Raw genomic sequence first — 144,179 nt, 5'->3', positions numbered from 1 at the left:
AGGGTGCTGGGCAAGGCCAGTTTAAGTCAAAGGAAAAATAAATAAAAGGCCAGATTAAAGAAAACAAGGTTTCTTCATATTACATCTGCGTAAGGGATGTTGAGGCCTAAACTAGGGCAGTGGCAGGGAATAGCAAGAAGAGGTATAGTAACCGTTATTGGTTTCCTTTCCACACTTAGTTTCTCTTGGCTTCACCCAACGAGGAGCCAAGGACTGACTTTGTCCCCTACGCTCAGGGGGAGCCCTGATTGACAAAAGCCAACCAATGTATCCCATCATTCTAGGCTGGTGATTGTCTTATGGATGGGCATTTACCCCTTCTGGCAAATTGGGTTTATAGGAAAGGTTTGCTGGGTGCTTCCGGGAAAACAGCTTCATCTCTCTTCAGCGGCACATGAACAGCTGAAGCCCTAATTGTGGTTGGCAGTCCTTTAGCAATCATGGTGACTGTTTAATTTATCATCCAAAACTAGGTCACATTTAAAAGAAACATAATACTATAAATTATTATATTAGGGCAATAGATGTAACTGGGATTGCCCTAGCAAACCAGGATATATGGTGCTCCTACTGTTAGAGAGATGGTCTTAGATAAAGCAAACACCATTGAAAGCCACAACGGTATTTTAAATAAATTATGAAGTAAAAATTCCCCTTTTTAAAATTTCTCTTTAATTGTGTATTTAAAACTCTAAGCATTTCAAAAACAGTATAATGAATCCGCACACACCAAATCCAGATTCAACAATTGTCAAGATTCTGCAACAACTTTTCTATTTTTTAATGAGTATTTTAAACTGATACGAACAGATACTACACTTGATCTTAGCCAAAAGGCCGAGAAGCGATATTTTAATGAGTATTTTAAAGCAAATGAAGATATCATGTCATTTCACTCTTAATAATTCAATGTGTTCCTACTAAATATGAACATTTTATAACATATTACACCACTGTAGACCCTATTAAAAATAAAATTCAACTGAGTAAATTTGAAGATCTTATTTGCTTTACTAAGTGAGTAATGAATTGGGCAGCATCACATCTAGCAACTAGAAGGGTGCTCTGAGGGTTTGTACAACATGGAAGGTTTTCATAAGCAGACAGAGGGTGGGACTACAAAGTTAAAAGAGTGTATTTTTACTGGCAACAATACCTTCCCTTAGGGGAAGGCAGGGGGTTTTATCAGGCAGATTACTTAATTCTCATGGATCAGGAAATTTCAGACTGAAATTGGTTTAAAATTCCACTCCCAAGTGAAGCAGAAACTGCAATTAGGTTGATATCATGGCCTTTGAGGACAAGTGAAGCCATTTGGGGCCTGTGGCTTTTCTTTTTAACATACCCTACAAAAAGTATTAATAATAACTTTTTGTGTTACTTAATAACCAAGTTCTTATCTAAATTTCTCTGATTGTTACAAAAAAAAACCTTAAATAATTGGTTTGTTCACATAAGGATCCAAAGTCCACAAAATGGCAGTTGATGTTTATGTCATTTTAGTCTCATTTAATCACAAAAATTCCTTTCCCCACATTTATTCATGCCCTTAACTTGTTGAAGAAACTGTCACCCAATATTTAAGCTAGGTTTGAGTTGTGTGTTCTGTATTTGCAAACAAAGCATTCTAGAGACAGAGAAGAGATGGAAGTCAGGAGAATGGGGTCATGGAAACCAAGGAAATTTCAAGAAGAATGGAATAGTGAAAAATGCCAGATACCTACAGATAAATCAAGTAAGATAAGGATAAAATATGCCCACTGAGTTTGACACTGTTAATCTGAGCAAAAGGAGTTTCATCCTTACTAGGGAGAAAGTGATAATCACTCATCCCACATTCTAGAATATTATAGAATATATTATTTTTAAAAAGATATAAGGAGAGCAGTATGTAATCCTATTTCTCCAGGTATAGATATCAGGGAAGAGAAGAAAAAACTAGCTAATTTGGATTTTATCATCAATCAGATGATTAGGTTTGGAAAATGACTATCTCATTTTTGGATATTCATTAAAATGTTCATGAACTTGAAGTAGAAAGACAGTGAAAATCTCTGCCTTCTTTCCCTTAATATTTCACTAAACTACCTACAATAAGGAAACACAGCTGATGAGTGGTTTCAGGCAGGACTTTATTTCTAATCTTACAGGAGATTTAAAAGACAAAGAAAGGAACTTAAAAGTCACTAGGGGATAAGCCAAAAAAAAAAAGTGTTCTCACCTTTAACTTCAACATGCATTTTCAGTTGCAGTTGCCTGACTGCCAATAGCTGGCAAGCTGGCTTTGGCCTATGTCAAAAGCAGAAAGTAAGTGCCATTCATGGGGTTGTCATGGAAAATGGGTATCTACATTCTGTAGATTTGCCTAATGGTCATCCAGAGTAGCATCTTCTGCTCAGGTGCCAGCCAGAGATAATCCCATGAAAGAAAAGCTGGCATCAGTACACACATGCGATTTTCTGGAGCCAATTTACATTTTGTGCTTTTGTCCATCTGAGCCAAAACAGCACAAACAATGCCAAACTCACTTTTCTGATTATTTCCAGGCTGATTGAATCTGGCACATGACATGGTTTTATCTAATTAACCCACATGTGGTACAAAACAAAAACAAATTTGAAATGGAAAGCTCTTTCTGCCTTTATTGAAAGACTGAGGTGAATATATAATTATTTTGTCCTTGTTTCTCAGCCAAATTTAGTTGAGAGAGCTCTTTTTCAATAGATAGTAAAACAAGTTTTGTATATTACCTGCCTATTTTAATTAACATGTATGTTTCATATTTTCCCAAATCCAGTCCTTCTCTTTCTCTCTCTGCTCCAAAAGGAAGAAAAATGTGTCAAAGACATGTTCCAGTAGGTAGTTAGCCATGATAGGCCAGGTGCAGAGAGTTACCAGGGGGGAAAGCCCTGGGTGCCTAGAAATAGGCAAAACTGTAAACCCTTGCATGACCACTCCCTCAAGCATAAGCCCCTGGAAGATGATGTCTAGGCTTCAGCTGTGTTTCAGTTCCAGGCCCATAGAAGCTGCAAAATCAGATGGAGTTATGCCATGGCCAACATTAAGACCAATCAGTGGAGACAACGAGGGGGGCACACCTGGAAAGCTGGTGAATTTTATATTGGGACTAGAGGCCCAGTGCACAAAAGTGGTGCACTGGGGGGTGGGGGTCCCCCTGTGCCCTCTCGCAGTCATAGGGAGTGGGCCTGCACCCTCTCACAATCACAGGGAGTAGGCCTAACCCAGCAATCGGACATCCCTCTCGCAGTCCAGGATCCCTTGCTCCTTACCGCCAGCCTGCTCGCTGCTCCTTAGCGCTGCTGCAGAGGCAGGAGAGGCTCTTGCCAGCTGTGAGCCCGACTTCTGGCTGAGCTGCACTCTTCCTGTGGGAGCACACTGACCACCAGGGGGCAGACGATCAATGCAGGAGCTGCCTGGTGGTCAGTGCATATCATAGCAACCGGTCGTTCTGGTTGTTCCGCCGTAATGGTAGCTTAGACCTTTAGTATATAGACTAGAGGCCCGGTGCACAAACATTTATGCACTGGAGGGGGCGGGGGGGTGGGGGGTGTCCCTCAGCCCCACTTGTGCCCTCTTACAGTCTGGGACCCCTCAGGAGATAACCACCTGCTGGATTAGGCCTGCTCCGTGGGTGGCAGATGGCAGGCCCGATCCCTAGGTGCCTGCCCTGCCTCCCCGGGTCGCACACACAGCAGGGCCGATCCGGAGGTTGGGGCGCCACCCTGGGTCAGGTCGCACACAGCACAACAGGGTGGGCCAGCGGATTGCTGTTGCCCCACCTGGCCACCCTGGGTCGGGTCGCACATGGACACTCGCTGCCCCGGGTCTCAGATTGCAGGCCTGGATAGCGGCAGGGCAGGCTAGATGGCACTGTCTCACCCTGCCTGCAGTATGCAAATTAGCCACCATCTTTGTTGGCAGTTAATTTGCATATCGCACTGATTAGCCAATGGGAGGTGTAGTGAAGGTACGGTCAATTACCATGTTTGTCTATTATTAGATAGGATTCTCCCCTGAGGCCTCCAGATAAAAACCCTTGGTTATAGGGACCCAGTGAGGCTCCCTCTATAGAGCATTCCGAGCCTTGCCCCAATCCCTTTCCCCAGGTGAGTTTTTCTTCATCTCTTTCTCCTAAGCTCCAAGGGCTCTTCTTTTACCTCTGTACTTTGTTTCCTGAGCCCATTTCTTCTACAGGTCACTTCTACCTCTGTGACTTTCTAAATAAACTCTCTTATATTTTGAGCCTTGGATCTGAATTCTTTTTTAACCAGAACTTAAGTACTGAAGTTGCTGAACCGAAGTATGGTCTGACTCCACTTTTCTAACACCTGGTGCCTTTTTCTGCAGCTATCAGTAGTATAATAAGAAATATATTTGGTCTTTGTCCCTGGTTCTTGGCACAAAGCTCATAAACCCCTTTGAATTTCCAGAGTAATATAGGAGTGTCTTTTGTTATTCTTAAGAAGCTCCTTTCAAGCACAGTCTGAGTATATGCTAATGAGTGCCTGAGGGTGAGGTTCCTAGCTAGTTTCAGGATGGGGCTGGTGGCCGGAAAGACTAAGTTATTAGAAGGTTGGAACAAGGTAGAGTTTGTGCTTTGCTCACACTACCTGTTGCCCATATTTAAACACCTCAGAGACTCAATTAGAAAAGGTCACTCAACAAACTAAATGGCTACAAGAAATAAGAAAAGACCCAACTATATGACTTATTTACCTGGCTACCTTCGAAGTTAGGAACTTTGTTTTGATCTCTGTTACAGATTATAATCATGATATTGGTAGGTTTTCTGATCCTTTTTGTAGCATTCAAACTCATAGTCTATTGTCTTTCCCACTGCTTGAACTCATCTGCTCAGAATAAAAGTATGGTGGCACAAAGAATAGAAATGATCTATCAAGCCCTATCTCCTTTTAATTCAGGTGATTTGAACACTTCCTGCTATATATAAATTGCTTGCATATACATTTGGATCAAGAAAATAGACTAACTAGACCTTTAATTCTGATTGCCTTTCACCAACTGATTTATTACTTAATGCCTGCACCTTAACTCAACAAGGTCTGTTATCCATCTTAATACAAATGGAATCTGAAATGTCTGTAAAACAATGGCCAACTATAATGGATGCAGAAGTCCGGGCCAAACTCCTGTGAGACTCTTATTGCCACACTCACCTTTGGAAACTTTTAGATGGAAAATGAAACTTATGACATTGTATTTTATTTTATTTATTTTTAAAATGATTGAGCCTTTTGTTTAGGAACTTTAAAAAATGTTTTCTTTTTCTTTTTTTTAGAGAGAGAAAGAGAAAGAGAAATATCTATGTGAGAGAGAAACATCTATCGGGTGCCTCCTGCACATCCCTTCTGGGGATCGAGCCCACAGTCAGAGCATGTGCCCTGACTGGGAATCAGACCTGCAACCTTTTGATGCATGGGATATTGCTCAACCAACTGAGCCACACCAACCAGTGTGACATTGAATTTTATTAGCTCAGGCACCCTTGCTAAATCTTAACTAAAACTCTCAATAGTTTAACTGGCTGGCATAGGAACTATTCTTAATAACATTCAGGTACTTCCACTGGGAAGTAAATGGATCATATTAAAAAATAACAGTACATAGGAAACTCATCTCATTGTCAGTCATGAAAATCAAAAAAGTAAATGGTTATGCCCTCACTTTATGAAATTCTAAATTCACCAAAACCCGATCTATTTTATCTACTCCAATAAATAATAATATATGATACATGGGAAAGGGATGTTTTTGTTGGGAAGGATTAAAGAATTTCTCTGTGATTGGTAAACAACTTCTATTGTAATTGATACTGCTATAATTGGCTAGTTATTAATAACCAGAGGCCTGGTGCACAGAATTCATACACCGGTAGGGGGGTCCCTAGGCCTGGCCAGCGATCAGGGCTGATCAGGGCCTTCCAGCTGCTGGCCGGGGCCTTCCTTCATTCCGGGGCACCCCCTGGTGGTCAGCACACATCATAGCAAGTGATCAAACTCCCAGTCTCCCAGTAGAACTCCAGAGGGGACACTTTGCATATTAGCCTTTTATATATACACTAGAGGCCTGTTGCACAAAGAGACTCGTGCAATAGGCCTTCCCTTCTCCTGGCTGCAGGCACCGGTTTTCCTCCGGCACCCGGGACCCAGGCCTTCACTCTGGCCAGAGCCGCCTTGTGTCCTCCGTCTTTGCGGCCCCGGCTGGAGCCGCCTTCTGTCCTCCGTCTTTGCGGCCCTGGCCGGAGCCTCCTTCCGTCTTCCATCTTCGCTGCTCCGGCTCACCTTCAGTCTTTGCTCCACCGCTTAAAAACATGCTGTGCAGATGTTTCTTCCCTGCAGCGACTGTGTCAAGCAGCAAGGATGGACCGGCTTCTGGCAAATTCCCCCTTTTTTATTTTTTAAATGATAGCGCATGTAAATCAGCGGCCACCTCTCGGATTGGGTTGTTTAAGACTCGGAAGAAGACTGGCAAGCAATGTCAGTGAGTATAGCTATAAACACAGTGGATGGAGTGCACACAGAGCCTTTTTCCTGTAGAAGGTTGCTGGCCTCTTCAGTCAAGGGGTTTCAGCTGTCCCCAAGTCAATGGTTTGGTTGTCCTTCCTAGCGGGCGGTGTCATTGGAGACGGGCTTCCCGAAGTGTCAGCGTGTTGAACGGCTCGATCAAAGGGTCCATCAGGGCCATGCTTGATGGTGGTGTTGGTGTCCGGGGAGGAGTCAGCTGTGCCCTCTAGGTCTGCCGATATGGATGATACCAGGGAGGAGGACAGAGGGCAGTGAGACATAAGGTCGGACTAGACGGTCTGGAATCCACACAGATGAATATGCGTCCCGTGGAAATATACAAGCATATCCTCGCCCCCAGGCTAAAAGTCCTGAAAGTAATCCCCTCCATTTGACGAGGGAGTTGTTAACTTCTTCAGCTGACCCCATGTTGGTACCTCAGTCCCTTGCATAGCCTTCCTTTTCTTCTTTTTTCCGCTTTTCTGTCATCAGGGCAACTCTAAGTCTTTGGAACGATGGGACAAGGAGCTTCTCTGGGTCCATTGTGGTGATGCATGTAATGCTCTGGTACCCAAATTGTCTGCACTGCTCCTTCTGGAAAGATACAAAACACAACCTCTTCCCTACATCCTTACTAAATCTGGTAAAACTCATGACTGGTTTGTGTATCCTTCTACCAGGCTGAGTCAGCAGAGGCTATTGTACAGGAGGCCCGATGCCTTTTGGCTGCTGTACAACCCTCTGCATTGTATTTTTTTTAAAATTCAACATATAACAATCATGTAAAAGCAAATGGGTAGGACAGATGTTACAGAGAAGGAAATTGAGGTTCAGAGGCGTTGAGTAGTTTGCTGAAGATCATGTAGCTAGTAAAAAGAGACAATATGGATAACTTTCCTGTTTAAAATTCATACAATACCAATGTTAGTCATCCCTTAGAACACAATTTAACATTCTGACCAGAATTAAACATCTGGTTTGAAGCAAAAATTGTCATGGTGCCTGAGAACTAATCCACCTATTACTATTTATAACAGCACATATTTGCTTAATTTATTTTCCTAGTGGTTTAAAATTTGACCTTGGCATTTCACAGCCCAGAAGCACATTTTTCTTGGATTAAATGCACCCTAAAAGGAAATAACATCATGATGATCCAAGGCCATTTGACTCAGGGGAAAAAAAACATTGCAGGAAAACACAACTACTAGGAAATATGGAGTAAAAAACATTGTGTTTTCATTTGGGTATCTGTTTTGTTTTGTGGTCAGATTTTTTGTGAATATGTGAGGCTTTGAGAGAAAATATGTTGAATTGCTTTACCTAAATTGAGCCCCCAAACCTCTGTCTAATACTGACATAGAACAAACTGTACTACTTCTTTAGCAATTTACTTATTCTTCCTACATTATAGTCAAGTTACTTTATGAAGAGCAAAATGGTGATGTGGGTTTGCCCTTCAAAATACTTTCATTTTTCACCACACTATGTCACAAAACCCATTTTGTGGATGTGACATTCTTGCACTCCAGCAACAAGATTTGTGTGTGACTTCTTCAGGGTCAACTGCATGGGGTACAAAAGGAACAATAGTCTGACAAAGCGACATACTAGAAATGTGTTTGGAAGGAGTTCTGAAAGCACTGTCTAAACAGCTAGAAATTTCTTACATCAATAAACCATTTTTATATCCTCACTTTTCCCACATCCTGAAAATTTTCAGGTATTAAATTCAGTACCATAGCCTAGGTTTGAATACATCCTGTGTGCATATTTCGTTATTCTTTGCTCACAAACTAGCTGATGATTTTTCTGCTATCCTCCACGATATCTACTGTATCACAAACTACAAAAAAGTCCAAATTGTCTTTCTGCTTGCATACAGCCCAATGTTCTGAGAAATGACATACTAGAAGCAATTTATAATGTATAGAGTACACAGATGTCAAATTATATTGTACACATGAAACTTGTTAACCAATATTACATCAATAAAGATTAATTAATTAAAAATATGTTTAAGACCTCTTTACACTTTGTCTACTATTCACCCTTCTAAGCTGTCATACTGTTACAGGTTAGTAACTTCTCTCTAAAGCAGCGGTTCTCAACCTGTGGGTCGCGACCCCTTTGGGGGTCGAATGACCCTTTCACAGGGGTTGCCTAAGACCATCGGAAAACACATATATAATTACGTATTGTTTTTGTGATTAATCACTATGCTTTAATTATGTTCAATTTGTAACAATGAAATTGGGCGTCACCACAACATGAGGAACTGTATTAAAGGGTCGCGGCATTAGGAAGGTTGAGAACCACTGCTCTAAAGTCTTCTTGAGCACAAAGCAAAGAGCTGCTCCTAAAAGGGCTAATAAGGGTAACTTTTTAATTGTAGTGTCTTTCATCTACAGTATAAAAATAATGTAGTGTTTTTCATTTACAAGGCTGATTCTCAACCTTGGCTGGGCACTGCAATTCCTGGTAAGCGTTTAAAACTCCCAGTGTCCTGGCTGCACCCCAGACCAACTGAAATAGAATTCTGGAGTAAGACCTAAGCCTCAGGGATTCTAAAGCTCCCCAAGTGATTACAAAATATAGACAACACTGAGAATCATTGAGCTAGAATATAGAGAGCTGGATTACCAGCTGCTAGTCAACAGCTTTTCTACCTTGTCTAGGACCATGCTCCTGATGGACTTGAGATTTAGAGGTTCAGATGAGTTTGTTTGTTCTTACACTCTCAGTGTTGACCCACACCCCTGGGACATTGGGTTAGTTCCATAATACCCATGCATTCTTACTAACTGACCAGCCCCAGCCTGGGACTGGAGTGATCAGGGAGATAATTCTAGTTACATTTCAATGTCTTTTTTTCTCTTCTACCACAGTAATAAAACTACTTCTATAATTTAAAGCTAGGAACAAGGACACCCACATTCTTTTCTACCTAAATTCACTTGCTAGTAATCTCATCTGATCACTTGGCTTTCAATACACTCTGTTGGCTGGTGAGTTAAAAAAATTTATATGTTCAGCCTGGATATCTTCCCAAAACCCACACTTGTGCTTCAAGAACGTAACCCTCAACTTGGATGTCTAGTAGACTTAAAACTTAGCAAATCCACAAGTGAACTCATGACAATACCTCCTCCTCAACACCCCTACCAAAAATCCCCCTTTCACAGTCTTCCTCAAGTTTGCTGATAGCAACTCCATCATTCCAGCTACTGATACCAAAAACCTTGACAACATCCTTGATTCCATAACTCATATCCAATCAGTTCTTGTTCATTCTACTTTCAAAATCCTGTCCATTATATTTTTAAAACCTATCAAGTATTGAGAAATTTCTCACTATTTCTACTTCTGTCATGCTGTTTCAAGACACCATTATTTCTCATCTGGATTATTGCAATAGGCTCTCAACTTTCTTCCCTTCTTCTACCTTTGGTCTCAGTCTATTCTTCTTTGTGGACTTTAAATAAATAATTTTTTATTTTTAAATTACAGTGGATGTACAATATTATATTAGTATCAGGTGTACAACACAGTGATTAGACATCATATAACTTACTAAGTGATCATCCCAATAACCTACCTTATACCATACATACTTACTTCAATACTAGAGGCCCAGTGCATGGATTCATGCACCAGTAGGTCCCTTGGCCTGGCCTGTGCCCTCTCACAATCCGGGACCCCACCTGTGCATGATTGGGGTTGGGGAGGGACCATGGGAGGGCTCCTGGGCATGTCCAGCTCATCTTGCCCAGTCCTGATTGGGCCAATTGGAGCCATCTCGCCCAGTCCTGATCCGTGCCGATCAGGGCTGGGAAGCGACTGCGGGAGGACTCCAGGATGTTTCCGGCCCGTCTCGCCCTGTCCTGATTGGTTGGACCCCAGCAGCAAGCTAACCTACCTGTCTGCCCCCTGGTGGTCAGTGCATATCATAGCTACCAGTTGAATGGTTGAATGGTTGAATGGTCACTTAGGCTTTTATATATATTGACTAGAGGCCCAGTGCATAAAAATTCATGCACTGGAAGGGGTTCCCTCAGCCCAGCCTGCCCCCTCTCACAGTCCAGGAGCCCTCGGGGCAGGAGGTGACCCAGCAATCAGGGGAAAGCGATGCCCCATCACACCTCTGCTGCTGCCACTGCTGGCAGCACAATCCTCGGCCGACCCTGGTTACCTTGGGTGGCCCTGGGTGGCTGGGCAGCTGCCATCAGAGGCTTCCCTGTGCTTCGGGCAGACCCTGGGCAGCTAGGGGGCTGAGGGGACTGGGCGCCACCATCTCTGAGGGTGGGGCAGTCAATTACCATATTCTCTCCTTATTGGCTGTGGGCGTCACCATCTTTGAGGGTGGGACAGTCAATTAGCATATTCCCTCTTTATTAGATAGGATTATTGACTATACTAGAGGCCCGGTGGGCAGATTCGTACAGCAGTAGGGTCCCTCAGCCTGGCCTGCAGGGATTGGGCCGAAGCTGGCTATCCCGAGTGGTCCCAGATTGCGAAAGGGTGCAGGCCAGGCTGAGTGACCCCAGCAGTGCACAATCGGGGCCAGGGAGGCAACACAGGAGGACTCCAGGGTATGTCCGGTTCGTCTCTCCCAGTCACGATTGGCCAGACCTCAGCAGCAAGCTAACCTACTGGTTGGAGCATCTGCCCCTGTGCCCTCTCGCAGTCTGGGACCCTTGGGAGATAATGACCTGCTGGCTTAGGCCTGCTCCTGGGTGGCAGAGGGCAGGCCCAATCCCTAGGTGCAGCCCCTGGTCGGGCTCAGAGCAGGGCTGATTGGAGAGTTGGGGTGCTGCCCGCTGTCATGCACAGAGCAGGGCGGATTGGGAGGTTGCGATGCCACCCTCAGTCACGCTCAGGGTAGGGCCGATTGGGGGGTCGGGGCACCGTCCCCTGTCACACTCAAGGCAGGGTCGATGGGGAGGTTGCGGTGCCACCCCCTGTCATGCACAGAGCAGGGCCAATGAGGAGGTTGGGGCGCTGCCCCCTGTCACTCAGAGAGCAGGGCCAATAGGGAAGTTGGGGCACCGCCCCCTGTCACACACAGAGCAGGGCGGATCAGGGGGTTGGGATGCCACACCCTGTCACACTCAGGGCAGGGCCAATGGGGAGGTTATGGCTCTACCCCATCACACACAGAGCAGGGCCCGTGGGGGGCGGTTGGGGCGCCACCCTCTATCACCCACAGAGCAGGGCAGATAAGGGGGTTGGGGCGCCGCCACTGTCACACTCTGGGCAGGGCTGATGGGGAGGTTATGGCTCTACCCTGTCACACACAGAGCAGGGCCCATGGGGGGGGGGGGCCTGGAGGGCCGCACCCTGCCACACACAGACCAGGGCTGATCGGGGGTTGGGGTGCTGCACCCTGTCACACACAGAGCAGGGCCAATCAGGGAGTTGGGGCACTGCAGCCTGACACACACAGAGCCGCAGGGCGATCAAGGGGTTGGGGAGCTCCCCCCATCAGGCACAGAGCAGGGCTGATCAGGGGGTTGGGGCGCCTTCCCCTGTCACGAACAGAGCAGGGCCGATAGGGAGGTTGTGGCCCCACCCCCTGTCACATACAGAGCTGCAGGGCGATCAGGGGGTTTTGGCGCTGCCCCCTGTCATGCTGATCCCGGTGCTGGGAGGCATATTACCCTTTTACTATATACGATAGAGCCCTGGTGCACGGGTGGGGGCCGGCTGGTTTGCCCTGAAGGGTGTCCTGGATCAGGGTGGGGGTCCCCACTGGGGTGCCTGGCCAGCCTGGATGAGAGGATGATGGCTGTTTGCAGCTGGTCACACACCCTTCAGGGTGGGGGTCCCCACTGGGGTGCCTGGCCAGTCTGGCTGAGTGGCTGAGGGCTGTTTTCAGGCTGGCAGGTGACTGAAGCTCCCAACCGCTCCTTTTTTTCTTTTTCTTTTTTTATTCTGGACCAGCTTTAGCTCTGAGGCTTGGCTCCAGCTCTTAGGCCTCGGCTGCTAAAAGCAAGTATCTGGTTTGTTTGGGTTCTATAATCGAAACACTGTTTCAACTCCAGCTCTGAGATCCCGGCTAGCTGAAAGCAGGTTTCTGGGGTTTTGTTTAGCTTCTATATTTGTAACAATGTTTCAAACTGCAAGCTCAGAGGCCGGCAGCGGCAGGCGGGAACGTTGGAGTCCTTGGTCACTGAAGCAAGCAAGCCTCATGTTTGCTTCAAGCTGCCTGGCTGCCAGACGCCATCTTGGCTGGAAGTTAATTTGCATATTGCCCTGATTAGCCAATGGGAAGGGTAGTGAATGTATGGCTAATTACCATGTTTCTCTTTTATTAGATAGGATTCCCAATGCTGTACTTTACATCCCTATGACTATTCTGCAGCTACCAATTTTTACTTCTTAATGCCTTCATCTTTTTCATCCATCTCTCAAATCTACTCCTATCTGGCAACCATCACAATTTTCTATCTATGAGTTTGTTTCTGTTGTGCTTGTTAGTTTATTTTGTTTTTTAGATTCCAAATATAGGTGTAATCATATTGCATTTGTCTTCCTCTGTCTGACTTATTTTACTCAGTACAAAACTCTCTAGGACCATCCACATTGCTGCAGATGACAGGATTTTATTCATTTTTCTGGCGCAGTCATATTGCATTGTATATGTGCACCACTTCTTCTTATCCACTCATCTATTGATGGACACTTAGATTGCTTGTATATTGTCTATTGTAAATAATGCTGCAATGAACATATTGATGCATATGTTTCTTCAATTTCATGCTTATGTTTTTTTGGATAAATACCAGAAGTGAAATTGCTGGATCCTTCTTTGTCTCTTATTATATAGCTTTTACCTATTTTATCTGATATAAGTATTGCTCCCCCAGCTTTTGTTTGTTTGTTTGTTTCCACTTTCATAAAATATCTTTTCCTACCCCTGTAGTTTCAGTCGGTGTGTCTTTCAATCTGAAGTAAATATCTTGTTGACTGCATATGTAAGGTTCTTTTTTGTGTTTTTTGTTTTTTTTTTAAATCTACTTAGCCTCCATATCTTTTGATTGGAACACTTAATCCATTTGCATTTAAAGTAATTGTTTATAGATATGTATTGATTGCCATTTGATTATTCATAGTTTTGATCTTTCTTTTCCTTCTTCTTCTTAAAGAAGATCCATTAACATTTCATATAATACTGGTTTGGTGCTGAACTTCTTTAGCTTTTTTTTTTCTGGGAAGTTCTTTATATGTTCTTTGATTCTAAATGATAGCTTTTCTGGGTAAAGTAATCTTGATTATTTAGACCCTTGTTTTTCATCATTTTGAATATCTTGTGCCAATCTCTTCTGGCCTTCAAAGTTTCTGTTGAGAAATCAGTGAAAGGAACTCCCTTGTAGTCAACTAACTGCTTTTTTCTTGCAGCTTTTAAGATTCTCTTTGATTTAATCTTTTGCATGTAAATTATGTGTCCTGAAGAGAGCCTCTTGAGTTTATCTTGTTTGGGACTCTTTGTGTGTGCTTCCTAGATTTGTATGTCTATTTCCTTCACCAGGTTAGGGATGTTTACTATCATTATTTTTTTAAATAGGTTTTCAATCCTTGCTCTCACTCTTCTCCTGATGTAAATGTTTGTACCTTTGAAATTGTCCCAGTGGTCCCTTATACTATCCTCATTTGTTTGGATTCTTTTTTCTTTTTGCTGTACTGATTAGATATTTTCTGCTTCCTTATCTTCCAAATCTCTGATTTGATCCTCTACTTCATCTACTCAACTATTGATTCCCTTAAATGTGTTCTTTATTTCAGTTAATGTATTCTTCATTTTTGACAAGTTCTTTTTTAAGTTTTCTCTCTTTGTTATATATATCTATACAATTTTATCCCAATTATACAAATGAAGTTAGTGTGTGGGAAATTGAAATGAAACAGTATGGTAAAAATAGCAGAGAACTGAAAAATCTAAAAAGGAAGTACACCTAAACCATGAGAATTTGACATTCATTAGTGTTTCATCTTCAGTTTTGATTGATTCTTGATGCTTTCAAATTTCAAAACTAACTTTGAAATCAGTATGACTATTCTGAGGAGATTGCAGCACCAACATTAAGATTTGTACATTCAGCTGGTTTGTCATTATGTTTCCTATCTTTTTGTTGAAGTTCTCACTAAGTTATCCACTCTTCCCCTACATTGATTGAGCATCCTTATAACCAATGTTTTGAACTCTGCATCTGGTAGACTGTCTTGTATCTTGTCTTCATTTTGTTTAGTTCTTTTTCTGGAGTTTTGTCCTGCCCCCTCCCCTTTTTCCCCCATTTAGGACCTGTTTCTTTGTCTCCTCATTTTGTCAACCTCCCTTGTTTGTTTCTATGTATTAGAACTGCTGTCTCCAGGGCTTAGAGTGGCCTTATGTAGTAGGTGTCCTGTAGGCCCAATGGCAAAGCATCTCTGATTACCAGAGCTGGTCACTCCAGATGAGTCCCCCAGAGGGAATATACCCTCCTATTGTAGTTGAGCCTTGATTGCTGTTAGTATCTCAGTGGGTTTGTTTACCCCCAGGCTGATTGGCTTCAAGGATTGGCTATGACCACCATGGAGGTTCAGATGTGTAGGGGCCAACACTATAGAACAGGACTTACATTATTGGGGCTCTGGTACCTGGCATGAGCTACAAAAAGAACTTCAGATGGCTGCTTCTTACGCTGGGCTTAGAGGTACCCAGGAGAGGCCAAGCTGTGAACCAAGGCCATCTGCCATGAGTGCTGGATCTGGGGCCACTTAGAGAGTACTATGGGGCATGCTGAGACCAGAGGCTGCTTGTTTTTATTTGTTTGTTTGTTTGTTTTGGTGGGTTGTGTGCATGTGTCTATGTGTGTGTGTGTGTTTTCAACCACAGTTTATATTCAATACCATTCTGTACCAGTTTCAGATATACATCAAATTGGTTGGACCATGAACTCTACAGAGTGTTCCCCAGCTGCCCAAAGCTCTCATCTAGCCCTGTTATCTTGACATTATTGACTATGTTATCCACACAGTAGATGGAATGTCTGTGGCTATTCTGCAACTACCAATTTGTACTGCTTAATCCTTTAATTTTTTTCACCCAGTCCTCAAACTTCCTTCCCGCTGACAGTTGTCAGTCTGTTCTCTGTATCTATGAATCTGCTTCTACTTTGTTTATTTTGATCATTAGATTACACATATAAGTAAAATCATATGGTATTTGTTTTTCTCTGACTTGACTGCCTGCTTGTTTGAGAGATTTTAGGACAGTCTGAAGCATGAGTCAAGACAGGCCATTTGTATGGAAAAGCCACTGGAAATGGCTTGGGTAGGCCCATAACATGGGTTGGGTGAGTCTCCGGGTGGGGCAAATAGTGTGAGATAGTTTGATGGAGACTCAGATATGGTGTTAACCTGCTGGCTGGGTTGGGGAGGGCTCAGCAAAGGGACAATGCCAGCACTTCTATCTGGGAGAAAGCTGGTCCCCCAGCTGTCACTCTGGTGCCAGATAATTCAACTCCTCCAAGAATGTCCCCAGTGCTTTTTGAGTTGCTGTCCTAGCACAGGAGCTCTGAGCAAGTGACTCCAAGTAAGTCTGTGTATGGGCCCTTTAAGAGAAATGCCTGATTCTCCAGCTACACATCATTTTACATAGCCACAATCCCTGCCAGTCTTTACAGCCAGAAGCTATGGGGACTTCTCTTTCTGACATTGGAACCTTGTGCTGGTCTGTTATTGGGCTGGGATCTCTGACTCCTTAGCAGGAACCTTCTCAATCAAGATACCACTTCTGATTGTTAACTACCACACACGGGTGTGGAACTTGCCTGTTGCATTTCTCTGCCCCACTTACCAGTTTTAATGCAGCTTCTTCTTTATATCCTTAGTTGTAGAATTTTTTTCAGCTAAATTTCAGGGGCTCTGAATGATGGTTGTTCTGTAGTTTACTTGTAATTTCTATGTGGTTCTGGGAGGATTTGAGTACTGCATGTACCTACACTGCTATTTTGACCAGAACCTTCCTCAGTCTATTCTAAAGAGTCATTGGAGGCCACCTTGGAAGCCAGTTAACACAATATTCCTCCTGGTTCTGAAAGACTCTTATGTCTCCCACATGCAAATATACTAACCTTCTCCCAAGGCTCCATGAGTCTCATCCTATTAGAGCATCATCAAGGCTCCTCACATGTATCCAACATAAAATGGTGAGATATGCATAGGACAACCAATATAGATAAGGGGGAAAATGGGAGGCAAATAGGTGCCACTGTATAGCAATTCTGAAATCCATCAAGGTACAGACTGGCACTTCCTTGATTAGTACTCAAGGCATGGGAATAATTCTTTGTGGCATTTGGTTACCAATCTGGGCTTTAAGTTCTGCCCTTTGAGTCATTTTTCTCCTTTCACGAAAGGTAGCCCCTTTTTGCAGTTGTATAGTTTTCTAGACTGATTTCTGTAAGTGCAGATTTCTGTTTATTTTGTAATGTAGCACACTTTTATTCCAAACTGGTGACGATTCTGCAAATACAATTCTCTTAAAAAGTCTGAGGGTACTTTTATGAATCTCATTTGAGTTTTTCTATTGAATAAAACACACCTAGACTTTTGTATACTTTGGGCTTCTGCTGACACTGTTGAAGGAAAGTTTCTGAAAATTTTATTCTTTGACTGATTGATTCCCTGAGATACTTATTTCCTTAGATCATTCTGTCTTAACAAATGAATGAGCAGCCACTTTTTTTAGCTTCCTCTTTAGATAAGGCTTTCTTGATGGTGCTCTGAATTTATCTCTTCCAGGAGCCATTTTTTTTTTTTAATTATTATTTTTAGCATAGTTGGCCACTTAGAGAAGTTGGGAACTTTTAAATGCAGTAAGTCTGGCTCTGTTTTAAAGAATAGTCTTTCATTTAGGTTATCCCTCTCCTTTCACATTTTATTATATGCAGCAAGCATAAATTAGGAAGGATCTTCAACATTCTGCCTGGAAATCTCTTTAGTTAGTTCACTCAGTTCATTAGGTACTTCTTCCTTTCTTCCTTCTTTCCTTCCTTCTTTCCTTCTTTCCTTCCTTCTTTCCTTCATTCCTTTTTCTTTTTCATTCTTCAAGTTATACTTTATTCTATTTTTTGTGTGATTTTAAAAAAAGTTTTATTTTTTGAAAATTTTTTATTTTCAATTACAGTTTACATTCAATATTATTTTGTATTAGTAGGTATTTTTCTATTTTCTATATTACCATAGGTAGTGTTGCTAACACAGATCCCTTACTCTTCAGTTCCTGATAAAATTTTCTCTAATCTTTCATGGGCAGCCCCCTCAAAGACTAATAGGTTTCTACTAACAATCTCTTTAATATTCTTAAACTTGTGTCAACATTCTCCTCAAAGTTCTTCCTGCTTCTGCCCTCTGATCAGTTCCAAAGCCAAGCCCATATTTCTTTTTTCAAAAAATATATATTTTTATTGATTTCAGAGAGGAAGGAAGAGTGAGAGAGAGATAGAAACATCAGTGATGAAAGAGAATCATTGATTGGCTGCCTCCTGCACAGCCCCTACTAGAGATCAAGCTTACAACCTGGGCATGTGCTCTGACCAGGAATCGAACCAGGATCTCTTGACTCATACATAGGTTGATGCTCAACCACTAAGCCACAACGGCGGATACCCATATTTCTTTTTTGTTAGTCTGCACCACACTTCCAGGTTATAAAATCTTTCTTAGTTGTCTACTGCTACCTTACAATTTACTCCAGATTTGGGGTAGGAAGCAAGAATCACTGGAGGTCATCTTGAAATCTGACTACCACAGAACTTGACAATATCTAACATACTACACATTGTACTTATTTACTTTGTTAATTACCCATCTAGAATGAAAGCTTCATTGTGTCAGAGCTTTTTGATGGGTTTATTCACTACTATAGCCCCAGGGCCTAGAACAGTGCCTGGTATATTCTAGGTATTCAATGAATATGTTTTAAATGACTGAATTAAGATTATATTTCTTGGCCTTTATGTAATTAGTTTGGCCATGTAAATTTTGACCAGTGAAATGTGATCAAAAGTGATGAGTGCAATCTCTAGGTTGTGCACTTAAAGAAAATGGACTTGTCTTCCAGCTTCCTTTTCTCCCTGCTCATTTGCTAGATTATTTATACATTAGGTGAAAATAAGGGAAACACCCTAGAGAAGTAACAATAACATATGGAAGCCTGGACCCTTGACACCATACAGTTACCATGCTAGCCATGGCCTGCATATGCCAGGACTGATAACAGAGAAAATTTCCAAGCTGCTTAAACCACAGTCACTATGAGTCTCTGCCATTGTAGATTAGTTACACATATAGTTTAACTAGTGTAAGTTACATAAGTGAGGGGGGGCCTAAATAGAAATACAATAATACCTGAAAATAGCTCGAGAAACTAAAATAGTGGCCAACTAGTACCTAGAGAATAACAAATATAGGTCTCCTCATATATAACTCACATTGTAGGGTATACTACAATTTATTCATCTATTGCTGATAGGCATGTGAGTAGTTTCTAGTTTTACACTCCTATGAATTAATGCTCATATAAACATTATTGCGCATGACTTGGTGAACACATTTACTGTGGATTGGCTGGATATGTAAAGGTTCAGCTTTAGAAGATTGTGCCCAACAGTTTTCCAAAAAGGTTGCACTGCTTTACAAGCCCTCTAGCAGACCACAGAATTTTACTTGTTTTCTTCTCTTTCACTTTATACATTCTGTTAAGTGTGTAAAGGTATCTCATTGTAATTTGCATTTGCCCCATGACAAATGAAGCGGAGCTCCTTTTTATATATTTATTAGCCACTTAAATATTTTTCTTTCTGTAAAGTTCTTGTCCAGCTATTTTGCCCAGTTCAATTTATTTTTTTGAGTTTAAATAATAATGATTACTATGTTCATTGAGTATACCATGTTGGTTATGTGCTACTAAGCAGTTTGTACTTAATGTATACAACAACAGTATTCAATAGGTCTTATTACTCTTATTCCCATCTTACAGTTGAAGACTGAGCCCCTGAAATGTTCAGTAATTCACCCAAATTCTCAGTTGTAAGTTGTAGAGCCAAAATCTAAACATAGGCCCATATGACAGCCTAAAGTTTGAATGGCAAACCCTTGGTAGAAAACATACAACTCACTCCCTTTCCATAGATTGCAAGTAACTTCATTATCTTAACAATTTTAAGGGATTCTCTTACTGGCACCGTAAGAAAAGTAGCCACATAGTTGGTGGGCTGCTGAGGACTACTCAGAAGAATCTAGAACTCTAGCCTATGGTGTCTGTGGGGGAATTCCCACCCTAATCACACTCCTGGAGGCATTCAAAGGCCATGGGAATTTCAATATGACTCCTTCCCCAAGTCAAATGAAATAGAGCCCCAGGTTTTAGTAGTAGAAATGAAACTCTTGTCAGCTTCCAGAAGATATTAGGGTTCAAACAGTGTTCCAAAATGTCTATGGAGTGCTCAGTGCCTTCTAGTTATGCCCAAAGAATCCCAGCTTCCCTCTGGACTGCACTCCTAGGTATTTATATGTTGGTAGGAGGAACTATAAATATTGCACTTTTTTCTATTCCGAAATGGATTTCAAGAAAAAACACACTAAGGATATAACTCTGTAATGTTTTAGCAATTGAAAGCCAAGAGCTGCTGAAATTGAAGTTAAGAACTCTTTTAGGACAAATTTAAGTATTATTAGAGAACATATATAAAGCTCTCCCATTTCTTGGCATCAAGGTGCAATTTATGATCCACTTTCACATGTTATCTCATTTGGTGCTCACAGACCCCTACAGGGAAATTGGACAGGTGGTGTTATTATGATTAATATTTCCATCTCACAAATGAAGCCACCAAAGCTCAGAGAGTTTCAGTGGTTGCCTGAGCTCACAAAACTCTTAAATGGCTCTTCCAGGGCTCAAGGTCAGGTCTACCTTTTTCTTCTGCACCACATATTCTCTTACATACCTGGTGACATTTAGAAAAGACTGAATGCTCACAAAAGAGTTGGCTTAGAGATAAAACATCACAACAATTAGGAGTTCCCTAAGAGGGGGAATTTTTGGAAAAGGCACAGTGGTTGGGTAAAACATGAGCAGCACTGTGGAGAGTTTCTGTTTGACTCATTTATCACCGCTAAAGAAACCATTCAGGGGAATCTGACAGTCTTCAGAAGTTTTTCCAAACTCAAGGGAAATTTCTTTTATCCCTGCAGCCAGCAGAGATCTGTGACAGCAACTCCGCAGTGCTGGAACCCAGAGATGGAAGCATCTGTCTATCCCTCAGATGTGAATTTACAAACAAAGAGATTGAGTCACCTTCCAGAGTACAGGAAGTATCATTGGAAGCACATTTCTACATTCCTCATGTCCCCAAGTGACAGTACACATTGTCATCAGAAAAATAGAGGGAACAAATAGACATCTTCAGTAGAATTCTTTACCCAATGCTATAGAGCTTACTATTTTAGCACTATTAAAGAAAAAAATTCTAACCAAATTAGTGTTCGCTATTTATGAAAATTAGACAAAATCATTTGATCATGTAATTATGGAGAAGAATATTGGAATGTTAATGTTGATTTGATAGGTTTAGAAACTTTGACATACTGTTTTGGAAAATAATACATGGCTGCTCATTGTGAAACTTGTAATAAATGAAAAGCATTCCAAATCCTGATTTTTTTTTAAAAAAAATATATTTGTCAAAATCATCTTTCAAATTGTGAATTTGGACTCAGACCTAAATTCAAGTTCTGGTTCTGCCACTAATTTGTTAGACAATGCTGGCAAGTCACTTGACTTTGATAAGTTTTTGATTTTCCATGTCTAAGATGAGTAGCTAGATGAACTTAGATTTAGAATAACCAGGTTCTGTTTCCTATTTTGGCTGTAGGGTCTGAAAGAGTGAGTGGCATGTGCTTATCATTCACTAAATATTTCTTGCATGACTTTAAGGAGACTTATAGTTATAGTATCCCAAGGTTTTATGTTATAAATTTGAAGAATTTCTAAAGAATATGAAATTTTCAAGATGCAAATATGAACACACACATACACAAACACTTAAAATTAGACGATGTCAAGTATTAGGGGAATTTTACATTACTCCTTTGTTAGAAGAGGAAAAAAAGCTTTAAAATAACTGCTATCCTTAATCTGCTGGATTAGTCTAACTTTTCACTGCAGAATCAAATTTAAGGAGGCATGACTTAGAATTCTCAGAAACTGTTTTCATTGAGATACTTCATTCATACTAATGAAGGAGTAATTTAAGGCAAATAATATACATTTACTTCCTTGGAAGATAAGACACACTTGGATATGTTAACCTTAGACCAAACTGATAAAAGTTTGTTTGTTTGTTTGTTTTTGTTTTGTTTGTTTGTTTATTTATTTATTTTTATTTTAGCTTAGCTCACTGGGCTAGCTGAAATTGGTCATTGTTGTCCTGAATACATTGTAGCCATTTTCCATCAATGTCTCATTTTATACTTTCCTTTGCACATCTTTTTAAATCATTTTCTTTAAAAAAATGTTTTTATTGATTTTTAGAGAGAGAGGAAAGGAAAGACATAGAGAGAAATATCGATGAGGGATGGAGCCTGCAACCTGGGCATGTGCCCTGATCAAGAATTGAACCAGTGAACTCTTGGTTCCTGGATTGACGCTCAACCACTGCACCGCATTGGCCAGGCTTTGAATCCTTTTCTTTTCACTCAGCTTCCCTCTTCCTTAACCAAATTGTTTTTGCTCAGATTACACTCCTTTACCTAAAGGAATGAATACATGGTTAATACCTAGAGGTAGTTATAACTTAAAAGAAAACCATTTCTTAAACTTATCTCCAATTGACCAAATTTCAGGCAATTTAACAATCTCACTGGATTACAGGTGTTTCTCATATCCCATACAACATTTAGGCAATAGTCTGCTACAGTGGCTCTTCAAACTTGTGAAGCCATGCAACTCCTGTTTTAAACAAAACCAGGCAGTAGTCCAGTTGATAGAGGAGATTCAGATTAAAGTACTTTGGTGGAAGCAGGGGTGGGAATCCAGAACCTTCCCCACTCATTCTACTTCTTTCTCCAGCCATTGCTGTATAGTGCTCCCCCTCCCCACCACCCCAACAACCCTGGTAAAAGGCCAGCCTGTGCTCTCACATCAATGCACACACCAAGTGAGAGAATGGGTGAGTGATATATAAGTAGGCAACTTTCCAGCAGCCTAAAGGCCACTTTAGATGCCTACTGCAATAATAAATCACATTCACATTTTTTATCACTTTGAGAATGTGGTGAAAGGAGAAGTGAACAGAATAAGCAACTTAGGTTTTGCCTATTATTCTCTATTTCTGTCTTATGTTTTCAAGTTTGGTGTATTACATGGTTGTGTTGTAAGATAAATATGGACAACTAAGTGTATTCCTGAAGTCAGTGATACTATTACTAGCTCCTTTAATATGAATGGTTTTTCCTTAATTTGGGTTTTCCCTTACTGGTATTTTGAATTTAATCCAACCACCAAAGCAATTGCAAAACTTCCAGTGGTGTTTTCCCAGCAGTAAAGATTTTGACGATGGCCTCCGGAAAGACCACCCAGATCCAGTTTTTTTACATTTCTCACCCTGCAGGCACCTCTAACCTAATAGTTTCCAAACCAAACTCTTTCACCTTCCCCTAAAACCTGTCCCTCCTCTTGGCTCTGCCAATGATCCATTCACAAAACTAAAATTTTAAAGGCACCATAAAAACAGCACCATTAAATTATAGGGGCTCTAATATAGGCATATTATCTGTCAATCAGAATTTTTCACTTCAGCACTATTGATATTTGGGGCAGGATGATTCTCTGTTGTGGGGGCTGCCCTGTGCATTGTGGGTGTTTCACAGCATTCCCAGCAGTCTCCTCTAGGCTGCTGGAAAGTTACCCACTTATATATCACTCACCCATTCTCTCATGTGGTGTGTGCATTGATGTGAGAGCACGGGCTAACCTTTTACCAGGGTTCTTGGGGGGCGAGTGGGGGGGGGCGATATACAGCAATGGCTGGGGAAAGAAGTAGGGTGAGTGGGGAAGTAGGGTGAGTGAAGCAGCCTGACCTCCAACCCCTTCTAGGCTTCAGGATAGAAAATGCTTCCAGGCATTGTCAAATGTCTGCTGGAGACAAAATAAACTCTATTTGAGAACCACTAATGTGGATTGTGTCTTTATTCTTCACAATACCCAACAAAGGAAGTATTGTAACTTCATTCCACATTATAGAGATGTGGAAACTGGGTCTCTAAGAAATTAAGAGACTTAACCTTGGTCATGTGTCTAGGATGTGGCAAAGCTGGGTCAAAGTACCGTACAAATGGTCTCCCCTTCCCTCTGGGCCTCTGTTGCTCAGTTCTCCTTTGCATCTATTTTTTTCTTCTTTTCTTTTTTTTAATTTAATTGTGTTAATTTTTCACTGGGAATGTCTTGATTTTGCCCCATTCTTTCTATTTCCCTTAGCTCAGACCTGTATTTTTATTACCTAGATTACAATAACTGGGCTCTTTATTTATCTCCCAGATTTCACTTTTAGTTTCAATCTCCCTTTTACATTGCTAGCAGATAGATATTATTACATAGCTGCCCCATTGAAAACCTTCCCTGTCTTCCACAGTGCCTATAGCAGTGGTCTTAAAGGCAGTCCTGGCACCAGCAGCATCCCCTGGAATCTTGTTAGAAATGCAAATCCTTGGGCCTCATCCCAAACCTATTGAATCAAAAACTCAAGGGTTAGGGCCCGAAGTCTGTTACAACACATCCTCCAGGTGGTTCTGATGCTTGTCAAAGTTTGAGAACCTCTGGCCTTCTTGATAGAGCTCTAATGCCTTAGGTGCCATGCAAACCTTTGACTTCCTCCCTCCCTTCCTACCACCCCCCCCCCTGCCCTGCCCCCTGTTCCTTGCCACTTACCTTCTCTCCTCCTGTCCTACCCATGCATTTACCCTGCCTGTGCTTCAATTTCATTCTGTCACCAGCTGTCAAACATGTATTTCTAGTCTAAGCACCGTAATATAACAAGGCAATCCAGCTCCTGAATGGCTTGCAGCTGGGCTGGGGTGCTCCAGCTACACTACCCCACGTGGAGTTAGGTATACATCCTGCCATTTTAAGCCAAAGCCTCTGCCACTGTGTCTCTTTTCTGGTGAACTCCTATGTCTTTCATGGCTCATTCTCAAATGTCCCTTTTTCTTGAATTACTCAGGCTAATCCCCAGTTTCCTTGAGCGCTCACTAGCTTCACCACATCCTCTTGTTATTTCACTTGTTCCCTAGTGGCATTAGCTTCTGTTTACCTGTCCCCTAGAATACAGGTTATGTGAGGGAAGAGCCTCCTCTCATCTGTGTATAGCCAGCTTTATGACCAGGGTGATCAATGCAGCACACATCAGAATTCTCTGAGAGCTTTGTAAAAATGCCTCAATGTCTACAGGTGCAGAATCTTGCAAATCCATATGTTAAAAAATCCCCACACCGTAGTTGAATCACTGCACAATGTCTTGCACAGAGCAGGTAGCGAATCAGCATTTATTGATGTCTAATCAATTACTTAGCAAGCTTGCCTGGAGAATCATCTCTGCCCTACCCCTCAGCTTGCTTCTCCCCTTGTGTGTTTTCTCTGCTTTTGATTTCAGTTTCCATTTCCTTTAACTTCCAAGTACTTGCACAACAACCAAAGAGCAGCCATCACTGATTTCTTAGATGATTGTAAATACTGACCTAATTTCCGGCATCTCAAGGTCTGCAGTCTCAAATACCCAGCAGTAACCTCAAATTAGGGTAACCTGTTGAACAGTCCCTCAAGTATCTCTCAGGATTCTAGCCACCTTGCGGCTACTCACTCACAGAAGAGTTACCTTTATTATCCTCTCAGGTTGGTTGTGAGACTTTAACCAGACTCCCCCGTAGAGGCCAAGTCAGCTCAACTCAGCACCCGGGGCGGGCGCGGCCAGAGCTGGTACCTGTGATAAGTAAGGTTGGAGGTGCCAGACTGGAGCACGAAAGGGGAAGGAAATCCCCGGGGCGGGCGCAGTTTGCAGCTGGTAGCAAGAAATCGAAACTCAGCTGTTAAAACCGCTGCCCCTGCTCTTCGGAATCGCAGCTCGAGACTCGCTTAGCGTCCCGGCACGCATCCCTCCTGCAGCGGGCCGGCCGCGGACGGAGCCATGTACACCCACAGCCGGGAGCTGGGCACCTCCCCCGCCTCCCGCCCGGCCCGGGACCCCTCTGTGCGGCGTCGGGAGCCGGACCCGCTGCCAGGCCCGCGGCAGGTTTTGGAGGCGACTCCGGAGACCCCTTCGCGGGACGGGCCGGGGCAGGCGGACCGGGGGCTGTAAGTATTTTACAACACCCCTTGGAGGGCGGAGGGGGCAGGAGCCTGACCCCAAACTTACCCACCGCAGACACCTACCTTCTTCATCAGTACAGTTTGAAACCACAGGGGCCCAATAACAGGGCTTTTGAGAGAAAGGAAGTTCATTTGCCTAAACAAAAGCACATGTAAATGGAATGTGTGAGTTCTTTACGTATTTATCTGAGCCCCTATTCCTTCCAAGACCAACAGTCTCCTGATTCTGGCGACTGGCTCCAGGATTGAAATACTGGGCGTGGAAAAACTGCCTTGGCTTCTTCCTAATTTCCAGGTATCTTCAGAACTCATACTCGTTAGAAAAAAATGTCTTACTGTATCAAACATCGGTGCCCTAAATGCTGTCTCCACATCCGCTGCAAGGTCAGGGAGGAGGGGGCATGCGCTAGGGGGTTGCTCCAAATGCTGCCTCCCAACGAATCGAAACTCGCAGATAAATTAGCCACGTAGGACCAGAGGAGTTGCGGGAGAGAGTGTGGAAGTGACTGCAGTTCCTGTCCCTGACATTGATAAGTGCTCTTCATATTTACTCTTGATCTTTGGTTCAGGGACTACAGTTGGTATCCTGGAAACATTTGTTATGCAAAGTGTCAGCGGTTCTCTCTTTCTGCCCAATAAAATGAGCTTCTGTAACTCAACAGTATGATTTGTAAAGACATTATTGCTTTTGAAGTGCTGCCTCTGTGAATTGGAACTGTCCAAATGGCTTCATTGCTAGTTCCCTCTTTTCATCAACTTCCAGTCACGTGAAAGACAAATGCTGGTTGCTAAGAAACAATATATAACCTTATGACCAATAAGCAGATTTACTTTCATCCCTTAACTTTAGGGAGAATTCATAAGTACCAGGCTTTTAATATTATTCAGTTTAGGGTTAACCTTAGTTGAGGTAGATGAGCTAGGTGGTTTCAATGCGAGATTGCTACATTTTTCTCCTCAAATAGAAGCTCATTAATTTCAAGTAACCTATATCTCCTTAAGCTGTAGCATTTAATGTATCAGAGGTCATGGGCATTTAGTTTCAGGTTGATGATAAATACCCTCTACATGCTTCATTTTCTATTAAAAATCATCTACTTAGGTACAAAGCAAATAAATACCCAGTAAAATATTGGGTGTTGATGGCCTTATGTTCATTGAACATGTTTATTGACCAAGTGCTATGCTCTTATCTTGAGGTGGAGTGTTTGTGCCTTGTAAAAGCATACTGACTTAAAACACCCACCTACTCACATATAAATATAAATAAATAGATTTTAAGGTAGTCTCTTAAAATGATTCCTGAGGACTGTTACTAGTAGACTCCAAGGCAAGGCTGAGTTTTTGACTGTATTTGGATTTAAATAGTTGCAAGTATATTTACTAATTCTTATTGGCTTTCCCACTTATTTTTAGTTGGTAATTTTATCTTGTCTTTAAATATCATAAGCTATCTACACAGAACTAAAGAGAAAAAAGTTCCCACAAACTTCTAATCCAAAATAATTTTTTACCCTTCCTTTCAGTAGTTTGCTTGTTTGTAAACATCTTACTCACTTATTCATAGCTACATAAGTATAAGACTAAGGCCTGGGTTTTTCTGGAAGGGATTTTTACCTTGCTTTACCCAATTCTCGGCAATAGGCTCTTGCCTGTGATCATAACATAGGCAGGTTCACTTCTTTCAGATACTTGAACTATACCTGGAAGTGGCCTTTTGATGCTGTTTGAAGGAAAGACATACTGAAAATGAACCCATACTTTGGAATTTTACTAAACAGTTAACTTTAACATATGTATGTACAAATTCAGTTTACCTTAACATATTTGTAGCCTGCTTTATACTACAGGAGTTTAAGAACTGTAGAGAGTTAGAGATGAGCAGTATTAATAGCAAACACATGTTGTGCTTAGTATGTGAAAGTGCATGACATATATTAACTCTTTCAGTCCTCACGGCAACCCTATAATAAGAGAGGATTTCTAACTCTGGATATTTAATTAAAAATATAGGGACAGATAACTACTCAGCAAAAGACAGGCACTAAGAAGCTTACAGTCTAACTGTTGGGGCAGACACTTATCAGATAATTACATGAATAATTCTTTACATGTGTTATAAAGGAAATCCAGGGCCTGAGCTAGACTTGGGAGCAGGAGGTGATGTTTCAGTGGCAAGTCCACAGTATAATTAGGAGTTGTGTGGGGTTTTTTTTCTTACTAATAGTCATTCCAACAACAAATAACTACAATTCAATTCAATCCTGACTCTAACTGCTCAGAGTTAGAACAGATGCCACAAATTAAGGGTTTACTACCCTAAGTCTGCCCCCACTTTAGGAGCAAGCCACAAGTGGGGTCCCCAGGCTACCAACATTTCTTCCCAGCTGACTACAAATTTGGGGTTCCCATCACTTTCCTCTACCTCTAGGTTCAATAATTCTCTAGAATGAATTACAGAAATCATGGAAACTACAATATTTATGATTACAGTTTTATTATAAAGCATATAACTCAGGAACAGTCAAATGGAAGAGATTCATGGGGCAAATATATGTACAGCTTCTATACCTTCTCGGGGTAGGTCACCCTCTTAGCACCTTGTGTGTTCAAGCTCCCCAAGCCTCATTTTTCATTCAAGAATTTTTATTCAGGCTCCGCTGCAGCATGACTGATTGATTATATCACTGAGTAGTGTGATTGAGCTCCATGCCCCAGAGGTGGAGGTGGGGTGGGGAGTGGACCTGGAACTTCTAACCGTTAAATCACATGTTTGGTTTTTCTGGCAAACAGCTCCCATCCTGAAGCTATTTAGAGGCCCCCACCAGGAGTCATCTATTTCATTAGCATATAATCCAGGCTTTTGTTAACGTGAAAAAAAACATTCAAACCCGTAAATAATTCTTGTGAGTTTATTTGAGTCAATCTGTTGACAATTGCCAGGAAGCAGAACGTTGAGATAATGCTCCAGAGAATGACAGGTTACATCTATATTTATACATTGCAATCAAAGGAAGGATGTAGGTGGGTTACATGAAATCCATTGTGATAGACTAGAGAGGTGGGAGAAAGGAAAGTGGGGGTGGGGGTGGGGGGTATGGGGGGAACCCCTGGGATTGGATAAAAAGTAAAATGATAGACACATACTTAGGTGGGTGCAGGAACAATTAACATGATAACAATGAAGGAATTTGTGGTATCTGTCCTGGAGTCCAGGCACATTAGGTTGTGCCCCAAGAGGTCCAGCAAAAGGGAAGTTACAAGTTACCCAGACATTTCAAGGGTATGTTATTTTAGATGCAAAAAGACAGATAGGCTCAGTTAAGGTAAAGGTTGACCTTGTCAGTGAAGATCCCGGCCTAGGATGTTACTACCCACCATAACGGCTTTGAGTTAAAGCTTAATTTCAGACCATCCTTTGTGGTTACTTTAGGGCTCTGAGTTTGCAAGACTGCCATGCAGGCCTCCCCTGAGCTGTCAGGTTAGCATGTGGCCCCTTTCGTCCACACTTTTATCATTTGTAACTCCAATGATTTTAGGAGCTCTGTGCCAGGAACCAGGAACAAAGACTAAATATTTATTTATTTTTATTAACAACAGGAGTTTAAGTAGCTTCTGTGACAGCCAGGGAAGCTTGCTATGCAGGTCCCCATCAAAAGGACTTACTGTGAAGGGCATAGCCAATTGACAGCCTCTGTGCCACCCTTTTGGAGCCATTACACCAGTGGTTCTTAACCTTCCTAATGCCGCGACCCTTTAATACAGTTCCTCATGTTGTGGTGACCCCCAACCATAAAATTATTTTTGTTGCTACTTCATAACTGTAATTTTGCTACTGTTATGAATCGTAATGTAAATATCTGATATGCAGGATGTATTTTCATTGTTACAAATTGAACATAATTAAAGCATAGTGATTAATGACAAAAACAATATGTAATTATATATGTGTTTTTCGATGGTCTTAGGTGACCCCTGTGAAAGGGTCGTTCAACCCCCAAAGGGGTCATGACCCACAGGTTGAGAACCCCTGCATTACACCCTTTGCTCTGAGAGCACACTTATTCTGCACTCTTCCCAGCCAGTGACTGAGCATTCCAGGGTATTAGTAACAGCCCATTCCTGCCCATGCGGAACTCCTATTGGTCAGCTTTTGCCAGAAGACTCACCATTGACCTACCCAAGATCCTCAGAACTGTATAGCAGCAGTGTGAGGCTCTTCTCAATCTCCCCTCTCTCCTTTCATAGATATTAGACCTGCTCATGTTCTCAAGGCTTTCCCTGCCTGCTCCTGCTTATTCCCCTTTTATCTTTCACAGGCATCCCCGCCCGTCCCACCCCCCCCCCCCCCCGGAAATCTCTCATGTCTAATCCCATCTTGATGTATCTTTGATGTCGGCTTCTGGGAGAACCCAAGCAGACAGAGTCTTTAAGATGCACCTACCCCTGACCACACAGCTTCCACACTGTGTCTGATGGACTGCTTTATATGTGTACTGGGGAAACCCACTCCTTTTTCTCATTTCCTGCCTTGGAACTCGGGGGACATTCCCTAGCATTCTTTAACGTCAGTACCTGTTTTTGGTTAATCCTCACCCGAGGATATTTTATCCCATAGATTTTTTGGAGAGAGTGGAAAGAAGGGGAAAAGAAAGAGAGAAACACTGATGTGAGAGAGAATCTACTGGTTGCCTCCTGCATGTGCCCTGATCAGGGCTGGGGATTGAGCCTGCAACTGAGGTATGTGCTCTTGACTGGAATCGAACCTGTGACCCTTCAGTCCATGGGCCGATGCTCTACCCCCTGAGTAACCTAACTAGGGTCAACACTTTACACAGCTCATTGTGCTACTAGAAAGGAAATAACCCTGGTAACTAATACTCTAACCAATGAGCCACACAAGCCAGTGCTCTCATGGATGTTTCTATCTCTCCGTCTCCCTTCTTCGCTCTCTAAAATCAATGAAAACATATTAAACTAGCCACATAAAATAGTCTTAAACAGAGTTCAAGCTTCTACAAATTTATGAGAGTCAATAAGAACCGTTTACTGTTTCTCCTTCACTGCAATGCTCCAGATTTCTCTAAAGTCTCTTCATATGACTGAGAAAATAAGCTTTGCCTATAGCTGCTAAATAGCATAAAAGCATCAGGCTATCCCTTTTCCCTGGGAATGGAGAGCTGAATAATACCAATGTTCCCTTTAATGCTCTGAAACAATAATACACAAGGAGAGAAACATCTGTGATTGATTCTGATGAGTACTCTTCTTTTTTTTTAAATCCTCACCTGAGGATATGTTTTCATGAACTTTCAGAGACAGGAAAGGAGAGAGAAAAAAAACATTAGTCAGTTGCCTCCCATACACACCCTGACCAGGGATTGAACCCACAACCTAGGTATGTGCCCTCAGTTGAATCAAACCTGCAACCTTTTGGTTTAGGGGACAACACTCCAACCAATGAAGCCACCCCGCCAGCTGAAGAGTACTCTTCTAGATGGCTCAATATAAATGGCTATTTATTAGGGGGCTATTTAACCCAGTCTCCACTTAGGACTCATAAGTATTCAGGAAGTTTGTAAGATAACAGGTAGTATTTAACAATACTATTTAATGATTTTCTAACTTTATGATAATGATATGGCTCAACGATTACCAGACTCTACTACCAAACTAATCAGTGGAGCTCTGCCTGTTTAACTTATTTTTGAAATGAGAAATGCGACAAAGCATTGCGATACTGTGGTAGCACAGAGTGAATTAGCAGTGACCTGAAATAGTTAAACTGAGTACCTTGAAATGAGTTGCAACCTGAAAGAGTTAAACTGAGAGACTAAAACCAAAATAACAATCAATAACGTAAACTTTTTTGTCTGGAACTCTTAATCATGTGCTAGACCTTGTGCTAATCATATTATATACTTTTTAAAATTTTTCTCTTCACAATAAAGACATTGTTATTTTTTAGATAAATAAACTGAGTTTTGAGAGATTAATTGATGTCCCAAGTCTCAGAACCAGCATTCAAACAGGAGTCTACCCACCACAGGCTGGATCCTGAACATGTTGTAGAGCTGGAGAAAGGACTGAAGTGCAACTAGTTAATTTCCTATCAATTGTCATATGTTCACATCAAGAAAATAGAACCCCTATAGGCCAGGGGTGCTATAGAAACAGTAATGTGACATTTGTTTACAGCTTTAAAATGATTTGGGTAGAGAAGTAGTTTATAAGAGCAAATTTTCTGTGGGATTCTTGCTGTATGTGATAAATTCTTGACATTTTTTTCTTTTTCTTCATTAAAAATAAATTTCCCTTTAGTGGGTGACTACCTACAGTTTGAAAAGCACAGTTCTATGCATGGCAGAAGAGATTATTGGAGTGAATGGAAATAAAAGCCATTTTTGTTTGATTAGATCAAATATACTTTCCTGTTTATGTGGGAGGGTAGAAATCATGGTCCTGCTTAGAATGAATTTCCAACTCTCTTGCACTAGATTCCACTCCTCAGTATATGGTATAAAATTGCAGCCTGCCAAGTCTTAGGGAATAATCATTTTTATTCAAATACAATATCACCAAAAATGAGTGGGCATTTCTCAAAAAGCCTTTGACAGCTGAAACAGTGAAACAATAAATCAACAGGATGATGAAAGCTTGAAAACATGTAACACCTATAATAATCAGTAGATGTGTAGCAGAAATGAGAAAAAGAGAAACAGTTCAATTACACAGTAGGTTACTTACTTCAAAGTCAGTACAGTGCTGTAAGGTTATACATATTGTTAAGGTTAATTGCATCTATTCAGAATGTATTTGAATCTGAAACAAAAGCTTTACAGGAAAAAAAAATCAAAGGCAGAAGACCGTATTTGAAGTGTTTGTTGTATATCAGAGAATCAACAGATGATGGTTCCTTTGTTCTGTAATGTTTGTAATCCCTCCACCCCCATATAAACACTTAAAAGGCAATCCATTACAGTCTTGAAAAACTGAAGACATCTGCCATCATTAAAACTCTAGGGCTAGTATTGCCCAGTGATTGTTTTACTATGGAACCAGTGAGAGCAGAAATTCTGTGCTACCTAATCTTGTAAGAAAATGTGAGCCCTAAATCTTTAAATATATTTTTCATTTCAAAATCTTTGGAATATTTTTTCTTGATTATAGAAGTGAAGTCATATCTGCATGTTACAATCACTCAAACATTGTAAAAATAATATAAAGTCCTCTGCAATTCTAATCCTTAGAAATCAACACTTCAAACATTTTCATACAAAGACTTTTTATTTTTAATGTGTAGGTTGTGCTTTTTGACTCTTTTATGCCAAGTAGGAAGTCTTAGGACCATTATACCCTTTGATTTCTACTGCCAATAGGAGGTGACAGGTATAAGAAGATATGCTCCGTTTCTAATCTTTATTTTAAAATGTGATTGCTCTATATCATATAGGCAGATACTGTTTTTTACATTGGTTTATTATTTATTTGCACAAGGAAACGACTCTAGTTCTAACAGTAGAATCTTGGATAATATCTCCTATGTGGTACTATTTCCAAAAACGTTTAACCTAAATATTTAATTGTGTGGGAAATCATTTCTCAAATTCAGATTGTGAGGCATTTTATAAATTCTGTAAGACAATTTACCTGGTGTATTGGTCAGGGTTTTTCAGCAAAATGGAACTAATAGTATATATATACACACACACATACATACTAGAGGCCCGGTACACAAAAATTTGTGCACTTGGGGGGGTCTCTCAGCCCAGCCTGTGCCCTCTCTCAGTCTGGGACCCCTCGGAGGATGTCCACCTGCTGGCTTAGGCCTCCTCCCCGGGGGATTGGGCCTAACCTGGCAGTCAGACATCCCTCTGGCAGCCCAGGAGCCCTCAGGGGATATCCACTTGCCAGCAGGGAGCAGGCCTAAGCTTCAGTAGGACATCCTTAGTGCTGCTGAGGAGGCAGGAGAGGCTCCTGCCATCACCGCTGTGCTGGTAGCCGTCAGCCTGGCTTGTGGCTGAGCAGAGCTCCCCCTGTGGGAGTGCACTGACCACCAGGAGGCAGCTCCTGCATTGAGCATCTGCTCCCTGGTGGTCAGTGTGTGTCATAGTGACCAGTCATTCCCAGTTGTTCTGCTGTTAGGGTCAATTTGCATATTACCCTTTTATTATATAGGATAGAGGGCTGGTGCATGGGTGGGGGCTGGCTGGTTTGCCTTGAAGGGTGTCCTGGATCAGGGTGGGGGTCCCGCTGGGGTGCCTGGCCAGCCTGGGTGAGGGGCTGATGGCTGTTTTCTGGCTGGCCACAGCCCCTTCAGGGTGTGTGTGGGGGGGTCCCGCTGGGGTGCCTGGCCAGCCTGGGTGAGGGGCTGTGGACTGTTTTTAGGCTGGCCATAGCCCCTTCAGGGTGGGGGACCCTACTGGGGTGCCTGGCCAGCGTGGGTGAGGGGCTGATGACCATTTTCAGGCTAGCCACAGCCGTGGGCTGGAAGCAGGTATCTGCGATTTATTTATCTTCTATAATTGAAACTTTGTAGCCTTGAGTGGAGTTCAGGGCCGGCAGGACAGGCGGGAAGCTTGGCTTCCTCCATTAATGGGGGCAACCCAAGCCTCCTGTTTGCTCCAGCTCTGTGACTGCCGCCATCTTAGTTGGGTTAATTTGCATATTTGCTCCTGATTGGCTGATGGGCGTGGCTGGAGGGCATGGCTTGTGGGTGTAGCAAAGGTATGGTCAATTTGCATGTTTCTCTTTTATTAGGAAAAAAAAATATATGATTTATTGTAAGGTGTTGGCTCAGTGATGGAGGCTAAGAAGTCCCACGACCTGCCATCTGCAGGCGGAAGACCCAGGAAGGTGCAAGGCGCAAGCTTGAAGGCATGAAAGCAAGAGAATGAAAGTGTCTCCCACTCCAAATCTCAAGGCTCAAGAGCCTAGAGCAGTGGTCGGCAAATACATTAGTCAACAGAGCCAAATACAATGATTGAAATTTCTTTTGAGAGCCAATTTTATATATATATATATATTTATTTATTTATTTATTATTAGTTAAGGTATTACAAATGTGTCCTCATCCCCCCCATTAACCCCTAACCTCCCCCTTCCGCCCCGCACACTCATGCTCCCATCCCCCTGTTGTCCATGTCTATTGGTTTGGCTTATATACATGTATACAAGTCCTTCGGTTGATCTCTTCCCCTTACCCCCACCCTCCCCTACTTTCCTTCTGGGGATTGATAGCCTGATCGCTGTTTCTCAGTCTTTGGATCTGTCCCTTTTCATCAGTCTATGTTGTTCTCTATAATCCACAAATGAGTAAGATCATGTGGTATTTATCTTTCTCTGACTGGCTTATTTCACTTAGCATAATGCTCTCCAGTTCCATCCATGCTGTTGCAAAAGGAAAGAGTTCCTTTTTTTTTTTTTTTTTTTTTTTTTTTTTTTTTTTTTTACTGCAGCATAGTATTCCATTGTGTAGATGTACCACAGTTTTCTAATCCACTCATCTGCTGATGGGCACTTAGGCTGTTTCCAAATCTTACCTATGGTGAATTGTGCTGCTATGAACATAGGGGGGCATATATCATTTCTGATTGGCGTTTCTGGTTTCTTGGGATATATTCCTAGTAGTGGGATCACTGGGTCAAATGGGAGTTCCATTTTTAGTTTTTTGAGGTGGCTCCATACTGTTCTCCACAGTGGCTGCACCAGTCTGCATTTCCACCAGCAGTGCAGAAGGGTTCCTTTTTCTCCACATCCTCTCTAACACTTGTTGTTTGTTGATTTGTTGATGATAGCCATTCTGACAGGTGTGAGATGATAACGCATTGTCATTTTGATTTGCATCTCTCGTATAATTAGTGACTTTGAGCATGTTTTCATATGTCTTTCGGCCTTCTGCATGTCCTCTTTCGAAAAGTGTCTGTTTAGGTCCATTGCCCATTTTTTTATTGGATTGTTTATCTTCCTTTTGTTGAGATTCATGAGATCCCTGTAAATGTTGGAAATTAAACCCTTATCAGTGGTATCGTTGGCAAATATGTTCTCCCATGTAGTGGGTCTTCTTGTTGTTTTGTTGATGGTTTCCTTTGCTGTGCAAAAGCTTTTTATTTTGATGTAGTCCCATTTGTTTATTTTCTCTTTAGTTTCCATTGCCCTAGGAGCATTATCAGAGAAGAAATTCCTTTGGCATATGTTTGCAATTTCGCTGCCTGTAGATTCCTCTAGTATTTTTATGGTTTCCCGTCTTACATTTAAGTCTTTTATCCATTTTGAGTTTATTTTTGTGTATGGTGTGAGTTGGTGGTCTAGTTTCATCTTTTTGCATGTATCTGTCCAATTTTCCCAAGACCATTTATTGAAGAGACTGTCTTGACTCCATTGTATGCTCTTGCCTCCTTTGTCGAATATTAATTGAGCATAGTGGTTTGGGTCGATTTCTGGGGTCTGTATTCTATTCCATTGATTTATATGTCTGTTCTTGTGCCAGTACCAAGCTGTTTTAAGAACAGTGGCTTTGTAATACAGTTTGATATCTGGTATTGATATCCCACCTACTTTGTTCTTTCTCAGGATTGCTGCAGCTATTCGGGGTCTTTTTTTATTCCAGATGAATTTTTGAAACGTTCGTTCTAGATTTGTGAAATATGCCGTTGGTAATTTAATGGGGATTGCATTGAATCTATAGATTGCTTTGAGTAGTATGGACATTTTCATGATGTTGATTCTACCAATCCATGAACACGGTATGTTCTTCCATCTGTTTATGTCTTCCTCTATCTCTTATTTCAGTGTCCTGTAGTTTTTGGCATATAAGTCTTTTACCTCCTTAATTAAGTTTATTCCTAGGTATTTTAATTTTTTTGGTGCAATGGTAAATGGGATTGCTTCTGTAGTTTCACTTTCTGTAAGTTCACTATTGGTGTAAAGAAATGCCATTAATTCTGTATCCTGCTACATTGCCGAATTCATTTATTAAGTCTAATAAAATTTTGATGGAGTCTTTAGGGTTCTGTATGTACAGTATCATGTCATCTGCAAATAAGGACAGTTTTACTTCTTCTTTTCCAATCTGGATGCCTTTTATTTCTTCTTCTTGTCTGATTGCAACGGCTAGTACTTCCAGTACTATGTTGAACAGGAATGGTGAGAGGGGGCATCCCTGCCTTGTTCCTGTTTTTAGGGGGAATGGTTTTAGTTTCTGCCCAGTGATTATGATGTCGGCTGTGGGTTTGTCATATATGGCTTTTATTATGTTGAGGTATGATCCTTCAATTCCTATCTTGCAGAGAGTTTTTATCAAGAAAGGATGTTGGATTTTGTCCAATGCTTTTTTCACATCAATTGATATGACTATGTGTTTTTTTCCTCTCAATTTATTTATGTGATGTATCACATTTATTGATTTGCGGATATTGTACCATCCTTGCATCCCTGGGATAAATCCTACTTGGTAATGGTGTATGATCTTTTTGATGTACTGCTGGATCCGATTTGCTAGGATTTTGTTGAGGATTTTGGCATCTATGTTCATGAGGGATATTGGCCTATAATTCTCTTTCATTGTATTGTCTTTATCTGGTTTTGGGATTAGGGTGATGTTGGCTTTATAGAATGAGCTGGGAAGGGTTCCTTCCTCTTAGATCTTTTGACATAGTCTGAGGAGGATAGGTTTTAGGTCTTCCTTGAATGTTTGGTAAAACTCCCCTGTGAAGCCATCTGGCCCCGGGCTTTTGTTTGCTGGAAGCTTTTTGATTACTGTTTCGATTTCCTCCATAGTTATTGGCCTATTGAGATTTTTAGATTCTTCCTGATTAAGTTTTGGAAGGTTGTATTTTTCTAGGAATATCTCCATTTCCTCCAGGTTGTCTAGTGTGTTGGAGTAGAGTTGTTCATAGTATTTTCTAACAATCCTTTGTATTTCTATGGTGTTTGTTGTTATTTCTCCTCTTTCATTTCTGATTTTGTTTATTTGGGTCCTCTCTCTTTGTTTCTTGGTGAGCCTGGCTAGAGGTGTATCAATCTTGTTTATCCTTTCAAAGAACCATCTCTTGGTTTTGTTGATTTTTCGTATTGTTTTTTTGGTCTCTCTGTCGTTTATCTCTGCTCTGATCTTTGTTATTTCCTTCCTTCTGCTTACAATGGACTTTTTTTGTTGCTCTCTTTCTAACTCTTCGAGTTGTAGAGTTAGGTCATTTATTCTCATTGTTTCTTGTTTCTTGCAGTAGGCTTGTAGAGCTATGAACTTCCCTCTCAAGACTGCTTTTGCTGTGTCCCATAGGGTTTGGATTGTTGTGCTTTCATTGTCGTTTGTTGCCATGATGTTTTTTATTTCTTGTTTGATCTCACTGGTAACCCAGTCGTTGTTTAATAGCATGCTATTTAGTCTCCATGTCTTTGATTTTTCTGGATTGTTTTTGTTGTAGTTGATTTCCAGTTTTATGCCTTTGTGGTCTGAGAAGATGCTTGATATGATTTCAGTTTTCTTGAATTTGAAGAGACTTTGCCTGTGACCCAATATATGGTTTATCTTTGAAGACGACAAATGTGCACTTGAGGAGAATGTATATTCTGTGGCTTTGGGGTGAAATATTCTGAAGATGTCAATTAATTCAATCTGATCTAGTGAGCCATTTAGGATTAATGTTTCTTTCCTGAGTTTCTGTTTAGAGGATTTGTACAGTGGTGATAATGGGGTGTTAAGGTCCCCTACTATGATTGTATTGCTGTCAATCTCTCCCTTGATCTCCTCCAGAAGATTTCTTACGTATTTGAGTGCTCCTATATTTGGTGCATATATATTTACCTGAATTATTTCTTCTTGTTGGACTGCTCCCTTTAGTATTATGAAGTGGCCTCCTTTATCTCTTTTTATGTCCTTCACTTTGAGGTCTAATTTGTCAGATGTAAGTATTGCTACCCTGGCTTTTTTTTCACTTCCATAGGCCTGAAAAACCTTTTTCCATCCTTCACCATCAGTCTGTGTGCGTCCTTTTTTCTGAGGTGGGTTTCCTGTAGACGGCAGATATATGGGTCATGTTTTCTTATCCACTCATTTACCGTATGCCTTTTGACTGGGGAATTTAATTCATTTACATTTAAAGTTATTATTGATAGAAACTTGTTAGTCACCATTTTTGTTCTTTACTGCTGCGTTCCTTCTTTGTTTCCTATTTTTTCTATTTACAGCAGACACTTTAGCATTTCTTGCATTGCTGGCTTGATTGTAATAAACTCCCGTAGACCGTTTTTGTCTGTAAAGCTCCTGATTTGACCCTCAATTTTGATTGATAGCCTTGCTGGGTACAGTATTCTTGGATTCAGACCCTTCCTTTGCATGACTTTGTATATTTCGTTCCATTCCCTTCTTGCCTGATGTGTTTCTGTTGAGAAATCGGTCGCTAGTCTGATGGGGGATCCTTTGTAGGTAACTTTCTGTCTCTCTCTGGCTGCTTTTAAGATTCTTGCTTTGTCGTTGGTGTTTGCCCATTTAATTATTATGTGCCTTGGGGTCAGTCTTTTCGGGTTCATTTTGTTTGGGACTCTGTGAGCTTCTTGGATTTGTGCGAGTTTTTTCTTCCCCATATCAGGGAAATTTTCTGTTACTATTTTTTCAAACAGGTTTTCTATTCCTTGCTCAGTTTCCTCTCCTTCTGGCACCCCTATTATTTGGATGTTGTTTCGTTTAGCGTTGTCCCAGAGGCTCTCCTCCTGCTCTTTAATTTTTTTTTTCTAGAAGCTGTTCTGTTTGGGTATTTTTTCCTACCTTGTCTTCTAGCTCGCTGATGTGGTCCTCTACTTCTTCTAGTCTACTGTTGATGCTTTCTATTGAGTTCTTAATAGCAGTGATGTCATTTTTCATTTCTTCTTGTTTTTTCTTCATTTCCTCTTGGTTCCTACACATATTGTTGAATTTGTCTTCCATTCTTTTCATCCACCTTATGGCCATTTCTCTGAATTCTTTCTCTGACAGGTTGCTTGCCTCCATTGCCTCCATTTCGTTTACTTCCTTTTCTGATGATGCCTGTTTTTCTTTCATATGTGGGTTAGTTCTTTGTTTCACCATAATCTCTCTTATCCAGGTGTTTGGTTATGTAGTTCTCTCTCTGCTGCGTTGATTTAAAGGCACAAAATACAACACAACAAGGCACAACGTACAAGGCACTGAACATAAATGTATTCACGATATTAATAACCCCAAATAAAGGTGACCACCCGAGCGAAGAGAATTAGGGGATAAAGAAGAAAAAAGAGAAAAAGACTAAAGAGAAAAAGAAAAAACAAAAAGGAGTGCCGAAATGAGATTGGGAAAAGGGAGAGAAGGAAAAAAAAAGTAAGAGAGAGAATGAAATAGAGGTGGGGAAGAGGCTATTTGTATGGGGAGAAAACTCTAATAGAACCACAACTAATGTCAACGAATTCCAGCAGCAGATCCCTGGAGATTAATGCAACTACAAACAACCACTAATATCAAGCGAGGCAAGGGAAAACAGAAGCACAAAAATAATCAGAGAAAGAAAAAATAAGCAAAACAGAAAAATGAAAATGAAATACGAAACAATCTCCCAAACAAGCATAAAAAAACCCAATATAATCTAAATCAAGCAAACAGTAGCAAAACGACAGAGAGAGAGAGAGAGAAAAATAATTGGATAGTGAAGAAAGATAAGAGAGAGGTGTATATGGATTTAGAGCAAGGAATTGGAAATTAGATATATAAGTAGGGTGAAATTTAGACAGTGGGTAAAAAGAAGGAATAGGGAAAATCTAAAGCAGGAATAGGGTAAGAGAAACAGGACAACAAAAGGGGAAAAGTGAGGAAGAGTGTTTTGGCTTAAGGGTAAAGGTGAGATAGAGAGAAATGATGCTAAAGGAACGATGAAAATAGAGTGTAGAACACTAATCCCAAAATAAAATAAAGAAAATAAAAAATAAAACGACACTTGAAAAAATGGTAAAATGATAGCAAAAATACTGGTTAAAAAAATGTAGTAATTAAAAAGGTAAAATCCTGTGATGAAAAAAAAATAATAAAATAGGTTCTTAATGAAATGGTGAAAAAGAATTAAAAAAATATATAAAAATATGCAGTAGTGAAGGTGCTTCAGATCTTCTACTCTTCTTTTTGGCATGCCTTAGTCCTGCCAGGCATTCAGGAGAGTGTTGAATTTCCCTGCGATACACTGTCCCTCCGTGCCATAAACCACAGTCCTGATTTTAAGGCAGGTTGTATTTGTTTACCAGACTGCCTTTATTTGTATTTACAGAAGAGATAGTTCGTGGCTCTGCCTCTGGGTGGCAGTGTGTCTGGATTGACCTCCGAGGCTATAAGTCCTCTCTATCAGTAGGGTTTATTTTCTCTATGGTACTTGAAACTGGTTTGGGAAAGTCCACTGCCCAGAGCTGGTTCTTTAATCGTTACTGCCTGCTCTGTTTCCCAGGCTCCCCAAAAAGAACTTTCCCCTACAGGCTCTGCAAATGACCCCAACTGGGGAATCCCATACACTGGGTTTAATAATCAAATGCACGGATCTTAGGGGAACTGTAACAAGAGCCTGATACGTTGTGCAAATTCGCAAGCCTCCACCTTCCAAGTCTGTGCGCAGTCTCCGCGCGCCCACTTGCCCCTGGCACCAAGCAGCCAGCATACTGGCAAAATCCGAGGCTGCTTTTTTACATCCAGTCCAGCTATGGGCTTATTTTTAGCATTCCCTTCTGCCAGCAGCCCTGTGGGGCCCCTTCCCCACTCGCGGGTCACGTTGGTCCCAACGGCTGTGGACTCTGTGGAGTGCAGATTTTGACCCACGCGCGCGTTCCTCTCTCCAACCTGAATTGAAAACCGCACCTTTAGGGGAAGTCTAACCTTTCCGTGAGAAGAAGCAGTGCTCATCTGAGTTCACGTAGTCATGCTGCTTGAGATCCCTTGTTTCCAGGTTAGTATCTGATCTCTGGATGCCAGTAACAGCCACTCAAGATGGCGTGGTCTCCGCTGCTGAGCTGGCGCACCGGGAGAGGTTTCAGCCGCGGTCTCCAACCGTCCTTTTTTTTCTGGGAGTTCTCGGTCTTTTTGAGAGCCAAATTTTTTAAACTTAAACTATATAGGTAGGTACATTGTTATTAACTTAATTAGGGTACTCCTAAGGCTTAGGACGAGCCACACTCAAGGGGCCAAAGAGCCACATTTGGCTTGTGAGCTGCTGTTTGTCAACCACGGGCCTAGAGCACTGAGGGTGGGTGAGGATCTTTGCGTCAGCTTGACAGGCAGGCAGAATGGTTTCCACCTTCCTCTGCCTTTTATTTTTTCTATTCATGAAGGCCCTCAGTGGATTGGATGACGTCCACCCAAATTAAAGAGGGGCGTTTACTTTACTGAGTTTATCAGTTCAAATGGCTATATCTTCCAGGTAAATCCTCACAGATATATGTGACCCAGTTAAGTTGACATATAAAATTAATTATTACACCTGGTCTCTTCAAAAATAAAAATGATTAGATTGTAGGAGTCTAAAAGGCATGCCAAACCATAGGAGTGTATATTTCATGATTGGATCTGGGATTCAGTAGGAGTAGGGAAGAATATAAAAAAAATTGGAGCAAGTTAGAAATTTAAATATAGACTGAATACTAAAATTCCTGGGGTATGATAGTTCTATCATGTTTAAGGAGAACTCTTTGTTCCCAGGAGATACATGCTGAAGTATTTAGTGGTGATGTGTCATGACTCTGCAGCTGACAATCATATGGTTCAGAAAAAAAACAAATGAAGAAGAGGAAAGAGAAAGAGCAATGTAACAATTGGTACAATTAACAATTGGTAAATATAGATAATAGATATGGGTTTTTATTTTCCACAATATTTTAATTTTGCTTATAGGCTTAAAACTTAAGATTAAAAGGTGGGGGAAAGTAACTTAGATAATATCCTAAAGTTCATGGTACCTCTCCCTCTTTTGCCATTATTCTTTTGGAATCTGGATAAGTTAAAAGAAGGCTTGTCATGGAGCTGTATATTTTAAAATTTGTACAGTTTACCCTGGGATCAGAACTGTGCTATTTTTAAAAAAATATATTTTTATTGATTTTTAGAGAGAGAGAGAGGAAGGGAGAGGGAGAGAGAAACATTAATTGCCTGCCTCTTGCCCACCCCTCACTGGAGATTGAGCTCACAACCCAGGCATGTGTCCTGACCAGGAATCAAACTGGCAACTTTTTGGTGCACATGGCAATGCCCAACCAACTAAGCCACACTTGCCAGGGCAGAATCATACTATTTTTTATGGTAGAAAACTGTTTAGTAATCTTTAATGAGATATTATTTATCAATACCATTTTGTTTCAGTGATTCTTATTACTCCTGGGACACAACAAAGAAAAGGAAAGAATCAGGAAACAGGATATAGATGTGAGAGTGAAGAGCCAGAACTAGGGATGTAAAAAAATAATCTTAAAAACTATATATATAAAACCCTAATATGCAAATAGACCGAACAGCTAAACAACCAAATGACCAGTCATGATGATGTGTGTTGACCACCAGAGAGCCAGTGCAGAACATGGCGGGCATCAGCTGTGGCGGGATGGTGGAGCAGGGGTGCCACACCAAGGCAGGGCACCGGTTGCTGTCATCAGGGCAAGCCTCTGGTGGTTACTGAAAATTCTTTGCTCACGTGCACCATGGTCCCACCTGGCACTTGCACCCACTGCCAGCACTGGAGCTGCCACTCGCACCTGCTGCCATCGACTTCCCCACTCACACCTGCCATCAGCATAGCCAACACCATCAGCGCATGGGAGTTTGCAGCAGCAGGAGTGGGGCTGCTGGCAGACAAGGGACTGGGGGCTGCAGTGGGAGGGGTTGGGCAGGGGCATGGAGGATGGGCCAAGACCCACCACTGTGCCCACTGCAGCCTTACAGCCCACAATTCCTTTCAAAGTGCACGAATTCGTGCACTGGGCCCCTAGTATTACAGATATTGTAGAAGAAGCAGCAAAGGATTCAGTCACAGCATGAAAAAGGAGATGTATTAAGTGATTCAGGACCAGAGTCTATACCAGGGGTGGGCAAACTTTTTGACTCGAGGGCCACAATGGGTTCTTAAACTGGACCAGAGGGCTGGAACAAAAGCATGGATGGAGTGTTTCTGTGAACTAATATAAATTCAAAGTAAACATCATTACATAAAAGAGTACGGTCTTTTTTTTTTTTTTTTTTTTAGTTTTATTCATTTCAAACGGGTCGGATCCGGCCCGCGGGCCGTAGTTTGCCCACGGCTGGTCTATACTGTATCAATAATAATAAAGGCGTAATATGCTAATTAGACTGGACAGCCAAACTACCTTCTGGACATCGTTCCAGATGTCCTTCTGGATGAAGCCATGGTGAGGGGGGAGGGGGCCGAGGCAGAGGCAGTTAGGGGCGATCAGGCAGGTAGGCAGCGAGCAGTTAGGGGTGATTGGGCAGTTAGGCAGAGTGGTTAAGGGTAATGAGGCAGGCATGCAGAGTGGTTAGGGGTGATGAGGCAGGCAGTCAGAGTGGTTAGGTGCGCTCAGGCAGGCAGGCGAGTGGTTAGGGGTGATGAGGAAGGCAGGCAGAGTGGTTAGGGGTGATGAGGCAGGTAGGTGAGTGGTTAGGGGTGACCAGGCAGGCAGGCGAGTGGTTGGGGGCGATCAGGCAGGCAAGAGGGTGGTTAGGGGTGATCAGGCAGGCAGGTGAGTGGTTAGGGGCAATCAGGCAGGCAAGCACTTAGGAGCCAGCGGTCCCGGATTGTGAGAGGGATGTTCGACTGCTGGTTTAGGCCTGATCCCTGCAGCAGTCAGACATCCCCTGAGGGGTCCCAGATTGCAAGAGGGTGCAGGCCGGGCTGAGGAACACCCCTCCCCTGTGCATGAATTTCATGCACCAGGCCTCTCGTGTATAAAATAAAAGTCTATTAAATTATTTATGTTATATATAACGATTATAATTACATACAATAGAACTTATATCCTCAAATAGGTGTCTTAATAGATAGCTGTATTTATTTGTTTCTCTCCTATAAAATAAGTCTGAAAATAGGTAGTCTAGGGCTGATATAGTACAATTGGTAGGCAACCATAATAAAACATTTCTTTCCAAGCACTGTTTTAGTTTAAGAATTGAGGAGTGTTAGGCATAAGTGCAGAAATTAATTAAGTGATCACATTGTCTCTGGATTTTGGAAATGTAAATGGGATATTTAAATGTAATCCATATTCCTGTAGAGGACTGATTTTAGAGGACTATTGGAGTTTTCTTCTAGATATTGTGCTGTGCAAAGCTATGTTTTACACTTTGTACATCCTGCAAGATTGTTTATAATAGTTAACAATTGACACAACTGAAATGGTAAAGTGAATAATTATGTTATGATACATCTATGTCGTGAAATATTATGAAGCCATTTAATATTAAGCTTGTTTCATGTATAATTGGGAAACCACTTATAAATGAAAGAATACAGAATTGAACTTAAGATATGATTACAACTGTACAATAACTTGTACAGAATATGGATTGGGCTGAAATGTACCCAAATAAAACTGTAATTGAGATCTCTAAGGGGTGGGATTATGAGTGACTTTTAAATGTTTTAAGAATATGCATTATTTTCTATGCGCTTATGTTTCTTTTTAAAAAAATGTTTTTATTAATTTCAGAGAGAGGAAGGGAGATGGAGAGAGAGATAGAAACATCAATGATGAGAGAGAATCATCAGAATTATTAATCAGCTGCCTCCTGCATGCCCCTTATTAGGGATTGAGCCTGAAATCCAGGCATGTGCCCTGACCCCTGACTGGGAATTGAACCATGACCTCCTGGCTCATGGATTGACACTCAACTACTGAGCCACACCACTGGGTCATATGTTTCTTTTAAAATCAGGATTAAATAATGAATATCATTTTAAAATGTTCTATGCAAAAATTAGATATAATTTTCTATGTCTTGAGTTCTGATTTTTTCCTTTAAGTTACAGATAAAATTGAGGAGCTTTGCTTTAAGTTATAGATAACCTTGAGGAGGTTATAATGTAATTTGCATACATAATTAGATCATAGCCTTTTAGTAATAATAAAAAAGAAAATGTATAGCCCAGGTTTTTATGGAAATGCCAATTTCCTTTTCATTCAGCTATCCTTAAAAAGAATGTTAATCCTGCCCTGACCGGTTTGGTTCAGTGGATAGAGCATCGGCCTGCGGACTGAAGGGTCCCAGGTTCGATTCCGGTCTAGGGCATGTACCTTGGTTGCGGGCACATCCCCAGTGGGGAGTGTGCAGGAGGCAGCTGATCGATGTTTCTAACTCTCTATCTCTTTCCCCTCCTCCCTGTAAAAAATCAATAAAATATATTTTAAAAAAAATGTTAATCCTAAATATTCTGTTGGAAAAGACAGCCTTTCTTGGACTTCTTTCACTTTGATATGTCTTGCTGGGTGTGTGCCAGGACTGCATCCCTGACCATTTTTTATTTATTATTATTATTATTATTATTATTATTATCATTATTATTATTATTTATTTATTTATTTTTTACAGAGAGGAAGGGAGAGGGATAGAGAGTTAGAAACATCGATGAGAGAGAAACATTGATCAGCTGCCTCCTGCACACTCCCCAGTGGGGGTGTGCCCGCAACCAAGGTACATGCCCTTGACCGGAATTGAACCCAGGACCCTTGAGTCCACAGGCCAATACTCTATCCACTGAGCCAAACCGGTTAGGGCTCCTGACCATTTTTTTAATCTGAACAATTTCTCGGAGTTGTTATGCAGCTGGGAACTTTGAAAGATGAACCATACTATTCCCCAGGACAAGGACCAGTCTTGCTTACTTAGTTGGTATATAAATGGTAGATCCTCCAACTCAGTTTTCCTCAGCTGTAACGCAATCACAATGTTGCCCCCGTAAGACTTGGGGCCAGAGAGAACAGATGTAAATATGCTGGTGTTCATGTTGCCTGCTATGCCATGAGTATTAAGTTCCTTTGTTTCTGACCTAGGAGTCTCATGACTTCTGCCAGCATCCAGGTTAGTTTTTTGGGTTAAGATTATTTTGTCAGTAAGGTCAAATCAAATCCCCAGACCTATATTGATATATTCTGAAAATATGGATTTCTTGTAGTTATTTATACTGAGGGAGCAAGTTTATGCATTTTGCAAGTATAACTATCAGTTGGTCCCCATCTCTACTTCCATCCTTGATTGGCTTCTGATGTCTAAAAGATGATGAATCTCTATAATATTGTATTTTATATACATTCTTTTTATCCTTAGAGTGAATCTTTCTTTCTTTCTTTTTTTTTTCATAGCTTTTATCACTTATGTGTTTTAAGTGAAGAAATTTGACACTCTTCAGGTCCACCCTGTAAAATTGTGCAGGCTGCTAACTGCACACACTTGCTTGGCTAGGGTGGTAATTTGGAGCTGAAATACAGTTGACCCTTCAACAAGAAATCCACATACAACTTTTGACTCTAGTCAGCCCTGTGCATTAATGGATTCAACCAATCATGGACCAAAAAACTATTTTCGGCCTTTCTCTGTCACCGAGATGGCACTTGACCCGGTAGGATAAATCCTGAGAAGTGTGTTTGCTGGGTCACATGAGAAGCATCTCAGTCATGTCAAAAAATATATTTTGATATCTAAAATAATGAGAGAAAAGGCCCAAGAGAGATGTTCTGAAGAAGTTCAAGATTTGACCAAATGTTGCAAGGAGTGTGAAATCCTATGGTAGCAAAATGTTGGAAAGAAATTCTGCATTGAAAGGATGTCTAGTGGCTTACTGTAATGATCCTGCCTTTTATGAGGAATGCAAAATGGAATACCTTAAGGAAAGGGAAGAATTCAGAAAAACTGGAATTCCTACGAAGAAAAGGCTACAGAAACGTCTAACAAGCATGTAGGCAAATATTTAAATGATAGATACCCAGTATCTCTGTTCATAGAAACTATAATTACCTAAAATAATGGACTCAAGGAAGTGTGTTTGCTTTATTCTAAATTATGAACATATTATTTTAATCTGAAATAAAGATTTTTCTAGTTAAAGCAAAACAAAACAAACAACAACAGTATTTTCAATTAGAGGTGGGATTCCATGCTTGGGAGTGCAAAAATACTGTTTTTTATCTGTGATTGGTTGAATCTGTGGATGCCAAGGGCTGACTGTTTTTATTGAAAAACAACAATAACAACAACCATATATAAGTTGACCCATGCAGTTCAAACCATTGTTGCTCAAGGTTCAACTGTATATACCAAACCCTGTGTGTGACATATTTTTCTCATTTGTCTAAGTTTGCTGTGTCTCATGAAGCCATGGACCTGCATAGGAGCCCTGGTATGGATATGTCTGTGTGTGTGAACTTCTTTCTAGTTTCCACAAAGGCACCCCATCTACAGAAGCTCTGATGACCTGATGATCCCTTGTTTGTTTATCTTTCCCCTTTGGGTATCTATACAGCTCTCGAACAGAAGCTGTGAGTTATAGAACTAACCAGCTTCACATCAGCCTCTTGGGTGTGCAGACAATGTTTTCGACTCTGTGCATTCTGAAACCAAAGAGCATTCATGAGTCCTTCCACACGGGTGATGTGGAGTGCTGGATCAGGGCTGGTGTAACAGACTTAGGGGTCAAGGATGATTTACTCGGCCTGATCTTGTTATTTTATGTTTCTTTTGGGAATATGATGTGTTTATAAAAGAACTTTTGGAAGCCTGAATGCTTCAAGTTTTGACTGATGCTGGCTAAAAACAGTAAGGTTCAGATTCCTGCATTGAAGATCATTTAGTAAAAAACCAATACGGAAAGCCTTATCTAGAAAATAAGTCTCTATCCAGTACCTTTGATTAACCAAATCCTTCTTTTTTACAATTTCATCCAAGGATAAGGTTTTCTTAAACTATGAAAACCTCAAACCAATTGTGTATAGGACAGCAGACTATGTCTATTTGTCTGCGTGAAATTACGTTTGTAACAGTCTTCTACCTCTTTCTGAATTTTTGCTCTTGGCTGTGTGTGTGTGTGTGTGTGTGTGTGTGTGTGTGTGTGTGTTTAAGTCACCCAGTATTGTTCTTAATTAGAAATTTAAATTACATCTGCAGTTTCTACACACCAGGATATATATTTATGTAATACTGTTAGACAGCCAGGATATTTTTCATAATTTCAACATGACATTTTTTCATAGAGTGCTTATTGATGAGGCTTCATGAAAATTGTGCAAGAATGTATGCAGGAGAAGCAGTTGTGTAGCTCAGGAGAGACCTCACAAAGAAAACATTTCTTCAATATATTTATTTATTTTTTTATGGTGCAGGAAAAAATTTTTTCTTTTGTGCTATTCTTTTAGATATTCTCCCTTAATATATGTCACTGATATGTGCTGTTGGAAAGTGAAAACAACCTTACAAATTGAGAAATTCCATTAAATTTCAATGAGCTAATTAAGGAAACTCATTTTCAAAGATATACATTTATTTCAGTAGCTTGAATGTTGCTTAATCAGGAAATGACCGGAATATTAAACACTGAAAGGTTGGTTGTGCTTGTGTAGATCAGTCGCTTCGAGAGTCAGATGGTTGAAAGGGATGACATGGAGGTTAAAACAGCAGAGGCCCTTGTTGTGGGTGGAAACTAATTGGCTGAAAGCATGAATAAGTTATATGTTATTCATGTCAAGGAAAAGCTAGGAGAAAAGGGATGAATATTTGTATCTACCAAGGCATTATGCTCTGCCATATGATATAAAAAATAAAAAGCAGATCCTTAGATTTATGCTCTTCTTCCTATAGGAAGTAAGAGGAACAGAAGCTCAATTCATCGGCAGTGCTTTCTTCTGAATAATACGTTTTAGACTTGGCATTTTCAGCCAATAAAATATTACTAAGACGGTTGCTAAGAAATTCACTAACATAAAACATTTATTACTAGGACCATTGTCCTTGATCCTGGGATTATGTTTAAGTGCTTTCAATTAAAAACCTCTAATTTGTGGCTAGACAATTCTTTTCCTCTTTTCACAGCCCTCTACCATGTCTGGGTATCTGTAGCCTACACATTGGCCACAGATTGACCATAGTCCTACTTCTAAGACTAAAGATTCTAATATGATGTTATTAGACTTGAACTTAATCAGATTAGATATTATAGAATGAAATCTTTAAAAATCATATTAATTTTACTTCCCAAATCTCTTGCAAAATTTTTATGAGAGAGACCCATGGAGCTTGGAAAATTCTCTACGAAGCTGCTCTTAGCAAACAAACTTTTTTTTTTTTTGCCATTTTTAGAGCCTATCTTTTAAGCCTCAATTTGATATTCTTCTCTGCAGTTTTCTACCCCTCTGGGATCTCTGACTCTCCTCCACCTTGGATCTCTCACTACTTCTTTCATCTCACTTTGATGGTTGTTTGGATATCCTTGTGGTGTGTTCTCGTGGTTTCATGAATTGTTCCTGACTAAAGCATAAGCTCTGTTAAAGTGGTTGGTGTCTGTGCTTTGGTATTGTCCCTAACACGACAAGTCTATAGGTGCTCAGTTAAATTAAGTACACTACTTTGTTTGGAAATCTATCAAGAGGCTGAAGTTATGCTTTCTACATTGAGCTGAAGAGTAAGCCGCATACATCTGACCGGTCTGAGTCAAAAGTCCTTGGTTTGCATCTCTGCACTATTGCTTAAATAACCCGTGATCTTTAACATATGGTCTTTATCAGTGGTTTCTTCATCCCTAAAATCCTTTTAGTGCAGATGTTCAAAGTTAGCTTGACTGATCTATAGCAGTGGTTCTCAAAGTGTGGTCCCTAGACCGAGAACACCAGCATGACCCAGAACTGTTAAAAATGCAAGTTATCAGACCCCACCCCAGACCTACTGAATCAGAAACTCTGCACTTTAACAAATCTTCCAGGTGATTCTGCTGTGCACTAAAGTTTAAGTATGACTGATTTGCAGTATAGTCAAATCCCTGGTATGATGAGAAGCTCCGTACTACAATCTTAATGAACATTGAGGATTGTGCCATCATTTCATGGTTGGTGTGTAAATCCATTATGTCATGTTTCATCTTTAAGACTCTGCAGAATGGCTCACTTTTGTGTCATATTCAAGTCTGCAAGGTACTATCAACAGAATTGTAGCTCTCAGGCTCCTATAAAGTGTTGGCAATTGAGGAGTGAAAAATCTTTCTTAGGGTGAACAAAGAATATGCTGTGGACAAGGGATTAATTTTCAGCAGCAGCAGCAGCCTCCTAATTTTGTATTCATAACGTTGCATGTATGCTAGGCTACACATGCAACATCTGCTGATATACATTAGGTAATTGGGCATCCAGCAGCCCCATTTGTATGCAAAGGTGGTTGCACACCTCCATTTACAAGTCTAAAATTAAAGCCCAGTTTGAAGCTGGCTGAAGGCTCGCTGCTAGGAACAGAAATAGATAAGGAAGAAATGGCTTCTGTTAATCAGTGCTTTTGGCCTCTCCTGTTCAATCTTTGCTAATTTGTCCTTTGAAATTGTACATTCTGTGTTGAAGAGAGAGACTTCTAAGATTACCTGTTTTTGTTGTTTTTCTTTAAAGAAAACCTACATTTATAAACTGGTTGTGTTTACACATAGCATTGTCCCTAACACTGTAACCACATGTATGCTACAGTCTGTTGCTGAGCTATATTTTTGCTATATGAAGTACTCATGCTCTTGTGGAACCACATGGATCATCTCAAAGAAGAGACACCCAGCACAGACTCACAGACTGGGTGTTGGCATAATTTCATTTTAATTCAGCCCACATCCGTCAAGTAGCTACATTGTATTAGCGTTTTGCCAGAGGCTGGGCATAAACATATCAATCAAGCAGTTTCTGCCCTCAAAAGCTCACAATATTTTAACATCTTCTTGATATCCCAGAGTTGAATATTTTTGCATAAATGAAGTCTTCTCTGATAATCTTATGAATTAAAGTGACTCCTTACTTCTCTGAGCTCCTGATTATGCTCAACAAGTGTCCCAAGAAGAATGAGGGATCCATGCCTGAAAGACTCCGAGCTCAAGCACAAGACTGTGGTCAGTGAGCACTGAGATGGGACATCAAGAAGAGATGGCTGCACTAATTCACACCCTTATGTTCATTACAATGTTATTTACAGTAGCCAAGATTCGGAAGCAGTCCAAGTGCACATTAGAGGATGAGTGGGTAAAAAAGCTGTTGTACATTTACAACAGTGGAATGCTACTCGGCAGTAAAAAAAAAGGAGGAAATCCTACCTTTTGCAACAGCATGGATGGACCTGGAGAGTATTATGCTAAGCAAAATAAGCCAGTCACAGAAAGACAAGTACCATATGATTTCACTTATATGTGAAATCTAATGAATAAAACATACTAACAACAAACTACTAACAGGCTTATAAATACATAGACAGACAGCTGTCAGAGGGGAGTTGAGTTGAAGGGCTCAGTAAAAAAGGTGAAGGGATTAAGCAAAAATTAAAAATGAAAAAACAAAGCCCTCATAGACACAGACAACAATATGGTGATTACCAGAGGGAAAGGGGGTGAAGAGTGATAGAAGATGATAAAGAGGGGGGATAAATCATGATAAAAGGAGACTTGACTTGGGGTGGTGAACACAATACAATATACAAATGGTGTATTATAGGATTGTACACTTGAAACCTATATAATTTTATTAATCAATGTCACTCCAATCCTATCTAATAAAAGAGTAACATGGTAATTAGCGTACGTCTGCTACCCTTCCCATTGGCTAATCAGCGAGATATGCAAATTAACTACCAGCCAAGATGGCGGCTGGCAGCCAGGCAGCTTGAAGCTAGCATGAGGCTTGCTTGCTTCAGTGATGGAGGAAACCAACACATTCCCCACCTGCCTTGCCGGCCGCTGAGCCTGCAGTTTGAAACATTGTTACAAATATAGAAGCTAAACAAAACCCCAGAAACCTGCTTTCAGCCAGCCGGGACCTCAGAGCTGGAGTTGATACAGTGTTTCGATTATAGAACCCAAACAAACCAGATACCTGCTTTCAGCAGCAGAGGCCTCAGAGCTGGAGCCAGAGCTAAAGCTGGCCCAGAATAAAAAAAAAAGAAAAAAAGGAGCAGTTGGGAACTTCAGTCACCCGCCAGCCTGAAAATAGCCCTCAGCCCCTCACCCAGACTGGCCAGGCACCCCAGTGGGGACCCCCACCCTGAAGGGTGTGTGACCAGCTGCAAACAGCCATCATCCCCTCACCCAGGCTGGCCAGGCACCCCAGTGGGGACCCCCACCCTGATCCAGGACACCCTCCAGGGCAAACCAGCTGACCCCCACCCGTGCACCAGGTCTCTATCCTATATAGTAAAAGGGTAATATGCCTCCCAGCACCAGGATCAGCGGAGCTTCGAGGCCTCCCAGCACCAGGATCAGCAGAGCTGAGAGGCCTCCCGGCACCGGGATCAGTGTGACAGGGGGCAGCGCCCAAACCCCCTGATCACCCTGCGGCTCTGTGTGTGACAGGGGGTGGGGCCACAACCTCCCTATCTGTCCTGCTCTGTTTGTGACATGGGAAGGTGCCCCAACCCCCTGATCAGCCCTGCTCTGTGCCTGATAGGGGGGAGCTCCCCAACCCCCTGATCACCCTGCAGCTCTGTGTGTGACAGGGTGCAGTGCCCCAACCCCCAGATCGGCCCTGCTCTGTGTGTGACAGGGTGCGGCGCCCCCCCCCCCCCCACGGGCCCTGTTCTGTGTGTGACGGGGTAGAGCCATAACCTCCCCATCAGCCCTGCCCTGAGTGTAACAGTGGTGGTGCCCCAACCCCCTGATCGGCCCTGCTCTGTGGGTGATAGAGGGTGGCGCTCCAACCCCCTGATCCGCCCTGCTTTGTGCATGACAGGGGGCAGCGCCCCAACCCCCTGATTGGCCCTGCTCTGTGCGTGACAGGGTATGGCACCGCAACCTCCCCATCAACCCTGCCTTGAGTATGACAGGGGGCGGAGACCCAACCCCCCAATCGGCCCTACCCTGAGCGTGACTGAGAGTGGCATCGCAACCTCCCGATCCGCCCTGCTCTGTGCATGACAGGGGGCAGTGCCCCAACTCCCCAATAGGCCCTGCTCTGAGCCCGACCAGGGACTGCACCTAGGGATTGGGCCTGCCCTCTGCCACCCAGGAGCAGGCCTAAGCCAGCAGGTCATTATTTCCCGAGGGGGTCCCAGACTGCGAGAGGGCACAGGCTGGGCTGAGGCACTCTCCCTCCCCCCGAGTGCACAAATTTTTGTGCACCGGGCCTCTAGTCTAATCTAATAAAAGAGAAACATGCAAATTGACCGCACCTCTGCTAAGCCCCAAGCCACTTCCACCAGCCAATCAGAGCGACTATATGCAAATTAACCCAACCAAGATAGGGGCCGGCAGCCACAGAGCTTGAGCGAACAGGAAGCTTGCTTGCCCTGGTGATGGAGGAAGCCAAGCCTTCCGCCTGCCCTGGTGGCTGCAGCCTCCACTCAAGGCAAAAAAGTTTCAATTATAGAAGATAAGTAAATCCCAGATACCTGCTTTTAGCCGGCCTCCACTAGGAGCTTGGGTAGCTGGGGCCGTGGCCAGCCTGCAAACAGCCATCAGCCCCTCATCCAGAATGGCCACACCCTCATAGGGTGAGGGTCCCTGCTGGGGGGCTTGGCTAGCCTGCAAACAGCCATCAGCCCCTCACCCAGGCTGGTCACACCCTCATGGTGTGAGGGTCCCCTCTGGGGGGCTTAGCCAGCCTGCAAATGGCCCTCAGCCCCTCACCCAGAATGGTCAGGCACCCCAGTGGGGGCCCCCACCCATGCACCAGGCCTCTATCCTATATTATAAAAGGGTAATATGCAAATTGACCCTAACAGCAGAGCGACTGGGAATCACTGGTCACTATGACACACACTGACCACCAGGGGGCAGATGCTCAATGCAGGAGCTGCCCCCTGGTGGTCAGTGTGCTCCCACAGAGGGAGCTCTGCTCAGCCACAAGCCAGGCTGATGACTGCCAGTACAGCGGTGGTGGTGGGAGCCTCTCCTGCCTCCTCAGCAGCGCTAAGGATGTCTGACTGCAGCTTAGGTCTGCTCCCCGCTGGCAAGTGGACATCCCCAAGGGCTCCCGGGCTGCCAGAGGGATGTCTGACTGCCAGCTTAGGTCCAATCCCCCGGGGAGCGGGCCTAAGCCAGCAGGTGGACATCCTCTGAGGGGGTCCCAGACTGGGAGAGGGCACCGGCCGCGCTGAGGAACCCCTCTGAGTTCACAAATTTTTGTGGACCGAGCCTCTAGTCATAATAATAAAAGGCTAGAGGCATCATGACCAAAATGACCAAACAACTGGTCACCATGAAGTGTGTGGAGCACCTCTCGGTCCCTCCCCCATGGCCCACAGGCTCCAATCACAGCAAGGCTGGCAGCTGGTGGGCAGGTGGGGCAGCAGGTGGGTGGGACAGTAAGGCAGGTGTGGCGAGACGAGAATGGGTAGGTGGGGCATGAGCATGGCAGGGTGGCGGGTGGGTGGGGCTGCATGATTTCGTGTGCTGGGCCTCTAGGAAATTCAATAAAATTAATGTTAAAAGAGATGGCTGCATTGCAAATGGCCCATATTCACAGTTTGTGGGAACAAAGAATGCATGAGTGTTTCTTTTACTCCCAATATGGTCCAGTTGTGTGGAAGAGGATGCCCATCTAAAGCCACCTCAAAGAGATTTGCTCATGAGCATCACCTAGAGGAGTGGTGGGTCCCTGCAAATAGAGTTTACCAGGAGCCAACAGTGAAGCAGTCACTTGTCACTCTGTATTTGTTTTCCTTTGACAACAAGATTGTAAAGCTTCTGGAGAATAGACCTGGGTCTTAATAGGAAGAGTACTTTCCAAAGCACATATTTGATGGTGATGATAGTAAATAGTGTATCAGCAGGAAGAATGTTTGGTGGTTTATAGGCATTAGTAGTTTCTCATGATAATAAACAATTTTTCCCTCTTCATTCTAGCATGGGTGCCTACACCTTGATAGCACCAAATGAAAACCGAAGAAAGCAGTTACAAAGGAGTATGTATATTTATTTAACATTCAGAAAGCTTCTCATGTTCTTATAGAGTATAATTGATTTGTTTTGGTCTAAAGTATTTTTATTTTCTGATTTGAATATACTCACTAGATCTCATCAATTTTTTTTCTTTAACTTTAGCAGTTTTAATTCTACCTTTTAAAATTATACACTGTTAATGTTTCTAAACTTGTTTCTCTAGGTTAAAAGCAGAACTCATTGCATGATTATAAATCTTAGATTTCTGTTGAGCTTAAACAGTTTGCCAATAGACCTCTTTCTTGTTCCTGTAAAGTTGGGTTGACTGCAGATATTTTTATAGGACTACTAGAGGCCCGATGCATGAAATTTGAGCAAGGGTAGGCCTTTGCAGCCCTGGCTGCCTCTTGGCCCCTGCCCCCTGCCTGCACCCACCTTGGCCTGGCACTGCTTGCGTCTGCCACCACACAAGTTCCCTAGTTCCATGGAGCCTCCTGATTGATCACCCCCACCAATCACCCCCCAGCTGGGGCCTGGGCCTCCCTCTGTGGGGCTATCGTGGGGCAATGGCGGGCCCCCCCGACCAATTGCATTGCACCCACCTTGGCTGGCCTGGCACCAGTGCGTGTTATAGCATGGTCGTCCGGCAGGTTGTCCAGACAATCTTTCTGCTGTTCGGTCGTTTGGTCGATTTGCATATTATGCTTTTATTATTACAGATGACTACTTTTGAGATAGACAAGTTATATACTTAAAATAATTATGTACTTAAAATATGTACTTGAAATAACTTGCCTCTTTCTTGATATGTTTTATCCCTTCATAATGGAATTATTTTTAAGCTTCTGTGCTCCCATACTTTTGTAACTATCACAGTCTACTCTGTTATTTTTATTTGTGTAAAGTAAGTATATTCAATTCACATTGTTCGTAGGTTCTGCAATTTCAAGTGAAACAATGTATAATAAAACCAATTTTACCATAGGCTACTTGATATAAACAAAAGCTAAGTTCCTATGGCATCTCATCAACATTATAATAAAACAACATATTGGAGGACCTGCTGTACTTTAATTTTTTTTTTTTTTTTTTAGATTACCACATCTTTGAGGAAGGGACCACACTGTACTCATTTTTGTGGATATTAAGATATTTCATTGAATTGTACAGCAAAATAAATGCTGTCATTTAAAATTATAGCATTATACATTTGAGTTGGAAGAAGAACTAAAATTTAGTTCACAAAGAAGTTACGAAGCTTGTTCAAGTCAATTGTGGGACTATCTCCTTTATTAGATCTTTGTAGGAAATTTAATTTTATGATTAATGATGGACATAAGAGCACAACAGGAAAGCAAACAGCTCTCCTCCTGGTGGTAAAACTGTAGGTTTCCTTTTAATAATCAGTGCAGAATATGACAAATGCTGCTATGTAGTGAGTGGGCACTGCCAACAGTTGACCAACAGAATTCCAAATGTTTTGGCATCGCACAAGCGTTTGATTTAAATACTTAAGTCTCAGTGTGCTCCGGATTTTTGAGGAGTTTCAGAAAGTTTTTTCTCTAATAGTTAAAAAATGTTATAAATGGACATTTGGAACCATCAGGTCTAAGTGGAGATTCGGGCCTGCATTGGAAGTACTGAACTAGTATCTCTGGCGCCCCCTGCTGTCACTGAGTGTATTTTAGGGAATGAGCACTGCTCTCCCAAGTGCCAGAAACCAGAGCAGGGTTGCCCACAGGCAGTGCAGAGCTCTCACATTGTATAGTTGCAGTAAGATTTGGGAACACTTAAAATAAAGAATGTGGGCATCAGAATTACTTGGGAATATATATTTACCTATGTGTGAAAAGCTCTTATTGACATGATTATTCTGGTTTTGCACACATTCTCTAGAATGGGAAGAAAAATCTTTTATTTTAGTAGGAGTTCAGGTTCTTTTCCATATTTGAACCTCCCATGCAGAGACATTGCCACAGGGGTGGGCCCAGGGTGACTTCAAGGGGTTAGGACTGAATGGTGTCTTCCTTTCCCGGATATCTCATCCACCCATGCCTGCGTATATTTAATTGCCCTCTAATGGTTGTTTTTAATGCCTTAAAGGGACCAGTTTCCTTTTAACATTCTAATGATTGATGACTTTATATTTCTCACTTGGCTTAGTTGCTGAGAAAGAGCTGGAGAACCTGGAGAAGTGGAAGGAGCAACATAGAGCGAAGCCAGTTAACCTGGTACCAAGGAGGCTAGGTAAGCAAGCAAAGTGGTCATCTGGATAGAGGAGGACAAGGCATGTATCAATCCTGTTAGCACCTTGCCTAGGTCTGTCTTTCACTGTATCTTACAGGTGGTTGGGTCACTGTGCTTCTTGGAATGGACTGCATTTAAAATTGAAACAAATATGCAGATATATTGTTGTTTCTTTCTAATTTTCTGCAAGTAGCAAACATATGATGCCACACAGTTATGTGGGAATAAAGTGATGACTTAACTGCCAAACAATTTAGAGCCTCTTAGATGATCAACTCTGAAGAAATCTTACCTGGGGCCCTGCGTATGCCCCATCACAGCACTAGTCAGGATGGGAGTAAAAGCTGTCACAAGCATATGAATCATGGCTCTTGATGCTAATGGGGAAAAATGAATGGAGAGTCAATTCCGAAACTAAGACAGGAGTGAGCTGGGGGCCCAGTGGTCGGTATAAAGGGAAGCATCCCTTCTGTTTGTATTCTACAGATAGAGACCTTTGGGTCTCTGACACATGCTGCCAGTGTGATGAATTGTCTTGGCTGCCTTTGCCAGTGTTTGAATCTTCCAATGGGGAGGCTACCTAATGGGAATCATTCAGTCCATTCTTCCCTTTTCTTTTCTAGCAGCAGCTAAGAACTTAGAGGGCTGGGTACAGTTTCCACATATTTTGTTAATACAAATGTGTCAAGCAACAAGGGCCACTTATTGTCACAATAGTTTCAGAGAAATTTTTTTTCCAGGATATAGGTAAAAATAAGCTAATTTGGAAATCATTAATGGATGAAAGTAATAGTAACCATACCCCCACTATGTTTCATGAAAAGGGTTAATCTTAAGTGTAACCTGTACACTGAATAAGCCAGATGTGAGAGGTACAACCGGGAAACAGCTTTGTCCCTCCTAAGTGATGCCCTCAAACCAGCTCTGTGGGACTAGTTTGTCCCTTTAATATTTGGATTAGATTAGCTCTTTTTGATCTTTCTCAACTAATAAAGTTGTTCATCTAATTCTAGGCATGAAACAGTGTCATTTCAGTAATTAATCTTCAGTCCTAGCTACTGGGCAAAATTGTTACTAATAAAGATTAGAACTTCCTCCACGTTCAGCCCAGGTATATTTGGGGTAGAAAGATAGCAAAGGAATTGGGGCATAATGGAATTTTTCTCTCCAGACTGCCCTGTTTCCATATTCTGACCCCTCCAGAGTCAAAGGGAGAAGGGGAGGGAAGGGTGAGGGGTCTATGGTGCACTGATCCTGGTTTCTTAGTCTTGGTATATACTTACTGTGCATCTCCCCCACTCCCCTCGGGGTCCTTGGAGTTCTTCAGATACCCTCCTTGCCTTCGTTCATCTTTGACCTAGATTTCCCTGGTAGAGATGATAAACGTTCCTTCTGTCACCGTGGCTTCACCATTGGCTCTTGGTAGGTAGACTCTCTCTGTAGGGCTGCATTTGTTTCTCCAGGTGGCTCACATGGGCAAGTCCCTTTAGGACAGCTTTAGGTGAACATTCTCCTTCATGACAACTCAGATTTGGAGTACAGGAAACACAAACTCTTGGAAAACAGGCCATTTGCCATGCAGCCACCTCTTGTTGATGACCCATTGAGTAGACAACTGACAACAGCCTTTGGGCTCTGACTTTTCTAGGCATGGGTCCACTAGGTCCCTCAGTCTCTTGGGGAAATGCATTCAGATCATCAAGTGATTTTTCATTCAACGTCTCTTGTTCATCTTTACGTGAAGAATCCGCCTACCCCAAAGACACAGAGAAGATGAATCCACAAAGACATCCTCTGATTTCTACCTCCCTTTGACCTATTCAACCCTTTTTATAGGCTGAAGGTAGTTGTTACTACAAGTTTTCTAAACTTGTTCAGTTACCTCCTTGAAGATCCTGCTTAGGGATCCAAGTACCTTGTTTTGGATTTTGGAGTGGTTGGCTACTATTATCTTCAGACCTCAGCTAAAAAAGGACAGAATCTCATTTTTGACATATCTAGAAATGGCCACAGATATCTGTGTGGAAAGAGGCTAGGGGGTAGAAAAAAAAAGTTCCAGAGTGTATTAAACTTTATGATGATTTTTGAACAAAACCTGTAAATGCTTTGTATACATCTGACTATCTTCATTTATTTTTATTCTCAGCTCTTCCCCTATTCCCCTACTCTTTAAAATATTGGAATAGTTTGAGGAGATTTTGAAAGTGGCTGAAACATTATATAAAAGCTTTAATAGCCCTCACTTTTTCTTTCCCTTTCCTCCATCCCCCACAACAAAGACGAAAGGGCCCAAACCAAACAGGCTTTACATATCTTTTGGGACTCAGATGAGAAGTCCCTATGGGGTCTTTATCAGTTCAATTATAAAAACTATGGTGATGCAATTTGTTTTAATGCATCTTCTGTGAGAGGGAATCAGAGAACTGACACATTTAGTGACCAAAACACCAGAGAATTATTTCGAAGGGATTTTTATAATACACATATCATGCTTGCATAAACACTAAGAAATCCCTAAATAGCAATTCTTACTAGTAGATGATTATCAAGCTGCATTCTGGCCCCTAATTATTTTAGGTTAAAGAGGGAGCAGGCAAATAATCTAACATTCATATATTTTTCATGAATACCTACAGAAAGAACAATAAATAGTATAGATTGACAATCAATTACGAATAATAATATTTCTACTGTACTTTTAAAAACTGGGTTATAAAGACCCCATATTTGTTTAGTGGCAAGAGCCCTGAGGGTTTCCTGAGCTTTGCCACTTGAATCAGGACAATCGGGTCAGAAGAAGAAAAGCAAGTGAAGCATCATTGATAATAATCCTTATCATGGTTAAGAAATGGTCATACTTAAGCAGGAGGAATGTTCTAGAATTTCCAAAACAAGCAGTATTTCTTATTATTTAGTATGGAACTTGCGGCATGATTTTCATCTAAAGGAAAACTTGAATATTGGCACAACTGGAAAACTCAAGTAGGATTGCCCTGTTCTTTTAGGAATATGGTCTATCTGTCTAGCTCTGTCTATCTTTTAAGTGATGGCCATTATTTAATGTCTTATTAAGAAAACTGGTTATGTCCTTATTTCTAGAGGTATAAAATGTTAAAGAAACTCATTGTGTAGTCATATCATGTATTAATTAGTTTTTGATGGCTGACATTTCAGGTTAACATTCAAGTTTCAACTTTGTGACTTTTTTTTCCTTAGGTGGAAGCCAATCAGAGGCTGAAGTGAGGCAGAAACAACAACTCCAACTGATGCAATCTAAATACCAGCAAAAGGTCAGAATCCATCTCTTTTAGTTTAATTTTGGCAAGGAATTTGAGCGCCAGCACTTTCTAGTAACTATGAAATAGCACAGTAACTTACCAGAAACATAAAACTTTTCAAGCAATTGCAAAAGGGAACTCTCAAAGGCAAAGAAATCAGGAGCCGAAGAGAGATACATCTAGAATTTCTATCCACGCTATACATTAGTCAAAGCACCCCTGGTTCAGGGATTTTTTTCCTAGTTTAACTCTATTGTGTTTTGAATATTTTGCTTTCAACAACATGGATTTGTTTACTGGATAGCAGTCATGAAATTATTAAAAAAAGAAAATATTTAAGGCGCTTAGTGATTTTTTACAAGGCACGTCATGAGTTTTATAATCAGGGAAAATTATCTGCCCACCCTTTTTCCTCCCCAACCCAGATTGGGGGAGGCGGGGTGGTGGGAGAAGACAGACGGAGACCAAGGAAGAAATACAAAGAGAAATTTCATAGGCAGGAGAAGTAGCCTGGCCAGTCTCTGTGCTCTAAGTACTTGAAATACCAACCTATAATCATGGTGAGGTAGAGCACAAACAATACTGTAATTTGCCTTTCATCATAATTTTGGGTTCCAGAGATTCAGACTGAAAAATAGTAACTGTTTTCTGTCCTCTGTAATCTCAATACATTTTAGCTAAAAAGAGAAGAATCTATAAGAATCAAGAAGGAAGCTGAAGAAGCTGAAATCCAAAAAATGAAGGCAATTCAGAGAGAGAAGGTAAGATAGCAGAGAAGATGATTAGTTAATGTTGACTGAGGGTATTTTATGTGCCAGGTTCTCTTCCAGACATGGTCATGTACAAACTCATTTAATCCTCACAATATGGTAACCCTACGAAGTACACATTATTCTTATTAGCCAAGTTCACAAATGAGGAAACTGACACAGAGAAGGTAGATAATTTGCCCAGGGCTCACAGCTGGTAAATAGAAGTAGGATTCAAATCCAGGCTGATGGGCCTCAGAGCTAGAGTTCTTAGTCACAACACTATCTTGACTCTCAGGCAAGTGATCAAAGTAGTCACTGTATATTTGTCTATAAGCAAAGCAGTTAGTAATAATGGCAATTAGCAGTGGACCACCATATTTATATCCAAACTAGAGGCCTGGTGCATGAATTTGTGCACAGGTGGGGTCTCTCAGCCAGGCCAGTGATCAGGGCCAATTGGGACCAGCCGGGAGCAGGGGGTGTGGGGAGGGGACACGGGAGGTTGGCTGGCTGTGGGAGGTTGGCTGTGGGAGCGCACTGACCATCATGGGGTAGCTCCTGCATTGAGCAGATGCCCCCTGGTGGTCAGTGCACATCATAGCTATGTCCAGTCATCCGGTCGTCCGGTTGTAATGGTCGCTTACACTTTTATATATATAGATACTGACTTTTCTAGGGTGAATGCAAAATAGGTAAACATACTCTCTTACTGATAGAAGAGAAAGTGTACATTTGCATTTCAGTATTAGGGATATGATCCAAACCTCAAAGTGTTTTTAGTGTTGATACTTATTCTGGGTTTGGGGAAATAAACCTGCTAAACTTGTTCATTTGCTAGAGAAGAAGGAAGAATGTAGTGTTATTCCCCCTTACGCCTGTCTCCTACTGTCATTCCTCACAAAGCCCTAAGGTGTAGTAGGTTTTAAGTGCTGAAGGTTTAGGGGAAAGGGGTTGACTCATGATACTGACTACCAAGTATGACACCTGCTGCAGGTGTAAGCCATGGAAGCACAAGTGCTATTCCTGCTGTCTGTGTCTCTCTCCCCCTCCTTCTTTTCTCTTTTTCTTTTAAAGATTGAGTGTTGGTCAAGATCTAAACCTGGTTACCAAACAATAACTATTTTTACCAGTTAGAGTTCATGAAGCCAAAAGCTGATGACTTAGAGAATGTGTGAGAGAATATGAGCCTTTTCTTCCCCTGAGGACCTTCTACCTGCTGGGGAGCAGACTGAGTTTTTTTTGGAAGTATCCTGTTGTGCTGTGTGACCTTGAGCATGCTGTACCCCTCCCTCAACTATTCCTGTAAAATGAGTCTATAAGCCCCACCTCCTCTTCTCCCAAGGCCGAGTAGCATCTGTAGATTTCGATGCTATAACTGTAGAGGTGTTGGCGCCGGGGAGGAGATAAGACTGGACTTATGCATGTGGAACTGTAGTGAAATGCTGGAGGTATAAGAAAAAAACATATAGGAACTTGGTTTACAAAATTTGATTCAGTAATCTATTTCCAGCTGATCAGCCATTATACCTTCACTGAAAACATCTTTATTACAATAACATTTTTTAACCCATCTTTCTCTCTTTCTACTTCTCTATTTCCTACTCTTTTTTTTTTTTTTAATCAAACTCCCCTCCCCAATTTCCTCCTTCAAAGGAAGGTTCACACATTGGTCTTGTGCTTGTAGAGGAGTGTCCCCTCACATAGAACAAGTCTATGTGCATTGCAGGCAGAACTAAAAAATCATTAAATCATTACCAGGAACTGAATGAAGAGGTGTGCAGATCCTGAAGAATTAGTGTTGCAACCTCTTAACCTAAAAGTCATTTATTAGTTGTCATTTAATATCCAGAACCGACTGGCTTGTGGGTCATTTATAGCTCATTTCTTCACGGCTCAAGTAATGTATACAATTTAGAAATGTTAGTGGCTGAAATGGTTTCCTTTAAAATTGAGTAAAAGCAGCATTTTCCTACTTCCAAGTTATACCACAACACTAGCTGTCCAGCAATCACTAACTATAGAAATTTTAATTGGGTTGGCTTTTATAGTATGACTAGAGGCCTGGTACATGAAATTTGTGCACTGGAGGTTGTCCCTCAGCCCAGCTTGCACCCTCTCCAATCTGGGACCCCTCGGGGGACATCCCTCTCACAATCCGGGACTACTGGCTCCTAACTACTCTCCTGTTTGCCAGCCTGATCACCCCCTAACCACTCCCCTGCCGGCCTGATTGACGCCTAACTGCTCCCCTGCTGGCCTGATCACCCCCAACTGCTCTCCCCTGCAGCCTGATCACTCCCAACTGCCCTCCCCTGCCGGCCATCTTGTGGTGGCCATCTTGTGATGACATCAGGGTGGCCATTCTGTGACAACATGGGGGCGGCCACCTTCTGATAATGTGGGGGTGGCCATCTTGTGATGACTTGGGGTGGCCATCTTGTGACGACATGGGTGCGGCCATATTTTGACAATGTGGGGGTGGTCATCTTGAGATGTGAGGGCATGAGGGTTAATTTGCATATTACCTCTTTATTATATAGGATAACTGTAATAATTATTAGTATAAATTTGCCTGAAAGTGTGAGAAGGGAAGACAAGAGTTGATATGTATGTCCTTTCCATTCAAAATGTGGTCCCAACTAGCAGCACTGGCGTCACTAGTGAGAAATGCAGAATCTTGAGCCCCACCCCAGACCCTCTGACTCAGGACCTGCACTTTCACAGGCTCTCTAGCTGATCCTCATGCACACAAACATTTGGGGAGCATTAATCTAAACTACCTTACAAGAGAATGAGCAGCTCACCTGGGTCCTTGCACAGACTTGATTTCCTGGCTAATTGGCCTAGTGTTTCCTGTTGTCTATAAATCTGTGGCTTTCATACTAAATGTGAGCCTATTCAGCAGCTTGCCTCAGATGAAAGAAAAATGGACATTAGCCATCTAGAAATGGCGTACTTCACATTGCTGTGTGAAAATGCCAAGGGAAGTGATAATGGCTGTACTTACAGAGCATTTGTTTTTAAAAATGCACAAAAAACACACTCCTGGACACCAGCCTGCAAAATACTGTCCTCCTCCCCTGGCAAATGGCTGCTGTCCAGGAATTCTGAGCCAAGTAGAGTCCAAGAAGCCCATGGCCACCTGAAAGCCTCTAGCTTGGCCTCAGGTCTTCGCCCCCTTCCATTCCTCCTGGGTTTCTTTCTGATTGGTCAGCATCTGTGAGCGAATGAGGGGAGAGTAAACTGCAGTCTCTGCCAACACATGTGGGTGTTCTTTGGTCCTTAATAAGCACAGAGGTGTGATTGGCAGCCAGATATTTAGCAAGTTGGCCCAGGTAGGTGGGGCCCAGGAGAAGTTAATTCTAAGGGTGAAGGGGGGACTTGCAGAGACGCTAGTATGCTTCAAACGCATGTTCCCTATACCAGAGTATGCTGGTGCTATGTAGTCTTCCCAGGTGTGCTGGAGCCTCCTCGTTCTGGTTCAAGAGAGTGGATGGTCACATTCTCAGAATTTTTTTGAACTAGTTGGCTTTATGTTGGGAGCTTGAAACTAACCATGTGGGAGTATTTTCACCACGGAAAGCAGTAAATAACTTTTCTCAGGCTTTCATAATGCCCACAATCCACCTGCCTTCCTCCCCCCTGCTAGAGCCAGTTGTTAAGTTTATCAGCACACCACTGCTTAGTCCTAAATGAAACAAGTTCTCTCTACCCTCCCCTACCACCCACATCTCAAAGCCAAGCCTCAGAGGGCTAAGGAGGGCAAGGATTTTGTGAAGTATCTGCCACATTATGTGTCTAATACTTATTTATTTAACAATAGATTTAACCCATGTGGTAGGCAGGATATTGCCCCCTTCCTGTCCCTCCACATTCTGATCCCTGGAACCTAGGACTGTGTCATGTTACATAGCAAAAGGGGATTAAATTTGCAGATGGAATTAATTTTGATAATTGACTTACCTTCGAATAGGGAGAGTATCCTGCATTATCTAGGTAGGTCCAATGTAACCAGGAGGGTCCTTAAATTGGAAGAGGGAAGCAGATGATTGAGAGCATGGAAGGATGGGAGCAGGAGAAAGGTTTAGCCTGCCATTTCTGGCTCTGAAGAGGGAGGGAGAGTCTCTCTAAGAAGGTGGAAAAGGCAAGGAAACAGATTCTCCTCTAGAAGGAAGGCAGAACTGCTGGCAGCTTGATTTTAGCCCAGTGAGACCCATTTTGGACTTCTGACCTCTAGAACTGTATGATATTAATAATGTCTGTTACTTTAAGGCACTGTTTGTGGTGAATTGTTCCAGCAGCAATAGGAAGTTAATACAACTCGTGTGGTTTTATAATGATGTATTAATGTCTCTTCCTGGAAATCTGTAAAGCAGAGAAAATATCTCTAAAATATTTAGAGCATCAGAGTGGAAGAAAGTTATTAAAAATAATAAAACGGCAGCATACCAGATGCAACTGCTTTCTTTGCCACTGGATTTTACAGCACAAGTAGACGAGTTTTCATAAATCCTCGCAGCAGTGTTTCACTGGAATTTAGTGCTGTGGGAGTGAACCTCCACCATGCTTTCCCCTCATGATAACCCCTCATTTTTCTCAACTTTTATATTGCCCACAAACTTAAAAGTGAAAATCTTTCAATTCTATGTAAAAGACACTCCCTACCTCCTGGGTTCATCTTATTCTGCCTTCAAGCTACTTGTGCTTGAAATAATATTATAAAGTGCTATATGGTTTACAAATACTTTCCCTTTATTCTCCAAACCTCTTGGGGTATCATAACCTCAAAAAGGGCAAGAAAACAGGGAGAGATCTGAGTGGCATCCAAAGCCTTTTCTTGTTCTTTCCAATAAACCATGAAGTCATATTTGGAGCACAGGAGGTCACAGTGTTTTATGCAGACAGTAGGAACTGTTACTATTTTTAATGCTATAAAGTGAAGTGGGAACTCACCAGTAAAAAATAAGGTGTACATATCAGATGCAGAGATGCATGCATATACATATTTTTAAGGAACCACATTTGCTATTTATGTCTAGGAAACTAGTAGTCACAAGGGCTAAAGGTTTAAGAACCATTTTAGGGGTAAAATTCACATTTAGAAAATTATTTTAACATTGTTTTTATAAACTAGAAAAAACAGCAGTTCCCAGAAATATGGTTCCTACATCATGTATTCCTTTGTGGTGCATTGGTGTGGACATTAAGCCTCTGGTTGTTGAAATGCTGTAGGACCCCATTAATTAACCTCATAGAGTTGGGATGTTAATATCTCTAAAATGCAGATGTAGTACTAAGAGGGAAAGCTGTTAGCTTCTTTGTGCGTCACTTTCCTTATCTGTACAATGGGTATAATAATAATAATGGGTATAATAATAATAATAATAATAATAAAACAATGGGACCAGTTGGCTTAAAGGATACAATGACTAGCACTTAGTAAACACTCAATGAGGGTGCTGTAACCTAATTAATTATGCCTGTGAAGATCCCACTACTAGGAATATATCCCAAAAGACTAGAAATATCAATCAGAAAGGATATATGCACCCCTATGTTCATAGCAGCACAATTTACAATAGCTAAGATTTGGAAACAGCCTAAGAGCCCATCAGTAGATGAGTGGATTAGAAAACTGTGGTCCATCTACACAATGGAATACTATGCTGCTATAAAAAGGAAGGCACTCCTACCATTTGCAACAGCATGGATGGACCTGGAGAGCATTATGCTAAGTGAAATAAGCCAGTCATAAAAAGATAAATATCACATGATCTCACTCATTTGTGGAATATAATGAACAACATAAATTGATGAACAAAAACAGATCCAGAAACAGAGAAGCATGGATCAGACTGTCAAACCTCAGAAGGAAGGCAGGAGGGGGGGGGGAGGGTAGAGATCAACCAAAGGACTTGTATTCATGCATATAAGCATAACCAATGGACACAGACACTAGGAGGGTGAGGGCACAAGGTGGGGAGGCAATGGGAGGGGGGAATAAGGACACATATGTAATACCTTAATCAATAAAGAAAACAAATAAAAAGGAAAAAAAAACCCAGTGGTACATTTACACAATGGAATACTATGCTGCTATAAAAAAAGAAAAACTCTTACCATTTGCAACAGCATGAATGGACCTGGAGAGCATTATGCTAAGTGAAATAAGCCAGTCGGAGAACAATAAATATCACATGATCTCACTCATTTGTGGAATATAGTGAATAACATAAACTGATGAACAAAAATAGATCCAGAGTCAGAGAAGCATCGAAGAGACCGTCAAACCTCAGAGGAAAGGCAGGGGAGGGTGTGGGGAAGGGTAAGAGATCAACCAAAGGACTTGTATTGTATGCATATAAGCCTAACCAATGGACACAGATAGTAGGGGGACAAGGGCATGTGCTGGAGTGGGGGCAGCTGGGGAGAGGTCAATGGGGGAAAAAGGAGACATATGTAATACTTTCAACAATAAAAATTTTAAATTAAAAAAAAAGAGGGGACTCTTCCCCCTCCCTATGAGGGAGCCTGTACTTGTTCTTCAATAAATCTCCATCTTTGCTATAAAAAAAAAAAGAAGTGGTTTAACACTACAGCAGTTGACTTTAGTATGTCAACCTCTTGTGTTGAACCTCATGTGAATTAATTGGCTCAAGTTTTTCATTTCCACCAAGCTCATGTGAATAAGGTTGCTGGAGAAAAGAAACAAATAAACAAAATACTCATGGATTTTCTTTTCTTTTTCCACACCAGACTTCTAGGCTTCCTTCTCAGCTAGGTCTTTAACAATGCCTAATGCCTGGCATTTTTCCTTTGCAGTTTAGGCTCATTTCTAATTACCAAGGTTTTTCTCCCTTTTTAAAAATCCTCTTTTTTCATGTTCATCTCATCACTTACCTTCTAGGAAGTAAAGGCCATCCGGTCATAAGTACCTTTATTTTTCCATTTTCTTACTCTTTGTTATTTCTACCCCTGCCTCATCTCAGGAGGAATAAGAAAGTGATTTCCCTTGCTGCTATAATGAATTCTGACTCTCCGTGCTTACCATCTCATCTGCCCTTCCATCTTCTCAGGAACCTTGCTGCTCTATCAGTTAAGCCCCCCTTTTCCCTGTCACTTTCTTGTTTTTTTATTTATTTTTGGGATCTCAGAATAATTCAAGTCTCTCATCTTAAAAACAAAGTGTCTCTTTCTATTTTGGTTTGATTTCAACTCCTCCATCCCAATCATCAAGGCTCAACTTCTGAAAGCTTGTCTACCACATGTGGTTTCCATCTGCCAGCCTGTGGACTAACCCTAACAGTCACCTGTTAGTGTTCCCAGGTGATGCTGAGCTTAGCTGGCTCAGGAATTCAGCTTCTTTGAGTCTTCACCTTTACTTCCTTGGTGGCTGAATTTGCCTTCTGTCTCTAGTACTTCATTGGTATTGATCTAGTCAAGATCACCAATGGTGCTCTTAAATTAAAAACCCCATGAAAACTCTTTAATTTCCTAACATATTTAAACTCTTTGTAATATCCTATCTAATAATAGAGAAACATGGTAATTAGTGTACAACCCCTACCCTTCCCATTGGCTAATCAGGGCGATATGCGAATTAACTGCCAGCCAAGATGGCGGCCAGCAGCCAGGCAGCTTAAAGCGAACATGAGGCTTGCTTGCTTCAGTGACGGAGGACTCCAACGTTCCCCGCCAGCCGCTGCAGGCCTCTGAGCTGCAACTCTAAGCAACTATGTTACAAATATAGAAGCTAAACAAAACCCCAGAAACCTGCTTTAGTCGCTGGGCTTCAGCCAGCATGATTGCAACATTGTTTCAAATACAGAAGGTAAACAAAGGCCAGAAACCTGCTTTCAGCAGCGGAGGCCTAAGAGCTGGAGCCGCAGAGCTAAAGTTGGCCCAGAATAAAAAAGAAAAAGAAAAAAAGGAGCATTTGGGAGCTTCAGTCATCCGCCAGCTTGAAAACAGCCCTCAGCCCCTCACCCAGACTGGCCAGGCACCCCAGTGGGGACCCCCACCCTGAAGGGTGTGTGACCAGCTGCAAACAGCCATCATCCCCTCACCCAGGCTGGCCAGGCACCCCAGTGGGGACCCCCACCCTGATCCAGGACACCCTTCAGGGCAAACCAGCCGGCCCCCACCCATGCACCAGGCCTCTATCCTATATAGTAAAAGGGTAATATGCCTCCTGGCACTGGGATCAGCATGACAGGGGGCAGCGCCCAAACCCCCTGATCGCCCTGCAGCTCTGTGTGTGACAGGGGGCGGGGCCACAACCTCCCTATCCACCCTGCTCTGTTCGTGACAGGGGAAGGCTCCCCAACCCCCTGATCAGCCCTGCTCTGTGCCTGATAGGGGGGAGCTCCCCAACCCCCCGATTGCCCTGAGGCTCTGTGTGTGACAGGCTGCGGTGCCCCAACCCCCTGATCGGCCCTGCTCTGTGTGACAGGGTGCGGTGCCCCAACCCCCTGATCGGTCCTGCTCTGTGGGTGATAGAGGGCGATGCCCAAACCGCCCCACACGGGCCCTGCTCTATGTGTTATGGGGTAGAGCCATAACCTCCCCATCGGCCCTGCCCTGAGTGTGAGAGTGGCGGCAACCCAACCCCTGATCGGCCCTGCTCTGTGGGTGGTAGAGGGTGGCACCCCTCCCTCCCATGGGCCCTGCTCTGTGTGTGATGGGGTAGAGCCATAACCTCCCCATCGGCCCTGCCCTGAGTGTGACAGGGTGTGGCGCCCCAACCCCCTGATCCGCCCTGCTCTGTGTGTGACGGGGGGAGCTCCCCAACCCCCTGATTGACCCTGCTCTGTGCATGACAGGGGGTGGCGCCGCAACCTCCCCATCGACCCTGCCTTGAGTGTGACAGGAGGCAGTGCCCCAACCCCCCAATCAGCCCTACCCTGAGTGTGACTGAGGGTGGCATCGCAACCTCCCGATCCGCCCTGTTCTGTGCATGACAGGGGCGGCGCCCCAACTCCCCAATCGGCCCTGCTGTGATCCCGACCGGGGGCTGCACCTAGGGATTGGGCCTGCCCTGTGCCACCCGGGAGCAGGCCTAAGCCTGCAGGTCGTTATCTGCCGAGGGGTCTGAGACTGCGAGAGGGCACAGGCCGGGCTGAGCAACCCCCCCCCCCCCGAGTGCTCAAATTTTTGCACTGGGAGAAGGTGCAAGCTGGGAGAGGGACCCCCCAGTGCGCAAATGTTGTGACCCGGGCCTCTAGTATGATCATAAGTCCCTTGGGGAATCAGAAGAAGGCTATGATCCCAATCTGTAAAAACGAGCATACTCCTAACCCACAGTTCATCCATGAACCTGAGGTTAGAAAGCATATTCCAAGTGTTATTCAACTGCATAGTAGTCCAGCATGGGGTCTGCTACTTAGTAGGCACTGAAAGAATGTTTTGGGAACTGTTGAAAGCATTTCCCAATGACCCACTTCTGTGCTTTTTCTATGTGTTTGTATTACATTATTTGTAAACCTCTATCTTCTCATGTATTTTACATACTGCCATCATTGCTTTCTTGTCTACGTCCCCACATAACTTCTGAAATTTTTCAGAGTAGGCACTGTTCTGTTCATATCTGCATTCCCAGCATCTAACATAGTACAGGGATATATTAGGCATTTGGTAAGTGTTTGCTGAGATTCAGTGATATTAAATGACTTAAGGTCACTCCGTCAGTGATAATGAACCTAAAGCTGATTCCATAATTTTTTCTTCTGGATCTCATGTTCTTAGATATTTTACATTTCCGCATTTGTGTATATATGTGTAAATATTTTTGGGCGATTCCTTAACTCATTGTAAAACTGAAAGAAATAAACAGTCTAATTAGGTCCAAGTATTTGGGTACCTGTACATTGGTAGGTATTGTATACAATTTTTCAAATACTTCGGTATTTTGCAAAATACTTCTCCTATAAACTTCTGAGGAGTAAACAGAATATATTTTATTGATTTTTTACAGAGAGGAAGGGAGAGGGATAGAGTCAGAAACATCAATGAGAGAGAAATATTGACCAGCTGCCTCCTGCACACCCCCTACTGGGGATGTGCCTGCAACCAAGGTACATGCCCTTGACTGGAATTGAACCTGGGACCCTTCAGTCCGCAGGCCGACGCTCTATCCACTGAGCCAAACCAGTCAGGGCGACAGATCTTTGTTGGATGGAATTTAGCTACTTTTTTGTGTGTGTGTGAGATGAATTCAATAACAATCTATTAATGAAGAAATTAAACAATTTTTAAATTTCTAATTTAGCTAAAGGAACCCAGCCTTGGTCCCTAGATGCTTGTGGTTCTTCTTCACTATTCTCAACGTAGCATTACTAATACTGGTTTAATCAATACCTACTGCTTGCTTGATGTCTTTTACCCTTTTCCCCCCTCAGAGATGTAGGAAGTTCATCACAATTGACCACTTTGGGTTTCATGAGTCAGGACTTTTTTATAGATTGGGATCATATTTATTCGGTTTTATAATTCTCTATTAGTTTTTTTCCTAGAACTATGTTTCATTAATAATCCAATTGCCTTGTATCATAATTCATTTGTATTGGCTGTAGTAAGTTTCCTTTGTTTGTTTTTTCTGAATCTGAAATCATCCACTTCACCTTTCAAAATGGGACTAGTAAATTGTTCTGCATGAATGAAGAGTTTTATGGAAATGAACAATATGAATATTTCTACCTCTTTGAAAGGTGAAGCCAAACTGACGTTGGGGTTTGGAAGTGATGATTTCTATCAGTTCCCTTTTCCAGGTCCTCCTGCTGGGCAAACCCAACTCTTTTTTTTTATTTATTTAATTAAATCTTTATTGTTCAGATTATTACATTTTTTCCTCTTTTTTCCCCCCATAACTCCCCTCCTTCCAGTTCCCACCCCACCCTCCGCCCTCACTCCCCACCCACTGTCCTCATCCATAGGTGCACGATTTTTGTCCAGTCTCTTCCCGCATCTCCCACACCCCTTCCCCCCGCAAGAATAGTCAGTCCATTCCCTTTCTATGTCCCTGATTCTACTATAATCAACAGTTTATTCTGTTCATCAGAGTATTTATTCACTTGATTCTTAGATTCACTTGTTGATAGATGCATATTTGTTGTTCATAATTTGTATCTTTACCTTTTTCTTCTTCTTCCTCTTCTTAAAGGATACCTTTCAGCATTTCATATAATACTGGTTTGGTGGTGATGAACTCCTTTAGCTTTTCCTTATCTGTGAAGCTCTTTATCTGACCTTCAATTCTGAATGATAGCTTTGCTGGATAAAGTAATCTTGGTTGTAGGTTCTTGGTATTCATCACTTTGAATATTTCTTGCCACTCCCTTCTGGCCTGCAAAGTTTCTGTTGAGAAATCAGCTGACAGTCATATGGGTATTCCCTTGTAGGTAACTGAGTTTCTTTCTCTCGCTGTTTTTAAGATTCTCTCTTTGTCTTTTGCTCTTGGCATTTTAATTATGATGTGTCTTGGTGTGGTCCTCTTTGGATTCCTTTTGTTTGGGGTTCTCTGCGCTTCCTGGACTTGTAAGTCTATTTCTTTCACCAGGTAGGAGAAGTTTTCTGTCATTATTTCTTCAAATAGGTTTTCAATATCTTGCTCTCTCTCATCTTCTGGCACCCCTATAATTTGGATGTTGGTACGCTTGAAGCTGTCCCAGAGGCTCCTTACACTATCTTCGTATTTTCGGAATCTTTTTTCATTTTGCTTTTCCGGTTGGGTGTTTTTTGCTTCTTCGCATTTCAAATCTTTGACTTCATTATTGCGCTCCTCTGGTCTGCTGTTGGGAGTCTGTATAGTATTCTTTATTTCAGTCAGTGTATGCTTAATTTCTAGTTGATTCTTTATCATAACATTGGGGGTCTCATTCGATTTCTTGAGGATCTCATTAAGTTTATCGGCGGCTTCTAGACAGTTCTTGAGAGACCTTAAAATTATGGTTCTGAACTGAATATCCTCCATTGACAGTTTTGTCCTGTTTCTTTGTCTCCGCATTTTTTTTATGCTTTCTTGGTGCACCCCCTAGTGGTCTTTGTGCACAATCTTGTTGTAGTTAAGCCTTGATTATTGTAGTTAATACTGGGGGGATTTGACCTCCAGGCCAACTGGCTGTGAGAATCAGCTGTGTCTGCAGTGGGAAAACTTCGGTCCTCTGGGGAGGTGCTAATCTAGCCTTTGCCTGAGGCTATCTGGCAAATGGCTCTGTGCAGGGCTTGGGCGGGGCGGGTCGCACAGGATCAACAGAGCGGGTGGAGGGAGCAGTTATGGCTGCTCTCAGTCCCGTCCCCAGAGGCTCTGCCTCTCAGAGTCCCAGCAACCGCTGCAAACCTCGGAGAGAAAGCTGCCCTCGCCTTCTGACCGATGCCAGACCGTCCCGCTTCTCCCGTCTGAGTCCGGGTCCCTAGAGACTCACCCAGAACTGGAGCTCAGGGCCTGAGCCTCCCTCCAGATTGAAAACGACAACCGCGCCCTCAGCCACCAGCCCGCTCCACACAATCTCCGCACCTTTGTATTTTCCACACTGCGCCTCCTCTGTGTCTCGGTATGCTGTTCTCTTTGCTTCTAGTTGAAGAATTTCCTCTCAGCCAGCTTTCCTGTGGTTCTGGGTGATGTCTGTTCCGTCTTTTAGTTGTATTTTTGAAGTGGTTGTGCGAGGCAGCATTCTCCGGTGTTTACCTATGCCGCCATCTTGGTTCTATATCCCAACTCTTTATATTAAAGCAAATACAGCTGCTCATGTCTCCCTTGGATTCATTTAAAACTTCAAGTCTCTCCTGTGTTATAGAACTTGTTTCAACTCCCTATTAACTTTGTTGTCTAGGAATTTTACTTGTTCATAGGCAAGATATTTTTTTAAAGACAGTTGTGTCATAGCAAACAAAAACAAAAACAGTTCTTAGTTATTTAAGTTGGGTTAAAAATGTCAGAGCCATAGTGACAATAATATCAAATATAAAGTTCTTTGTCTCTAGACTCTCCAAGCAACCACTTTATTTATTTACTAGGGGCCCAGTGCACGAATTTGTGTACCTTGAAAGGAACTGTGGGTTGTGAGGCAGCGGTAGCACAGGGGCAGGTCTTGGCCCATCTTCTGTGCTCCTGTCTGGCTCCTCCCACTGCAGCCCCCCCATCCTCTGTCTGCTGGCAGCTCCATTCCCTCCACCGCCACTCCCACAAGCTGAAGGTGCCGGCCCTGCTCACACCTGCTGACTGCACAGAGCGACTGGGGCTGACGCCAGCAGTGGTTGTGAGCGGGGCTGGCACCATCAGCAGGTGTGAGTGGCGGCTGCTGCCCCAATCACCCCTCAGGAGCAGGGGGAGGTAGAGTAGCCCTCAGGGATGATCAGGGCTGGCAGCTGCTGCTCACACTGCTGATGGTGCCGAGTGATTGGGACTGGCACCAGGAACTGGCAATAGTTGTGAGCGGCAACTCCGGCACTGGCAGCGGTGCGAGCACCAAGTGGGACTGCAGCATGGGAGCAAAGGATTTTCAGTAACCACCAGAGGCTCACCCCGATGACAGTGACTGGTGCCTGCCTTGGTCTGGCAACCCTGCTCACCTGCTCCACCATCCCACCATGGCCGACACCCGCCATGTTCCATGCACGCCCCCTGGTGGCCAGCGCACATCATAGTGATGGGTTGTTCGGTTGTTCCAGTTGTTCTGCTGTTCGGTCTATTTGCATATTAGCCCTTTATTATATAGGATTTACTTATTTATTTATTTATGTTTAATTTTTTTATTGATATCAGAGATAAGGAGGAAGAAGAGAGAGATAGAAACATCAATGATGAGAGAGAATCATTCATCGGCTGCCTCCTGCACACTCCACACTGGGGATCAAGGCTGCAACCCAGGCACGTGCCCTGATTGGGAATCAAACATGGCCTCCTGGTTCATGGGTTCATGCTGAACCAGTGAGCCACACTGGTCAGGTACCAAACAACCAGTTTATAAAAAGAATTCGTTTCTATTTAAGTGATGGCTTTTTAATGGCATTTTTTCTGTTGAGTCTCTCAGAAGCTTTAAGTGTCTGATTCTAAGTCAGAAGGGAGTTGGGTTGACTCCCTGAAAATCTTTTTCTGAATGTTTTAGTATATGTAAATGTTGCCTGAACTATTTAACCATTTATTATAATTTTAATTTAACATACTTGGTGTGGAAATTTCATGTTTCCCTTAGAACATTTTAAAAACACTGCTTAAAATATAAATGTTGTCATTTAAACTAAGGAATAAAACTTTGAAATACTGATTGTGTAATTATACCAATCAGGTTGAAAGAGGGGGAGCCAATGAAAGAACTGGCTTCTCCTGGCTTTCAGTGTAGTACCCATGGGCCGTAAGAGGGATGCCATCTTGGAAGCCCTGGTAGTACCGTATTAGACTATTGAGGCTGCTAAAGCCTAATGATTTTGGCCACTGGGTAACGTGAACACCATGATTCTGTTTAAGTTTCTCTAATACATTACATTTTTATATTTATAATTTCAGAGCAAAAAACTAGAGGAGAATAAAAGACTTCAAGAAAACCTCAGAAGAGAAGCATTTAGAGAGCATCAGCAATAGTAAGTTTATGCTTTCAGAGCTTTGTACCTTTATGACCATATTATTCATTCTGCTAGGTGGTGGTAACTTTTCAAAACATCTGGTATTTGATTATTGGCTGTTATATTAATTATGTAATTGAACTTCTTCATTATGTAAGTGAGGTCCTAAGGTTGGAAATATCTATACTCACCAAAGTATTAAAAAATACTACTAAAAAGTAGTCATTTGATTAGAAATATTACTGCTAACTCTAAGGAATTCTTCATTATAAATAACTTGGAGGGCTTTATTTTTTCGTGACTTGGGGTACTTCTGATTATATTGAATTCCAAGACACTGACATAAGGAAGCGGGTATTTGAAAAAAAGAACCAACACAGAATCTAAACTAACTAGGCATTTATCTGATGGATTGAGGACTATCACACATGGGCATTTTTGTAGACAAGAATTGAGAGATTAATTAGCAATTATTGGCAAAACTGCCAATTGGTGATCATACACTAAGGCACTTTTTCCAGTGTGATTTGTGAATAACAGCAGCTAACACGTACAGGACAACTAACTACTGTGCTGTATGATGTAGATAATCTACTCTGTTATATAGGCTTTAAAGATAGGCTTGTATGCTAACTCTGTGTAGTTAGGTTACCTGCATACTGCTTAAAAGAGTAGACAAAACCAAAGGAACATATTTCCTTTGGTAATTCCAAATGTGGTAGAATTCAAACCAAGCTGATCTGGGTTCAAAGTCCTAGTGCTGTTTCCAAGGTAGGACCCTGGACAAAACTACTAAACCTCTTTGAACTTCATTTGAAAAAAAATTAAGTAGGTTTGATAATCTCCCTACATAGGTCTATCTGTGAGGATTAAATAAAATATCTTCTGTAAAGGGCATAAAAGTGCCTGTATATTTTAGGGACTTGAAACTTTTTATAGAGGTCCTTGTTGAATGGGATCAGACAACTTTGATTTTGCCAGGACTGTGCAGAGATTTTTGGCCCATGAGACCTAGTCATTGGCCTAGTACACTTCCACATGGATTGCTCTCTGACTCCCTCCTCTCTTCTCTTCCCATCATTGTACCTCCTTTTCAGAATTTAAGGTTATTCTGGTGTTGGGGTGAGCATATATAACACCCTAAATCATGCTGCTCTTATAAGTACAGCGTGTTCTTGTTTTCTCATTTCACTGAAATTATTCTGCCTCTACAGTAAGCAGCTCCGTCTTGCTTTAAGACTCAAGAGGTAGGAACTGGGAAAGAACATTGTCAGTGCTTCACTTTGCCCCTAAGCAAGTTAGGTACTTGGCCTCTAGTACCCAGGCTAGAAAATGAGTGGGGGATGAAATGGGGTTGGGTGGAAGTACTAATGAATGACATTATCTTCTCTAAGTTGGATGTGAGGGCGATCTGGCTGCGACATCTGTCACCCCATTGATCGCCAGGGTTGATTCGGCTGATCTGGCTGGCTAGGCGGGTGTCCCCCTCCTCCCTCACCGATCCATGTGCATCCCTCCCGAAGCTGCGCGCTCCGTCGAAGAGGACGACCTTCCCCCCCCCGCCCCCCGAGGAGAGGACCGGTCTTCGGTCAAGGGTATAGAGTAGCTGCGCTCCCCTGCTAGAACCTCCAAACAAGCTCTAAGTTAAAATAGGCATTGCCACGTTAGCCGGTTTGGCTCAGTGGATAGAGCGTCGGCCTGCAGACTGAAAGGTCCCAGGTTCGATTCCGGTCAAGGACACATGCCTGGGTTGTGAGCTCGATCCTCAGTGGGGGGCATGCAGGAGGCAGCCAATCAATGATTCTCTCTCATCATTGATGATTCTATCTCTCTCCCCCCCTTCCTCTCTGAAATTAATAAAAATGTATTTAAAAATATAAAAAATAAAATAAAATAGGCATTCTCATCATTTGAGACATAGAATTCACACCTTGTCTTTCCCTACTCTTCTTCTAAGGTAGGCATGTGGGGTGAGGGAGCTGGTAGAAAGCTAAACACCAGAAATTCTCTGTCTTAGAGAGATTGCAGAAGAGAGGCAATAAATGAGGGACTCTATTATTGAGCTCTATTTATGGGTAGAGAATAGATGAGAGTTGTAGCCTAGAGATACAATAAGAACAAATATATTTATCCTGTGGCATCCTAGTTTTACACTAGGAAAAGGGGAGGCCTGCTTACCAACGTGGGGTTGTAGGTAAGGACTGGGAAGTTGAATGAGTCCTTTTCCTAGAGAGTTTTAACATGGTAAGGTGAAGGATGAGCGATAGTTTCAAAGGACATAGAGATTGTGTCACCCAATTCCTTTCTTTCATAGTCTTCCAGCTTCTTGAATTTGTGCTTTACTGAATGCCAGAGATCAATCATCCTTTTTCTTTGAAGAAAAATGTTATACCTGCAGCCACCTCACAACCATCAGTGGAGCTGAATTCAATTACATGCACATTTCACTCTTGATCTTTCTTCAGCTTATTGTGAGAGTCCCAGTTAACCAGGGAAAAGAGAAGTTGGCTAAAAATGTGAAGTATCTCAAATTGATTTTTAAAGCCTATTGAGAAACACAAGGAGTGTATATTTATAAGTTATTTAAAGAGTATTTTTAACTATTTTGACATTAAAAAGACCAATAGTTCATGAAAGGAATAACCATTATAATAACTAAAAATATGAAAGGGACTTCTTAGAAAAGATGGAAACTCTGTATGAGAAATCTTCGTAATACCTTCTTAGAGTCAGTTTGTGGGGAAAATTTGTCTAGGAGAGCTGTTAGAATTTTAATAGCGCAGAGATTTCACCAGGCTGTTCTTCATCTTCCCCCCACCTTCCTACCCCAAAACTAGATTCTCATAAAACTGTCAAAGCAAAAAACACAAAATAGAAACACAAGTAAGAAATTCTTTCAAACTAGTCAATACCTCATGTCCTTACCATTTTCAGCGTGCTGTGATATGTGGTTCAAATAGCAAACAAGGAACATTTTTGTTGTTGTCCTTGTTGTTTTTCTGTAGAGAAGGGTGATCATGGACTTGAGCAGACTGTGAATCCAAGTTGCTAGCGAAAAAGCTCATGATGGCATCTTGGGGCACCACCCCGGGAATCTTAATGTGCTCTTTCTTAACACCTTGTTCCTGACTTCGTTCATTTGCTTCTGATTATTTTTAGTGTTGTCAATTATTTAGCTAACAGGCAGAAAACTAGGCTTTTATTGACATCCAAAGGGACTCTCCTGAGTGTAATAATGAAGGCAGTTTATTGAATGCCTGTGAGGTTGCTTTCTAATTGTATGCATTAATCTGCCCAGGCAAGCTGGCTGAAAATACCCCAGCAGATTGCACGTGCAGATGGAGCACACAGGATGGTTTTTATGAAAAGACCTCTGGAATGTACTTCTGCAGTACTCTCCTTTCCTTAAAAATCAAATGACTGTGAAAATTTCAATTGGCAGCTGAGAACAGACCAGATTAATGGTGCATTAAGTCTGCTACTGTGGCTGGGACAGACTCAAATTTCACAATTTAGCATTAGTTCTAGGATTCGTGAGCATGAAAGTGAAGGGTAGAAATTGACATTTAACCTTGGTGTAGTTTTCACTATTATTTTTACTCTCTGTATATATTTACTACTTATAAAAAGTCAAATGTAGTACTTTTCAGCATGGCCTTTTCTATTATCAGTATTACTAGATTTGAGGTTTTGAAGCAACAGTTAGTGAAACTTTTGTTGTGGATATTTTTTTATATATCAAGGGAGGATATTGTGATTTAGGTTATTTAAAACATTAAGTAAAACCTTAGCGTTAAAAGTTTTAAATGGAATTTATATTGAGGATTAGAGTCATCTTTTAATCATTTTTTGATGGATGTAGAGAAAGTTTAAATTTTGAGCCTATTTAACCAATAGTGGGGTCTCAGGTAGGATTTGTGGGGAGTAGTCAGATGCATTTTGTATGTGAGTGTTAGGAAAAACAATGTTTTCTTAGGGATTTGCTGAAAACATGAAAATTGTGCATTTTTAAAAATGTTAATTCACATCTAATAACCATTAAATGTAATAGGTTATACATTTGTGAAGTTTTTTTGCAAGTATAAAGTACTGCCCTGGGCAGGTGGCTCAATTAGTTGGAGCATTGTCCCATACACCAAAAGGTTGTGGGTTGGATCCCTGGTCAAGGCACATACCTAGGTTGTGTGTTCCATCCCCGGTCAGGGTGCATGTGAGAGGCAACTGATAGATGTTTCTCTCTCTCTCTCCCTTTCTCTCTCTAAAATCAATAAACATATCCTTGGGTGAGGTTTTTTGTTTTTTGTTTTTTAAGTGCTTGGCTTAGTTAATTTAAATAACCAAAGTAATAATAAGCTGCTGCTGAATCATTAGGGACCTGTGGAGTGTCAGGTATACTATGCATAACATATATATTTTTCATTCGATTTTTAGATTAGCCCTACTAGGGCTATATCATCTTTATTTTACAGGTAGAGGATTGGGTAATTTAAATTGCTCAAAGCCGCAGAGACAGTAAGCAATGTAGCCAAATCTTGGTCTAGAGATGTGAAGGGTTAGGGAAGAGAGGTAATAACATCTGCCCAGGGTGGGGCGATAAGCACTGTAGCCACATGAGGGACCTGTGGAGAAGACTTTAGGGTAGGTCAGTGCAGAGAGGAAAACTTGGGCAAAGTTGACTTCTGTTTCTTCCTACCAAGATCTAAATTTTATCTAGCCAAAGGAAAACTGAGGAAGCATGTCTTTTCTGATTTTTCTTATATGTAAATAAAATCCTCTTCCAGATCCAACACTGGGTTAGTACCAAAACTAAACTTACTTGTAGGATGCATGAGTTTTTGTGACTTCCCTGCCTATACTCTACTCCTAGGTACAGTTTCCAATATTTCTAGGGGAGAAGGAGCTCAGTTCTTAAAAGCCAAGTTTGAAAAAATCTTGGAATCAAGCTCATTTCAAAATAGTTCCTGTTTCTAAACTGCCAAGTGTCCCCTTGTGCTGAGCCTGTGGATTGTAATGTGGGAAGTTTTCTGCCATTGGAGCCTTGCATTTCTTTTATTTCCATTTGAATAATAGTGTGATTAATTCCTAGGAGGCACATCTTCATCTATTTTAGTTTCTTAGAGCAGAGGAGCTAGACAGGTCTGCTGAATATGCATAACTAGGCCTCAAGTTTGCCTTCTAGTATGCTCACAAACTTCTAATGCCTTTCATGGGAGCTTCCAAAAGACACTTAAGGGCTAAATTGATCCCTTATCCATATGGTAGGCTTAAATCCAACCTCACATTTTATAATCCAAGTAAGGTGAATCAAAAGTCATGCTTTTCATAACTATCTTATGCTAATGAAGTGAACTTATAGATACAAGAATTTTCTATTTTGCTCAGTATAAGACTGAACTTTTTATGGGAAATCTGATCTGCGAGAGTCTCTGCCTCCTGAATGTTAAATCATGTTGATGGTAAGATCGTATCAAAATTTTCACCCACTCTCAGTCTTCCTGCTGATGTCCTAGTGCACCTGACCTCATTTTCATTTTGCTGCCACCACCGTCACATTGGTATTTATCACATGCCGCTTGCATTGTGGCTTCTGTGTCCTCGTCATCCTTTGGACTATGGGAACAGAGTCAGAACTGTCATTGTCAAGAGTCTCCTCCTCTTCTCATGATTGTCTTAAATGTTTTGTCAGATTTCATTTCCTAAAGCACAGCTTTGGTCATGTCCCTACCCTACTCTAAAAGCCTCGATTATTTCCCTTTGCTCATAAAATGTATTCTCAATGCCTTAGCCACACGTGGGCCACCTTAGTAAGAAGATGTCATGGTCACTGTAGTAAAGATGCATTAGAAATGACTGATAAGACAGAGCTGGCCCTGGGTCAGGTGATGTGGAGGGAGGGTTTGAGGCAGCAGGGCTTTGCGCAGGAAGCAAGAGTAATTCTCTTTTGGTATCTTAATCAATTTTACCTAAAGGGAGGGGGAAGACGTGAGTGAGATTAATTCTGTAATTGATACAGAGGCAGTAGTCACTCATATTAGTCAGAATTTTGGGGTGTTTGGTCACTATTGTGGTTAAGAAAGGTTCATTTTTTTTTTTTTTTTTTGCTCAGACATGTGATGGAATAGTCTTATTTTTCTCATGACCCATCACAGTCACAGAGTAACCTCTTTGGATGTTGCTATTGTATGGAATTACTTTCAACAGGAGAGCACGAGGGCCAAGCTCTGAGTGCCTGGCTGTCAGGGATTGTTTCTGTCTTTCTCAGTATGTAGTGAATAAATGGTAAAAGATAAAAGTTTATTTCAAAATCATTTCACTTAATTATCTCATCACTGGAACCTGGTCAGTGCTACCCTCTTGGGAGGGCAGATCTGGGATTAGACTGCCTATCTGGGTTCAGATTTTAACCTCTCTGCTTACTAGTTGAAGAACATTATTTAACTTCTGTGAACCTCTGTTTCCCCTTGTTTAGCGTGGGGTGAGGCTAGGAAGTGTTGCTAGTGCAGAAGAAGGTTAATCAATCTAATCCATGTTATAAATCTAGCATAGTGCTTGGAGGGCAAAGCGGAGAGAAGTATGAAGGGATCCAAACAGGCCAGCCGAGGAAGTGAGAGAGGGATCAGCTGACTCTGGCCCTTGCCCCCGAGGATAGAGCCTAAGAACCTGTGGACACAGATCATTCACAAGAAGGCCCCGGGGCACTAAAAGCGCTCCTGATAAACATGCTATCCCTGGGGAAATATGTTTCCCCCTCCCCCCAACACAAGCTATCTGCATCACCACGTTCATCAGTTGTATGTGAGTTCTAAGATCCGTACTGAAAAACAAACCAACAAAAATACCACAAAAGGAACTCTGGTCAAACAAATAATGCATCCAAGAAGGAGGAGGAGATAACATACCAGAACAATTCTGAACAAAAAGACAGTGACAGTTCTGGCCAGTGTTGCTCAGAGGTTGGAGCATCTGCCCGCACACTGAAGTATGGAGGGTATGATTTCAGGTCCAGGGCACCTACCTGGGTTGCAGATTTCATCCCCAGCCCAGGTTGGGGTGCACATAGGAAGCAACCAATCGATGTGTCTCTCTTTTTCTCTCTCTCCCTCCTTGCCTCTTTTTCACTCTCTCCAAAAATCAGTAGAAAAAATATCCTTGAGTGAGGATTAACAATAAAAAATAGTGATTAAAAAAAGAAAGACAGCAACATTTATGGTCAAGTATATGATTGTTATATATATATTTTTTTTAAAAAATTAAGAATCAAGATTAGGTAAAATTAAAATCATGGAAGATTTTAGTCCTAGAAGAGGCAGAAGGAAGAGAGGGGCATAGGAAGTAAATACTTGTTTCTTTGCATGAATGAATGCTTGTAAATTGTAGATATTGATATAAAAACATATATAATTATGTATTTTTATGTTTAATTATATATGTATAAACAGGATATATAAAATAAAGACTTTAGGAGAAAAAATACAACAAATGAAAATTTGATCATTACAACAAAGGCAACAAGGTGGGTGGACTTTTTATACGCAATAGTCAACAATCACATAAAAGGCATATAGGCTAGCTTTCTTGTTAAAAGAAAAGCTCTTAGATTACATTAAATAAAACTAGCTATATGCATAGAAAATAAATATCTAGCTATAAGCTATGATAGGAGTTATCTATAAAACAAAATAGTTGAAAATAAAGGTATGGGCCCTATGTTCATAGCAGTGCTATTTACAATAGCTAAGATCTGGAAGCAGGCCAAGTGCTCATCAGTAGATGAATGGATAAAAACAGCTGTGGTACATTGACACCATACAATACTATGTAGCAGAAATTAAAAAAAAAAAATGATCTCTTACCCTTTGAGACAGCATGGAGGGACGTGGAGAGTACTGTGCTAAGTGAAATAAGACAGTCAGAGAAAGACGATGTCACTCATATGTGGACAAAACACACTGATGAGCAAAATAGATCCAGAGACATTGAAGCATGGGACAGACTGTGGACCTCAGAGGGAAGGCTGGTGTGGGTGGTGGGAAGAGATCAACCGAAGAACTGTGTGCATATATATGCATAAACCATGGGCACAAATAATAGTGTGGGGAAGGTGGGATAGATGGGGTCAAAGGGAAATAAGGGGACATATATAATACTTTCAATAATAAAGATTAAAAATAATAATAAGTAACACACTAAAAAAAGGTATGGAATATATATCCATAAATGCTAACAAAAGGAGGCAGATGTAGCAATATTAATGAGACAAAATTGAATTCAAGGTGAAAAGCAATAGGATAAAGGATATTTTATGTAGATAAAATATATAATCCAAAAGATAATGTGAATTATAAATCTTTATCAATATAGATTTGAAATATATAAAACAAAACTGCTGAAGTCTATAATATAGATGGGTTTTCCAGGTTTCCCTTTTATTTAACTAATTCTCCATAGAAATAAATAGATTAAAATGAATTAAAAGGAACTGCTTAAGGAACATGTGATTTGAATAACAATAATTCCACAGTATTAGGTAGACACAGTTACAGTGTTGTAACCAGCATGTGAAAATGCATATTCCTTACAAATACTGACTTAACTACCATACTACCATTGGCCATAACTAAGTCCTCAGACTCTCTTTAAATCCCAGAAAAAGCCCCAAATCCTAGAAAGTCACCATTCTTAAGAAAAATGTAGTAAAATTAGATATTAAGCAATAAGAAATTTAACTCTATCCACTTAAAATATTTTTTTGAATCACCTTCTGAAATGAGCTTTAGGGTAAAAAAAATGAAACCAAAAATTAAATTACAAATTACTTCGATATAAAATAATATAAAATTTAAAATATCCCATGCTAAAGTGATAGACTGTGGCTATAAAGTGATTTACAAAAAGTAGGTTTTTAAAAGTATTTAGTAAAAATGAAAATAAAAGAACAAGCACTTTACTAAAATAGAATTATAACCATAAAATAAATACAAATAAATAAAAGGAAGGAATAAATAGAGAAATTTTTAAAAACATGATGAAATAGAAACATTTTTATGATCTATAAATTAAAATAAGCTTTTTGTTTCTTTGTTTGTTTTGAAAATTCTGATAGAAGAGACAAATTTTGATTTATCTGAGTAAGGGATAGAGAAGAATTCCAAAGACACAAAAGGAAGCATAACCAAATTTCTGGAAGAGAAAAGTACTATGCTCATTTCTAAATGTTTAATTAGGAAATGTGGGTGCAAAAATTATTTCCTGGAAAAATATATACAACTAGATTTGATATCTGATTAGAATAAAAACTATAAATGGAAGAGAAAATGTAGTTTGACCTTACCTAAAAAAGATGCTAGACCAGTTGGTTTTATCCGTGAGTTCTACCAAACCTTCAAAGAAAGTGATAGATTTTGTTTGAAATCATAAAGAAGGCAGCTTTCCAGTGTAGTCTGGAACAGGATGGCATGAGTGCTTGCTGTTACTGATCCTGATTTTTAGATAGATAATTAGAGAAAGTTTCTATTTCTAAGAAAGAAATAAAGAACTAAATATTGGAAAAGAAGAAAGTGCCTCTGATTTTCTTTCTAAAACTATCCCAAAGGGATCAACTAAAGAATTATTAAAACTAATACAAATAATTCAACTCAAATGAATTAATCTCAAATTATATTCAGACATTTCTGTCTTTCCTATATGCCATAAAAAGTCCATTATGAAATGTAATAGAAAGAAAAATTTTATTTGCAATAACCATGCACACTATAAGACAGGTGCATATAAGTCTAATACATAGATGCATATAAAATAAAATATCTAAAAGAAGATGAAAATAAATATATACCATCTATTTACTATAAAGGGTGGATCAAATCAAGGATGATATTTCCCTTGTTAATGTTTAAATTAAACAGGACTTCTTGTGGAATTTGATAAACCACTTTTAAAGAGAAAATATTCAAAAATAGATAAACTTAAACATGAAAAATTGAAGTGACATGAGAGAGGCTTGTTGTACTAGGTATTATATATACTGTATAAAGATATGATAGTAACAAAGTGTTCTTGGCATTGTAATAAGTAGATTTATTAAATGAGAGTCTATAAACAGACCCCAAAAATAGGAATTTAGTATTTAAGTTATTGTTAAGAGGTCAAATTCATTTCAAAAGGACTGACAATTTGACAAGTTGTATTGAGTCAACACAATCAAATATAATGAAGAATGTGTAGAAACTTTTTGCTAAGCCTTATATATAACTCAGAAGCCATAAAGAAAAAGTACAGATTTAATTATAGAATAACTTAGGATAGACATCACAGTGAACAAGGGTACAAGTAAGTGATTGACTAGGAGAAAATATTTGCCTCAAAAGTAATAGACAAAGGCTTAATTTCACAAAGAACTTTTACAAATTAATAAAGAAAAAGACAACTCTAGAAACGTTGGCAAAGGGCTTGAAAAAGCAGTTAAGAGAGAATAAATATAAATCAATGAAAATATTCAGCCTCACCAATTACCAGAGAAACACAAATACAATTTTTATTTCTTTACACTGACAAAAAAAAATGAGTTGGTAATAGTTAGCATTAGGAAATATGGTTTCATTTATTCAACAATGAGCACCTGGCATGTGGTTAGCACTGCATTAGCTTAGTAGGTTCTAGGTGTGTGTTGTGAATAGAGAAAACATGGCTCCATGACCAAATGTGGAAATTCTGATAATAAACAAGCTAACAAAGAAATACACAGCATAACAGACTATGATAATTCCTATGAGGAAGCATAGTGGTAGAGATCAAGAACAATGGGACCGGGAAGGGAGAATCTCCGTAGGATGATAGGGAAGTCCTAACTCTGAGAAAATGGCATTTGAACTGACGATAGAAGCATGAGAAGGGACCAACTATGCTGAGAATCAAGGAAGGGAGCACTGGGCAGAGGCACCAGAGGGAAGCTGGTGCCGGCAGCCGGGGGAAGGAAGGCCTACTCTTGTACGAATTTTGTGCATCGGGCCTCTAATATTTCATAACCTGAAAGAAAGTTGGCATATGTGAGTTGAAGTGGAAAAAGAAAAGAGAAAACATGAAGTTGACAAGTTAGAAAGGTGTCAGACATCATTCAGGCTGTGGTGCAGGGTTGAGCCTGGATTTTATTCAAGCCACAAGGATAAACCTTCAGAAGCTTTTTATTCTTTTAAAAGAAATGACTACTCGATTTTGCTGTGTTGAGAATAGGTTTGAGGAGACAAAAATGAAAATGGAGGAGCCAGTACAGGCATAGCTTGTTTTATTGTGCTTTGCTTTATTGCATTTCACATATATTGCGTTTTCATCAACATTCAGGCAAGACCCTCCACCAACAAAAAGATTACAACTTGGTGAAGATGATGGTTAGCATTTTTTAGGAATAAAGCATTTTTAAATCCAGGTATGCACTTGTTTTATTTTTTAATCCTCACCTGAGGATATGCTTTTATTGATTTTTAGAGAGAGAGAAAGGGAGAGAGAGGAAACATCGATGTGAGAGAGGAACATCATCAGTTGCCTTCTATACACACCCCTACCAGGGATCTAACCTACAACCTAGGTATGTGCCCTGACCAGAAATCAAACCCATAATATTTTGGTGCACAAGACAATGGCCCAACCATCTGAGCCACTGGTCCAGGGCTGCACATTTAAAAAAATATTTTTATTGATTTCAGAGAGGAATGGAGAGGGAGAGAGATAGAAACATCAATGATGAGAAAGAATCATTGATGGGCTGCCTCCTTCATGACACCACTGGGGATAGAGCCCAAAACCTGGGCATGTGCCCTGACTGGGAATTGAACCATGACCTCCTAATTCCTCGGTCAACATCCATCCACTAAGCTACACCAGCTCAGCTGGCTGAAAATTTTTTATACATAATGCTATTGTACACTTAATAATCTGCAGTATAATGTAAACATAACTTTTATAAGCACTTGAGAGCCAAAATAGTTTGCCTAACTCACTTTATTGTGGTGGTTTGGAACCAAACTCACAATATCTCTAAGGTATGCCTATACAAACATCCCTGCAGTAGTCAGGTAAGAGTTGGCGGTAGTTCAGATTAGGGCAATGTCAATGCGGAGAAGAGTAATACAGCAGTCTCTCCTTATCTTCAGTTTTTCTTTCCTGCAATTTTGGAACCATGGTCCAAATTTTCAGAAATAAACAATTTGTAAGTTTTAAATTGCACACCATTCTGAGTAGCGGGATGAAATTTGGTATTATCCTGTTTCATTTGGCCTTAGATGTGAATCATCCCTTTGTCCAGCATATTCATGCTGATTATGTTACCTGCCCATTAATCACTTAATAGCTGTATAGATGATCAGAGAGAGACCACATTCATGTAACTTTTATTATACTATAGTATATGTTATAATAGTTCTATTTTATTATTAGTTATTGTTCTTTTACTGTGCCTAATTTATAAGTTAAACTTTATTTCAGGTATGTATGTTTAGGAACAAACATAGTATGTGTGAAGTTGATAGTATCCATAGCTTCAGGCATCCATTGAGGATCTTGGAATATCCCCCATGGATTGAGGCGGGGGGGTGCTATGGTGTATGTTGCATGAAAATCAGTAAGACATTTTTGAGGATGAGGAAGAAGGAAGAATCACAGATAACTCCTAAATTTCTGACTTGATGTATTGGATGTATAATGGTGCCATGTGCTGAGATGAGGACTTTTAGAAGATCAAGTTGTGGGAAGAAAAATATCAAAGGTTTGCCCTTGTCAGTTGGTTGGGCATCTTCCCATACACCAAAAGGTTGCTGGTTGCTGGTTCCATTCCCAGTCAGGGTACATGCCTGGGTTATGGCTAGAAGGTGTGCAGGAGGCAGCCAATCATGTTATGCTCTCACATTGATATTTCTCTCTTCTCCCTTCCTCTCTCTCTAAAAATCAAAAAAGTATTCTTTTAAAAACAGAAACATATCAAAAATTTGCTTTTGAACATGCTACATTTGAGATGCTGGGGAGATAGCAAATGGGAAGTTGTACATATGAATTTGGTGCTTGGGTGAGTAGGTAAGTGGGAGGTAGAAGTTTAGAAATTCTGAGCATGTAAATATAAAGCCATGAAAATGAATAAAATCACTTAAGATGTGGTACATATATACAATGGAGTATTACTTAGCCATAAAGAAAATAAATCTTGCCATTTGGGACAATATAAGTATTATCCTATCTAATAAAAGAGAAACATGGTAATTAGCTGTACGTCCGCTACCCTTCCCATTGGCGAATCAGGGCAACATGCAAATTAACTGTCAGCCAAGATGGCGGCCGGCAGCCAGGCAGCTGGAAGCGAACATGAGGCTTGCTTGCTTCAGTGACTGAGGACTCCAACGTTCCCCGCCTGCCGCTGCCGGAACTCTGAGCTTGCAGTTTGAAACATTGTTACAAATATAGAAGCTAAACAAAATCCCAGAAACCTGCTTTCAGCCAGCCGGGATCTCAGAGCTGGAGCTGAAACAGTGTTTTGATTATAGAACCCAAACAAACCAGATATCTGCTTTCAGCAGCTGAGGCCTAAGAGCTGGAGCCAAGCCTCAGAGCTAAAGCTGGCCCAGAATAAAAAAGAAAAAGAAAAAAAGGAGCAGTTGGGAGCTTCAGTCACCTGCTAGCCTGAAAACAGCCCTCAGCCCCTCACCCAGACTGGCCAGGCACCCCAGTGGGGACCCCCACCCTGAACGGTGTGTGACCAGCTGCAAACAGCCATCATCCCCTCATCTAGGCTGGCCAGGCACCCCAGTGGGGACCCCCACCCTGATCCAGGACACCCTTCAGGGCAAACCAGCAAGCCCCACCCATGCACCAGGCCTCTATCCTATATAGTAAAAGGGTAATATGCCTCCCAGTACCAGGAGCAGCAGAGCCGCGAGGCCTCCCGGCACCGGGATCAGCGTGACAGGGGGCAGCGCCCAAACCCCCTGATCGCCCTGCGGCTCTGTGTGTGACAGGGGGCGGGGCCACAACCTCCCTATCCGCCCTGCTCTGTTTGTGACAGGGGAAGGCGCCCCAACCCCCTGATCAGCCCTGCTCTGTGCCTGATAGAGGGGAGCTCCCCAATCCCCTGATCGCCCTGCGGCTCTGTGTGTGACAGGCTGTGGTGCCCCAACCCCCTGATCGGCCCTGCTCTGTGTGTGACAGGGTGCGGCGCCCCCCCACCCCCCATGAGCCCTGCTCTGTGTGTGACGGGGTAGAGCCATAACCTCCCCATCGGCCCTGCCCTGAGTGTGACAGGGTGCGGTGCCCCAACCCCCTGATCAGCCCTGCTCTGTGTGTGACAGGGGGCGGTGCCCCAACTCCCCTATCGGCCCTGCTCTGTGCATGACAGTGGGGAGCTTCCCAACCCCCTGATTGACCCTGCTCTGTGCGTGACAGGGTACGGAGCCCCAACCCCTCTGATGGGCCCTGCTCTGTGAGTGACAGGGGGCAGCGCCCCAACCCCCTGATTGGCCCTGCTCCATGCATGACAGGGGGTGGCGCTGCAACCTCCCCATTGACCCTGCCTTGAGTGTGACAGGGGGCCGTGCCCCAACTCCCCAATCGGCCCTATCCTGAGCATGACTGAGAGTGGCATCGCAACCTCCCGATCCGCCCTGCTCTGTGCATGACAGGAGGTGGAGCCCCAACTCCCCAATCAGCCCTGCTCTGAGCCCGACCAGGGGCTGCACCTAGGGATTGGGCCTGCCCTGTGCCACCCGAGAGCAGGCCTAAGCCAGCAGGTCATTATCTCCTGAGGGGTCCCAGACTGGAGAGGGCACAGTCCGGGCTGAGGAAACCCCCTCCCCCTCGAGTGCACAAATTTTTGTGCACCTGGCCTCTAGTAGTAAATAAAATAAGACAGACAGAAAAAGACAAATATCATAGTATTTTGCTTATATGTATCATCTGAAAACAAAATAAATGAACGAAAGAGAAACAAACTCATAGATACAGAGAACAAACTGATGGTTGCCAGATAGAAGGGAGGTTGAGGGAATGGGTAAAATAGGTGAAAGGGATTAATAAGTACAAATTGCCAGTTATAAAAATAGTAATGGGAGTATAGTCAATATAGTACAACACAGGGAATATAGTCAATATATTGTAAATCCTACGTATTATGCCAGATGGGTGCTATACTTATTGTGGTGACCATGTCATAAGGTGTATACTTGGCTAATCACTATACTGTATACCTGAAACTAATATGATATTGTATATTAGCTATAGTTGAAAAAAATTGTTTTAGTATCTAAAAAAGAAAAAAGAAGTTGTGAATTTAAGAGGCCCACCAAGTACAGAGGAGTTCTACAAATTAGAGTTTAGATAGATATGAAAGAACAACTGAGAGGTAGGGTAAATGAAGAGTGTGGTGTCATGGAAATCAAGACAGATGTGTTTCCAAAATTAGAGATGAGTCAATTCTCCATGGCCACTGAAAGGTCATAGGAGAAGAGGACCAGTGAATATAGCTGTAAGGATGTCATTGGTGATCCTGACAGGAATAACTTGGGTATGATGGTGGGGGTGGAACCTTACTAGAACAGATTCAGAAGTAGAAGGAGATATGGAAATAGAGATGGCATTTATCAACTAACTATTGTTTTAAGTAATCTGAGAAGGTGGGCAATGAAATGAGGCAGCAGCTGGATGGGGTTGTGGGATCAAGGGAATTTTCTTTTTTTTTTTACTTTTTCAATTGAATTTATTGGGGTGACATTGGTTAATAAAATTATATATGTTCAGGTACAATTCTATAATACATTATTGTATATTATATTATGTGTTCAACACTCAAAATCAAGAAGGCAGAGTTTTCTTAAACCGGGTGTGCATGGTACTGATAGAAATAAATCAGTAGAGGAGGGAGAGGCTGGACAGAATGGAAATGGCAGACGTAATAAAGACCTTGAAAAGATATATGTGGATATGTTCCTGCGCATATGCAATCAATGGATTAGCTAACAGTTAAAAAGAGATCACTTCCCTCACTTTCAGTGAGGAAGTACTCTTTTATATTTGTGTTTTTAAAAGAAAATGGATGCAGAAACAGGGAGACTTGAAGACTTGGTTTGGGGAAGATAAAAGACCATGCTTTTGTTGTTCTCACTGATGTATGAGGGGATTGTCAGATGAGAGTACATTGTCAGGTGGAACAGATAAGATATTGAGTAGAATTCATAAGTGAAATAGAATATAATTATTGGGTGAAGCTGGAGTTCATGAATTTCATGTGAAAACAATTTGCCACACTACTTCTCCACCCCCCTTCATACCAGTCATGCCAAACTCCTGCTACATTATTTTCCCCAAGTTTGATTCACTTGCTCTGGGGCAAACCCAGAGGAGGTAGACAATTGACTTTATCTGGTTTGTTTTTTTTCCAGGCAAATATGATAGAGAGAGAGAAAGGAGGGAGAGAATTGAAGGCATTTGTAAAGGAAAGATTGTGAGAATGGACTACACTATCTAAATTGTACAATGAGTAAAGAAAGGTGGGAAAGAGGAGGAAACAATGGTTTGGAAAATTGTTGTGGTGAGGTGTTTGTGTAAAGAACATGAATGCTAGAAAGTTCTGTCCAAGAGAAGGATTTTTCACTTTATATTTTGCAGGGAGGACATTTGTTAAAGACAGAAAAGTCTATGGTGTGACCTCTAGGAGTGTGGCTCAGGCAAAGTGAAGAGCTATTAAAGATGAGGATATCAGGAAATAGCCTAGGGCTGAAAGGCAGGAGGAGGTGGAGCATATCCCTGTTGATGACTGTAAAGATAGAGGGGAAGGTCTTAAACAAAGGAACAGCAGTTGACCAGATGGTTGGGAGATGACAATAGCAAAGAGGATGGTGCATACTGATGTCTGGAATGATACAGGCACATACATTTTTTGCAGGTGATGGGGGAACAAGTAATGGTGTAGAAGCAGCATGGGGAGCAAATAGGATGTCTGCTTCACCTGTAGGCACTGAGGAATATGTGTAGTGTGAGAAGAAAATAGCTCCTTTTAGGGAACTATTTTAAGGAGATTTTTCTCTTTTACTTTTGGAATACTTTTCCGCTTAGAGAAAAGTTGCTAAATAGTACAGTGTTTTCCAGTAAAATTTTCACCTAGCTTCCCCTAATGCTATTATCTTATGTAACCATAGTGCAATTATAAAAACCAGGAAATTATCATTGGTAAAACATTGCAAACTACAGGCTTTATTAGAATTTCACCAATTTCTCCCCAGAGCTCTTTTCCTATTTCAGGATCCAATTCAGGAGCACATAATATATGTAGTGGCCATGACTCAGTCTCCTCCAATTTATGACATTTTTTCCTCATCTTCTAATCTTTTGTGACCTTGACACTCTGGTTAGTTACTTTGTAGAATGTACCTCAAATTCGGGTTTGTCTAATCTGTCCTCATGACTAGATTGAGGTTTAAAATTTCAGAACACTAAAAAGTGATTCTGTGTCCTCAGCATCATATCAGAGGGTACGTGATGTTAATATCCTTATTACTGGTGATGTTAACTTTGTTTGGTTAAGGCACTCTCTACTGTAAAATTTTTGTTTTTCCCTTTGTAATTGATACTTTGTAATTGGGGAAGGTACTTTAAGACTATTATTATTATTCTAATATCCTGTTATCCTCAAACTTTTCTCTACAGATTTTAGCATCCATAAATCTTGCCTGCAACAATTTTTATCTTAGAGTTTGCCTAATAGTGATTTTGTATTTTAGGAAGACTTTCTGAAATGAGATTGGGATATAGAATTGTTGGCTCTTTTCATATCAAGAGTTTGCTGTCCCTGTGGAAGAATTTGGGAGGGTAGATGAGGGTGTGGACTACAGAATGGCAAATGTATGAGGTGGTACACAATAGAGAGACAGTGATGATGGGTGAGGTGGGCCACTTGGAGGTGACTGAGATAAGCAGAAATGTGTGGGATAGGATGGGATTAATACTCAGAGGAGGCAGGCTGTGGTTCTGAGTTGTACTTTCATACAGTTAATTTTTGGTGAAAATATAAATTTGTATAGAACAGCTTGGCACTCACCATCATGCATAGCTTAAACATATGCATATATTTATAAGTACATCTAATAAAGACAATTCTACTTATAGGTGTATATCCTAGAAAATTACTCATACATGTGCACAAAGATGTATATACCAGAATATTTTTTGGAAACAATATAACTATCCATTAGTAGGAGTGTTTTAAATATATTATTTTTATCCATATTATAGAATGCTGTACAGCTGCCAAATCAATAAGGTAGCTGCCTGAATGGGTCATCTTTTTCTAATTAATTTATTAGATCTTTATATATTGTTCACATTAATAATTTTATTATTTTTATTTGTTTATAAATATTTTGGGAGTTTTTGCATCTCATAGTGTCCCACCATTTCTTTTCATGTATTAACACAAATATTTTCATGCAGTTATAAACTATAAATGAAATAATATTCTTTAGTGATTGAAATAAATATGAAATATGCTATTAGCGGATATACATAAACCAGTATAGCAACTATCTCTTCAATACTAGAAACCAACCTTGCTTGTCTTTTCCTTTTTTTAAAATGAATATAAAGAATATGTAATTAAGAAATGCACAAGCCTGGACATGCAGAAATAAAATCACCTGCTCACAGACAGGTGGCCTTTGGGGCCACATTTGACCTACAGAGTTTGTGTGTGTGTGTGTGTGTGTGTGTGTGTGTGTGTGTGTGTTTTGTTTGTTTTTGTTTTTTGCTTGGCAAAGTGTTAGCCCACCGCGTTTCAAAAATTTTTGTATTAATTGCCAACCTATTTCACATTAAAAGTTGTTAGCATTTTTATTCTACCTACAAAAACTAGGATCTGGCAATGCTGGCTGTGTCCCCATGGGGCAGTGACAGTCTGGAGCTGAGTAGCAGATGACCCCTTTCTAGGGAAGATCATGTTCTAGTTTGTTAAAATCCTCTCTTCTCTCTCTGGTCACCCCAACACTGACCTGAGTGGCAGCTGCTATTTATCATTGAGTCCGAGCTCCTGTGCCTCATCCTGGCCCACTTCACTCCCTTACATCCCCTGGCCACACCCTGCAGACTTCTGAGTCACTTGAGATGAAAGAAGGTAAAAATGCCCCATCTACTCCTAACAAGACAGAAGTACCAGGCTTTGTAACTGGCTTTTTTTTTCTCCAGAGAAGGAGCTTTTCTAATTACGACTGTTTAGCTTTAACGTTTTTATGTGCCCAGTTGTGGTGCAAAGTTGACAGATAAACAGAGCAGCTAGAGAAAGGTGCTTAGCCCTGAGGTGTGGTGTGGCAGGTGCCTGACTCATAACCTCCTAAAGGTCTAAGTTAATTTTTTATTCCTTCTTGAACACTAAAACCCTAATGTTCTTTTCTAGCCACAAAAAATAGCCTTATAGGAATTGTCTTTTGCAATTCTGTGCTAGTAAAATGATCCACAGACACACAATCCACACTCTGTGGCCTTTTCTACATTTTTTGTCCTTTCAAAAAGGTCAAAATTTTTTTCACTGATGAATCTCCATTAACAGATTTTACATCTTATGGAGTACTAGAGGCCTGGTGCACGGACGAGGGGATAACGACACATATGTAATACTTTAATCAATAAAGAAAACAAAAGAACTTTTTTTAAAAATCACATTTTCTTCTTGGAAAAAAACACACATACACACCAAAACATAATCACAAAACTTCTCACACTTAGAAAAAGTCAACAATTCCTTAATATCATTAAATGTTTAAATGTCTAAAAGTTTGTGCTGGGGTTGTCTCTTTCACAGGCAGCCAGTAGGGGGAAAATGTATGGAGGTGCATGCCTGGGAAGTTTACAGTTAGTTGGTCCTGGAAGTGGTGGTGTGCATCACTTCCTTTCACTTTCCATTGGTCAACACTCAACCACCTGACACTGCACTAATAGTAGAACAACACCAGTTAGTTTGGTAACTTGGAACTTGTCTTGTTTACATAGTTACTTGCTTGGGAGTAATCCACACTCTCCAGAGATTTCTCACATTTCTGTGACAGTCCTGTGGCCCTGTCATTGTGATTTAATCTTGTGGCACAAGTGGGGCAGTGACATTGGCACAGGGGCCAACCTGGTGGTTAGATACCCAGCAAGCTTCGTGCTGGAATTGGCAGATAAAATGCAACCGTCAGAACACAGTGCAGGGCTGCCAGTCAACTTGATCTGATGTTTCTTCCTTGCTTGTCATGGTGTTTCTTTTTCACTGCTTTCTCCTGTGGTTTGCACTCAGCTAAGGATATTCAGAAATCTCATCCAAACTTGCAGCAACTCTCTTCTCTTTATACTTTTGACTGATGATTTCATAAAGCTCCAGACACTGGGGCAGCTCCCAGACTCTGAGACTTCATTAGTCTCCTTGTCTATTCTTGGCAAGATAAGCAATCCTAGACAAATAGGAAGGCTGCTTGTCTCAACTGCCGAAGCCTTATGTTTGTTAGGGTTATGTACATTATTGAACTTTGAGCTCTTTCTTTCCCAGCTCAAGCTTCTGAACTTGTTCAAATGACATGCTCTACTCAAATAATTATTTGAAATGATGTTGGCATCTCTGTTTAATTTCTAATTCCTTGTTTTGATTTTCACCCCACTAGATATCATTTATTTTTGCCAGGCCATTTGTGTTTTCTCTGATGTCCATACCCTAAGTGCTTGGTGAATTGGATCTTAGCATTAAACCTAAAATATTAGGGGAAAGCAGAGGGATACCAGAAGGAAGGAAGCAGATAGGGAGCAGGCAGGAAGGATCTGATGCACTATACATCAGGCCTTGATGAGATATTTTGTTGCGAATATGGAATAAAGGGGTAACAAATCCCATAGATAATATGGGGAAGGGACAAAGGAATGTAAATAAATCAATGGTAGGTAGAATGGTAGGTAGGATCAATGGCCAGTTATGGAAGTAAGGGCCAGGAAACAATTTCAGTATTCTATGCGTGATGTACATGAGAGGCAAAATCAGGGTGATGGTTTGTATTTTCTCCCCATTACCATTGATCCCCTCTATGCCCTCTTCCACTTCCATGCATTCACACCTCAAACCCTCCTGCCCCTAATCACCACACTGTTGTTCATATCCATGAGTTTTCTCTGTCTTTTTTTCTTTTTTGCTATATCCCTTTCCCCACCTCCAGCCCCTGAGCTGTCTGCCCGCTCTCAATGTATGAGTATGTCTCTATTTTGCTTGGTAGTTTCGTTTATTCATTAGCTTCCACATGTAAGTGAAATCATGTGTATTTGTTTTCTCTGACCAGCTTATTTTGCTGAGCATAATGTTCTCCAGGTCTATCCATGCTGTCAAAGAACCTCTCCTTGACATGTCCACTTACTCTGAGGACATGTCTAGGCCAATCTTTCATGTCAGAAATGCAGACCAGAACCACAGCACTTCTTACACATCAAATGCAAGGGTGTGTGTGTGTGTGTGTGTGTGTGTGTGTGTGTGTGTAAACAGAGGATCTATTTCTGCTTTCAGAATCCCAAAGAGGTCCATGATCGATAAATGGCTAAGAGTTACTGGATTAGAGGGTCTGTGCATCCTGAAAGTAGTTAAAACCATGCTGGAAATGAGATGACCAGGGAAAAGAAGGTGAAGGGCTCATGTAAAACCAGTGTGAAATGAGATATTATGAGGGATTAATGTTTCATTTTATAGTGAAGTCTGAGTGTCAAGCTTTAAATGTGCAGATAGGAAATTAGGGCCCCATACTTTAGAATCTGAGAGAGCATTTATTTCCATGTCAAAGTACAGGAAGTAGAAAAATAAAATCATAGGTTCAGAATCTATTCCTATAGGTTCAGTTTTAGGACTTATACTTTTCAAACTAATGTTCTTCCATAATGCAGTTTTGTAATAGCATTTTGTTTTGATTTTCTACTGCACTCAAACTGTTCTACCTATCACACTTTTAGGCATCACCTAATACAAGCCTAGGCTAGTTTCCAAAGGCACAATAAATAATGATATTTCTATTTTTATGAAGACACTAACACTGACTTGTGTTTCTGCCAGCAAAACTGCTGAGTTCTTGAGCAGACTGGAGACAGAGTTGCCAAACAGAAGTACCTATCCAACTGCTTGCCATAACCTACAATCTTCGGCTTGGGTAAGTGGAATGCCATGCAGGGTGCTGTCTGGCATTGCAAAAGAGGCGTCTAGTGAATGAAGATTAAGAGCATAGAATGACCTGTGAAACATAGAATATTAGAACTAAAGGCAGATGGCCTAATCTGAAACTTCAACTGTTGCAAGAAAACAGTGCACTTATTACCTATACTATGGGCACCTGGACTAAGTATACATCAGCCTTATAAAAGCCTTTGATCTCACCCAGTCATCCAATCATCTATCCATCTCTCAAAGTTTTTTGTTTTGTTTATATAAGGTCTACTGAGTGTCTACAATTTCTGCCTAGAAGGACCTTAGTCAGGTGAACGAGAAAATCATAGAATGCAAAGTAGTGAGTGTAGAGCATATAACAATTAGAAAGCTGAAGTTTTAAGATAAGTCAATAAAGTGAAGAGTCATTCCAGGTGTCAAGTGAAATTAATTCAAACAGAAGCAGGAATTAAGGTATAATATCAAGAAAAGGCATGGTTGTGTTAGGGAAGAGGAGTTTGTGTAGCTGCAGTCTATGAGAGTACAAGTCTAGAAGAGCTGCAGTCTAGCAGGCTGGGGAGGTAGGCAGGGCCCATGAGCAGAGTTCCTCCACAGTGGCATTCTGGGTGGGATGGTTCATTGTGTGAGCTGTCTTGGACACTACAGGATGTTCAGCATTCCTGACCCCTAGGCACAAAATACTACTACCATCCCCTAGACATTGAGACATCCAGAAATGCCCCACACAGGAAGCTGGTGGTACTCCTGGTGGAACACCACCTCAGAAATATTCATGTCACATTGGAGAACTTGGATCTCATTCCATGAGGACTAAAGCTTTAAACAAGGAGGGTTCAAGGTCAGATATGTACTTTAGCTGAATCATACTGGTAACCATGTGAAGGATGGATCTAAAGAACTAGGAAGGCAGAGAGGCCTCTGAGACTCTTCTGTATGAGTCTAGATGAGGAATGATGAAGACTTGAAGTAGAGTGGTGGGTGAGAGGATGAGATGAGAATGAAGTCAGAGAACTGCTTAGCAGGTGAAATTGGCAGGGCTTGGATATTGACTGTCTAATTGTGGACAACAAAGTAAGTGTAATTAAGGATGAGTCTGGGAAAGGGTTATAGTTTAAAGAAAAGATGGGTTTAAGTTTTAAAAGGTCATTGTTTCCGGACTTTGGGCAGGTAAACAATGCATTGTTAGAGAAACCTGATCTTCATCTTCTCACCCACCACCTTTCTGGTTAGTGACCACATTTTAAAAATGCCAGGAACACATTATGACACTCCTTGGGAAAAGGCCATTTTACTCTTTCCCATTAACCTTTGTTTGATTATTATTTTTTTTTCTGTTGCTAATGTGATGTTTCAAAGCGCAAATTTGCTAGTGTGGGCTCCTCAAGTCATATCAAATCTGTCATCCTCTCCCCTCATTGCAGAGCTCCTGGAGGAGAGGGCTGAGAGGCTGTGGGTAGTAGAGTTAAATCCTGTGGAGGGGCAGTCGTTGACATCTGTCCAGACACCCTGTGGCAGTGAGGCAGAGGAGGGAAAACAGGAGTGTGGAGCCTTACCAAGTGGGTGTTTAGCTGCGAGGACGGTCTTGGTTTCAGAGCTTCCTGACCCCTATGGTTTGAAACACCTGGCGAAACTGTGTGTGCTTGTTCTGTTGATTTTGGCTCAATTCTTCAATTTAACAAGAGCATCCTGGATTTTAAAACTGTTGTCCAAAGTATCAGTAATGTTTTGTCATCCAGAGCCTCATGTTTTGTGTTTCGATGAGTGCATTAGTCACACGGTCCTGAGAAAATTGTCTTTCTTATGCTTTTCACAAGTGGATCTGTCACGGGCAGGTAGGAATTTAATACATTACTATAGAATTATGTCAGGGAAAAAGACTGCAAGAAAATTCCTTTAGCTGTTATACAAGAGAACTTCAGACAAAAGATTGCACAGTAAATTGTTTCCAGGCTCTGGTTTGATGTCCCCTACTTCCTCCTCTTCTAAAGAGAATAATAATTGTTAAAACTCTCATCCTGTTGTTCCACTGTTCAGTGGCCTCTATATCTTTAAAGATAAAGTCAAAATACCGTAACTTAATCAAAAAGCCCTACCTGCTTTCTGATCTCTTTCCCTCCAACCCTGCTCTCTCTGCAGTCCTAAAATCTAGGTCTTTGTCACTCCTGGTATGGTCCATGGACCATGGGCATCACCTGGAGCTTATAGAAATCTAGACAAATCTCAAGCCCCACTGCAGACCTAAATCAGAACCTGCATTTTTAACACGGTCTGTGGGTGACTTGTGTGCACATTAATGCTTGCGGAGCACTTTCTCAATCACTTATGTCTTTATGGCCATATATTTTCACTACTTTAAACACTCAATGAAGCTTAGTTACTTTAATTTTTATCCACGTGTCACATTCTTTAAAAAGTGAACACTTAAGGGTATATGTCCCCTGTTAGGCCTTCAATGCCACTTTCACTCCAACACTTTAAACTCTGTATTAATTTCCAGTTGCTTATAAAATAAGTCAAGAAATTTAATGTGAGGCATGGTGACTATAGTGAATACTCTGTCATATATTTGAAGGTTGCTAAAGAATAGATCTTAAAAGTTCACATCACAAGAAGAAATTTTATAACAATGTATGGTGACAGATGGATGTGAATTAGACTTACTGTGGTGATTATTTCCCAATATATACAAATATTGAATTATTATGTTGTAGGCCTGAAACTAATATGATGTGATATGTCAATTATAACTCAATAAAAATTTTTCCATTGTTGCGGTAACAAATTACTGTATCTTAGTGGCTAAAAAACAACACACATTTATTGTGACAGTCCTGGAATCAGAAGTCAGAAATGAGTATGAATCATTGTCAGCAGGGCAGGTTCCTCCGGCGACTTCAGCCAGGAATCTGGTCTGTGCCTCTTCCAGCTTCTCTTGGTCACCACCATCCTTTGGCTCCTCAGCATGTGGCTACATCACTCTGATCTCTGCTTCCATTCCCACGTCACCTGCTCTGCACTATTTTACTTTGCTCTCCTCTTAAAGGGCCCTTGTGATTATATTAGGCCCACCTGTATCATCCAGGCTCATCGCCTCATCTCAAGACCCATAATTTCTGCAAAGTCCCTTTTGGAAGGTAATATTCACAACTTCCAGGGATTAGGACATGTACATTATTCATCCCACCATATTCTCCTAGCTGTTTCTTTTGTTATTTGACTCTATATATCTGTTAATGTGTATATTGCTATCTCATGACCAATCAATTTTCTTTCTTAATAATAATTTATTTCCCCTATTCTCCTAATATAACTATTCAGTATTTCATGTGTTCCCTTATTATGACGATGTAAAAATATTCTCGCTGCCAAGCCAGTTACATTTTCTCTTTTTAAAAATTTCGCTTTATCTTTGCATTTTCTTAGTTTCCTTTGAACATTTGAATGCCTTCAGTTCTTGTTCTGAAACTTTCTTTTCACAGAATTCTCAGCCTTGTCTGCACATTGGAGTCACCTGGGGGGCTTTAAAATTCACTGATGTGTTGGTCATACCCTCAGAGATTGTTGCTCCGTGGCCCTGACTTCAGGGCTTTTAAAGTTCCCCAGGTGATTCTAATGTGCAGCCAATGATAAGAATCACTGCTTTAAAGTCAACTGGGGCAGCAGTCGCCAACCTGTGATCCGTGGACACCGGTGGTCCGTGAGATCCGAAAGGTGGGCAACCGCTGATCTGAGGAGTTACTGCTATTGCTTTCCTACGTTGGGTCCCCCGGTTTCTGGGTCTCATCTACATTCTTGCTTTATTTTGTTTGTTTTGGTAGAATATATTATTTAGTATCTTCTTAAGAGAAGATGCATGTTCAGGTCCTTGCATGTCTGAAATTATCTTTATTCACCCCTCATTCTTAGCTTGCAATTTTCTGGTAAGAATTCCAGATTGGAAATAGTTTTCCTTCAGAATTTTGAAGGCATTGCTCTTCTAACCTTGAGTATTAGTTCCTGGGAACTCCAAGGCCATCCCAATATCAGTCCTCATAAGCAGGCTTTTCCCTACTTTTCTTGGAAATACTTTAATATCTTATTTTTCTTCTGGTATTCTGCAATTTCAGAGAGATATGTCTTAGTGTGGGATCATTTTTATTCCTTTTAAAGAATAAAGGAAACTCATTTCTAGTTCTAAACGATTTTCTTGTGTTATTTCTTTGATTTATTTATCTTCATTTTCTCTTAATGGAATTTTTATTATTCAAAACCTAGGCCTCCTAGATTTATCTTCTAACATTTTGTAAAAAATATCTTTCTCCTCTAATTTATCTTTGACTAATTCCCTCCTCCTCTTCTTGGCATATTGAGTTAGAAAAACCCCCAGTTCTTTCTCTTCCTTGTGTCTCATTTGCTGTCACACCACCACACTCTCAATGCTTCTGATACCAGATGGGTAGGTTTCTTCTCTCACAGTAAGCAATGCTGGGACACCAGCTAGGTGCCCTACAATTAAACTCAACTGTGACACTACCTACCTGGATATAGTGTTAGTTCCCACAGGTTAAGGTCTCAGTCCTACAAGCCTGCCTCCACTTCAGGTGCCAGTTGCAACTAGTAGGTCCCCAGGTTCCTCACAACCTTTGGTCCAGCATGGCTACAAATTGGAGGTTCCTTGGGCTTGCTTAATTTGCTACTGCAGCTTGCAGAACTCTGAGTAACACATTGTCCTGTTAATTAAGGATATAATAAAAATAAACAGCCCGATAAAGAGATACATAGGAAAGGTCTGGGAGGGTCCTGAACACAGGAGCTTCGGTCCCCATGGAGTTGGGGTATATGGTATATGGATATGTTTGCCTACCTAGAAGTTCCCCGAATCCCCTTGCTTTTGAGATTTTTAGAGAAGCTTCCCCACATAGGCATTTCCAATTTAGTAGCTCCATATCCAGCTCCTCTGCCGTCTCTTAAGGACAGGGGGCGGTGGGACTGAAGATTCCAAGTTTCTAATTATGGCTTGGTTTCTCTGGTGACCAGCATCCATCTGGGATCCCTCCCAGAGTTGCCTCATTAGAACAAAAGATGCTCTTACTGCTCTTATCACTTAGAAAACTATAATGATTTTAGGAGCTCCTGTTTAAGAAATTTGGAGCAGATATAAGAAAATACATGTGAGATAAAAAAAAATATATTATCTTCTAAATATTTTACTGGTTTGTCTTTTGTGGAGGGAGAGGAGATGCTTTTAATTGCCAAGAGCTTCTTTTTCCTGCATTGCTATTTAAAAATAATATTTTCTTGTTTCGTGGATAAAATATCCACTTTCTGCCCCTCAGAGGAAAGTGCCGAGAGCATGAGAGGTTCACTTGAGTATGCTGGATTTCACAGAATCCTTTCATTCTCAACAGGATTGCGGCCTTGGTTCCAGGCCTGCCTTGCTTAGTTTATGCAGAGTAGACTTTTGATTTCCTCTCAGAATTGGGAGAATTCACACCTGAATTTTCAGGTGGGAGCAGGCATAGGCATCTTCCCAGCATCCTTCAACCTTCCCTAATACTGGCTCCTCACATTGATCTATGGAGAAGACTGGCTCCTTATGGGTGTCCTCTGTCCCCGGCCAGCACGTCTTCAGCCATGCTCTCTTCCGCTCTTAGTCACTTGCCATTTCTCCATCTACTCTGTCTTTATAGATTGTTGTCTGGGACTACAGCTGTCTCTCAGTTTTCAAAGACAGAGTTTGTTTTATTTCCTCTTCTGTTTAGGGTAATTTTTGAGAGAAGAAAGGAGCATAAACATTTTTATTCCACCATCTTGAAACAGGAATTTAATGCTTGTCATGGGTGAATTGTGTCCTCCCCACCCCCAAATTTAAATTTAAAACCTCCAGCACCTCAGAATGTGACATAATTTGGATATTGGGCCTTTACAGTGGTAATCAAGTGAAAGTGAGGTCATGAGGGTGGGTTCCAATTCAATAGTAGAGGTGGCCTTATAAAGGGGGAAATTTGGCCATGGAGGCGGACACAGAGGGAAGATGATGTAAAGGACACAGGGAGAAGACACATCTCCAAGCCAAAGGGAGAGGCCTAGGTCCTTACCTCATGCAACCAACCTTGCAGATACCTTGATTTTGGACTTCCGGCCTCTAAAACTGTGAGACACCAAATTTTTATTGTTTAAGCCACCCAGACTATGATACTTTGTTATGGCAGCCCTAGAAAACCAATACAGTGTTATTTTCCATTTGTTCAAATTCCCTTCCCCCCACTTAGTCTTATTCTGATTCACTCTTTAAGACACAACTTAGTGTCATCTACTTTGAGAAGGTGTCCTTGATCCAGTTTAATTAAATGTCCTTCTTTATAGCTTCCTCTTTCACAATACCTATCATGATGTACTATAATGATTGATCTTGTCTGACTTCCACCCTAGGCTTTAAACACTTGAGGTCTGGGATTATGTCTTAACCGTAGTGCTTGCACATACGAGGGTTAAATATTGTTTACTGAATACCTATATTATAAGCATAGCTTTGGGAGAGGATGGGTCAAACTGTGTATTGTAGTTGAGTAACAAAAATTTAAGTTTTAATATTACGTTAAATTCATATTTAATGTTAGAAAAAAAATATCTGAATACAATGATACAGAAATTTCTGGGATTTAAAACTAAGAAAAATAGTGATCAAAACTGATTCCTCCCTTGTTTTTGAACAGAAACTTCCTGTCCTGCCTAGGGATCACAGCTGGGTAAGCACGCATGAGGATTACAAGTAACTTCGAAGTCTTCATAGTTAAGGTGCCAGGTGACTTCCCAGTTTTAAATGACACTTTATGTGTCTAACATTTTTTTTTTCCTGAATCCAAAACCAGGAGCCATATTCTGGTAAATGAACAAGTGGTAAAGTGTGTTTTTTTGTTTATTTTAAATATATTTTTATTGATTTTTGAAGGGAATGGAAGGAGGAGGGATAGAGAAATAGAAACATCAATGAGAGAGGAACATCATGCATTGGCTGCCTCCTGAGTGCACCCCTACTGGGGATTGAGCACACAACCTGGGGAATGTGCCCTGGCCAGAAATCAAACCAGCGACCTCTCATCAATGCTCAACCACTGAGCCACACCAGCTGGGCATCAAGTAGTTAAGTTTAAAAGGAAGGTATACAAACAGAATTTAGGTTTCCCACTCAAATCATAATATCTGTTTTAACTAAATATTTTACTCCTTCTTTTAATCTCTTGAGTAGATGTACTCCCTTATCACCTCCCCGCAGCCCTGTTAGGTTTTCTGTGGAATATTTGTGATGAAGACTAGCTTTCTCTAAAAAAACGAACCACTCCCACCTTCTGTCTTATCACAGTCCCCTGGTGTTTAGGAGACATACAAGAGGAAGTCATAGGATGTTTGCCCATCTGATGTAGCAGGTTTGCATGTACAAGGGCTTTCTGAACACATCCAGAGCTCCACTATTCTAATTAGTAGTGTTTTAGATGATACAATCCCTCTCTGGCAAGTATGTCTTCTTATTTGATGCAATATGGGTTCTATAGTGACAGAAATGGGGGAATGAATTAAGAAGTGCTTGAGAAAAATTATAGTAAGAGGAAAGGGGGGCCCAGCCTACATAAGCTTTCTGGATTGTTAGTCCAAAGAACAAGTCCTGAAATATGCAGCTTGCTGCCATGATGCTGCTGGTGCTTTTATGAGAAAAATGAAATTTCCTGCACATTAGCTTACCAGGCTGGCCTCTCTGCCTTACAGAGGCTGGGCTACAAATCAATGTGTGAGAGAGAAAGTATATGACCAATGAACAGACAGAATACTTGATATCTCATAAATTCTAGAGTATACAGTCTCTATGCCAGTGTGTGGAAGCCTGACCTGGTGGGTCAGTGGGACTAAAGACATCCTGCTGTGGGTGCTGGCTCTCCTAAGGCTCCCCAGGGGGTGCTAATTCAGCCAGATTTATGACTTCTGTGCTCCTTAACAGGCCTTGTTTTTCTGCTCAGAAACAGAAATATGCTTCAGGTACAGACTGGGGATGCAAAGACTTAGAAAGAAATGCATCTCTGGAATCCTATGGTAGCAGTTACCAGTTGACAGGCTTTTTAACAGGATCCATTAATGAGCAGTAGACATGTCAGTGCTTCTAAACTCAGCGTCACTATTGCTTGTCTCTGATATTAACTAATCAGCTGGCTGGAATATTCTTGGAAAATATTTAACTTTCCTCTATTTAAAAGCCTTCTCATTAGAAAAAATATACACTATGTCGACTATCTCTGAGGGGATGTATGTATATATGTATGTATGTATTTATTTTGCATGGGGTAATTTTGAGAAATAGAAGTTTAGTTTGAGCTGAGGAAAGTCATAGGGAGTAGGCTAGAGAGGATAAGTGGAAGCCATCTGATCGTAACATGAATGTCAGACCAAAGAGGTTAGACAGCCGTGAGTTATAAGTCTCTGAAAGGGGTAATATTTACTTTTGGCAATGACTAAGAATTCGACAAAAAGGCTGTGCCCCAACCTCTGTTGCTCAAAAAGAAAAATGGTCCCTTATCCTTGCATCTAGTTACATTTCATGGTGGACAATTTCTCTCTTTTTTTCATTCCCTTAGTAGTAGCAGTTTTCAGGAAAAGTGGCCCAACACAGTTCTTGGTTAGAGGTTCTAAAGAAGCAATACAGATTTTTTTTTATTTCTGCAACAATTTTTTCTCCCTCAACTTTCTAACAGGAAGGTGCAGCATTATTCACTTTCACAAAAGTGTTCTCAATGATTTATTAGCTGAGTTTCACAACTGTTCATTGAGAAAGCGAATTTGCCATTTTGAAACTTTATTTATTTATTTATTTATTTTCTTTTTTTTTATTTTATTTTTTTTTTTATTGCTTAAAGTATTACAAAGGGTATTACATATGTGTCCATTTTATCCCCCCGCCCTAGACAGTCCCCCTTGTCTGCCCTGGGCTGGGGCCAGTTCAGGATGAGACTGCCGGTAGCACCCTTCCCTATCCCAGCTGAACAGGACTTCGGGGTCTTTGCCAGGCCATTCCCTTTCTCCCCATTGGTGAAATGAGGAGACAGGGTTACTGGTCAGGGTGGTGGTGTGCTCATGCTGGTTCCTGTGCTCAAATCCACTAGGGAGAGGGCTGCTGAATCAGAGTGGGCCTTGCCATTTTGAAACTTTAAATAAATTTTCTTTTACATTCTTTTTCTATCTCCCTTTCACCCTTGTAACTTTCTTTTTTTAATTTTTATTAAATTTATTGGGGTGACATTGGTTAAAAAGGTTATGTAGGTTTCAAGTATAGATTTCTATCTGACATCATCTATATATTGCATTGTGTGCCCACCACCTAAAGTCAAATTTGAGGGGATATTTTTAAAACTCAAATTAAACAAGTATTTAGATCATATAAAATGTGCTTATACTAGCATTCTTTTTTATATGTCCCAAGGGACATCTTCAGACACACACATAAATAATTCAATAGTTAAGTCTGTATGAAGAGTTTGCTGAATGCTTAGTACAAAAGTTGAGTTATTAAAACCAGATCCATGGTAGGCAGACTAGTATATTGTGGCGATGCTTTTTCTTCTGAATTTTCCCCCAATATCTTTACAGGCCAGAAGACAGGCTTATAAGGATTCTCTAAAGGAAGAAGAAAATCGAAAACTACAGAGGATGAAGGAAGAACAACACCAGAAGGTATTCCCAAGACCCTACTGGTCATTGCTAATTATTATTGACTTCTGACAATAGATAATTTCAAAGGGTTTCTGAACAGAAATATTTATATACATGAAAATCTTGAAAAATAACACAATCGTTAATACTGAAAGGTGGATGTGGGGATGTTTTAAGAGTATGGTGGTGTGGTGGTGTGGTGGCTAATTCTAATAAAAACTATCAGGATACTTTATCTCACAGGGCTACAGTGTATCTGCTATAATTGGTACCAGCAGTTCATGGAGATGATGGAACACTTGTGAAATTCTCACTTACGGAACATAACCAATGACACTGACATTTAAAAAAAATGATTTTAGAAATAGAGGAAAGGGGGGAGAGAAAACAACAACATCAATGTGAGAGATAAACATTGATCTGCATGCGCCGTAACTGGGGATCAAACTCACAACCTGGATATGGCCTGACTGGGAATTGAACCTGGAACCTTTTGCTGTATGGGATGACACTCTAACCTACTGAACCACACTAGCCAGGGCAATATTGACAGTTTTTAAACCGAAGATATACATACGGTATTACAAATAGTGTCCAGATAATATTATAATGCACAAGAGAGTGGGTATACACATTCATGAAAATGGCTTGAATATTCACTTAAAATGCATATATAATAAAACATAAAGATACTCTACACATGTATACAAATATGTGAGGCAGTCCAAAATTTTTTGAGCCATACGAATAAAGTGCAATGAATGCAGAACATCCTAAGAGTGGTGGAAAGGGCAATCCTCATTAGAATATGAAATCTCTGGCATGGTCACTGGAAACATTCAGTATTCGGACTTGATGGTCAAACCTGCCTTTGAAACATAGGCTTTGAAGGCCAGCAGCTCCTCAGCATGGGCTCAGAAGGATGAGGAATACCAGTGGTGAGCTCCAAGGTGCCACTGCATTCCAGATCCTTTAAAAAAGCAAAATAAATTATTCAGCTAGTTGGAGACCATTATCTTCCCCATAATTCTTATTTTCCAACTTTTATTCTTACCATATTAGTGATTGGTATATCCTATCACTTCTTCCAGGATATCTCTCAAATCCATTTCTTCAATTATACAATGAACTTGGATTCCTATTTTGATTTCCTTGATTTGGTTTAATTTGTTTCCATCCTTGTATCTTTACCACACAAAATAATTTATTATAGTAATTGTGTGTGAAAATCACATTATGAAATAGACTATATGTACTAATTATTGTTGCTATAATTTGACTCCTTCCAACAGTGATCAATCCCTTACTCATTCGGTTTCACCCACCTCTTTTGTGTCACTGACCTCTTTTGTGCACGGTACACAGTAATTAAATTGTTGAAAGAATAATGTAAATTGTAAATTTAGCTTCTATATAAGCTATGAAGAAACCATAAAACTTTTTTATTCCCTAATGTTTTTTTAAAAAACCCAAACATATTTTTCTTTTGACAAAGGTCATATTGAAATGCACAATAAAATAAGCAACATTATAGTAATACTAGAGGCCCGGTGCACAGATTCATGCTCCCGAGGAGTCCTTTGGCCTGGCCTGCAGGGATTGGGCCGAAACCAACTCTCTGACATCCCCTGAGGGGTCCTAGGTTGCGAGAGGGCAGTTCTCAGGTGATGTACCCCAGAATTGGGCTCCCTCCTCTCTGGTTCCAGGTGCATCACCCAGGAACTGCAGCTGCCAAGTCACTGCAGCTCAGCAGCTCCTGCATTGAGCATCTGTCCCCTGTTGGTCAGTGCACATAATAGCTACTGGTCGGCTGGTCTCTTAGGCTTTTATATATATAGACTAGAGGCCCGGTGCACAAAAATTTGTGCACTTGGGGGGGAGGGAGGGTCCCTCAGCCCGGCCTGTGCCCTCTCGCAGTCTGGGACCCCTTGGGAGATAACAGCCTGCTGGCTTAGGCCTGCTCCCGGGTGGCAGAGGGCAGGCCAAATCCCTAGGTGCAGCCCCTGGTCGGGCTCAGAGCAGGGCTGATTGGGGAGTTGGGGCGCCACGCCCTGTCATGCACAGAGCAGGGCGGATTGGGAGGTTGCGATGCCACCCTCAGTCATACTCAGGGTAGGGCCGATTGGGGGGTTGGGGCACTGCCCCCTGTCACACTCAAGGCAGGGTTGATGGGGAGGTTGTGGCACCACCCCCTGTCACGCACAGAGCAGGGCCGATCAGGTGGTTGAGGAGCTCCCCCCTGTCTCACACAGAGCAGGGCAGATCAGGGGGTTGGGGCACCGACCTCTATCACACACAGAGCAGGGCCGATCAGGGGGTTGGGGCGCTGCCCCCTGTCACACACAGAGCAGGGCTGATCAGGGTGTTGGGGTGCCACACCCTGTCACACACAGAGCCGCAGGGCGATCAGGAGTTTGGGGAGCTCCCCCCTATCAGGCACAGAGCAGGGCTGATCAGGGGGTTGGGGCACCTTCCCCTGTCACAAACAGAGCAGGGTGGATAGGGAGGTTGTGGCCCCGCCCCCTGTCACACACAGAGCCGCAGGGCGATCAGGGGGTTTGGGCGCTGCCCCCTGTCATGCTGATCCCGGTGCTGGGAGGCCTCGCGGCTCCACTGATCGTGGTGCTGGGAGGCATATTACCCTTTTACTATATAGGATAGAGGCCTGGTGCATGGGTCAGGGCCAGCTGGTTTGCCCTGAAGGGTGTCCTGGATCAGGGTGGGGGTCCCCACTGGGGTGCCTGGCCAGCCTGGGTGAGGGAATGATGGCTGTTTGCAGCTGGTCACACACTGTTCAGGGTGGGGGTCCCCACTGGGGTGCCTGGCCAGTCTGGGTGAGAGGCTGAGGGCTGTTTTCAGGCTGACGGTTGACGGAAGCTCCCAACCACTCCTTTTTTTCTTTTTTCTTTTTTTTTTTTATTCTGGGCCAACTTTAGCTTTGAGGCTTGGCTCCAGCTCTTAGGTCTCTGCTGCTGAAAGCAGGTTTCTGGCCTTTGTTTACCTTCTGTATTTGAAACAATTTTGCTATCCTGCTGGCTGAAGCCCGGTGGACTAAAGCAGGGTTCTGGGGTTTTGTTTAACTTCTATATTTGTAACATAGTTGCTTAGAGTTGCAGCTCAGAGGCCTGCAGTGGCAAGCGGGGAACGTTGGAGTCCTCTGTCACTGAAGCAAGCAAGCCTCATGTTAGCTTTAAGCTGCCTGGCTGCCGGCCGCCATCTTGGCTGGCAGTTAATTTGCATATTGCCCTGATTAGCCAATGGGAAGGGTAGCGGTCGTATGCTAATTACCGTGTTTCTCTTTTATTAGATAGGGTATAAATTCTAGTAGTTAGCAAGTGAAAGCTAACTAATATTTTCAATGTCTGTCAAGTGATACAAAAGTGTTCATCTGTTTCTGTGATCTTTTAACTTAGGAACAAGTTCTGAAGTTGGAACAGAGGAGAGTGTTATAAAGTCAGTGTACATATGATTTATTTTAAAGTAACTTCTAGTGAATTTTAAATAGTTTTTTTAATACAGTTTAGTGTATATTTTTGGAATGTGAAAACCATTAAAAATAGAACATTTTATAAAGAGAATGCTCAACAGATTAGAAAATTAGATCTGGGATTTAATTTTCAGGTTGAACAATTATTTTAAACAGTAAAAATTAAACTTTTTATTTCTTAATCTTGTTTTTTCTTCTGGAGTTAGACAAATATTGATACATACATATTTTTCTAGTTATTGATTGAACATATATATTTCTTTGACATAAACTGTTTCTTTACTTACTGTTGCTTTCAGTAAAATGAATAATGTTAGCACATAGATAATTCCATCATTAGGGATTTAAATAACGGTAGAATGCATAAGGGTATTCATCATATTTTTGTTCAATCTGTTGTTAAAAAATGTTCACTAAATGTGTTCCCTGATTGGTACAATCTGTCATTCCTTATCACATCAATTATTTAGCTTAAGAAATTATGAAAAATCATGTCTATGGTAAGAAGATACAGAAAACAACACATTTATATCATTGCATCTATTCATTTGTCTGTTCATCCCATTCATTTAACAAATATTTATTGAGTACCTGCTCTGGAGTAACTTGTAAATAGATCATCTAGGGTAAGTTGAGGTTACAGCACATTTATTTGGTTCTCTATGTCCCTTACTTGCACATTTTCCCATTACTCTAATCTCTGGGGACAGTAGATTCTTTCTTAAGCTTATATGTGATTAAGTTGCCTCTTCTAGAAATTTATTTATAATTCCCCTTTTCCCTCTATACCTTCAACATATTTTTATCCACTGACTGATACTTGTATTTTTCTAACTAATATGCTCACTCTTGCTATTTTAAAATGAAGAAACCAACAAACCCCTTTCTTGATTCTGTTATCCTCACATACGTATATCACCTATTCTATTTCCACCAAAGTAATAAAAATAAAGACAAAGGCAATCTTACTGTAATCATATCTTTATTACCTACTTCATCCTTAATTCTTTATGTTCTGGTTTATATTCAGTGAAAAATCTGGTTTATATTCTTACTAGAACAACTCTCTAAAGATAAAATCCCTTCTGAACATTCAATTCAGTGGACTTTTCGGACTCCCTATAACTCTGTAACAGTATCTAACACCACTTTAAAGCTTTCCTTTTCTGGCTTTTTATACTGCATTATTTTGATTGAATCACCTCAGAATAATCTATTTCTGTATCCATTCACCTATTTATCCAGTCATTCATTCTATCAACAAACATATATTGAACTCCCATTATATGTGCTGAGCCTTGTGTAGAATGCTAGAGCTTCAATTAAGAACAGGTAGTCTCCATATACAAAAATTAACTCAAAATGGATCAAAGACCTAATTATAAGATCTGAAACAATCCTATATAATAAAACCCTAATATGCAAATCAACCAAAAGACAGAAAGATGGGCAGAATGTTTGCTATGATTCGCACTGACCACCGAGAGGGAGGTGATCTGTGGCAGTGATTGGGGGCAAGACTGGCCAGGGGCAGCACCAGGCCACCAGCCCAGGCAGGTGCCAACTGGGTCCCCCCTGCCCTTCCCGATCGCCCTGCCTGCCGGTCTCTTCACAGATCGGCACTGATCGCTGTCCAGGCCTAGTGACCTACCCTGTATATTGGGAACAGTCTCTTAGATTTAAAAATTAAAACCTGACAAGGCTATTCTAACACTGAAAAAAAATGGATGATGCAGTGATGACATGCATGGACTCTGGCTTGCACATTTTGTGGTCAGCCCTTATTCTGACACTTATAACTGTGTGACAAAGCCAGTTACCTAATTTCTCTCTGCTTCAGTTTTTCCACCCATAGGATGGGGAAAATGGTACTACTGCCTCAGAAGGATCATGCTATGTACTACTTTTTATAATCAGGGCAAAAAAATGTAGCTGCCCTTACAACAGCAAGATGTCTTTCACCTGTATGTAAAGTATGGTCACTAGTGCATGCAGCATCCCGGATTGCGAGAGGGATGTCCAACTGCTGGTTAGGCACATGCCAGGCTGAGAAATCCCTCCCAACCCCCAGGTTTGTGCACCGGGCCTCTAGTAAACTATATAAAAGAAAACATAGGTACTAAACTTATAAACCTTGGTTGTAGAGAAGATTTTATGAATTTGACCCTAAAGGCAAGGAAAATAAAGGCAAAAATAAATGAATGGGATTATATAAAACTAAAAAGCTTCTACACGGCAAAAGAAACTACCAACAAAATAAAAAGGCAACCAACCAAATAGGAGAAGATATTTGCAAACAACAGCTCTGAAAAGGGGTTCAATATCCAAAATACAGGGTAGGGCAAAAGTAGATTTTGTAATGCAAATAATACAATAATAATACAAGAATAAATTCTGTGTTTTGCATACTCAGAATTATAAACCTACACCCTGCTACTCCCTGTATATAAAGAACACATAAAACTCAACACCAAACAAACAGATGGCTTGAGAACTTTGAACAGACACTTCTCCCAAGAAGACATACAAATGGCCAACAGATATATGAAAATATGCTCAACTTCACTATTAGGGAAATGCTAATCAAAAAATACAATGAAATACAACCTCACACCTGTTAGAATGGCTGTTATTAACAAGCAAGTAATAAGTGTTGGAAAGGTCTAATAAATTACCTAACACTACAACTAAAAAGAATTAGAAAGAGAACAACAAGAAAGCCCGGAGTAAGTAGAATGAAAGAAATAATAAAGATCAGAGTAGAAATACTTTACATGGAAACAAAAATAACACAAGCCCAGTTGGTGTTGCTCAGTGGTTGAGCAATGACCTATGAAACAGGAGGTCATGGTTTGATTCCCAGTCAAGGCACATGCCTGGGTTAGGCTCGATCTCCAGTGGGAGGCATGGAGGAGGCCATTGATCAAAATTCTCTCTCACCATTGATTTTTCTACCTCTCTCTTCTTCCTCTCTGAAATCAACAAAAATATATTTTAAATAAAGCAAAAGATAAACAAAATTGATGAACCTTTAGCCAGACCCATCAAGAAAAAGAGAGAGGACCCAAATAAATAAAATTAGAAATGAAATAGGTGAAGTTACAACTGACAGCACAGAAATACAAAGGCTTGTAAGAAAATACTTTGAATGACTATATGCCAATAAGCTGGACAACCTGGATGAAATTGACAAATTCCTAGAAAAATACAATCTTCCAAAACTGAGTCAGGAAGAACCAGAAAGCCTGAATAGACCAATAAAAATTGATGAAATTGAAGCAGTAATTAAAAAACAAACAAACCTCCCGGCAAACAAAAGTCCTGGTCCAGATGGCTTCACGAGGGAGTTTTACCAAACATTCAAATAACTAACACCTATCCTCCTAAAACTATTCCAAAAAATCCAAGAAAAAGGAATACTTCCAAGATACTTTCACAAATCCAGTATTATCCTAATCCCAAAACCAGATTATTGCAGGCCAATATTCCTGATTAACCCAGATGCTAAAATCTTCAACAAAATATATTAAAAAGGCCATGTTCCATGACCAAGTGGGATTTATTCCAGGAATGAAAGGCTGGTATAATATTCCCAAATCAATAAATATGATACATCACATAAATAAATTGAAAGACAAAAATCATATGGTCATATTAATAGATACAGAAAAAGCATTTGACAAAATCCAACATACATTTTAAATTAAAACTCTCAGCAAAGTGGGAATAGAGGGGTCATACCTCAACATAATAAAGGTCATCTATGACAATCCTATAGCCAACATCATACTCAATGGGCAAAAACTAAGACCATTTCCCCTAAGAACAGGAACAAGATACTGATGTCTGCTTTCACCACTCTTTTTCAACATAGTACTGGAAATCCACAGTGCTCAGACAAGAAGAAAAAATAAAAGGCATCAAAATTGGAAAGGAGAAGTAAAACTGTCATTATTCATAGATGACATGATATTATACATATAAAACCCTAAAGACTCCACCAAAAAACTACTAGATTTAATAAATGAATTTGGCAATGGAGCAGGATACAAAATTAACACCATTTTTATACACCAATAACAATCTTTCAGGAAAAGAAACTTAAAAAATCTCATTTACCACTGCAACAAAAGTTAAGATACTTAGGAATAAAATTAATCAAGGAGCTAAAAGCGCTTTATTAGGAAAACTGCAGAAGGTTGAAAAAGAGGTAGAAAATATAAACAAGTGGAGGAATATACCATGATCATTAATTGTTAGAATTAACATCATTAAAATGTCCATACTGTCCAAAGTAATTTATAGATTCAGTGCAATCCTATTAAAATACCAATGGCATATTTCAGATATCTAGAACAAATACTTCAAAAACTTATATGGCACCAAAAAAAAAGACTCTGAATAGCTGCAGCAATCTTGAGAAATAAGAACAAAATACCAGATATCAAGCTATACTACAAGCCACTGTACTCAAAATAGCCTGGTATTGGCACAAGAACAGGCATATTGATCAATGGAACAGAACAGAGACCCCAGAAGTTGACCCAAGCCATTACGCTCAATTAATATTTGACAATGGAGGCAAGAGTATATACCATGTAGTAAAGACAGTCATTCAATAATTGGTGTTGGGAAAATTGGCCAGATACCTGAGAAAAAAGAAACTAGACCACCAACTTACACCATACACAAAAATAAACTCAAAATAAATAAAAGACTTAAATGTAAGTCACAAAATCATAAAAATCCTAGAGAAAACATGGAAAGAAAAATATCAGCTATCTCATGTAGCAAAATTTTCTAAGACACATCACCCAGGGCAAGAGAAACAAAGGAAAAATAAACAAATGGGACTGCATCAAATTAAAAAGCTTCTGCACAGCAAAAAAACCCAACAACAAACAAACCAAAAGAAAACACAAAAACAAAAAACACAAACAACAATAACAAAAAAAAACCACAGCATCAAAATGAAAAGGGAACCCACTGTATGGGAGATCATATTTGGCAATGATACATCTGATAAGGGGTTAATTTTCAAAATATATAAAATGCTCACACAACTCAACATAAGGAAGACAAACAACCCAATTAATAAATGGGCAAAGGACCTGAATAGACACTTCTCCAAAGAGGACATACAGATGGCCAAGAGATATGAAAAAATGCTCAGCATCTTTAATTATCAGAGTGATCCAAATTAGAACAACGAGATACCACCTCATACCTGCCAGAATGGCTATCATCAATAAATCAACAAACAACAAGAGCTGGTGAAGATGTGGTAAAAATGGAACCTTAGTACACTGTCGGTAAGAATGCAGACTGGTACAAGCATTATGGAAAAGTATAGATTTTCTTAAAAAAAAGAAAAGAAAAAAGGAATTGCCATTTGACCCAATGATCCCACTTCTGGGAATATATCATAAGAATCCCGAAACACCAATCAGAAAGAATAAATGCACACCTATGTTCATAGCAGTGCAATTTACAATAGCTAAAATCTGGAAACTGCCCAAGTGCTGATCAGTAGATGAGTGGATAAAAAACCATGATACTTTTACACAATGGATTACTATGCAGCTGTAAAAAAGAAGGATCTCTTACCCTTTGAGACCGCATGGAGGGACCTGGAGCGTATTATGCTAAGTGAATTAAGCCAGTTACTGAAAGACAAGTATCACATGATCTCACTTATATGTGGAATCTAATGAACAAAATAAACTGATGAACAAAATAGATTCAGAGACATTGAAGCATGGAACAGACTGATGTGTTTCAGAGGGAAAGGGTTGTGGGGGGAGGGGGGCAGGAAGAGATTAACTAAAGAACCTATATGCATAACCCATGAACAGACACTAGTGCAGTGAAGGCCTAGGGAGGGTGCAGGAGTGAGGTAGAGGGGGTCAATGGGGAGGGGGGAGGAGAGGGACATCTGTAATACTTTCAACAATAAAGATAAATTAAAAAAATAAGAAAGACAAGTGTTGGAGAGGTTGTGGAGAAAAGGGAGCCCTCATTCAGTGCTGGTTGGAATGTAAACTGGTACAGAATAGAGTTACTGGAATAAGAATAGAGTTGCTGCCCTGGCCAGTGTTGATCAGGGTTAGAGCATAAGCCCATGAACTGAGGGGTCTCGGATTCAATTCCAAGTCAAGGGCAGGTACCTGGGTTGCACATTCCATCCCAGGCCCCTATTGGGGCTTATGCAGGAGACAACCAATAGATGTGTCTCTCTTGCATCAATGTTTCTCTCTCTCTATCTATCTATCTCTCTGTCTCTCTCTCTCTCTCCTTTTCTCTCTCTCTTCCACTCTCTCTAAATCAAAACAAAACAAACAAACAAACAAACAAACAAAAAACAATGGAAAAAATATTCTAGGGTGAGGATTAACAACAACAAAAGAATAGAGTTACCATATGACCCAGAAACCCCTCTTATGGGTATCTACTGAAAATTTTGAAAACATTTATGTGCAAAGATATGTGCACCCCTATGTTCATTGCAGCATTATTTACCGTGGCCAAGACATGGAAGCAACAAAAGTGTCCTTCACTAGACAATTGGATAAAGAAGATGTGGTTCATATATAATGAAATACACTCAGCCATAAGGAAAGATTAAACACTGCCATTTGTAACAACATAGGTGGATCTTGAGAATAACATGCTAAATGAAATAAGCCAGACAAAAAAGTTAGGAACCATATGATTTCACTCATATGTAGGATATAAAACTGAAAGCTACAAATGAACAAATAAGAAAATTAAATAAACAAAAAAAGTCATAGACACAGACAATACAGTGGTTACCAGAGGGAAAGGGGTTTGGGAGTTAGTGAAGGGTAAAGGGGGTCAAGTATATGGGAATAAAAGATGATTTGACTTTGGGTGGTGGGCATATAATGCAATATATAGATTATATATCATAGAAATGTGCACTTAAAACCTATATAATCTTATTAACCAATGTCAGTCCAATGAATTTAATTTAAAAAAATAAAAACAAACAACCAGAATAGAGGAGGTTCCTGCCCTTCTGAAGTTTACTTTTTAATGGAGGATAGAGACAATTAAAAAGAGATGAAATAAAACATTGCACTTTTAATTCCATAGCAATTAATCACTTTGCAATAATTCTGCAAAAGAAATAAATTGTGTCTTGTGATAACTTTAGAGTAGTGTATAAAATATTGTAGGTTGCCTAGCTTTCTCCTAAAATCCTAATTTTTTGTTCATGTATCCACCCTAGTTAGCATGACCTGTGTTTCAGAGAAGACAGACACCACCCAAGTCCCAGGGATCCAACCCCATTGGAATTCCTGTTTCCTTGACTGTGATTGGTTCAGCCATGATAAGGGAAGTAATTCCAACCAATGAAATTTATTGGAAGCTTGCCCTTTCAGTACAAATTTTCATGAATATGAAATATACTACTTTTCCCATTTGAAGATTTTCAGCTGGATTTCTTTTTGTCTTTCTATTTTATCTGACTCCAGGATTTTCTCTGCTAGCTTATTTTATTAGAATGTATGTGACCATTTTGATTTCCATCACTTAATTTTAACCTCTCTGCGTCACTTGGCTTAAATTAAATTTCAAGTGACAAAAATGGCTGATTATTTTTTTCGTAATTTTACAGTCTCTTAATAGGTAAATTTTATAAAGTCTCATTTATTGTGACTACCAGTATATTTACACATATTCTTGCTACATAATTTATTTTTTAACTATGTATTTTGGTTTTTATTTTCTTGGTTCCTTGAATTTTCTCTGTTCCACTTATTTTCTTTTGCTATTTTCTCTCACCTCACCTCCTCATGATAATAAATTTCAGTGTTTTTGTTTTTAATCTCGTATGACCTATTTAATCCTAAAATATATATTTCCAGTTCCAGAAAATTTCTATTTCTTTTTACATTTCTTCCTGTATATTGTCTCTGGTCCCCATTTCTGGGATAGGTATCAAATAGACCTTGGAAATTGTAGATCTGTTTTCTATATCTCTTCATTGTTTTTCTTACACTTCCTGTTTCCTTGGATTTTTCATTACATTCTGGGAGAAACCTGTAGATAGATCATCCTGCTTACTAAATAATTTCATATGGTCTCATTCATCTTATTTGGCACATGTATTGAATTTGTTTATTTACCATTATTGCTGATTTACTTTTTCATAGCAATGTTCTGCATTATGATTTCAATATTCATCCTGATTTCTTTATTCATAGTAATTATACGGACATTACATTTTCTATTTACTATTTCCATTTTAAGTTTTATTTCTCATGGTTTTCTTTTTTGCTGTTGTTGTCGTTTTAATTTATCTTTATTGTTGAAATTATTACAATTATCCCCTTTGAGTGTTTTTCCCATTGACCCACTCCACTCCGCACCTGCCCCTCCCAAGCCTTCACCACACTATTGTCTGTGTCCTTGGGCTATGAATATGTGCATACAAGTTTCCCAGTTAATCTCTCCCCACCCTCCATGCCCTCTGAAATTTGTCAGTCTGTTCCATAGTTGTATGTCTCTGGATCTATTTTGTTCATCCATTTATTTTGTTCGTTAGATTCCACATATGAGTGATAATCATGTTCTCAGGGTTTTCTTAAATGTTTGGTGATTCTTGGTTATTGTCTAATAGTTCTTTGGGCGTTCTGCTAAGTGAGGTATGCAAGAGCTTGTCTTCTGGATGTGGCAGCCTCTTGTTTTCCTGTAGTCACTAGGTTCCTGGGACATTGTCCTCTTTCTCTGAGCACAGACATCCCTTCTCCATTCATTGTTCACCTTGTGGGCCATGTCAGTGCTATCTCAGGTGTAGTGTAGAGTGAAGAGAGCCCACTGCTAAACAGCTTTCAGTGAAGTTCTCCAGCTGATCATCTAAAAAACCACATCATTTGGAGCTCATTTGGAAGCACTGCTAATTCAGCAGCAGTTTATCCCACATATTTGTTTCTTGGTACAGTTTGGCCTGTCTCCTATCTTTCAGAGATTAAAAAAAAACTTCTGGTAGGCTGATTCCACTCACTGGTTTTTGCATGGTTATTGATTTTATATAGTCATTTGAAAAATATAAATAAGCCAAAAAATAAAAAATATTAAAGAACTCATAACAAATTATTGTGAGGGCACCTTATGAAGAATGTGTGCAAAGCTGTAGTCTGAGACATTGTATTCAGAAAGATCATAATTTTAAATCAAATCAGTACTAAAAAAAGAAATGGATTAAATATCCAGTCCAATAATTTAGAACAGGAACAACAAACAGTTACTGAAAGAAGTAATTAAGATAAGAACAGAAATTAATAACAAAACTTCAAGAAACAGCTGTTATAAAAATCCAACAGTTTGTTTTTTGATAAGGTCAACAAAATGAGCAAGTCACTGGCAATTCTAATTAATAAGAGATTAATAAAAATGCAAATACACAACATTAGAAATGAGGGACTGAAACCATAGATTTATAAAATATTTAACTCTATATGACTATAGATAATACTATGCTAACAAGTTAAATATGTGAATTAAGTAAATTATTTTATAAGAACATATAAAACTCTAAAATAACTCAAATAATTATAATATATAAAAACAAATAAAAATGCAAGTAATTTCTAAAGTTTTCTGAGAATTACGTTTCCCTAACAAGCTAAACTTGGGTCATTTTACAGTCAAGTTCATTGGAATTTACAAGGAACAGATTTTTTTCCTATGCTTTACAAATTGTTTTATGGGGAGGAAAAGACAAAATAATTTAGAATCAATATTATTTAGCTATCATCCCCATGATGTCACAACCAGATAAAGGGAGAAACTTATAGAGAATAACATAAAAAAATTAATTAATGGTACTTTTCTCTTAATTTATCAGAGTAAAGTAAGGTTTATTCTAGGAATGCAAAGATCACTAACTTTTTATATCTTATTTCAATAAGATAGGTCATGAGAGAAAAAAGTATTTGACTACCTCTTTAATTGTTAAATAGGATTTTGATAAATTTTAACCTGTACTATCAATTTAAAAAAACTAGTGAATTAGGAATAAAAACATTTCTTAGCATTCATATAGTCTTCCAATCCAATAACCAACAGTGGACTAAGTGGTGAAACTAGAACAGTGGACAACACAAGACTAACTGCAGCCCCTCCGCACAGCCAGTATTGTTCTGGAAATTCAAACTCTCAAAATTATTTGACGAAAAAACTCTTTTCAGCTAAAAAAAAAATCTCTTAATATAAAATGGAACAAAGTTGAGGAAATGTTTTAGCCAACTTGATAAGATACAAATTATAAAGGAGCTTTTCTAGTTATTGGAACTAAGTATAGTTATCTATAGATGAGAGCCATTTGCTTGCACAATCCAAGAGAATCAACTGAAAAGTGATTAGAACAAATGGAGTTAAATAAGCAGGAGTTGGTTATAAAATATATATACAAAAATCAACAACTTTCTCACATATCAGCAAAAATTAATTAGACAGGAGAAACCAAGATGGCAGCATAGGTAAACACTGGAGATTGCTGCCTTGCACAACCACTTCAAAAATACAACTAAAAGGTGGAACGGACATCACCCAGAACCACAGGAAGGCTGGCTGAGGGGAAATTCTACAACTAGAGGGAAAGAGAAAAGCATACCGAGACTCAGAGGAGGCGCAATATGGAAGTAAAATACTAAGATGCGAAGGTGCGTGCGGAGCGGGCTGGCGGCTGAGGGCGCGGTTGTCTGTTTCAATTGGGAGGGAGTCTCAGGCTCTGGGCTCCAGTTCCGGGTGAGTCTCTGGGGACCCTGACTCAAACGTGGGAAGCAGGACTGTCTGGCATTGGTCGGAACTCGAGGGCAGCTTTCTCTCCAAGGTACTTGCAGCGGTTGCTGGAACACTGAGAGGCAGAGCCTCTGGGGACGGGGCTGAGAGCAGCCATAACTGCTTGCTCCGCCCACCCTGTTGATCCCCTGGGACCCGCCCTGCCCAAGCCTTGCAGGCAGGCATTTGCTGGTTAGCCTCAGGCAGAGGCTAGATTAGCGCCGCCCTAGAGATCCAGGACAGTTCTCCCACTGCAGACACAGCTGATTCTCACAGTCAATTGGCCTGGAGGTCAAATCCCTCCCAGTGTTACCTACAACAATAAAGGCTTAGCTACAACAAAACTGCACACAAAGACCACAAGGGGGTGCACCAAGAGTGTCTACCTCAGGTAATTGGGACATTTAGCACAGAAAGCCACTCTATCGACACAGCAAAGCATAAAAAATGCCGAGACAAAGAAACAGGACACAAATGACAGAAATGGAGGAAAGCAGGCTGCTGGATATAGAATTCAAAACCACACTTTTGAGGTCTTTCAAGAATCTTCTAAAGACTGCTGATAAACTTAATGAGATGTAGAAGAAATCTAATGAGACCCTCGATGTTGTGATAAAGGACCAACTAGAAATTAAGCATACACTGACTGAAATAAAGAATATTGTACAGACTCCCAACAGCAGACCAGAGGATCACAAGATTCAAGTCAAAGATTTGAAATACAAGGAAGCAAAAAAACACCCAACCAGAAAAGCAAAATGAAAAAAGAATCCGAAAATACGAAGATAGTATAAGGAGCCTCTGGGACAGCTTCAAGTGTACCAACATCCGAATTATAGGGGTGCCAGAAGATGAGAGAGAGCAAGATATTGAAAACCTATTTGAAGAAATAATGACAGAAAACTTCCCCTACCTGGTGAAAGAAATAGACTTACAAGTCTAGGAAGCGCAGAGAACCCCAAACAAAAGGAATCCAAAGAGGACCACACCAAGACACATCATCATTAAAATGCCAAGAGCAAAAGACAAAGAGAGAATCTTAAAAGCAGCAAGAGAAAGAAAGTCAGTTACCTACAAGGGAATACCCATACGACTGTCAGCTGATTTCTCAACAGAAACTTTGCAGGCCAGAAGGGAGTGGCAAGAAATATTCAAAGTGATGAATGCCAAGAACCTACAACCAAGATTACTTTATCCAGCAAAGCTATCATTCAGAATTGAAGGTCAGATAAAGAGCTTCACAGATAAGGAAAAGCTAAAGGAGTTCATCACCACCAAACCAGTATTATATGAAATGCTGAAAGGTATCCTTTAAGAAGAGGAAGAAGAAGAAAAAGGTAAAGATACAAATTATGAACAACAAATACGCATCTATCAATAAGTGAATCTAAGAATCAAGTGAATAAATAATCTGATGAACAGAATGAACTGGTGATTATAATAGAATCAGGGACATAGAAAGGGAATGGATTGACTATTCTTGGGGGAGAAAGAGGTGTGAGGGATGTGGGAAGAGACTGGACAAAAATCGTGCACCTATGGATGAGGACAGTGGGTGGGGAGTGAGGGCGGAGGGTGGGGTGGGAATTGGGAGGAGGGGAGTTATGGGGGGGAAAAGAGGAACAAATGTAATAATCTGAACAATAAAGATTTAATTAAAAAAATTAATTAGACACTATAATGGGATAGAAAGAGCTCATGAAAAAGCCACTATGTAAAAATTTGCCTAAAACAAAAGAAAACAAAACCCCTGAAGTTTCCTGCAATCCATGACTGTCAATTTGAATAAAGTAGAGATGGATGATGCACCAGAGTGGTACAATTCAATATTGTAATTACTGCAGTTCTATCCAAATTAACTTGTGAGTTTAATGCAAATCCAATAAAAATTTCAATGGAATTTGAGGCAATTTGAAAAAATCTTTCTGCATTTCAACTGGGAGAATAATCATGAGATTATAAACAAGAGGCTTTTGAAAAATATGGATAATAATTTGTGTGTTTGCTGGGGCGAACAGACCTGACATGATTAGCTATTAAAGTATTTCACACTTCCCTGTACTGCTTCTGGTGAGAGGTGAACTGAAGGGCTTTTTGACAACATCAAATTCTGAAGCATTTCCTAAAAGTATTAGATCTTAAAGATGTATGTTTATTCTGAGGAAATAATGAGGTATCACATAAGATGCATGTACAAGGTGGTTTATTTTTTAAAATGATAGTAAATGGAAAGTTTGAAACCATTTGGTCAGCAATAGAGGATTTGAAGATGACATGTGGAATATTGTGCAGCAATTAATGCCATGTTTTAGTGACATGGGAACATGCCCACCTATATTAAAATGAAAAAATAAAATAAAAATTCTGAGGGAGTTTGGAAATCTACCTCTTCTTACTGAACTGGTGTAAATTACTTCTTCTCTAAGCTTCATTTGTATGTCTGATAGTGATGTTATTACCTCATGACATCACTTCTAGAGTTATATGAGAGAAAGTATGTATAGAATTTCTACTAATGCCTAGCACATGGTAGCTCTGTAGATATGACCTGAAGTGATGGTAAAGTATAATCTATGTGTATAAATTAAGACATAAAGGAAATTTGATGACATGTTAAAGAGCTTATCTCTGGGTAGAGAGTTTTTAATGAGTGATTACTGTTTTCTTTTATAGTTCTTATACTTTATACATTTTCCCTGCCATGTGCGCGACCCGGGGAGGCGGGGCAGGCACCGAGGGATCGGGCCTGCCATCTGCCACCCGGGGAGCAGGCCTAAGCCAGCAGGTGGTTCTCTCCCGAGGGTTCCCAGACTGTGATAGGGCACAAGTGGGGCTGAAGGACACCTCCCACCCCCCTCCTCGCCAGTGCACAAATTTTTGTGCACCAGGCCTCTAGTCCTATATAATAAAAGGCTAATATGCAAATTGACAGAACAGCAGAATGATCGGTTGCTATATGCTCACTAATCACCAGAGGGCAGACTCTCAACACAGGAGCTGTCCCCTGGTGGTCAGTGTGTTCCCACAGGGGGAGCACCGCTCAGACAGAAGCCAGCCTCTTCCGCCCCCTGGGGGAGTGGGCCTAAGCTGGTAGGTGGACATCTCCCGAGGGGTCCTGGACCATGAGAGGGTGCAGGCCCGGCTGAGGGACCCCTCTCCCCCAGGGTATGAATGTTGTGTACTGGGCCTCTAGTATATTATAGATGCTAATTTTGACTCTCCTACTTTACCCATTAGTATTTATTTTCTTTGATTTGGTAGATTTTCTCAGTTTGGAGGGTAGTTTCTAATTTTTCTCATAGCCAAGGACACCTTTGTCCTTCTGGGTGAAGGCATTACTGTGGGGAGCAGCAGAACCTAGACTTCTCTAAACTGTCTCCTCTCCCCTCAAAACTCTCCTCTATTTAAAAAACAACAACAAAATATTCAAAGGAGGAGTTCTTTAACTCCCTGTCTCCACTGTCCTTTTCCCCTTGTAGAGTTGAGAGGACATCCTCTCCTGGGAGAAGCGTGTCCTTCCCGGGTGATGACACTTTAATGCTTACATAAAGCATCAAGCTGAACCATATCAGAACACGCCTCGCTGGGATTCAGACATAATTGTAAAATGACCCTATCCTGGTCTTCAATTATTGCACCACAGCCTTGCTGTGGAGCATGCCTTTCACTCTAGCTAGCCTCATCTGGTTTCTCAAGCGTCCAGCCCTGCACACACCTGTCTGTTGTATATTTAACCTTTGGGTAAATGGGAACACAGAAGCGATTTCTACAACTTCTAGCAGGAAATGGTGACCCCTTTACTTCTTGCTGTCAGCTGGGGCCCCAGCACTGACTCTTGGTGCCCACCTGCAGCTCCCCTGCACAGCCGCCTTTCCTCTGGCGAGGGCAGTCCCCGCGGGGCACACACAGGCAGCAGCAACAGTTGCAGTGTTGTCCTCATTTACCACATACTACTGGCCAATGTTTACAGGAAGGTCGGTGTTTGGCATCTCCAGGATGATATTCTGTTTATCAAATTAAGTACTCTCTTTGAGTGGCACCCCTTCTGAAGGTAGGGAGTTGTGTAGAGCAGTGAGAAGACTCTCTTTCTTCTGGAAGTCTTCAGGGGCACACTTAAAATATCAAGCAACACCCAAAAACATTTGCTCCTTATTTCTCTTGTTTGTCTTCCTTCATATTCCTGTGTCACACTGCTTGAAATTGTGTTCAGCAATGCATTTCTTTCTGTCTTATATCGTGGTTGTTTCTGGGTCCGTTTCCCTCACTAAACTGATTTCCTTCAGGGTGGAGTTGTGTGTATTTGCATCTGTACCTTTAGCATGAACCTAGGTGTCTGAAAATGACTGGTGCTTATCAAGTGTGTGTAGAATGGGAAAGGACTTGACAGTGTCTCGGATGCTGTATGTCATGTCCCTCCTGCTCAGAGCATTTTGATTTTCTTAATGTCCAAAGCTCAGTCCTTGGAACAGAAACAACTTATTTTGTATCTGTCCAACCAGGTAGTGCAGTTCTGTATGTGAATCCAGTAAATGAACCAGAAATATGCTCATAAGGCATGTGAATGCATCTGTAGAGGCAATTCAGCAGAACAAATCCATTAGTTGAAATTATCCTTCATGGTACCAAACAAAAGCCACCCTGTCCCTAGTAAATGTGCTTTGCTAGTTGTAGATTAATAATCCTGAGTGCAGCAGATCCACAGCTTCTCCTTCTGCCATCTGGAGCCATGTTCTTGCATGACGAGGACGCATCAGCTCCCCATCCGCATTTCTCTCCTGCCCTGGGTGTTTTCCCGGCACCCGCCCTTGGCCTCTGTCAGAGGGCACTACTGCATGCTTCTCTCTCCCGTCCTCTTTTTTCCTCCCTGACAGTTCTTAGCATCATAATGCAGTGCTTTGCTCTTTTGCATCTTTAAGTATTAAAAACAATCCTTGTTAGGATTTTTAAACAAAGGAAAGCATAAAGAAACAGAAATGGTGTCCCACACAGATAAACCTCTGTTGATAGTATGAGGAACTACTATATTCATGTGGTTTCAAGAGATAAAATGATATATGATGTTTAAATTTCCTACCCTACCCATCTACCTTCCATGTTTCTTTCCCCAGTGGTAATTCCAGTTAATATGTTAGGTGTGTTTTCCCATAAAAATGTTTTAAATATGCATACCAACATTAAACTTGAAATGGATTTATGTGTATCTTTTCTGTTTACATAAAACAATCCCACGAAAGCTGCTCCGAATCTATCTTTTATCATTTAATATATTGTATATTATTTATATGTCTCTATTGCTGCCTCCTCTCTCTCCATCTACCTTATTTTTATAACCGATGCATAGTATCCCAGTGTGTGGATGGTCTAAGTTATTGCACCAGTTCCTTATTAATGGGTATTATGACTTGTACTTGAATTTTTACTATTTTAGTAGTACAACTGTGATGGTCTTTATACAGACATCTTTGAACACTTCTTCAAAGGATGTGTACATTTTACATGTTGATGTTATTGCTATATTGTCCTCCAAAAACTAAATTAGTTTTTACTACCTTAGATACTCCCCCAAAGTGCTTGAATGTACCTGATTATCAGAGAGGAAGGGAGAGGGAGAGGGAGAGGGAGACAGAAACATCAGTGGTAAGAATCATTGATTAGCTGCCTTCTACATGTCTCCTACTGGGGATTGAGCCAGCAACTGGGACATGTGCACTAACCTGCTGGTTCATAGGTCAATGATCAACCACTGAGACATACTGGCCAAGCTGAACTGCTTTAAATTTTTTTAAAATTTGATTTTAGATGGAGGAAAGGGGAGAGAGAAATGGAGGGAGAGAGAGAGAGAGAGAGAGAGAGAGAGAGAGAGAGAGAGAGAGAGGTTGCTTCTGGCACACACCTCCAACCAAGGAACAACCTGAAACCTAGGTATGTGTCCTGACCAGGAATTGAACCTGTGACCTTCTGGTGGCTGGGACCACCAATTGAGCCACACCATCCAGGGCTGTGAACTGCTTCTTCCTATCCTTTGGCTCTTACTGGTTCATATGGGGTCTTTAGCCACCTCCTTAGACCTTTCTTGAGCCTCTATCTAAAATAGTAACTGAGTCACTGAGCCTCACGTGGCTGGGTTGATTGACACATCTTCCAGTACAGGGAAAAGGTTGTGGGCTTAATTCCCCGTCAGGGCACATACCTAGGTTGCTGGTTTGATCTATGGTGGGGTGTGTGCAACCAATAGATGTTTTTCTCTCACATCGATGATTCCCTCTCTCACCTCCTACCTCAAATCAATAAACATCCTCTGGTGAGGATAAGAAAGAAAGGCATAAGCCAATAAGAACAAGCAGTTCAGGAGACTGCCATAAAGAAAAGATATCAGCAATTTTGGAAGCTGAAACCTAGAGAAGGAAAAGTCAGAACTCATTTGCAAGAAGTAATCCCAAGGCAAGTCAGGAATTATAGGCACCTGGCACCTCTGATGGCTGGCATTGAAAAGAGGAGGGTGAATTGAATGTCTAAAAGAGGAGCTCCTCCCACCACATTGTAAGTTAAAAAAATATATAGAGAAAGAATTGTAAGGGTGAGAAGGAGTATGGTGATGTACTGGGAGGGAAAGTTGGGGTTCGGATGGAGGTAGTAATAGAGCCATAAATCTTCCTCCATAGTAGGAATTCAAAAGATAATACAATTGAAAAATAAGAGATAGAAGAATATGCATGCGATTAAAGAGGTAATTGAACATGAAACCATCCACAGTACTGAAGTGATTGTGGGGGCCAGGTGAGGACTGTAGTAGTACTGTAACCTGGCAGACTTTTAAAACTATGTACATATATTATAGTGACAGAAATTAAGATGAAAGCGTCTTTAAGCTACTGTGTAAAAGTAAGTCTCCCAAGTACAAGAGTTGGCATTTGGTATTTCGTGAATGTGTGTGGAATGGTTGAATGAATATCATTCAATTATTTAGAAAACTCTTTAATTTTCCCTTATTGTTGGTGATATATTGGAATTAGAATTAAATAATCTACTTTAAGGATTGATGAGTAATGTATTTGTAATATCACCATATAAGAAACCAGTTTTTTTTATTTTGGGAGCTATAGAATGTTGGAAGATCTTTGAATAAAGTTTTAAAAAAATGTAAATTTGGACTTTGAACTTATTATATATTTTTCATCAAGGAAATTTGGAGGTTAAAAAATACGTGTTGGTATATGTTTATGAAAACATGGCAGTATTTTCTATACCAGACAATCTCTCTGGCTCAGGCACTAACATAGGACAGGAGCTTATAATCCTTCCCTGTGCCTTTTTCTTTGAAATGAGGTTAAAACTCAGTCTACCTCGAGGTAGGTAGTTGAGTATTAGAGAAACCCTGGCACCTAGTTCTTTGGATTAATACTGTAAACATAATAACTGAGTTTGGAAATTGTACCTCTTGCAAGAGGATAATCAGAATGTCAGAAGCTAGAGATTAAGTTGTAGTAAGGTGATCTCCTTTTCAAAGCACAGTATCTCCTGCAGAAAGTTCAAAGTTCTAATATTAGAAGTAACTTATCAATGATAGGTTGAGTGATTATTCTCTAGGATGGAAAACATTTTACTAATGGAATTGCACTATAGAATTGAATCCAATATTTATTTGTAAGTTCCTTCAGATTTGTTGGGAAAGAAATGCTAGAGAAATGACCAATAAATAGTATTGTATGGCATTATTTAAGGAAAAAAATTGATTTCTTTTACTTTGTAAGACACAGGTAAGTTTGACTCACATTGTGATTCCCTCTGTGTGTGTTGTAATATCTTGATCTAATATCTCGACCATGCACATTTGGCTTTTTAATCTCACTATTTTATACTTGGAGAGCTATTGTTTGATTAAAGCATAATTATTTTTTGCTACCTAGTCATATAAGAAAATACTTTCACATGGAAATGGTACTTAAATAAAAGTTTCAAAAATGAAATATTGCATCTGCTAAGGTTAAACATGTAATTGATTTGGCTGTCTTCTGTGTAACCAAGTGAATTGAAAACCGTATTTTAAAACTTTTCTTGTTCCTAGAGTGAATTACTGGAATTTAAGCGACAACAACAGGAGGAAGAAAGAATCAGAACCCAGCAGGATGAGCACAGGAGGTATAAATGGCTCATAGCGTAGCATCTTTGGTTAAAAACATTACCTATAAATTGCTTGCAATGTTTTAGGCCAGCACTATAGTAATATTGAATGCAGTTTTGAAATGCATATTATCTTTTATGTGAGGATGACAGCTGCTACACATTTGTGTACGTACACATACAATACCCTTTTTTTTTTCTGGATAGGTGGCATACATTTACACTAGAAAGCTGAATTGTGCTCTCAAGCTATATGTTTATTTAGATTATATTTCATTTGCTTGCCATGGAAGAAAGTATATTTTTTTAGATGATGCATGGCCATTAGTAGTATTGATGGTGAAATACCCATCCTTGAATACAAAAGCTTGGACAAAAACTGCCATAAACTGATTTTATATTGACTACCATATTAGAAAAAAACTTAAAATAGAACCAGTAAGGACTTTTTAATAGTGTAGGTATTCTCTATACAGTACCCATTAAAATATCATGTTGGTGTTGGGACAGTGTTAATAGCCACCATATCTGTCATTATTGTGTTAGGATTTTCCTGAGGGGCACTTGGGTTATTGGAGTTTATTGCAATGAGCTTGAGTGTCTTGGAATAATTTAATGCAAAGGCTCTCATGATTTAAAGGAGTAAATTCTTCTTTTGAAACTTAGTAGCTTCTTTTATATGTTTAAATTCCCCCTACCACTAGGTGTATTTTTAACTGTGGCAGTTTCATTTTGTAAATGAGACTTTAAAAGGTATTAATAGAAGCTTCCAATACTGTAGCCACTGTGGATGGTGCGCCTATCCTTTTGACTGGATTATGTTGCTTCTGTCATACAGTCAAAATAATTGTAAAATGTCAAATGTGAATCCATGCATTCTCCTCTGCTTATAATAAGACATCAAAACTCTGATATATTGGTTAGACTATTTTGTTGGGAAAGGGGACACCATTACTGCTGCCTATTTTTATAAAATAGGCCACAAATTAGTTTAGTCTTTTATAGGTTAATCTCATTTTTCTCTTTAAACATCTTTCTATTAAAAAAGCTGATATTATATAACACCAGTTGTTAGTATAACCAGTTATTTTTTTGGATTTTTGAGGATTAATTGGGTTGTAAAGCTTTAAGCATCTTAAAGATAGCAGTATGTCACATTAATAAATGCTGTTGCTAAGAAATTAATCTTCAATAGGCATCCAGTAAAAATGCAAGTTATTTGATTAGAGGTGGAAAGGATTACTTTTTTTTTTCTTTTTTGTTATCAGAACCTTGATCCTCATTCTTTAGATTTAGTTCCATACCGCTAACTACTTAAATATTGGGGGATATTCATTTTCTACATCTTATTTTCTCTTTCAATTGGTTCTAGTTAAGTGTGGGTCTAAATTCAATACATGAAGACATATCTCTGAATAATAAACTTAATAATCAGTTTAGAAATAATTGATTGAGTCTTCAACCACATTTTTAAAATATTCTGAATCAATTTCTGAAAATAGTTGATATTAAATTTTGTCTTTTAGAGTTTATGGTGAGCTTTTCCATGTTATCATATGAAAATACTCATTTAGTAATGTCTTTATGAATAAAATAGCTGTGCTCATTCCTGCTGCGGACAGCAACACAAGCTGCATGGTCTCTGTGGAGGGGACATGTTAGCTTTTCTCCATGGGCATTCATTCTATTAGAGTAAAAAAGACAATGTGCTTTCTACTGTTTAGAAGTTCACAAAAAAGCCAAAACTCAGGCCTGACTTTAATAATAGAAAGCTTCTGAGATTCCTCACAGGCTTTCAATGAATCCTGTCATGATTGGGCTTGAGTGCACGTACCTGCATCTGATTCGGTGTAACTTTTTGAGTAAGAGAGGGAAGTTTAAACTCCAGAGAGAAAAGATGGAGACCATGGAGGTCAAGGACTTGAAAGGAACTGGACTGTAAGCTGAAAACTGGAATGAACTGAATTGATTTATTGAAACTTGAACCATCCTTGAATAACATTTTTTTTTTATCAAAATTAACCCTGAGAAGAAAATCTAGAGCATGAGTTTGAGAGCAATAAAATGTATGCACTTTCTAACATTAGTAAATAAAAATATATACTGGTACTTTTTTTTTCCTATTTGAAATCTCAATAGAAATTGAGAAAAATAATATCTTTACCACCCGTGATTTCTGGTTGACTGCCTCTGCTGTCCTAGTAACAGGTGCTCAATTGCATCACTTTGCATTGATGACAAGCCATCAGTCTGCACAGTGCTTGAATGAAGTGAGAGCAGTGGACAGTGAGCAGTTTTGCAGCCTGCCTTCACCACCATTGGTAGTTTCATGATGCAGCTGCAGCCACAGAAGCAGGCATAGATGAGGACCATGCACCTGGATAAATTATTCATTTACCTTTAACATATTAGAGCATGTGAAAGCTTTGTTCTCAGCACTGGGAATAGACTAAGCAAGGCAGAGGTCCCTGACTGTTTGGAAACTACAATCTGGAGGAAATAAATAGAAGTCAACAATTTAACAGTAAGATTACTTTACACAATGATGCATACCATGAGGACCACACCATAGTGTGATGTTGGAGAGATTGGAGGTGATAATTCCTCAAAAGAGAGGTGACATCATAGGACAAGAGCTAGTCATGCAGAGACAAAACATATGGGTGCCCCATATTCAGGCATAGGAGCAAATGCAAAGGTCCTAAAGGAGGAATGAGGTTGGACTTTTTGAGTCCCCAATCACTGGAAAAGAATAATATAAAATAGGGTAGAAAACATAGGCAGGAGCCAGAAGACACAAGATTTTGTAAGCCAGTGATTTTATTTTAAGACTAATGGAAAGTCACAGGAGGGTTTTAAGCAAAAGGAAGGCATGATCCCTTTTATGATTTAGTAAGCTGGTTATATGGAGAATGGATCACAGAGGGCAGGAGTAGAAGCAGAAGCAGGGTGAGAGAGGATAGTGGTTTGGACTAGAATGGTGGTCATGGAAGAAATGGGTGAATTCTGGATGTGTTTAGTGGGTAGAGCCAACAGTCCTTCTAGTGGTTTGGATATGGGGTGGGATGGGGATGTTGACAGAAAGCCCATCTTTGTTACTGGCAAAAAGACTGGATAAAAACAATCCTAGGTGCCTGTGCAGGCCAGAATACCATTGGTTGTATTGTTTAAAGGAGAGCAGGGGAAGCTTTCATTTTCTTAATATGCTTGTCTCCAGCTCAGTAAGATACTGTTCGATCTGCGTGCTGAGAGGTCCTGTAAAGGTGATTTAAACTTGAGCTCTGCAGTGAGCCAGGCTTTCCAGAATATGACTTGGGTAGATATTATGGTGAAAAGAAAAAAACTTTTCTAATAACTAAGATATAACCAGTGCTTGGTGGGACTTGAAGTTGTTGAGAAAAAAGCAACCTAATAATCCAGAGATCCAACTGGGTCAACATGCAGTTGGCATTTTAGCTAGTTAGCCCTGAGCAAGCACAGACAAGTAACCCTCTCCCACCTACCCCAAGAGCCCAGCCTCTGACTTTGCCACCCAGCAGTCATCATCTTCAAAGTTTCCAAACCTCCCACAGTCATGGACTTACAGCACCCACCATGTCCACATTCTCCTAATCTTCATGATGGAAAAGGAGGTTATTGTGATGGGCCAATCTGCCTTTCCTCCCATAAATGTGTATTGAGTAGCTGCTATGCACCAGGCATTGTGTTGCTTACAAGAAGCTTATAGTCTTAATGACACTATTCCTCAGTAATTTGCTGACAAGGGTACCTGTCACAATGTTTCTCCAGCCATCACCTCCCTGATTCAACTCATCCATACCAAGGCAACTCAGAACAGGATGTTGTCTTTAATTTACTTTTTTTCTAATTAAAAATTTTGTTAATTACATTTTTTAGTAGAGCAGGAATATCCAAGCCCATGAAACAAATATTTAGAATGATTATTTGTAAAGTGAACAACCAGGTAACCAGCTCTAGAAATAGAATATAACTATTACCCTACAGTTAACTTATATTCTGACCTTTATGGAAACTACTTGCCTTTCTTCATGATTTTGCTTCCTATGTGTTAAATTTAATTTCTGGAATTGGTTGCTGCAAGCATGTCTGAACATCAGTGAAAGATGTACCCATTCCCTCTTGAAAGTTCGGGTTCCCCCTTTCCCATATACTTGTCCCATTTTTCTTCTATTTTTCACTTGTGGGATTTACGTTAGCAAGACTGACAATGGGGTAAGGGCACATGGGAGGGATGTCTTTCTTGCAACAACTGTGTCACAGAGGTATTTTTGATTTCTCTTCATGTTTTAGTTTTTGTGAGTTCTATCTTTCCCCAGTCTCTGGGGCCAAGAAAGATCTTGATGAACTGGTAGAAGATGGACCAGTGAAACTGAAATTAAGAACTGTGTCCCTCTGGCCTGAGCCACAACTGGCACCAGGTCCAGCAAAGGGCTGTTAACAGCATGGCATGTGGTTAATGTGAAAAGAAGTTTCTGTAGATTTCTTCTAAGCTGAAGGGAGGAAGCAATCCCCATAGGCAGTCATACAGCACAATAGGCTCTCAAAAATCGCTCAACCCTGCAGCAGGCTTTTTACTTACACACATTTTTCATTGTTTTAAAGGGTAAATAATGCTTTTCTGGACCGACTCCAAGGCAGAAGTCAACCAGGTGGCCTGGAGCACTTTGGAGACTATTGGAATATGAATGGTGGTAACAGCTGGGTGAGTTTTTCGTTTTCTCTTTAAAAATATCTTTCAAATTTGAAGGATAAAAACAATGAGAATTTTAAAAATATGCTGTGGCCTTCTCCCCAGATATTTTTTTGTGCACTGTTCAGCTGTGTGATGGGCAGTCAGCCAGGGTGATTGCTGCAAATTCCACAATAGCCTCCGAGAGAGGGAGAAAGTCCTGACTTCAGCTCTGGCCAATTACAATAAAAAATGACACCTGCCTTGTTCTCACCCTGATTGCCTGGACTTCAGGCTTTTTATCACCCCTGGCCCAGACCCACAACACAAACAAATGAACTTTTTGTCTCAGGAAGATTTTAACTGAAATATGGTTATACAAATAGTAAGCATTCTCCAGTAATACAGTTTTTTCAGTGAAACTAGCATATCAAAGAAACTAAAGTTTATTTTTTCACTGTAAAATGATGTTTTTAAAAACCCTACAGCAAAAGGCACTTTTTGCAAATGAAATGTCCCTATAGATTTCTGTGAAGAAAACCTTGCCACTTGTAATACGTATTTAATGTGTTTTGTGTGCACCATATATTATTAAACCAGCACCAGGACTTTGGAATGCTGGACTGCATATGTTTATGGGGTTTACAATGTGTATAGAACCAAAACTAACTACACTAAGCTTAACAAGTACAATTTAATCGAAGCCCAGGTACATATGTATCTATTTTTTGTTTTTAAAGGAACAGATAGAAATCTTTAAACTGGTAAAATACAGCAAAATAATCAAGTGCTTGCTGTAATGGGGTGACCTGAGGAGACGACCACCAGGACTCAGATCAAAATTTAGGAGCCTTTATTAAGCTGGCCAGCGACTACAGTTACAGCACCCTGCCAAAGCAGAGGCTGAACTGCAGCGCTAACTGCAGGAGTTACAGCGTTTTTATCTGCAAAAACCACAAAGTTACAAAACCTTAGTTCCCGACACAGTACAGCATCATTACAGTGATTACCTTCCTATCTATGTGTTCTAGGAACAGAGAGCACAGCATGCTGGGAAGGGGCCATGAGACCATATCTCAAGGCCTGGCCTGATGTCAGCACATTCCTATCTATGTGTTTTAGGAACAGAAAGCAGAGAGCGCCCCATCTGGCCCAAGCGCCAGATATGCAGCCCAGCACACTTGCTGACTTGGAAACTCTAGAGAAGATCCCTCTTTAATGAATACCTGATGGACAAAAGATCATTTTGAAAAGATAAGCTGTTAGGAATGTTACACACATGTTTTCTTAAAAAGCATCTAGTAGTTAAAATTGATAGATAGATTTCACAAACGTATATATAGTGAAGAGAGCTGAAATCAGGCAAATTTGCAGAGAATGCATAATGGTTGTATCTATTTACCCATAATGTATGCTCATGTGTATCACTGTAGCATTCAGAAAAGAGGTAATATGGAAGAGAGAAAATAATCTAAACACACTGTTTTTGCATCATGTGTTGCAATTTATAAATTATTGACTTCTACAAATATGTGAGGAGGAATCATGTGGAAAATGGGGCACAGTGAGTTTAAGACATTATCCACGTTCATGGAATTTATGTTATGAAACGTGATTGAAACTCAGATTTTGGATAGGACTTAGAAACTTGCTGCAGATTTTCTCCTCTACTCAACCATTCCCCAAATTTAGAAAGAACCTAGAAAAATAGCTGAGATTGAGGGGAAGATGATGGGAAAGTAAATTAATACTGCATGGGCTGCTGCTAAGAGAATAAGCATTGGGCTTACCAATGACTATTGATAGGCCTTCTGTAAGTGAGCTATGAACCTTTGCTTAAGTTCCTCACTGATTAAAAAACTAGGAGCACACCCTGGTCAGTGTTGCTCAGTGGTGGAGTGCCGACCCACGAGGAAGGGTTGTGCCTTTGATTCCAGTCAAGGGCATGTACCTGGGTTACAGGTTTGTTCCCCAGTCCCGCTTGGGGCACATGGATGTTTTTTCAGTGGGGCAGGCATATCCAAGTCCAAAATGGTTATTGGCTCTTCCCACATCTGAAAGAAATGTGACAGAAAGGTGAGAACTTCCTCAGGCTCCCAGTTCTAACTCCACCTGCCCTTCCTTTGGACCACTTTCTGTCTTCTCCACTGTCTGGGCGACAGTTATCAGGTGTTCCATCTCAACCAAAAAATTTCCATCAGCATAAAACATTAATAAATTATATTGTTAACACCTTTCCTCTTGATATTTCTTTGTTCCCCTTTAAAGCAAAACTTTAAGAGGTGTCTATCATTGCTGTCTCTAATTTCTCTCCTCCCACTTCTCTTATACCCACTCTAATCAGGTTTTAGACTTTACCAATCCAACAAAAATGCTCTTGTCATGGTCATTAACAATGTCCACATTGCAAAATTCAATGTTTATTTCTCAAACTTTATTTTTTGACCTGTCAGCATCATTCATCATGGTGAATCACTTCCTCCTTTTTGAAACTTTCTTTACTTGGCTTCTGGGACCCTATGCTTTCCTGGGTTCCTACCTATTTCATCAGCCAAATCTTTCATTCTCCTTTGCTGAATTCTTGCATCTTTTTTGTCCTCTCACCATTGGAGTGCCTCAGGGATCTACTGTGGACCACCTTCTGAACTTTATGTTTATTTAATATCTTGGTGGCCTCATTTATTTTCATAATATTACACATACTACATGCTTATTATTCCCAAATTTTAATTTCCAGCCTACACCTCTTCCTTCAAACTCTAGTCTTGTATATCCATTTATCTACCCAACATCTCTACTTGCATATCTAATATATATTTCAACCTTAACATATCTAAAACTTAACATTTAATCCCTTTACCTTAATGTTCTATTGGCACTTTTTTCTGTTTGCATAGTGATGCAGCCCATTTCTCATATCCCCCCCACAGATGATACAGCAGGAAATATTCTTGAATCTTCCTTCAAAATATATCCAACCCAACAGCTTCTCACCACTTTCACCACTATAGTCCTGCTTCCAACCTCTATCCATGCTCATCTAGATTCTTGAAATAGTCTCTCGGTGGTTTCATTGCTTCCACATTTCACCATCTAGAGTCTGTTCTCTATATGAGAATGACCCCTTTGAAACAGATCAGATCCCGTCACTCTTCTGCTTAAAGCTCTCCAATGGCTCCCAAGACTCTCCAAATATCTCGGAATAAAAGCCAAAGTCCTTACAAGAACCTACCAGGTGCTACATGATCTAGACTCCACTTTACCCTCTGGGGCTCTCCTACACTGCCTTTCCTCATTCTTCCTAGGCAGGCTTCCTTCTTGCTGTTCTTTGAAAAGTTGGGGACCTGGTGCTCTCACCTTATGGCCTTCACACTGGCTGTTACTGCTCCACTCTTCTCCAAAGTATCCATATTAATTGTTCTCCTTCAAGTATTTTTTGAATTCCACCTCAGTGAGGATTCTTTATTCGTTTATTTAGTGCTGCCACCTGTGCCTTTACACCTTTTTCCCATAGCATTCTGTCATTTCTAACATAATTTTCCAACATCATTAATTTATATGTTTTGTTGGATATTTACTCTTACTCTCTCCCAGTGGTGATTTATGTTCCATATGCCATCAGAGCAGGGCCCTTTGGTTGTATTCCAAACATAAAACAGTGACTAGAACTTACCACATGCGCAAGGAAACAGGTGGCTGTGATTGAGGGTCAACAAAACAACAAAGATTTCGAACTAAATGATGTGATATACTAAATTGCATTTTAAAAAGCTATGTATTAAACATTTGATGAAATAAATGTTGGATTTAAGACAATGAGCCAAAACAAGAGACAATGCCAACCAAGCAGATTTGAAAAAAGAACAAAACAACTTTTAGGAACAAAAAACATAGTCTTTGAAATTAAAGCACTCAGTGAACTTATCATAATAAAGGGAAAACAAATTAAGAACTAAACCGTAATACTATTTCTCATCTATTATTTGGCGACTCTCCCCGTCCCCAGATGAAAGATTGACAATATATTCTGTTCTCTCACACATTGTTGGTGCAAATTCAAAATGATGCAAACACTATGTAGGTTAATTTATTACTGTCTTCCCATAAAATAGACATATTATAGCAGTTCTACTAAATTTTCTAGGAACAGATGATTTCAAATGTCTGAAAAGATTTTTCAGATAAATGAAAAGGAGGAAATATTCCCCAAAACGATTAAGCAGGTAAATGTAACTTTCAATCAAATTCTGGCAAAGACTATACAGAAATAAATGATAGAACAGTCTCCACTTATAAACATGGATTTAAAAAAATCACAAAATTTTGATGGATTCAATAGTGAAGTTTTTAAAAGGGATAATATGCCCTTATCAAATTGAATTTATTAAAAAATGCAAACTTAGCTTATCATAAACAACTAAACAATATAAAAATAAAATAAACAACAAAAATTCACCTCATAAATTAGAAAAAACACCATATAATCAATCACATCAATAGTTACTGAGAAAGCATTTGATAAATTTCAATACTTATTGTGGTAAAAACTTCAAGAAAACTAGGAATGAAAAAAAAATTTTTAACCCGTAAGTCACCAAAAATCTATAATAAAGTATATCAATAATATTTTTATATCATACTAAGGATTGAAAAAAGTTTATAAATCACAGATGATACAGAATATTGACACTGATAATATCCATTGATCTTATTTAGATTTTCCCAGTTTTACTTTGTTGTGGGTGTCTCTCTCTGTGTATGTACTTAGTTCTATCACATATGTAGGTCCCTGTATCCACCAGAGTAGGGAAGATTCTAAACAATTCTATCAACACAATAGTGTTTCTCAATATTAGCATTTTATAACCACACTTATCTCCTTTTTTAGAATGAGTACCCATACGCAACTACTGGGAACTACAAGACTGTCTTCATTTCTAAAATTTATCATTTCAAAAATATTAATATAAATGGAATTATATAGTATGTAAATTTGGGGATTGGCTTTCTTTTACTTGAAATAATTCCATGGAGCCCTAGCCAGTTTCGCTCATTGGATAGAGCATTGGCCTGTGGACTGAAGGGTTCCAGGTTCGATTCTGGCCAAGAGCACATGCCTGGGTTGCAGGCTCGATCCCCAGTGGACATGCAGGAGGCAGCCTATCAGTATTCTCTCTCATTATTGATGTTTCTCTCTCTATATCCCTTTCCCTTCCTCTCTAAAATCAATAAAAATTATATATATGAAATAATTCCATGGAAATCCACCAAAGTTTTATCATGTGTCAAGAGTTTATTACTTTTTATTGGTGAGTAGTGTTCCATAATATGGATATACCACAGTTTGTTTAACCATTCACCCATTTGAGGACATGGGTTTTTCAGTTGCTGACTAGTATAAATAAAGGTGCTATGAGCAATTGTGGAAAATAAAATAAGAAAATAAATAAACCACAGATGATACAATTATCTGCCTAGGAAATACAAAAAATATATATCCAAATTTTTAGAGTAAATAAGAGCTCAGAAATGAATATGTTTTTAAATAAAAAGTCAACAAATGGTTAGTATGTAGAATATATTAAAAGTGTGTTACTTATTTAGAAGTTTATAGATGATGACTGAGTTTCCCTGAGGAATGAGAGGAGGAAATAATGAAACCAGTAAAAAGACAAAGACAAAAGGAAAGGGAGAAGGCAGAAAATATGATGAGAACCAAGGAAAGAAAAAATAGTTTCTTGAAACATCATATAGACCAGTGATGGTGAACCTTTTGAGCTCAACGTGTCAGCATTTTGAAAAACCCTAACTTAACTCTGGTGCTGTGTCATATATAGAAATTTTTTGATATTTGCAACCATAGTAAAACAAAGACTTATATTTTTGATATTTATTTTATATATTTAAATGCCATTTAACAAAGAAAAATCAACAAAAAAAATGAGTTCGCGTGTCACCTCTCACACGCATGTCATAGGTTCACTATCACTGATATAGACACTTAAGCAGTAGGCCTCTGATAAATGTATGTTGGTAGACCAATTAGATTGATCTTTATTTTGAAATATTTTAAAATTTAAATCACATTCTTCTCACATTACTTAATATATATTTATTATTTGATAATTTAAAATTCCTCTTGTATTAAGAAATGCACTTTTTTTTGAGTTCTCTATTAGTATTCATGATACACCTAGGGTGGGACATTTAAAGAAACACTTCAAGTGATCTTTTCTCTGATACCAGCAGGTGAGACCCTTTTGAATATGATAAAAATTCTAAATCCTTTGCCTTCAAGGACAGTTAAATATTTGCCATGACCTATGAGACAACCTGAGATTTTAGTGTCCCAGAGTGTTAGAACAGTGCTAGTCTGAATCCCAGCTATAACTTGGTCCAACTCTCTGGATGGCTTGGTGGAGATTTCTTGACCTTTGCACACAGTTGGCAGGGAGGGGACTCATTTAATCAATCCCCTTTCTCAATGTCTTCTTAGAAGTCACCTTCCTACTGCCTAATACCATGCAAATATACTCCATATTTTTCCATTTAAATTGCTCTGCTCCACACTATTAATCCTGTCCTTGCTGTAACTGGAGGTGGGTGACAATATTTGTGAACATTATTATTTGGACCCATGTTAGCCTATCTCTAAGAACACAGACGATGAGCTATCACTCAACAAGCCATTACATTGTTGACAGAGACTATTTTGTGAATTGGATGAATGGAACTCTAAAATTAAGTCATTTCATTGGGACTTTAAATCATTAACAAATAGTCACCTAAGCCTGATGTAGTAAGCGTGTTCTTCGTAGGAACTTTGTTGTGGGTTACAAAGGCTTTGAATTTTGTTTTGCTGCTTGTAGTAATTTTGTTTTCTTTTTCTTTCAGGATTTATGAGAAATGTTTACTTACATCCGACCTTTGTCAACTGACCTTGAAAACTGCCATGAGATGCTTTTTTAGAACTTGGTTTTATTCACCTTCAGTGCTTTTACCTTGGCTTGAACTGCCCACCCACACAGCTGAGCCGCCGGGATGACAGGGTCTCCCTGTCATTGTTTATGTGTGTTTGCAGGAGCTGATTATTGAACTCATATTTAATCTCTACTGTCAGTGAAATGTTACAGTATTTTTCTAATTGGTTTTGCCTCTTATTGGAAGTATAATTACAGCAATGTTAATAAGAGAGAAAATGAGAGGATCATTTGATGCTTTCAGGTTGCTGGGAGCTATGGGTGGGTGCTGTATGCTTGTCTCTCTAAGCAGCTAATTCTCAGATCAGGTTTGGGGAAGCTTTGGCATCTTTTTTGGATTTTAATCCCTACTTTCTTAATTCACTGTATAAACATGAGTAAAAGACAAAAATAAATCTTTTAATCTCTTTTAAACAAATTTATAAATAAATTTTGAACTACCTTTGCATACATGGTTTGGTTTGCTTTTATTTTTAATGAAAAGCTCTTGAGTTTTTCTCTCTTGACGGGTCTCACTTTTATATTCTCCTTTATAATCCATATAGATAAAATATAATACTGTAATCACTATGAGATCTGCTTTGGTCTTGAGCTATTTACTAATAACTGTTCCTCAGGTTTTTCAGAGTGGGATAGTTAATTTCCTGAAAGGCCAATGTTTTCCTAAAAAGCAACTAGACAAAAATGTTGACACCACATGTATGATGTTTTGGACACTTGTCTTTGCTGTTTCCAACCTATTTTCTCTTGCTTAGTCAGCTTTAAAAAAAAAATCTTTATTGTTGAAAGTATTTCATATGTCCCCCTTTTTCTCCCATTGACCCCTTTTGGCCCACCTGCCCCGGGCCTTCACTACCCTACGTCTGTGTCCATGGGTTATGCGTATGTGCATACAAGTTCTTTGGTTGATCACCTCCCCCTCCCCCACCCGCCCCCACCTTCCCTCTGAGATTCCACAGTCTGTTCCATGCTTCTGTGTCTCTGGATCTATTTTGTTCATCAGTTTATTTTGTTCATTAAATTCCACATGTGAGTGAGATCATGTGATACTTGTCTTTCTCTGACTTTCAGTCCACTTTTTTATTCTACTTTACAAACTTGAACCAGTTTGTAGACCCCTAAAGTACAAAACCCCAAGAATATTGATTTTCCATGCTATATACTCCAGCCCCCTCCATATTATATAGAGAAAACATTGCATTAAATCTTGGAATGAAGGTTGGATAAATGAATAATTTTTGCAGCTGGATAGCTAATAATACTTTGCAGCATTAAGAGATCTTTTGTGTTTCCAATTGCTCTGTTGAAATCAACTTCCCATATCTCTGTATTCAGGGAAACATTGGGACTTGAGATTCTTGGGCCAAGACTAGGGGGCGGGGAGCCCTCAGAAAC

At 40.5% G+C, this 144,179-nt stretch overlaps 1 protein-coding gene and 2 pseudogenes across 2 annotated transcripts; 2 read left to right on the top strand and 1 right to left on the bottom strand.

Annotated features, from left to right (window-relative positions):
- Positions 1-673: 673 nt before the first annotated feature.
- LOC118652417 lies at positions 674-849 on the bottom strand (annotated as a pseudogene).
- Positions 850-25,605: 24,756 nt separating this feature from the next.
- EPSTI1 (epithelial stromal interaction 1) lies at positions 25,606-143,232 on the top strand. Of its 2 annotated transcripts, XM_036300915.1 has the most exons (12): positions 25,606-25,935; positions 55,974-56,032; positions 58,173-58,256; positions 61,473-61,546; positions 62,212-62,295; positions 76,787-76,860; positions 98,915-99,008; positions 105,718-105,750; positions 108,635-108,718; positions 131,059-131,132; positions 135,738-135,837; positions 142,699-143,232. In XM_036300915.1, exons 1-12 carry the CDS (start codon positions 25,769-25,771, stop codon positions 142,705-142,707), a joined length of 936 nt encoding a protein of 311 aa, XP_036156808.1. In that variant the 5' UTR covers positions 25,606-25,768; the 3' UTR covers positions 142,708-143,232. The 2 variants fall into 2 exon arrangements, with proteins under 2 accessions (XP_036156808.1, XP_036156809.1); XM_036300916.1 differs by lacking the exon at positions 105,718-105,750 and having other exon boundaries at positions 25,608-25,935.
- Positions 47,281-48,121, top strand: LOC118651601 (annotated as a pseudogene).
- Positions 143,233-144,179: the final 947 nt, after the last annotated feature.

The sequence above is a fragment of the Myotis myotis genome, unplaced genomic scaffold (assembly GCF_014108235.1).
Source record: "Myotis myotis isolate mMyoMyo1 unplaced genomic scaffold, mMyoMyo1.p scaffold_m19_p_3, whole genome shotgun sequence".
NCBI lineage: Eukaryota > Metazoa > Chordata > Mammalia > Chiroptera > Vespertilionidae > Myotis > Myotis myotis.
This window is presented reverse-complemented; position numbering and strand designations above follow the sequence as displayed.

Excerpts from the sequence above, each read along its gene's own strand:
- EPSTI1 (XM_036300915.1), top strand. The coding sequence starts at position 25,769 with ATGTACACCCACAGCCGGGAGCTGGGCACCTCCCCCGCCTCCCGCCCG. Across the intron at positions 25,936-55,973 it reads GGGCAGGCGGACCGGGGGCT|CATGGGTGCCTACACCTTGA; the intron begins GTAAGTATTTTA and ends TCTTCATTCTAG. Across the intron at positions 58,257-61,472 it reads CCTGGTACCAAGGAGGCTAG|GTGGAAGCCAATCAGAGGCT; the intron begins GTAAGCAAGCAA and ends TTTTTTCCTTAG.